Raw genomic sequence first — 144,179 nt, 5'->3', positions numbered from 1 at the left:
GTAGACGGACTCAACCGGTGCAGGCAGAAAAAAGGAGAGCATCCAACAGCATTTGCTGGACGCCTTTGGACCCATTTCACTGCGGTATTCGGTGAGTTAGCCGGCGCCCATTTATCAGCAGACAATACTGCCAAATAGACCCGTACGTTAGTGTCCCACGCCACAGAGGCAGGACAGAAGGCTTGTGCCAATTATGACCCCTCAGACCCAGCGCACAATGAAGTGTGGGTTCTGAAACGATTGTCCAGAGCTTGGGAATAGTCGGTACAGAACAAGACAGAACATAAGAGAGTAGACGTTACCATGAACTCAATAAGGGCACATCAAGACCCCGCAAGGCAGAGGTACAGCACAGCACCCCAAGACACAGGAAAACTATAATTGTGGGCAGAAAGGACATTATGCTCGAGAATGCAATGCCACCACCCCCCCCCCCCACCCCCCGAAGCAGCAAAGGAATCAGCACCCAAACGCCCCCCCCCCCTCCAGAAACAATACCCATAACATTCACAGCATTAGCACCCGGCCAGATAATTTGGCCACGGGTGGCACTGATTGACAGTGTTCGGGCTCCCCAACTTGGGTCTGCGATACCCTTTGGGATAAGTCTGGAAAACCGGTAGTAGCAGGCACAGTCCGGGGACACCCCGTAGAGTTCCTTTGGGACACAGGAGGGTCCCGAACCACGTTAAACTCCTCCATTGTGTTCCAGAAAAAGATTTTGTCCGCTACGGATACCATTACCCTTAGTGGCTTTGCAGGTCACCTCCAGCAGGGACACATCACCCCCGTGGACATACAGCTCGGTAATATTAGGACAAAACATTCAGTTGTTTTCGTAGACTTGCCCCAGGCAGCAGAACACACTCTAGGTATCGGTTTCATGAGCACACACAACCTCTCATTCGACCCAGTTAGCTGATGCATATGGAAAATGGCTACAGCAGCACGAGCCCCCGACACCTATTAGCAGTTTTGTGGGCGGTGCAGTACTTCTCGTACATAACTGGACTCAATCCAGTAACCATTTTGAGGGCGGGAGGGGGGAGGGGTGGGAGGGTGGGGAGGGGGGTAGGGGGGAGGGGGGAGGGGGAGACGGGGGGAGGCGAGGGAGGGGGAGGGGGAAAGGGGGGGAGGGGGAAGGGGAGTGGGGGAGGGGGGGTAGTTTTAAGGGAGATGTGTGTGGAAAGTGTTTTACGCAGAGGGTGGTGGGTGTCTGGAATGCTTTGCCGGTAGAGGCGGGCACGATAGCATCATTTAAGATGCATCTAGACAGATATATGAACGGGCGAGGAACAGAGGGAAGTAGATCATTGGAAAATAGGCGACAGGTTTAGATAAAGGATCTGGATCGGCGCAGGTTGGGAGGGCTGCAGGGCCTGTTCCTGTGCTGTACTTTTCTTTGTTCTTTGTTCTAAAACACACACGTTTATGGCCGATAGCTATAAAGTTGCTTGGAAATTTAGGTTCGCAGGCAGCCAAGTTAGCGGCCATTGCTTACATTGTCCAGCACCGCGATTCATTCCCGACCCCTGCAGACATATATTCGGACAGTTTGTACATCTGCAACAGCCTTACGGAATTCCTACCCCTGTGGGAATCGAGAGGATTTATTTCCGCGGACGGAAAACCTCTACCCTCAACCCCACTACTAAAACATATCCTTCAGATGGCTAAAGGCAGAGAATACCGCATCATCAAAGTAAGAAGTCACCATCGCTCCTCCTCACCCGGTAATGTGAAAGCTGACGCCCTAGCGAAGGCAGGCTCACGACATGGCCACTTTTGGCAACCCTCCAAGAGTGCCCCAGTACACGCAGTTCAGGTCTAACAGACCAACATCCAAGACCTAGCCCAGGCACAAAAAGAAGATGAAGCATTAAAGGAGATTATAAAAGGAATCTTCCCAGCTCCCTGTGAAAAGTTCAGAAATCCTTTGACGGTCCACGAGGGAATTGTTTTAAAAGGTGGAGACAGGAACAAAATAATTTGTAAGTTCCATGACGGACATGGACATCTAGGGATTGAATCAACCCTTGCCATCCTCAGACCCCTCTGCTGGTGGCCCGAGTTGAAAAGCGACATATCCCACTACGTCGAACATTGTTTAATTTGTGCTCAAAACAACCCCGATCGGTATGCGAGAAAAGCCCAGCTCCGACGCACCCGCCCTGCAAATGGCCCGTGGACAAACCTCCAGTTGGATTATATTGGCCCCCCTCCCCCCGCGCAGAAATGGTTACAAGTATGTGTTCGTGGTGAGAGACACATTTACGAAATGGGTCGAAGCGTTCCCATTGAGAACAAACACAGCCAAAATCACCGCAGAGGTCTTAACAGAACAGATTTTTACAAGATGGGGACTCTCCCGTAGGATTGAGTTGGACCAAGGTTCCCACTTTACGGGAAAGGTTATGAAAAATGTTCTGAAAATATGTGGAATTAAACAAAACTTCCACATTGCCTATCACCTGCAGTCCAGCGGCATTGTGGAGCGCATGAATTGTACGCTAAAAGCCACTATTAAGAAAATGGTGCAGCAGCACAATACATTGGACACAGTTCTCTCATTCGCGCTGATGTTTATTTGGAACACAGTGTCGAGCTCTACAGGATATACCCCCCCCCCCCCATACCCTCATGATGGGACGATCCATGAAGGGTACTGAATACTTATTCAAACTTGATTTGGCCAGCTTCGCAGTCACCAACCTGACCCATGAGAAAGCAGTCCAGCACATGGTAGAGAATATTAAAGCAGCACAGCTCGCTGCAGCTGTTCAACTAGCGCTAAACGAAAGCAGAGTAAGGCCTGCATTGACAAAACAGTACACCTGACGGAGTATGAAATGAAATTCGCTTATTGTCACAAGTAGGCTTCAAATGAAGTTACTGTAAAAAGCCCCTAGTCGCCACATTCCGGCGCCTGCTCGGGGAGGCTGTGAACCGTGACTGCTGGCCTGCCTTGGGCTGCTGACAAAGCCAGCGATTTAGCCCTGTGCTAAACTGCACGATGAAAGTGGATATTTGATCTTACTGCCCCGGAATTGAATTTAATGCTCCCCAACTCTCCTGCGCATTTAATTAATCTGAAGTAAATCGCTGCACGATCGAGAAAATAATACGATCTGTTTCTTGCGCCACCGTGTTCCGTATTGGATCTGTACATCTGCGCCACCGTGCTGCCCTTCCTTTTCAAACTTAACATTGATAAATCAATCGAACATTTTGCAACGCAAAGAATGAAAGAAATGGGCAATACTAGATCAAACTGCTGTTTGCTCAGAAGAAACTCCGACAATAAGCCGACCAATGCGGATGAACCATTTTATCTGACAGCGAATATACAACATCAAATGTTAAAAAACCTCTGCAGGTCAGGAAATAAGTAGGAAAATCACAGCCTCTGTCTGACGTCATCACAACCGACGAGGCCGTTCGAAGATTTGACCCCGGGGCCATTCACATTCAGCGATTGCCAGCATGAAGCAAAAACAGTCATACCCCTGGAGCAATGAATCAATTCCGTTGGTAGAAATCTAATCTAGACTTGAAACGTTTTGCTTATTTATCTCCGCAGGTGCAGCCAGATTGTGCTTATCCAGTATTTTCTGATTTTATTTCAGATTGCTAGCATGTGCAGTATTTTATTTTCATTGTTACATATGGCCCTTTTCCATTTCACTTGCTATTTTATTCCAATGAGACATTATTTCAAATTGCCACTGTAAAACGGGAAACACTGGGCAATCTTCTCAACTCGGGAAGCATCAATGGAAAGGGAAATAATGCCATTAACACAACACTGAATATTTCGAAATTCATTATGACGAAAAATATATAGAAGCCAGATGGGAGGACAAATACCTCTGCGATAGTTTGCCGGGAGGAGATTTAATGAGAAAACAAATTATCCTATTGTCATGGGAATCGGCCACTTTAGAAAGGGAAAATGACTGAAAAACAAAACACAATGAGACAATTAGCCCCACCCGCTCCACGTCAGCTCTCCCAAATAACATAGGAGAAAGTAAAAATAAATAATTGAAATAAAATACCGCGGATGCTAGAAATCTTAACTAAAATCTTATCTTTGACCGGAAACTGAACTTGACTAGCCCTATAAATGCTCTGGCTACAAGTGCAGGTCAGAGGCGAGGTATTCTGCGGCGAGCAACTCACCCCCTGACTCCCCAAATCATGTCCACCTCATACATGCCACAATTCAGGAATATGATGGGATTCTTCCCACTTGCCTGGATGCGTGCAGCTGCAACAAAACTCAGGAAGCTTCATTCCATCCAGGAGAAAGCAGCCCGCTCGACTGGCGTCCCGACCACAAACATTCACTCCCTCCACCGCTAATGCACAATAGCTGCCGTGTGTACCAGCTTCAGGGTGCACTGCAGGAACTCACCAAGTTTCCTTCGACAGCACCATCCAAACTCAAGGCGACTATCATTTAGAAAGACAAGGGCAACAGACAGATGCGAATATATGACATCTCCAGATTGTTGTAAAATAATTTGTCTATCCCGTGTTCCCCTTCTTATCCCCGTCCTGCTGCAAGCTTTGATCTGCAGTCTTCTTGTTAGTTGCCACAACATTACTGCACCCTTTGGGGTTTCTGTTTTAAGTTACAGTTGTGGACAGTGGAACGCCTCTGTACTGTTGGGCCAGGCACCACCTTCCCTCAGGTTCTAGGCATAACCTGTGAGATCTTTGAGAAACCATGCAATCAGGTGTTTGTGGAATTTTAGGCCTGGCCCTGTAGTTGCCTGTGATTGAGCACGCCAGACAGAAACTTTCAGGAAAGAAGCCGAGTCATCTGCAGTGTTCCATTTGTCTTCAGTTCTAAGACGTTTTCAGGCAGGTCGCAGCTGGAAGGCATTCTCTCTCTGCTGTTCTTTTTCTGTAGGACAGGAGACAGTTAAAAACTGCAAGGTAGTACCGGGAAGAAAGAAAGCTAGTAAGCCAGCACTCTCCCAGGGTATTGTAGCACCCCGCAGGTTACTCACTATTCTGAGTTGGAAATATATCGTCGTTTCTTCACTGTCGGTGGGTCAAAGTCCTAGAACTACCTCCCTAATAGCACACTGCGTAGACCTACATCAGATGGACTGCAGCGGTTCAAGAAGGAAGCTCACCACCACCTTCTCAGGTGTAATTCGTGAATGGCAACAAATGCTGGCCTAGCCAGAGAAACCCAGATCTCGTAAAAATTAATAAAATAACACTACAATCCATTAACAAAATGCTCAATCCACCGAACCTTAATGTTCTTAACCCAAATTGCCAATACTCTTTACATTTTTCACAATTCTTCGCCGTTTCTTGGATTTCAGATTCTGAAACCCAGAAAGGCTTTTGTTTTAGCCTGGTTTTCTATCTTTCACCCCCATGTGTTTCTAACATTATTTTCAACCTTTGTTACCCCTCTTCAAATCTTCCCACATTCTGCATTTGTTATTGCACCAGTACCTCACTGTTCCAATCCTTTTCAGACCTTGCTTTGCGTTTCTTGTCAAGGAGAAATTATGCTGCAGTCGACGCTACCAAATTAATTTGAAAACCAGTAAAGCGATCTTCTATCCTAGTTCTGTTGAGCTAAGCCACATCAGCAAATTCGCTTTCACTCTCTGCGCTGCATTTCCTATTCGCATATTCGCCCCCTAAAATAGATAGCGCATGAAACTGGAAGCAATCTGCAATTATTAAATTTTCAGTCCATTTCGATTTTCTAAAACTCTCAAATTCGTCTGCAGATACCGAAAATCTTACACCGAGGTCACGCGTTCCGAGAACAGCATCTGGTTCCCCAGTCTCCCCGGTAGAATTATCTGCAGCCTGTTGGCGAGTTTGGTAACTGTGACACCAGCGTGAAAACGTGCGCTTCTGCAAGGATGTTGCCGAGCCATATTGACGAAGGAAAATTGTAAAAACCAGAACTGGGAACTAAATTAGAGCCAAAACATGGTTTAATAGTTTTTTTTTAATGCGATGACAATTTGAAATAAACGGGTCATTTTGGAGTTAAATGATAGATAACAAACAACACTTCGAGAAGAACATGCTGAAACAGTACTGAATCACCAGGCACGGACGGGAATCGAACCCGCGAGCTTTGGTTTACGAGACCAACGCCTTCCCACTTGGCCACCGCGCCCACGAGAATCACTGTGACAGATATAGATATCTGTGGCATCGCGCGCCAGTGAGGAAAAAAGTGGCAAAAGCTATGATGTTGAGAAGCAAAAAAGAGTTCAGAACATGAGGTGACATCCGTGGATGGAGTCCTTTTGACTCTTTCAAAGAGCGTAAGAGGGGCAAAAACATGTTGGAACTTGTACTGTGTAAAACGGGGTACAGCAGCTGAAGCAAATTTGGGCATCATTAATAACGTGGAACCGACACAGAATGCGGAAAGATGCTTCAGGCAATGTGGAGGACTACAGGGTATACCGTTAGTCGAATAGTGGTAAAGTAGCTGATCTTTGCGCAGAGAAGTTGCGAGTTGCTTGCAGTGTGGATAATTGGATTGGTTCGTAGGACCTGGGTGTCGGTCGATTGGTCAGCCTTTTTATTCCATGCCCTTTATTATACCAATGTAGGATTATACGAATTACGAGCGCGAATAGGCCACTCGACACCTCGTTCCTGCTCCGCTATTCATTAAGATCTTCGCTGATCTGCTTGCAACATAATACCGACAGGCCCATCGACCGATAACCTTTCAACCGTTTGTTAAACAAGAATCTATATGGCTTTGCGTTAAATATATTCAATGACTCTGCTTCCACTGCCTTTAAGCGAAAGGAGTGCCAGGGTCAGCATGTGTGCAGGAAGTGTCTCCAGTTACAACTCCTGGAAGCTCGGGTTTCAGAGCTGGAGCGGCGGCTGGAGACACTGTGGAGCATCCGTGAGTCGGAGAGCATCGTGGATAGCACGTACAGAGAGGTGATCCCACCGCAGGCTCAGACTCTGCAGGCAGGAAGGGAATGGTTGACCACCAGACAGAGCAAGAGAGTGAGGCACGTTGTCCAGCAATCCTGTGGCCATTCCCCTGCAGAACAGATATACCATTTTTGGTACTGTTGAGGGGAATGGCCTCTCAGGGGAAACCAGCAACAGCTAAACTCGTCGCATCACGGTTGGTTCTGCTGCAGAGAGGAGGGGTAATAAATGTGACAGTGCAATAGTTGTAGGGGATTCAATTGTAAAGGGAATAGACAGGCGTTTTTCTGGCCAGAAACGAGAATCCAGGATGGTATGTTGGCTCCCTGGTGCTAGGATCAAGGATGTCTCGGAGCGGGTAGAGGACATTCTGGAGGGGGAAGGTGAACAGCCAGTTATCATGGCACGCATCGGTACAAATGACATTGGTAAAAAAAAAGTGATGAGGTCCTAGAAGCAGAATACAGGGAGCTAGGAAGGAAGTTAAGAAATCGGACATCAAAGGTATTGATCTCAGGATTACTACCTGTGCCACGTGCTAGTCAGAGTAGATATGAAAGGACATATATGATGAATACATGGCTGAAGAGATAGTGCCACGGGGATGGTTTCAGATTACTGGGGTATTGCGACCGGTTCTGGGGGAGGTGGGACCAGTACAAACTGGAAGTGTTACACCTGGTCAGGACTGGAACTGATGTCCTAGATGTGATATTTGCTAGAACGGTTGGGGAGGGGTTAAACTAATATGCCAGGGGGGTGGGAACCTATGCAAGGAGTCAGAGAAAGAGGAAGAAAGGACTAAAGCAAAAGGTAGAAAAGTGAATAAGTAAAGTGATACCCTTAGTGTTGGGTGGGGTTACTGGGTTATGGGGATAAAGTGGAGGTGTTGACCTTGGGTAGGGTGCTCTTTCCAAGAGCCGGTGCAGACTCGATGGGCCGAATGGCCTCCTTCTGCACTGTAAATTCTATGAGAAACCAAGGGCAAAACTCAAACAGGGCAGTAGAGAAAAATGTTGGGAGCAAGAGAAACATTGTGAAAAAGACAAACTTAAAGGTTCTGTGCCTTAATGCACGGAGCATTTGCAATAAAATGGATGAACTTATCGCACAGATAGATGTAAATGGGAATGATATAATTGGGATTACGGAGTAATGGCTGCAGGGTGATCAGGGATAGGAACTGGATGTCCCAGGGTTTTCAGTATTTAGGAAGGACAGGCATAGAATAAAAGATGGTGGTGAGGCACTGCTGGTTTAGGAGGGAATTAACACAGTAGTGAGAAAGGATATTAGTTCTGAAAATGTTGAATCTGTATGGGGAGAGTTGAGAAACACCCAGGGACAAAAGACATCAGTGGGTCTCATATAGATGCCCAAACTGCAGTGTTGAGGTTGGGAATGACATTAAGCTGGAAATTAGAGATGCCTGTAAATATGGAATAAAGATGATCATGGGTGATTTTAATCTTCACATAAATTGGGCAAATCAAATTAGCCACAATGCCTGAGAGTAAGGAATCCTGGAATGTATATGGGATTGATTACATGATCAATATGTGGGCCAATCTGGCTGTACGAGATTTAGCGACCATAACATGATCAAATTTTTAATCAAGATGGAGAGTTAATTTATTGATTCGGAGACTAGGATGCTGAATCTTAATAAAGGAAACTATGAGGACATGAGGCGTGAGTTGGCCTTGATAGATTGGGGAGAGTTACTGAAAGGGATGACAGTGGATAGACAATTGCAAATATTCAAGGAACGCATGGGGGAACTGCAGCAACTGTTCATTTCGGTCTGGCACAAAAGCAAAGGGGTAAGAGGGCCAATCGATGGCTTACAAATGAAATTAGCAATTGTATCTGATACATGGAAGAAGCATGCAGGTTCGCCAAGAAAAATAATGGGTCTGAGGATTGGGAGCAGTTTAGAATGCAGCAAAGAAGGATGAAGGGATTGATTAAGAAGGGGAAAGTATTGTACGGAAGGAAGCTTGCAGGGAGCAGATAGACTGACACTAAACGTTTCTATAGAAATGTGAACAGAAAGAGATTGGTAAAGAGAAATGTAGACCCCCTAGAGACAGAAACAGGAGAATGCATAATAAGAGACAAAGAAATGGCTGAGCAATTGAATACATACTTTGGTCCTGTCTTCATAAGTGAAGACACAAATCGGATCCCAGAAATGTTGGAGAATAAAAGGTTTAGTGAGAGGGAAGAACTGAGGGAGATCAACATTAGTAGAGAAATGGTGCCAGGAAAATTGATGGGATTGAAGGCGGATAAATCCCCAAGGCCTGAGAATCTGCATCGCAGGGTGCTTAAGGAGGTAGCTCTGGAAACAGTGGATGCATTGGTGGTCATCTTTCGGGATTCTATAGACTCTGGAACTGTCCCTGCAGATTGGAGGGTAGGTCACATCACTCCGATATTCAAGAAGGGAGGTAGAGAGAAAGCAGGGAATTATAGACCAATAAGCCTAACATCGGTAGTGGGGAAAATGCTTGAATCCATTATCAAGGACTTTACAGCGGACCATTTAGAAAGCAGTGCCAGGATCAGTCAGAGTCAGGATGGATTTTTTTTTTTAATTTAGAGTACCCAATTATTTTTCTCCAATTAAGGGGCAATTTAGTGTGGCCACACTACCTACCCTGCACATCTCTGGGCTGTGGGGGTGAAACCCACGCAAACACGGGGCGAATGTACAAACTCCACACGGACAGTGACCCAGAGCCGGGATCAAACCTGGGACCTCAGCACCGTGAGGCAACAGGGCTAACCCTCTCTGTCACCGTGCTGCCTCTCAGCATGGATTTATGAAGAGAAAATCAAGCTTGACAATTCTGTTGGAATTCTTTGAAGAGGTAACGAGTACAGTTGACAAGGGGAAGCCTTGTCAAGACATGAGAGAGTATTATGCAATATTAAAGCGCATGGGATTGGGGGACATGTAATGAGGTGGATAGAAAACTGGTTGGCAGAGAGGAAACAAAGAGTAGGGATTAATATGTCCTTTTCAAATTGGCATGCAGCAACTAGTGGGGTACCACAGGGATCGGTGCTGGGACCCTAGCTATTCACAATATATATTAATGATTTGGATGAGGGAACAAAATATAACATCTCAAAGTTTGCAGGTGATACCAAATTAGATGGGTGGGTGAATTGCGAGGAGGATGCTGGCATCCTACAGCAAGGTCTGGATAGTTTGGGCGAGTGGGCAAATCAATGGCAGGTGCAGTATAATTTGGATGAGTGTGAGGTTAGTCACTTTTGAAGCGAAAACAGGAAGGCAGACTACTGCCTGAATGGTTGTAAATTGAGAGAGGGAAGTGTGCAGCGGGACCTGGGTGTTCTTGTGCACCATTCGCTGAAGGTAAGCATGCAGGTGCAGCGGGCAGTAAAGACGGTTAATGGCATGTTGGCCTTCATTGCGAGAGGTTTCGAGTATAGAAGCAGGGATGTGTTGCTGCAATTGTACATCGCCTTCGTGAGGACACACTTGGAGATTTTTGTTAAGTTTTGTTCTCCGTTTCTGAGGAAGGATGTTTTTGCTCTCGAAGGAGTACAGGGAATGTTTACCAGACTGATTCCAGGGATGGCGGGACTGTCATATGAGGAGAGATTGACTAGCTTGGGATTGATCTCGCTTGAGTTCAGAAGAATGAGGGGGATTTCATAGAGACTTATAAAATTCTAACAGGACTAGACAGGGAAGATGCAGGGAAGATGTTACCAATGATGTGTGTGTCCAGAAACAGGGGTCACAATATGAGGATTCAACGTAAAACATTTGGGACAGAGATAAGGAGACATTCCTTCACACAAAGAGTGCTGAGCCTGTGTAATTCATTACCACAGCAAGAAGTTAATGATCAGAGGGTTAGCTAGGGTGGACAGTGAGAGCCTTCTCCCGCGGATGGAAATGGCTAGCACGAGGGGACATAGCTTAAAACTGAGGGGTAATAGATATAGGACAGAGGTCAGGGGTAGGTTCTTTACGCAAAGAGTAGTGAGGCCGTGGAATGCCCTACCTACTACAGTAGTGAACTCGCCAACATTGAGGGCATTTAAAAGTTTATTGGATAAACATATGGATGATAATGGTATAGTGTAGGTTCGATGGCTTTTGTTTCGGTGCAACATCGTGGGCCGAAGGGCCTGTACTGCGCTGTATTGTTCTATGTTCTATGTTCTAATACTTTGAATATATTCAGGAGGCTGGATATAACACTTGGGGATAATGGGATCAAATGCTATGGGGAGAAAGCAGGGTTAGGCTATTGAGTTGGATGATCAGCCATGATCGAGATGAATGGCAGAGCAGGCTCGAAGGGCCAAAAGGTCTCCTCCTGCTCCTATCTTCTATTTATCTATGTATGCAGTACCAGGACACTCTGAGCGAAGAAACTCGTCTTCCTCTGTTTAAAATGAATGATTTATTTTTAAACAGCTCTAGATTGTTCATCAAGAGGAAACATCCTCACCCGATCCATTCTGCCAAGACGCCAGAGGACCTTTTGTGTTAATGTCAGGTCGCCTCTTACTGTTCCAAACCATAGTCGATGCAAACCTAACCTCTCCAAACATTCCTCGGAAGACAGTCGGCCAATTTCTGGACTTTGTGGAATAAACCTTGTTTGAAACGCTTCGAATTCGTTTATACCTTTCGTTACATCAAGAGGTCAATATTATCCAAAATGCTCCAGATGAGGTCTCCGCAAAGCTCTCTAGCAGAGAAGCATAACCTGTAACGTTTCTAATCAATGTCTCTCACAGAAAGCAATAACATTCTATCAGCTTTACGAACTACTTGCTTTACCATCCTTTGGAATTAATGGGACAGCACCAAAATATCTCTGTAATCTCTTGCCTTCTCCATAATCAGTTTGTTTTATGCTTCCTTCCTGAAAGAAAATTTCACTATCGCACAATGATCAGATATTTGTCCACTCACTGTGTCATTTTTTTTAGCCTCCTTGCAGTCACCTTGTATTGCAATTGCTTATCTGTCTTTGTATCATCTGGAAATTTAGCAACCATTCCAGTTCCTTCATCTAATTAATTTACATGAATTGTAATACGTTGAGGCCCAGGGTTCATCCCAACGGCCACTCAGCACATCCTGTCAACCCACAAATCAATTTAGCTAATTCTATGTTTCATATTAACTAGCTGAACTTACTTCAATTCAAAGGACTGAGCTCAATCAGTCAAACTAAAATTATACTGGGAGGTCAAAAGGAAGAATCGGCAGTGTTGTGGGGTGAATGCAGCGGAACAAAACTAGGAGAGTTGCTTTCTGAGAGCAGGTGCTGAATCGATCGACCAAATGGACTGCTGCCTCGTCACAATTCTGTGATTCAAAAGAAAATACTAACCTTAATTCGTCTCACAAGTAGGCTTACATTAACAGTGCAATGGAGTTATTGTAAAGTTAGTTTGTTTTAAACTTTAGATATTTGAAACGAGAACACAAATTCCTTTGACAGAAGACGCACAATGTCACGGAAGGCAAATAATTGCAGTAACGCTAAATCTTTAAGTAAGCCTACCGTTGTAGTTTAGATGAGATGTTAATCGATTCAAAGAAGTACAGTGGGCGCCGACGAAAACTTTGTGTAAGAATGTAAAGTTTGCCATTGCTTATCTTTCTCTTTTGTCTCGTCTTTCTCACATTAACGCGTACCAGGTGGGGACACGGACTATCTTTTTAATGAGCAAGTGGTTCCCTTTTTTGCCAGTACACATGGGGCACTTGGTATTGATTTACCAGAGCAGCAAATGAGCTGGGACGAGATTTGAATTCCTTTTATCAGTCCAAGGTCATCAGCTCTGTTGTGGAGTAATCTCAATGAGGCACACAGCGGAACTGACCGTCAGACTGAGATCTATCAAGCAGCAGTGATAAACTGAGAGGGAAGCATAAATACATGGAGAACCTTGCGGTACGCAGGTCGATCTTTTTGTTCACTTCGGAAGAAAGACAGAATTTCAAGAATGTTTTATTCTCTCGCAATCGCTGGACATAACAAAGCGATTAACAGTGTATATTTGTTATGTAAAGGCCATTATTTTGTACTGCCAGTAGAAATGTTGCAGCTTCAGCAAATGCAAAAAGTGCTTCCTCAGAATCTTCATTTTAATATTGAAACTTTCGTTCTCCCACCATGAGAAACTTACAGCGCCAGGGACCCGGGTTCGATTCCAGCCTCTGTCTGTATGACGTTTGTACATTCTCTCTGTCTGCAAGGGTTTCTTCCGGGTGCTCCGATTTCCTCCGCAGTCCAAAGATGTGCAGGTTGGATGGATTGGTCATGCTAAATTGCCCCTTCATGTCCACATATGTGCAGATTAGCTTCTGGGTTACGTGGATAGGACGGGGTGGGCGAGCAGTATAATTGGGTACTGTGCTCGTTTGAACTGTCGGTTTAGATTCGATGGGCCGCATGGCCTCCTTCTGCACAGTGGGGTATCTATAATTGTATTATTGTTTATTAAATAGAGATTCAGCAATTGTTAGTTTTACCAGACTGATTCCAGGGATGGCGGGACTGTCACATGAAGAGAGATTGACGAGTTTAGGATTGTTCTCGCTGGCGTTCAGAAGAATGAGGGGGGATCTCATAGAGACTTTCAAAATTTTAACGGCACGAGACAGGTTAGATGTAGGGAAGATGTTACCAATGACGGGTGTGTCCAGAACCAGGCGTCACATTCTGAGGATTCAGGGTAAACCATTTCGGACAGACATAAGTAGATATTTCTTCACACAAAGAGTGCTGAGCCTGTGGAATTCATTACCACAGGAAGTAGCTGATTCCAAAACTTTGAATATGTTCAAGAGGCGGCTAGATATAGCACTTGGGAGAATGGGGTCAAAAGCTATGGGGGGCAAGCAGGATTAAGCTATTGAGTTGGTTAATCAACCATGATCGGGATGAATGGCGGAGCAAGCTCGAAAGACCAAAAGGTCGCCTCCTGCTCCTATCTTCGATGTATCTATGTTAACAGTTGTTTCTTTTTAAAATGCTGATACATTTGAAACATCATTCATCCGTGGACCTGCAATTATCGATTCAATTTCAAACAAGGCAAGCCCATCGGTTTACAAAATCACGTTTTCAAACGGAAAATCAGGATGGTTCCATGTAAATCAAGTTAAGGTTTATGGAACGCAGTGCAGCCTCTCGCACCACCTCTCAGAGGCGATGGCAGACACTGAGGACACGCCCACTGACAACCCGAGTTCCCCCTCCCCCAGCAGCAGCAGCACATCCAGAGACAAGACCTTGACCACGCCCCCAGAAGCAAATTTTACCCTGACGCTTGATTCGGCTGCTAGCGAAAGCGACAGCACTACTGAAGCCCCTGAGAGACCCGAAAAAAGATCCCTCGAACCAGGCCCCAGTCACTGAAAGCCCAAACACCCCGACGACGATACACTCAACCTCTTTGAAACAATTTATCTGCCCAATCCCGAACCAAACCCTCCACCCGACGATAGCGACACCCCCCCCTGACAATCACCCTATTGACCATGAAGCACTGATACCATGACAATTCCTTTCGCTTGACAAGATATGACGAAATGGATCCCACATCGGCACATGCCACGTTGGCACGCAAACGCCAATGAAAGATTTTGGCACCCGGGAGATGGTGACAGCTACGAGTCTGACTCCCACCATGGTCATCCCTTTGCGAACCTTTTTGAAATGGAATCTTGAGGTGTCCAGATGATTAGAGTCAGGAACCGATGGGTGTCCTGCCAGCTTTATTTTTCTTTGATTTATTATTTTTGAATGATGATTGTTTGTTCTTTGTGCGACTACTCATTTAAATCTCACTGAATTTCTTGATGCAGTTTCTTCTTTCGGTCTCAGACCGAAGTTCTTGATGCAACCATAATTACTCGTTGGACGCTGGAGTGCAGTTAGTGTAACAAGTTGGTCTGGAACCCATGTAGTTACAAATTCGTACCGCTCTTGGAAGGTCACTCAGGCAGTGGAGTAACGGCAGTCATCCCCGCCCTGCCTCGGGACCCCCTATACATTTCGTCAGCCAAGATCGGGTAGTGCAGCAACGGCACTGATCACCGCCCTACCCGGGGATCCCACCTATTCGTGCCCTGCCACTGATCATACACACCACCCCATTCGACGACTTCGTTTCGAAACTTTTTCTGGGTTTTTTCGAGCCCTGTAGTTTAAAGAATGCTCCTTGCCACTAAATGAAAGAAACACTTGGTTGGAAAAAAACAAGTTTGCAGAGGACGGAGAAATTGTCCGCCCACTCAGCTCATCGACCACAGGCTGCGAGAGTGCTCGCTCTGTGACACAGAACCTTTTGGGATGTTTTGACTCTGCAAATGGTTGTTTTTAAAAAAAAAAAGAGGGATTATTATATGGTGGCGATTATAATGGGAGAATTGACATTTCAGGAGACACAGACGGAAATACGAGATGTTAAACAACACAATGATGATAGACACTATGCTTGTTCCCTTAGAGAGATACAAAGACACTCGATGGTGAAGGAAAACCAAAACAAGATGAAGACAACCCTGATGATTGGCATCATGATCGTCGCTGGAACAGTCCAGTTGTGCGCGTTACCCACTTCCACCCCCCTCACCACACTGGCCCCGAACACGTCTACCCAACACAAGATCCCCAGCCTCCGTACACCGCACACACACCCAGCCACCGACACCCCCACATGTTATGAGAATCTCATCAAGTAGTATTCTCTGTCCTAAACAGTGGAGGCCTTACTAGTAATAATGATATTTACAGCGTCATTCAGACAATTAGATTGCGGAAATAGAGATGGAGTATATACCACCCAGTATATACATTCGGAGCCCCTTTCCTCGGACTCCAGCAAACCCCACACTCTTTCTGACCCTTTTTTCTTTAATAAATTCCGCGATTGTTGTTTTTATTAATAAAGTTTATTTTCTGTGTATGTAAATGTCGAAGAGAGGAAGAAATGCGATGCTGCTATCGGATAGTTTTTGTATTGTAAGATAAGTTCGTTGATTGTAAATAGCAGCATGAGTGCAGTCTAGTTAGGGTCAGTTAGAGGGTTACCTTTTACTAAATGTTAAATGGCCCCCTAGAAATTCTTACACATTGTTGCTCTTTTTAGCCTTAGTTTTATTAGCTCTGATTATGTCACCTTTGCTCACGAGTCGCCAGGTATCTTTCTGATACCGCCACGTGGTTCAAGCTCGAGTTATGATTAATAAGTCAGCACTCCGCTTAGTAAGATTGAAATCAATGGTCATTTATTATGTACAGCAATCAATACTTACACAATAATCCTACTATCTATATCAAAACCTACCACTACTGGCCAACGCTTAACTTTTGGGGATGGCCCACCAGGTCAGGGAAACGAATGATTTATCGAATTGGATCTGGCCTGCGGGATTCAAAAGGCTGATACGTGTCGATGGCTAGGAATCTCTATCGGGTAGCGATCCCTGGATTCAGACTTACTGTTTCTGGTCGATGTTCTTGCGAAGGTTGCGAGCAGGAGAAGAAGGGAGAGAGAGAAAGATCTGAACTTGGCCCCTCAATTTCTAGGGCCCAGGGGCTTCCCGCCTCTTGGGGCGGCCCTTGACCCTGAGTCCCAAGTGATTGGACTTGTTCCCAATCACTGGGTTCGATATGCTCCAATAATAGGGCGATTCCTCTATCGGGGGTGGTCGTTCACCTGTCTTTGTTTCGGCCACTGCAGGCGCCGACAAGTCTGGCCCGGCATTCAATTGCTAATATGTTGCAATTGTTCCCGGGGTTGGCGATTAAACTGCAGATGTCTGTGTTGATGTGCTGCTAATAGTCTTAGGTATTGATTTGGGCCGACATCCCCAGAGCCGAATACGCTATTCTGTCTGCAGCTGTCCGTTTATGTCCTGTTGGCTGCTTTTCCCATCGGCCTTTTCGGTTAGCCATTTTATATTGGGTTTTGGCCAAATTAATAGGGAATCAGCCATTTTAGGTGGCTACGAGCCCTCCTTGTGATCCTAACGCGAAGCGTGAAGAATCACTTAAATTTTGTCCTTTCCGTTCCCTGACCGGGGGGTGGGGGGACACACACCTCCTACCTGGCCACTACTCTGACCCCAGCTATGCACAAAAATTTACCTGAACAATTCTTGCGGGCGCTATGTCAGGCAGGGCCATGCATCTACAAAATAAAAACTTGGAACCTCTAATTTTACCTAAATACACTCATCAAGCATTGCATCATCCTATCTCTCTAAAACATACAACAACAATCATAACATTCCATACACTCTTTTCTGGCTTGGCAGTCAAGCTCAGGATCATACATTATTTTGTTCATGACACGATTTGTACATCTTTTATTGCAGAAAAATGCAAGTGCATGTTTTATTACTCTGGTTTCATAGGTCGCGGGGGTCTGGTGTCTGGTCATACCCGAATATAGAGGATCGGATCCGATATACCGGGATTCGGGCACGGTACTCTCTCCTTCTCCATTTGCGGAGGCGCATAGTCTGCACGGTACAGCACAGTATTGCCAACGCTAATAGTGCTTGGCAGACCAGAATAATGCAGCGTGGCTGGTGACTGGTCCCTCGGTACTGCGGGGCAGTGAAACATTAACGGCAGGGGGGTTTGGAGTAATGGGGTCTGCATTCCCACGCAACCAAATGTTTATCATAAAAATTTTGATCACGATAAAAGAAGTCCTCATGGCTGTCCTCTTTCTTTGTGTTCTGTTTTCCTCCGGTCCTGGAGCTTCTGGAGTTCTGTCGAACAAGCATAGTATTTGTAACTACCTTGGTACAATATCCGGTATGTGAGTGTGTCTGTCCTTCTTGGGGCCAATTCATGCATTGTTTAGGGAAAGTAGGTAAATGTTTTTGGACCGATAGGACAGAGTAGGGTAGAACCTGTACTTGGTTAGGGGTACCCGGCATCCAAAGAGAACAAAGAAGACCCAGTATGGTGATCCTTCACGCTTTGCATTGAGGATCAAGAGGATGGAGTGTAGCCATCTGGGATGGCCACTTCCAACTAGGTACACAGCAACTCGCAAAGACTGATGGGTAAAATGGACAAACCAAGAGTCAGGCAGGCTCAGAGCCTGAAATGCATATTTATCAGCAAAGTCCAGGCGGCATCGAAACTCCGTTCCATTAGCATGTTAATCAGGTCGATTAGCAGGTGTTGGCCCATCTTCCCCAACACAAAGGCTGGTACTCCAGCAACCGGGACAGTCCCAGACATTTCGGCGCCACTCCCTGTCCAAGGGAAACGGAAACAACGGGGTCAATGGTCGCTTGGGACACGCCCAACCATCCAGACTCCGCCCACTTATTGGTTAACGAATCGAACGGAGTGATCAGGGATCCCCCAATTAGTAAGGCCCAAATCGAAGGACCGCCCAAAAGAGCGCGAACGCCCCCCGAGTAAAAAGGAAGTGTTCGCCATATGTTCGCTCTCTTTTGGCCTTGGTACCCCGGTCACGGCCATCTCCAACTGCAGCAAAACAGAAGCAAGTTGGGGTTCAACACCCACTACCAGACGGATGAGTCCAGCTGAGCAGCAGTTACCACATCGAACCCAAGAGATCCAGAATTGAACAGCGGCCACTGTTTCCTGACTTAAAGCGAGTGCCCGAAGCTAAGTACAGGTTGTCTTAATAATAGGTGTAGCTAACTAGTAGTGGGCAGCACGGTAGCATTGTGGATAGCACAATTGCTTCACAGCTCCAGGGTCCCAGGTTCGATTGTGGCTTGGGTCACTGTCTGTGCAGAGTCTGCACATCCTCCCCGTGAGTGCGTGGGTTTCCTCCGGGTTCTCCGGTTTCCTCCCACAGTCCAAAGATGTGCAGGTTAGGTGGATTGGCCATGATAAATTGCCCTTAGTGTCCAAAATTGGCCTTAGTGTTGGGTGGGGTTACTGGGTTATGGGGATAGAGTGGAGGTGTTGATCTTGGGTAGGGTACTTTTCCGTGGCCGGTGTAGACTCGATGGGCCGAATGGCCTCCTTCTGCACTGTAAATTCTATGATGTTGCATGATTGAGTGTATGTAAATAAAGTACCCTTGTCCTTGAATTAACTAACTGTTGTTTGGCTCTTTGATCGCTAGCCGGTTGAAACATGTGGTGGTATTATTTGATACCTGACGACTCAAAGCATTCGCACATAGACAACGTAGAAAGAAGGCAAATCCACTGTTTGCCCTCTTGGAACAGAGCCACAGAAAATACCAAGTAGTAGAGAGAACGCAGAACAAGGCCCTGCGAAACTGTTCAGCTATTCAAAATAATCGTGATTGGCCTTCCATTTGGATGTACTAATCACGCTCTCTGCAGATGTACCTTCTTGAGTTTGGAACTATATCTGTTTCCTTCTTAAACACATTCGATGATTTGACCTTCAAAGCCCATATTGTAGAGAATGCCACAGGTTCTCAACCCTCAGAGTGATGTTTCTCTCCTCATCTCAGTCCCAAGTGGCATACCCACATCCTGAGACTGTGCCAATTTATTCTAGACCCCTAGGCTGAGGAAACAACATCCCGGCATCAACACCTGCCAGAAGATCTTGTGGTCCAAATGGATCCATCTCACTGTTCGAATCTCTTGTATAATGCGGGCCACGTCGACCAATGTCTCCTGAAACGACAATCCTGCTATCCTCGCAACCTACCGCCACTCCATATGGACTCATCGAAGACTTGACCCAGGGACATCGAATATGCTCAGTCAATGAAATGCCCGAAGCGAGAATCATACCACTCGATCAAGGAGCAGAAAAATGAATCTACCAGAAACTCCACAATGACCCACTCCTGGTCATATTTTCTATTTCTTTCGAAGAAACCTTGTAGTGCATGTCAGAGGCCGAAAAATACCTTAATCCCGTGGCTTTCTTCCCTGAAATGTGACTCATTCTTATTTATCTACACTTGGAAAATTCTCTCGACATTACCGCGACATTTCATAGAACGCATCAAAATATAAGATACGTCGGAAGATTTTACACCTGCGGGCTGGAAAGCCATCACAATGACAACAGGACCATGACAGCGAAACAGAAAGCTGCTTCATGCCTCGTAGCATATTTCTATTTTTATTTCAGACTTTTGTATTTACTTCGTCCTACGCTTTTCCATTTTCACTATTACTATTTTTGAAAATATTGCATATTTTCCATTTAAGGTAAATTCTCCTGGTGCACAATGTCTGCCCCTCCTTTGATTCACAGCTCTCTCTCTGTCTCGAGAACGCAAATCCCCACACGTCTTTGACGTCATAGTTAGTCAAGAAAAGCCGCGCAGGCGCCTTCAGCAGCGTTGCCTTTGCAACAGGTCCGGCTCTTCTTCGGAGAAATGATGATGTTTTTGGTTTAGGCACGGCGGCGATGTTTGGGGCCACTGAGTCCTCAGCGGCGCGGTAAGGTCCCCAGGCTGACACAATGGTGCTGCTCGTGTCTATCATATGTGACTGGCGTCGTGAGGGCGGCAAGATTGGCACTCCTGATTGACTGACTGTATTCCGAGGGATTGAGCCTTATTTTGATTGTCCCTTAAGAAACGTTTTCCCCATGTTTTGAGGTTGCGCAGGCAGAATGCCATGGTTGAGCCATTTAACCAGGAGCCATGGTTGAGCCATTTAAGTTCGGTTGGAAGTCGGCCAACAGCGACGTGATAATGCTTGAAAATAGAATGTCAGATGGGAACGAAGAGAAGTTTGACGATGTGTCATGGGCACAACTGAAAATGAGTGTTAGTAGTAGTTTTAAAGACAGCGAATTACACAATAAATTGTGGAACTCTTGCCAGTACTGACAGGCAGAGAGATCTGGGCGTGCATGTCCACCGATCACTGAAAGTGCCAACGCATGTGGATAAGTTGTTCGAGAAGGCATATGGCACGCTGGCCTTCATCGGTTGGGGCATTAAATATAAAAATTGGCAAATCAAGTTGCAGCTGTACAGGATCTTAGGCCTCATTTGGCATATTGTGTACAATTCTGCTCGCCACACTACCAGAAGGGTGTGGATGCTTTGGAGAGGTTACAGAAGCGGGTTACAACGCTGTTGCCTAGTATAGAGGGTATTAGCTGCGGGGAGAGGTTAGAAAACTTAGTCTGTTCTCACTAGAACGACAGAGGTTCAGGGGCGACCTGATAGAGTTCTACAAGATGATGAATGGCTCGGACAGAGTGGATAGTCAGATTCTCTTTCCTCGGGTACGAGTGTCAAGTACGAGTGGACATAGGTATGGTGCGTGGGGCAAAGTTTAGAACAGATGTACGGGGCAATGGTTTTATACAGAGGTTGGTAAATATATGGAACGTGCTGCCTGGGGAGGTGATGGGAGCAGGTATAATAGCGGCATTTAAGGGGCATCTGGACAAAGATATGAATAAGGTGAGAATGGAATGTTACGGACTCCGCAAGTGCGTACGGTTTTATTTTTGGCAGGTACCATGGTCTGCGCAAGCTTGGAGGGCCGAAGGGCCTGTTCCTGTGCTGTATTGTTCTTTGTTCTTTTTTCTTTGTTCTTGAAGCTGTTGGTAGAATCATAAGGTTAAAATAGTAGAATCTGCAGTGGAAGGGTCAATTCTCTGTGAGAGCAAATGTTTGGGGAAATTGATAGGTGGTCCTGCAGTGCAAGGTGGCATTAAGACAACAGGGATGAAAGATTTAATGGTCGGAACATGTCGACCACCATGTTAAATCCAGGCGCTTGTCTTTTCTGAATATGTGGTGATGTTCCTGCAGTTTGTGGTAGGCTTCACTGAAACGGTGAAGAACTGAGATTGGGCATGAGAGCAAGGTGGTGAATTGAAATAACAAGAGACAGGACGGGCAAGGCCATGCTCGCGGACTGCGAGAAGCTGTTCAGCAAAGCAATTAATTAGTTTGAGTTTTGTCTCTTCAATATAGTGTTGATAGCATTACAAGCACGGAAATAAGAACAACAAATTGAAGAGGGTTCAAGTGAAACGCTGCTTCACGAGACAAGGGTGATGAGGGAGGGGATACAGTGGCTGCTGCTGCATCGTCTGCATTGCACGGGATGTTGCCGTGGGACATGCCTGAGAGGTTATGGGTGATAGTGGACTGTCCCGTGATTTCACGGAGGGAGTGGTCCCTTTAGAATGCTGACACCGCGGGATTGGGGTGGGGGAAGGGCCGTTTGTGGAAACGGCGACCGATGATTTTTAAAGTCTGGTGGAGGGAAAAGTGAGGACATGGGAGACCATGTCTCGCATCCGAGAGAAGGAGAAGAGGCCAGGTCACAATTACGGGAGATGGCTCTGACTCTGCTGAGCACCGTGTAAGCCAGAGAGTGGCGTGGGGTCCTCCATTCAGGGCATCCTGGAGACATGTGTCCAGTTGCCGAGACGTCTGACTGTACCCGAAAAATAGAATCCCTTTTCACTATTGAAGCAGTCGGGCCACCTTTCAAATCTTTACGAGGTGGATCTTTTACTGTGACGTAAGAATTGGAATTAATTTATGTCAGTCTTTGAAATAATTGTCAGGAAGACAAATCTACTAGATTCGGGACACCGTGGCTGTTGAGTAATGCATAACGAAATACAAGGATCAAAGGGAGGCTGCGTTATATGTGGGAGAGATTGTTCACGTGACATGGATGCGCCCATAGGGGAGAGAATCTCGTCAGTTTCGACTTGACGGAAACAATTATTTCATTTTTTGTTTTGGAACCTGAATCACCATCGTTCTGTGGATTACTCTCGGTAACGAACACATTCCTTCTAAATCAATCAATCAATCAATCTACCTATCTATCTATCCTGGGTATGGTGCTCCTTCGGATGGTTGGTGCAGACTTGATGGGCACAATAGCCTCATTCTGACCGGTAGGGAATCTGCAGATCGTCGGACTGTGCGACCACCTTTTATCATTGCAGATAGGACAGATCTCATGACAAAGGAATTGTGTCAAATTAGAAATTGCATGCGAAGAGGTAGAAATATAGTTGGCACGATTCGAACCTGCGGGGGGAAATCCCAACGGATTTCTAGTCCATCGCCTAAAGCACTCGGCCGCGACTACATGAAATGAAAATGAAAAGCCCCTAGTCGCCACATTCCGGCGCCTGTTCGGGGAGGCTCGTACGGGGATTAAACCGTGCCGCTAACCTGCCTTGGATTGCTTTAAAAGCCAGCTCTTTCGCCCTGCGCTAAACCAGCCCCTTACATGCACGAGTATATGCAAAATCTCATTCACCGCTGTTGAAAACAATTCTCGAAGCGGTACTGCCGCATTTTGAGTTCTGGTGCTGCACATTAATGTATTTCAGCATTCTGGTGTTTACATGAAAATATACTCTGCATTTAGAGTGAATCTTATTCAATCGGGCAATTTTTTAATCAGCCTAATTCCTTCTGTTTTCATTTACTACAAACTATTTTTATGTACAACGCACATCAGCACAAATACATTGAGAGATGGCAAAAAACACATAATTATACAGTATTATCACGCTGACACACACAAAATTCAAATGCAAACATCGCAATATTATCATAAATATTGTTTTATTTAAAGCATGCTATAATCCAATATCTGAAACAGCTACGTTGAAGACTCCATATGAGTGTATCGTTCTACCCAGAGGAACCCAAATAATGTATATTCTATCATTTACCATCATTTACCAGAACCATTCTCCAATTTAGATTTTAGGAGATATATAAAAAGAACATTTGATTTACAGCGGATCGAACGAAATGAACTGACGAATGCCTATAAAATACAGGATGGGAATGCAATGATTAGTAGATGCAGAGGCAGTCAGTAAACATGTGCGCAGTTACACAAAAGCCTTAGATTGCCGGCACCAATGGAAAATTGGTGTAGTTTGCAGATGGTGAGAAACGATAGACGTGGAGGAGCAAGGGTATTGGAGGCACTGGGTACAGTGTCATTCACCGACAGTGGAAATACATGACACCTCGTTTCTCATTCCCAACTTCCAGGTCGCCAAATCAGAGTAACCATTTATTACTCCAGTTCAATATGTCACTCCACCCTGGCGTGGTCACTTCCAGCCCCTCTCGACCTGCGGTCGCGCAATGAGTGAATTAACAAATTAATCTGATTATCCTATCGAGATTTTGACCCTAGGCTGCTGCAATGAGATCCAGATATCAGCTTTAGAAGTAAAAACATTAACAAATTATTGATTAATAACAAGAGGAAAAGGTGAATATATGAACTAAGAACTGAAGAATGATCTAGCAAGCTACCTAAATCCAAAACCCAACCTTCACCCAGGCCCACGCAAGATATACACACATACGGAGGGAATTGAGGAAAAAGGTTTAAGCTGAAAAGGGGATGAATATGTCTGACAACGTTTTTTGTTGCTGACATAGCCCTTCGTCGCCAGCGATCTCATAATCATGAATCGAGTCTTAAACTATAGAAAGCCCTCTAAATCAGTAGGCAGAGAGAGGCAGAGATTCAAAGCTGACTCGTGTCTGGATCTCTTCGCAGCACATACCCAAACATAAAAATGGCACTCTTCACAAGATCCGCTTTCTCACTGGAACTTTCTACCTGGCCCCAATAATCACAGGCCCGAATAGGACATTTTACATTCCAATTGTCTGCTTGCCATGTTGATCAAATCATCATCAACAGTTCTACGCAGAACCGAAAGGGAATGTCTCGGCTTAATCCATAACGATAGGGGTTCCAACAATGCCTAAAATCTGTAGTTTAAACAGAAATACCAGATGGTGTAGCAACATTGTAACAGCTTAACCAGAAGACAGGCAAGAAGGAGAGGATAGAAAGGAAAACACAGGACAGACAAAAAGGGTATAACAACTATATCTTAACATAGCTCCTGTTGTGCGTTATCTCTACTACTTGGTCTTTTCTGTGGCTCTGTTCCAATTCGGGCAAACAGTGGATTTGCCTTCTTTCTATATTGTCTATGTCCGAATGCTTAGGGTCATCAGGTATCGAATGATACCACCACAAGTTTTAACCGGCTATCGATCAAAGAGCCAAACATCAGTTACTTAGTTCAAGATCAAGGGTACTTTATTCACATGCAATCAGTCATGCAACATAAACACTACCAGTTAACTACACCTATTACTGAGACAACCTGTGCTTAACATCGGGCACCCGGGTTAGGTCAGGAAACAGTGGCCGCTGCTCAATTCTGGATCTTTTGGGTTCGAAATGGTAACTGCTGCTCAGCTGGGCTCATCCGTCTGGTAGTGGTCGTTGACTCGAACTTGCTTCTGGTGTTGCTGCAGTTGGCGATGGCAATGAACTGGTTACCAAGGACAAAAGAGAGTGAACATATGGCAAACTCTTCTTTTTATACTCGGGGGGGGGGGGGGGGGGGCTTTCGCACTCTTTTTGGATGTCCTTCGATTTGGGCCTTACTAATTGGGTGATCCCTGATCACTCCGTTCGATTCCTTAACCAATAAGTGGGCGGGGATTTGGATGGCTGTGCGTGTCCCAAGCGGTCATTGTTTGCGTTTCCTTTGGACAGGGAGTGGCGCTGAAATGTCTGGGGCTTTCCCGGTTGCTGGAGTACCAGTCCTTTGTGTTGGGGGAGATGTGCCATCACCTGCTAATCGGCCTGATTAACATGCTAATGGGACAGAGTTTCGATGCCGTCTGGACTTTGCTGACAAATATGCATTTCAGGCCCTGAGCCCGCCTGACTCTTGGCTTGTCCAATTTAGTCATCAGTCTTTGCCAGTTATTCTGTACCTCGTTGGAAGTGGCCAATACAGATGGCTACACTCCCCACTATGTCAGGACATGGACGTTTAATTACGAGGTATGTAAGACACAGAGCACCAACACATCCATGTCTAAATTAACCTTCAATACAATCCCCTGCTCAGTCGCGGCGCTACAAACAACTTAACGTTCAAACATCTGACAAAGTATTTACAAACAAATTATCACTTGCAGAAAATATGAATAGTGTTTACAACAAAGGGTTCTTCTACTAACTATGTCAGTAACCTCTTGCATACAGGATTTTAAATGTCACTGTTAAAGCCAGTAAGTAGTAGTTCTCCGGAAACGTCCAGCGCGGCCAGCACCGATTCGCTTTCCAACATTGCCGTCAACTTCCCAGAATCTGCTTTGCGTCTCATACACAGCTAACAGGGTTGCATGTCTCTGTAACATGTTCAACATGCATTGCTCCTCAGCTTCTAACTGATCCAATCTTTGTAATCGTAATCGACATGGATGTAATTTTGGTGGTTCAAACTGTTGGAGACGTAATGAACTGAGTGCCTCCTGGTGCTTCCCTACAACTTCGTCTACATCCATTTGCCGCCTGCTCTCGACCTGTTTCTTGCTGTCCCTCAGGTAACATGAGTGTCTGATGAATTTCTACACAAACTTGGAGGGTTCCGGCAGCAAGATTGAGAGTAGAGTTGTCGATGCTGACTGGAGTAGTGGGTTCACTAGTAACCAATGGACACTTCTCCATCCCACCGGCCCTAAATTCTCTCTCGGCCTTCACCGGGCTACCTTCAGCTTCAGGAGCTGCTGAGGGACCGGACATCTCAAAGCTAATTGCCTCAACAGGCACTATTCCTTGGGTGGCAACTTTTACCTCCTCATCGGAGTTTTCGTAACCACCACCTGCGTCTCCACTTTCAGAATCAGGGTATTGGTCGTCACTGACTCCACGACCAGCTTGGGTTTCCTGACATCCGTGATTACAGAACCACGACAGGAATCGTCAACCGCCTTTCCCTTAACTCCCAAAAAGGATTGATAGCTAACCACTTTATCTTCCTGGTTAGCAACCTCTGTTATCTCGAAAAACCACTGTAAACATTCAAAAGGACGTGGGCCGACCAGTCGCTCACTTGTTATGACTCCCCAGTCCTTACTGTCCTCGTCCTGACTAACTGAAGCTGTGAAGTCAGGTACACTTTCTTGCAGAGCAAGCCTGCTCTTTCACCTTCTTCCACCTGAAGGGAATGGCAATGCGTTTATCTCACGAAGCGGTGACAAACTACCTTTGGAAAGTCCACCCCTATCTCCTCCAGGCTACTAAGTCCGCGACTAGCTCTGGAAGAATTGCTGGCCATTGGTCCAAGCTCAATTGGTAATGGGTCTACACGTGAAGAACAGTCTATCATCGCATCAGAGATCCGTGATCAAAGTTAAGACTATCGTCTGATTCTTCCTCCCCACTACTAATAAAAATAATAATTGCTTATCACTCTAACAAAAAGTATTCACTGTCACTTCATAACCAGGGCCTTGACCGAAGTCAAAACTTTCGTCTGACTCCTCCTCACAACATTTTTGCAACAACTGTTTACCAGCACCCCGTAATCAGAATCAATGTCAAAGTCAAGACTCTTGTCTAATTTCTCAGCCATATGGCCACCATCGGTCTGAAAATGTTCGGGACTTGGTTCACCATGGTCGCTTGAAACATGCTCAACAACCGTCAATATCTTTCTCTAAGTCCTCCATTGGCACTGAGTCTTCCTAGTCCTTCAGTCGGCATTTCAGGGGCTAACTGCAGTACTGCCTTCCGACTCTCTGGGCGGCGCGGTAGCACAGTGGATAGCACTGTTGCATCACAGCGTGAGGGGCTGCGGTTCACTTCCCAGTTTGGGTCACTGTCTGTGCGGTGTCTGCACATTGTCGACTTGTCTGCATGGGTTTCCTCCGGGTGTTCTACAAGTCCCGAAAGATGTGCTGATAGGTGAATTGGACATCCTGAATTCTGCTTCTGTGTACCCGAACAGACTCCAGAATGTGTACGAGCGTTTTTTCACAGTAACATCATTGCAGTGTTAATGTGAAGCCGACTTAAATAAAGATTATTATACCATGGATATAATCGCTAAATCGTTCCTCAGAAATAAGTCTATTCCTTCCACTTGGAGTTGTCTAACCACTCCAACAAGTACGAGACCTGATGCTAAATCACACGCCAAATGCAATTTATACAATGGAACTGTAATACAAAGTCCATACATTCACCACGAACTCAGCTTTCACTGAGCTCTCTGGAGGAAAAATCAAATGCTTCTCCAACACAAGAGCTTGACTAGCCCTGGTGTCTCATAAAATCGTTTCGGGTTTAGCTATCTCTGTTGAGGAAAATGAGGTGTCTTTCCATTTCGACACAAAACCGGTCTATCTTTCATCGACCTCTTTCTCTACCCCTCCTCCCACAGGCTTGCACCAGAGCGTCCTCCACTTTCGCCTCTTTTTCAAAACACACCTTTTAAACTCCCACCAGGGCCATGGTCTTTCCCTGCAACTTCCAGCATGCGGGCCGAATGTGTCCCACCATATTACAGTAAAAACTTAGGCTTCCAACCATTGCTTCTACCCCACTACCTTTCGTCCTGTTCCGCGGGTCCCAGCTATCCATTCCCCAGCTTGGCTAATTACCATCCTCTCACTTTTACACTTCTTATCCTTTTCAAATTATGGAGGTGATGGAAAAAAGGTTTAGGAAAAAAGGTTTAAATTTACGGATTTGCTCGGAATCGTCAGCCATAATTGCTGCTTGCCTAACAATTTTCACCCTCTGTTCTTCAACATGGTTTCTTATTGCTGAAGATAAGGAATTCTTAAACTCCTCCAAGAAAATGACCTCTCTCAGAGCCTCATAGGTAGTCGCAACTCCCAATGCTCGTATCTAACTATTAAAATTGTTCTGTTCACCTTCACAAGTCTGTCCCGGCGGTCTCTTCCAATTCCGGATGTTTTGTCTATTTGCTTGGAGAACCAATTCATATATATCCAGAATGGCTTTTTTTTTTACTGTGTCATAATCTCTGACTCCTGTTCTGACAAGGCAGCATAAAATTCCTGTGCCCTCCCTGTCAATTTACTCTGTAGGGGTAATATCCACTTCTCGTTTGTGCACTTCAATTGAGTTGCTATTTTTCGAAAGTGCTAACGTTTCTACTTCACTCTGCTCATATTTTTGGAGAGCCTGTATGAACTTAAACATACCAGCACCAGGTTCTGATCTAGGACTAGGCTCCCTTCTACGTTCTGGCAGCTTTCCACTTTGTGTCAGTCCCTCTTCCATCTTTCCTCATTTCCATTTCTTTCTGCTTCAACTCCATTATAAGAAAATCCGTTTCATGCTTTAATTGTAACCGGATTCTCTCCAGCTCCGTTTCCCTACTTGACGAAGTCTCTGATGCTCCACGACGAAGACGGCGTCCCCGTGTTCCTGACACCTGTATCAAATTTAAATGCTGAACAATCGCATCAACTACCTCCGCCTTTGTAACTTTAGCTGGTGCCACCATTGTAATTCACCTGCCAACTCGACAAGCTTGTCTTTGTGAAGCTCCATTACGTAAACGAGCGATAAGTGTTCGAATTGGAAACATGTTTGCAGTTTCCATTGCCATCCTGTTATCTTATGACAAACCTGATGTCTATGTATAATTATCTCTGTATACCAAATTCGCCGTCTATCGTTTCAAATCCAGGACCCGAGCCCCAATTTATGTCACAACACCCTGAGCGAGCGCGTGATCAATTCTAGCCCCCCTCGACCGGGGTCGCTGCATAAGTGAATTAAAAAATAATTCTTATTCATTTATCGAGATTTTGGCCCTAGATGCTACAGTGAGATGCAGACACGAGACTTGTAAGTAAAGACATGAACAAGCTATTTATTAATAACAAGTAGTAAAGATGAATATATGAAGCAATAACAGAACAATGATCTAACAATCTACTTAATCCCAAAACCCACCCTCCAGCCAGACACACACACGGCGGGAAGGGAGGGAAAAGGTTCAACCTGAAAAGGGGATTAATAAGTACGAGATTGTTTTTTACTGCTAAAGTAGCTCTTCGTAGCCAATGATTTCCTAAATATGTATCGAATCTTAAACTGCAGGTTGTAGAAGGCCCTCTAAATCAGCAGCCAGAGAGAGGGAGAGATTCTAAGCTGCCTCGTGACTGGATCTCTTCACAGCGCATGAATATAAAAAAGACACTTTTCACAAGATCCGCCTTCTCTCTGGAACTTTCTGTCTGGCTTCACCAATCACAGGCCCCAAGAGGAATTTGTACATTCCGCTTGCCAAGTCAATCAACATATCATCACCGCTTCTACCACGGAATCTAAAGGGGATGTCTTGGATTACAATATCATGATAGGGTTTTCAACTCTGCCTAAACTGTAGTTTCAACAGAAATCCCAGATGGTGCAGCAACGTTGTGGCAGCTTAACCAGAAGACACGCAGTAGGGTGGAGATAAAAAGGGAAACACAGAAGAGACAAAAAAGTTTTACAACAGTATCGTAACGAATTTCTCGAATGAGCTGCTGCAATTCAGTCTTCTGCATTTAGACTGATCTCATTTGATCAGGCACCTTTATATTCAGCCGAATTCAATCTGCGTTTCAATCACGACAAAATACATTTGTACACAACGCACATCAGCAAAAATTCATTGAGAGACAACACAGATCAACACACAATACAGTAGTATCTTGCTGATACACACAAAATTAATTCCCGAATATCACAAAATTATTCATAAATATTCTTTGACTGAAAGCATGATATATTTCAAACATTCAACAGCTACATTGAAGGCGGCATAGAAGTGTATTCTTCAGTACAGGGGAGACAAAGAGTTTATATTTTTCTATCATTTGCTGCAATTTAGATTTGAGGGGTATGAAAAGAACATGTGAATTCCATTGAATAGAACAAAATAATCTCATATGGGCATGCAGAATACGGGCGCGGAATGCCATCAATAATAGGTTCATGAGCAGTCAGTAAAGATGTGCGGAGTTACATAAATGCCTTCCATTTCAGGCACCAATGTGAAATCGCTGCATTTTGCAGATGGTGAGCACCGCAGACCTTGGAGGAGCAAGGAGATTGGAGACAGCAGATACAGACTCAATCACCGTCAGTGGAAATGTACGATATCTAGTTTCTAATTCTCAACGTGCAGGCTGTCATATCAGAGGAGCCATTTATTCCTCAAGTTCAATATCTGGGCTAATCTCTCGAATGAGCTTCTGCATTTAACGGAAACATAGATTCGCTACCAGGCAGAATGAGACAATTTGCCAAATCAGGTGCGCACCGACACTCCTAATATGCACCATACCTACGGATTTCCATGCCCTACCACATCCACCTAATTAATATTTCCAAAATACGTGCCCAGAAAACACGGCCAAACCACCTAGCCTGCAAGTCATTGGGGACTGTATGACTGTGGGAGGAATCCGGTGCAGCTCCTGGGTCACACTGCCGACTGGCCTTTGTTTAACTCCACCTTATTTCGTTCATGAATCATGACAAAGAAACTTGCGTCAAAGTTGAAAATTGCATGAGAAAAAGGAAGATACGCAGGATCTTCCACAGGATTCAAACCAGCGCGGGGATACCCCAATGGATTTCTAGTCCATCGCCTTAACCACACGGCCATGACTACAAGCTCGACGCTCTGCAAAATCACACTCTCCGCTATTGAAAACATGTCTCAAAATTGGACTCCTGCATTTTGAGTTCAGCTACTGCATGTAAATGCATTTCAGCATTCTTATGGTTGTGTGAGTCAGTCCCCAACATTTAGAGTGAATCTTATTCAATCGGGCACCTTTATTTTCAGCTTAATTCCATCTCTTTTTCAATCACTACAAATACATGTATACACAATGCTAATCAACACAAATACATTGTGAGACAACACAGATACACACACAATTCTTCAGTACTCACAAACTCATACACACAAAATGAATTTGCAAACATCGCAATAGTATTCATAAATTTTGTTTGACTGAAAGCATGATATATTTTAATCATTCAACAGCTACATTGCAGGCGCTATAAACCTGTATTCCTCAGTACAGGGGAGACTAAGAGTTTATATTTTTCTATCAGTTGCTGCATCCACTGTGCAATTTAGATTTGAGGAGATATCAAAAAGAACATGTGATATGTGTAATCTCACATGGGCATGTGGAATACAGGCGCGGAATGCCATCAATAACAGGTGCAGGGGCAGTCAGTAAAGATGTGCGGAGTTACATTAACACCTTACATTGCAGACACCAATGTGAAATTGCTGCATATTGCAGATGGTGAGAAACGACAGACCTTGTAGGAGCAAGGAGATTGGGCACACTAGGTACAGAATCATTCACCGTCAGTGGATATGTAGTTTCTAGTTCTCAATGTTGAGGCTGTCATACGAGAGGAGACATTTATTCCTCACGTTCAATATCTGGGCAAATCTCAGGAATGAGCTGCTGCAATTAACGGAGGGATAGATTCCCTACCAGGCAGAATGAGGTAATTCGGCCTCTCAGTTGAGCTCCGACACTCCTAATATGCAGCATACCTACGGGTATCTATGTCCTATCACATGCACCTAACTAATATTTGTAAAATACGCTTCAAGAAAACACGGTCAATCCACCTAGCCTGCAAGTCGTTGAACTGTGACTGTGGGAGGTATCCGGTGCCACTGCTCGGTCACACTGCCGACTTGCCTTTCTTTAACACCACCTCATTTCATTCCGGGGAGGTCCAAACGCGTGACAAAGTTGCGTCAAAGTTGAAAATTGCATGAGAAACGAGAGATACATAGTCAGCAGCATTCGAACACGCGCGGGTATACCCCCAATGGATTGCTAGTCCAGCGCCTTAACCACTCGGCCACGACTACGGACACGAATCAATGCCAAATCACACTCACCGCTGTTGGAAACAAGTCTCAAAACTGAACTCCAGCATTTTGAGTTCTGCTGCTGCGTATAAATGTCTTTCAGCATTCTGATGGTTACATGAGTTAATCCCCTACATTTCGAGTGAATGTTATTTAATCGGGCACCATTATTTGCAGCTTAATTCCATCTGTTTTCAATCAGTACAGAATACATTTATACACAACGCACATCAACACAAAAACATTGAGAGATAACACAGCTAAACACACAATTCGTCAGTACTGTCACGCTGATACAGACAAAATTCATTTGCAAACATCGCAATATTATTCATAAATATTGTTGATATAAGGATGATATATTTCAAGCATTCAAGAGCTACATTGCAGACGCCATAGAGGTGCGTTCTACAGTACAGGGCAACACAAGGAGTTTATATTTTTGTATCATTTGCTCTGTCCATACTGCAATTTAGATTTGAGGAGATATAAATAAACATGCGAATTCCATCGAGTAGAACAAAATAATCTAATTTTGGCATGTGAAATACAGGCGCGGAACGCCATCAAGAATACTTGCAGGGACAGTCATTAAAGATGTGCGGAGTTACATAAATGCCTTACATTGCAGGCACAAATGTGAAATTGTTGTATTCTGCTGATGGTGAGAAACGATAGACCGTGGAGGAGCAAGAAGATTGGAGACACGAGATACGACTCATTGATCGTCAGTGAAAATCTCGGATAACTAGTTTCTAGTTCTCAACGTCCAGGCTGTCATACCAGAGGAGACATTTATTCCTCAAGTTCAATATCTGGGCAAATCTCTCGAATGAGCTGCTGCAATTAACGGAGAAATAGATTCTCTATCAGGCAGAATGAGGTAATTCGGCCGATCAGGCGCGCACCGACACACGTAAGATGCAACATACCGATGAGTATCCATGCCCTACCACATCCACCAAACTATTTTTTCTAAAATACGCTTCAAGAATATACGGCCAATACACTTAGACTGCAAGTCGTTCGACTACGTGACTGTGGGAGGAATGCGGTGCAATTCCTGGGTCACACTGCCGACTCGCCTTGTACTGACACCACCTGATTTCATTCAGGGTAAGGCATGACGCGTGACAAAGAAACTTGCATCAAAGTTGGAAATTGCATGAGAAAAGGAAGACACGTAGTTAGTAGGACTCGAACCTGCGTGGGAATACCGAAATGGACTCCGACTCCACCGCTTTAACCACTCGGCCATGACTACGCGCACGACGCTTTGCAAAATCACACTCACCGCTGTTGAAAACAAGTCTCAAAACTGGACTCCAGCATTTTGCGTTCTGCTGCTGCATATAAGTGCATTTCAGCATTCTGATAGTTATTTGAGTCAGTTCGCTACATTTGGAGTGAATCTTATTTAATTGGCCACCATTATTTTCAGCTTAATTCCATCTGTTTTTCAATCACAAGAGAACACATTTATACACAACGCACATCAACCCAAATACATTGAGAGATAACACAGAGAAAAACACGCTGATACACGCAGAATTCAGTTGCAAGCATCGCAATATTATTCATAAATACATTTTAACTGAAAGAATGATATATTGCAAACATTCATGAGCTACATTGTAGACACCATAGAGGAGCATTCTTCAGTGCAGGGGGACATGAAGAGTTTATATTTTTCTATCATTTGCTGTATCCATTCTGCAATATAGATTTGAGGAGATATAGAAAACATGTGATATCCATCGAATAGAACAAAATAATCTCAGATGGGCACGTAGAATACAGGCGCGGAATGCCCTCAACAACAGTTGCAACGGCAATCAGTAAAGAAGTACGGGGTTACATAAATGCTTTAATTTGCAGGCACCAATGTGAAATTGCTGTATTTGGCAGGTGGTGAGAAGCGGCAGACCTTGGAAGAACAAGGCGATTGGAGACACTAGACACAGACTCATTCGCCATGAGTGGAAATCTAGGATAACTAGTTTCTAGTTCTCAACGTCCAGGCTGTCATATCAGAGGAGACATTTACTCCTCAGGTTCAATATCTGGGCAAATCTCTCGAATGAGCTGCTACAATTAACGGATTAATAGATTTCATACCAGGCAGAATGAAGAAAATCTGCCTATCCGGTACGCACCGACACTCCGAAGGAACACCATACCTACGGGTATCCATGCCCTATCCCATCCACCGAAAGCATATTTCTAAAGTACCTGTCAAGAAAAGAAGGCCATTGCACCCAGCAGGTCGTTCGACTGTGTGCGGATTCCGTTGCAACTCGTCGGTCACACTGCTGACGAGCCTTTGTTTAACACCACAGCATTTCATTCCGGGGAAGGCATAACGCATGACAAAGAAACTTGCGTCAAAGTTAAAAATCGCATGAGAAATGGAAGGTACGTAGTCAGCAGGATTCGAACCTGCGCGGGGACACCCCAATGGATTTCTAATCCATCGCCTTAACCACTCGGCCATGACTACATGCAGGAAGCGCTGCAAAATCACACACACCGCTGTTGAAACCAAGTCTCAAAGCTGGACTGCAGCATTTTGAGTTCTGCTGCTGCATGTAAGTGCATTTCAGCATTCTGATGGTTATATGAGTCAGTCCCCTACATTTAGAGTGAATCTTAATTCGTCGGGCACCTTTATTTTCAGCTTAATTCCATCAGTTTTTCAATCACAACAGAATACATTTGTACACAACGCACATCAACACAAATACGTTGAGGGATATCACAGAAAAACACACAATTCTTCAGTACTAACACGCTGATACACATAAATGCATTAGCAAACATGGCAATATTATTCATAAAAAATGTTTGACTGAAAGCATGATATATTTCAAACCTTCCAGAGGTACATTGTAGACACTATAGAGGTGCATCCTTGAGTACAGGGAAACATAAAGAGTTTATATTTTTCCGTCATTAGCTGTATCCATTCTGCAATATAGATTTGAGGAGGCATAAAAAAACATATGAAGTCCACCCGACAGAACAAAATGATTTCACATCTGCATGTAGAATACAGGCACGGAATGCCATCAGTAACAGGTGCAGGGGCAGTCAGAAAAGAAAAGAACATAAGAACTAGGAGCTCGAGTAGGCTATCTGGCCCCTCGAGCCTGCCCACCATTCAATGAGATCATGGGTGATGTGCGGAGTTACATGAACGCCTTACATTGCAGGCAGCAATGTGAAATTGCTATATTGTACTCATGGTGAGAATCGTCAGACCTTGGAAGAGGAAGGAGATTAGAGACAGCAGATATAGACTCATTCTCTGTCAGTGCAAATGTACGATATCTAGTTTATCGTTCTTAAAGTCCAGGCTATCATTTCAGATGAGCCATTTATTTCTCAATTTCAATATCTGGGCAAATCTCTCGAATGAGCTGCTGCAATTGATGGATACAGAGGTTCCCTACCAGGCAGAATGAGGTAATTCGGCCTATCAGTTGAGCTCCGAAACTCCTAATATGCACCATACCTACGGGTATCCATGCCTTACCACATTCTCCGAACTAATATTTCTAAAATACGTGTCAAGAAAACACGGGCAGCCCACCTAGCCTGCAAATCGTAGGACTGTGTCACTGTGTGAGGAATCCAGTGCAACTACGGGGGTCACACTTCCGACTCGCCTTTGTTCAACACCGCCTCGTTTCATTCAGGGTGAGGCATTACGTATTACAAATAAAGTTGCGTCAAAGTTGGAAATTGCCTGAGAAAAAGAAGGTACGTAGTCAGCAGGATTCGAATCTGCCCGGGGATACCCCAATGGATTTCTACTCCATTGCCTTAACCACTCGGCCATGACTACATGCCAAACACTCTGCAAAACACACTCGCTGCTGTGGAAAACAAGTCTCAAAACTGGTATGCGGCATTTTGAGTTCTGCTGCTGTATAGAAGTGCATTTCAGCATTCTGATGGCTATATGCGTTAGTCCCCTACATTTAGAGTGAACCTTATTTAATCGGGCACCTTTATTTTCATATTTGTTCCCTCTGTTTTTCAATCATTACAGAATGCACTTATACACAACGCACATCAACATAAATACATTGAGAGATAACACAGCTAAACACACAATTCGTCAGTACTATCACACTGATAGAGACAAAATTCATGTGCAAACATCGCAATACTATTCATCAGTATATCTGACGTAAAGGATGATATATTTCAAACATTCAAGAGCTACATTGTTATTTGAGTCAATTCCCTACATTTAGAATGAATCTTATTTAATCGGGTTCCTTTCTTTTCTACTTCATTCCGTCTGTTTTTTTCAATCAGAACAGAATACATTTATACACAACACACATCAACACCAATACATTGAGCGATAGCACAGATAAACATACAATTCTTCAGTACTCTCACGCTGATACATAGAAAATCCATTTGCAAACATCGCAATATTATTGATAAAAAACGTTTTACTGAAAGCATGATAAATTTCAAACATGCAAGAGCTACATTGTAGACGCCATAGAGGTGCCATCTTCAGTAGAGGAGAACATCAAGAGTTTATATTTATCTGTAATTTGCTGTATCCATTCTGAAATTTAGGTTTGCGGAGATATGAAAACCACGATGTGAATTCCATCGGATAGAACAAAATAATCATATTTGGGCACGTAGAATACAGGCGCGGAATGCCATCAATAATAGGTGCAGGGACAGTCATTAATGATGTGCGGAGTTACATAAATGCCTTACATTGCAGGCACCAATGTGAATTCACTGTATTCTGCAGAAGGTCTATCGTGAGAAACGATAGACCTTGGAGGAGCAGGCAGATTGGAGACACGAGTTCGGACTCATTCACCGTCAGTTGAAATATAGGATAACTAGTTCTCAACGTCCAGGCTGTCACATCAGAAGAGACATTTCTTCCTGAAGTTCAATATCTGGGCACATTTCTCGAATCAGCTGCTGCAATTAACGGAGAAATAGATTCCCTACCAGGCAGAATGAGTTAATTCGGCCTATCTGGTGCACACTGACACTCGTAATATGCACCACACCTATGGGTATCCTTGCCCTACCACATCCACCAAACTAATATTTCTAAAATACGCTTCAAGAAAACACGGACAATCCATTTAGCCTGCAAGGAATCAGGTGCAACTGCTGGGTCACACTGCCGACGAGCCTTTTTTTAACACACCTGATTTTATTCAGGGGAAGGCATGACGCGTGACAAAGAAACTTGCGTTAAAGGTGGACGTTGCTTGAGAAAAAGCGGAAGATACGTAGTCATCAGGATTCGAACATGAGCGCGAGTACACCAATGGAATTCTAGTCCATCGCCTTAAACACTTGGCCATGACTACCCGCACGAAACTGTGCAAAATCATACTCGCCGCTGTTGATAACAAGTCTCAAAACTGGACTCCAGCATTTTGAGTTCTGCTGCTGCATGTAAATGCATTTCAGCATTCCGATGGTTATATGAGCCAGTCCCTTACGTTTAGAGTGAATCTTATTTAATCGGGCACATTCGTTTTAAGCTTAATTCCATCTGTTTTCAAATCACGACAGAATCAATTTATACACAACGCACTTCAACACAAATACATTGAGAGGCAACACAGGTAAGCACACAATCCTTCAGTACAATCAGGCTGATACAAAAAACTCAAGTGCCATCATCGCAATATTATTCATAAATATTGTTTTACTTAAAGGGTGGCATGTTTCAAACATTCAAGAGCTACATTGGAGACGCCATAGAGATGCATTATTCAGTACAGGGGAATACAAAGAGTTTAATTTTTTCCAATATTTGCTGCATCCATTCTGCAATCTTTATTTGAGGAGATATAAAAAACATGTGAATTCCATCGAATAGAACAAGATAATCTCATATGGGCATGTAGAATACAGGCGCGGAATGCCCTCAACAACAGTTGCAGGGGCAGTCAGTAAAGTTGTGCAGCGTAACATAAATGCTTTAATTTGCAGGCACCAATGTGAAATTGCTGTATTTGGCAGATGGTGAGAAGCGGCAGGCCCTGGGGGAGCAATAGGATTGGAGACACTAGATACAGACTCATTCACTGTCAGTGGAAATGTAGAATAACTAGTTTCCAGTTCTCAACGTCCAAGCTGTCATATCAGAGGAGACATTTATTCCTCAAGTTCAATAACTGGGCAAATCTCTCGAATCAGCTGCTGCAATTAATCATAGAATTTACAGTGCAGAAGGAGGTCATTCAGCCCATCGAGTCTGCACCGGCTCCTGGAAAGAGCACCCTACCCAAGGTCAACACCTCCACCCTATCCCCATAACCCCATAACCCCACCCAACACTAAGGGCAATTTTGGACACTAAGGGCAATTTAGCATGGCGAATCCACGTATCCTGCACATCTTTGGACTGTGGGAGGAAACCGGAGCACCCGGAGAAAACCCACGCACACACGGGGAGGATATGCAGACTCCGCACAGACAGTGACCCAAGCCAGAATCGAACCTGGGACCCTGGAGCTGTGAAGTAATTGTGCTATCCACAATGCTACCGTGCTGAAATGGATGGGATTAGGGCATGGATACCCGTAAGTATGCTGCTTCCTCGAAATGTCGGTGCGCACCGGATAAACAGAATTTCCTCATTCCACCTGGTAGGGAATCTATTACTCCATGTAAATTCCATCGGATAGAACAAAATAATCTCATATGGACATGTACAATACAGGCGCGGAATGCCATCAATAACTGGTGCCGGGGCAGTCAGTAAAGATGTGTGGTGTTACATAAATGCCTTACATTGCAGGTACCAATGTTAAATTGCTGCATTTTGCAGATGGTGAGAAACGACAGACCTTAGAAGAGCAAGGAGATTAGAGACACTAGATACAGACTCATTCACCGTCAGTGGAAAAGTACGATATCTAGGTTCTAGTTCTCAAGTTCCAGGCTGTCATATCAGAGGAGACATGTATTCCTCAAGTTCAACATCTGGGCAAATATCTCGAATGAGCTGCTGCAATTAACGGAAACATAGATTCCCTACCAGGCCGTATTTGGAAATTCACCCGATCAGGTGCGCAGCGACGCTCCTAATATGCACCATCCTATGGGTATTCACCACCGTTCACCACCTAACGATTATTTCTAAAATACGCTTCAAGATAACACGGCCAATCCACCTAGCCTGCAAGTCGTTGGACGTGTGACTGAGGGAGGAATCCGCAGCAACTCCTCGATCACACTGCCGACTAGCCTTTGTTGAGCAACACTTTATTCCATTCCGCGTAAGGCATAACGCGTGACAAAGAAACTTGCGTCAAAGTTGGAAATTGCGTAGTGAGCAGTCCACGAACCTGCGCGGGGATGCCCAAAAAGATGTCTGGAGCATCGCCTTAAATACTCGGCTATATCGACATGCACGAAACTATGCCAAATCACACTCACCGCTGTTGTAAACAAGTCTCGAAACTGGACTCCAGCATTTTGAGTTCAGCTGCTGCACATAAATGTATTTCAGCATTTTGATGGTTATATGAGTTAGTCCCGTACATTTAGTGGGAATCTTATTTAATCGGGCACATTTATTTTCAGCTTAATTCCATCTGGTTTTCAATCACTACAGAATACATTTATACACAACGCACATCAACACAAATACATTGAGAGATAACACAGATAAACACGCGATTCTTTAGTACTATCACGCTGATACACACAAAATTAATTTGCAAACATCGCAATATTATTCAGAAATAGTGTTTGACTTAAAGCATGTTATATTTCAAAACATTCAACAGCTACATTGAAGACGCCATAGAGGTGCATTTTTCAGGAATGGGGAACACAAAAAGTATATTTTTCTGTCATTTGCAGTATCCATTCTGCAATTTACGTTTGAGGAGATATGAAAACCAACATGTGAATTCCATCGGATAGAACAGAATAATCTCATATGGGCATGTCGAATACGGGCGCGGAATGCCATCAATAACAGGTGCAGGGGCTTTCAATATGTGCGGAGTTACATAAATACATTATACTGCAGGCACATATGTGAAATTGCTGCATGTTGCACAAATGTGCGAAACTTCAGACCTTGGAGGAGCAAGGTAATTGGAGACACTAGATACAGACTCATTCACCGTCGGTGGAAATGTACGATAACTATTATCTAGTTTCAACATCCAGGCTGTCATATCAGAGGAGCCATTTATTCCTCAAGTTCAATATCTGGGCAAATCTCTCGAATGAGCTGCTGCAATTAACGGAAACAAAGGTTTCCTACCAGGCAGGATGAGGCATTCGCCCTATAAGGTGCGCACCTACACTCCAAATATGCACCATAACTACGGGTATCCAAGCCCTAACCCATCCACCTAAAGAATATTTCTAAAATAAATGTCAAGAAAACGTGGCCAATCCACCCAGCCGGCAGGTCGTTGGACTGTGTGACTGTGGGAGGAATCCGGTGCAACTCCTCGGTCACACTGCCCACTAGCCTTTGTTTAACACCACCTTATTCATTCCGGGTAAGGCATAACACATGACAAAGAAACGTGCGTCAAAGTAAAGTGGGAATTGCATGAGAAAAGGAACATAAGTGGACAGCAGGATTCGAACCTGCGTGGCGAAAAGAGATTGGTAAAGAGAAATATAGGCCCACTACAGACAGAAACAGGGAAATGCATAAAAAGGGACAAAGAAATGACTGAGCAATTGAATACCTACTTTGGTTCTGTCTTCACAAAAGAGGACACAAATCAGATCCCAGAAATGTTGGAGAATGAAAGGTTTAGTGAGAGGGAAGAACTGAGGGAGATCAACATTAGTAGAGAAACGGTGCTGAGAAAACTGATGGGATTGAAGGCGGATAAATACCCAGGGCTTAAGAATCTGCATCCCAGAGTGCTGAATGGTGGATGTATTAGTGGTCATCTTCCGGGATTCTGTAGACTCTGGAACTGTCCCTGCAGATTGGAGGGTAGCTCACGTCACTCCGATATTCAAGAAGGGAGGTAGACAGAAAGCAGGGAATTATAGACCAGTCAGCCTAACATCTGTAATGGGGAAAATGTTTGACTCTATAATCAAGGATTTATAGCGAAACATTTCTGCTGTACCATTCCTATAGAGTGGGCCATGTGCTCCTATACCATAACACATGATACATTTCAAAACATTCAACAGTAATATTGAAGACGGCACAGCACTGGGGAACGCAAAGAGTTAATATTTTTCTATCATTTGCTGTATCCATTCTGCAATTTAGATTTTAAGAGATACAAAAAAACAACATGTGAATTCCATTGGACAGAACAAAATATTCTCATATGGGCGTGTAGAAATCAGGCGCGAAATGCCATCAATAATAGATGCAGGGCAATCAGTAAAGGTGTGCGCAGTTCGATAAATGCCTCACATTGCAGGCACCAATGTGAAATTGCTGTATTTTGCAGATGGTGAGAAACGACAGAGCTTGGTGAAACAAGGAGATTGGAGACACTAAATCATAGAATTTACAGTGCAGAAGGAGGCCATTCGGCCCATTGAGTCTGCACCGGCTCTTGGAAAGAGCACCCCACCCAAGCCCACACTCCCACCCTATCCCCATAACCCAGTAACTCCACCCAACACTAAGGGCAATGTTGGACACTATGGGCAATTCAGCATGGCCAATCCACCTAACCTGCACATCTTTGGACTGTTGGAGGAAACCTGAGCACCCGGAGGAAACCCATGCAGACACGGGGAGGATGTGCAGACTCCGCACAGACAGTGACCCAAGCCGGGAATCGAACCTGGGACCCTGGTGCTGTGAAGCAATTGTGCTATCCACAATGCTACCGTGCTGAAATACAGACTTATTCACCGCCTGTGGAAATGAACGATATCTAGTTTATAGTTCTCAACATCCAGGCTGTCATATCATAGGTGTAATTTATTCCTCAAGTTCAATATCTGGGCAAATCTCTCCAATGAGCGACAGCAACGGAAACATAGATCCCTACGAGGCAGAATAAGGCAATTCGCCCTATCAGGTGCGCACCGACACTCTTAATGTGCACAATACCAACGGATATCCATGCACTATCACATACAACTAACCAATATTTCTAAAATAAGTGTCAAAAAAACATGGCCATTCAACCTAGCCAGCTGGAGTCAGATTGTGGTAGGAATCCGGTGCAACTCTTCGGCCACACTGCCGACTGGACTTGTTTAAAACCACCTTATTTCATTCCGTGTAAGGCATAACACGTGACAATGGATGTCTAGTTCATCGCATTAACCACTCGGCGATGACTACATGTACCAAACTATGCAAAATCACACTCACCGCTGTTGAATACAAGTCTCAAAACTGGACTCCAGTATTTTGACTTCTGCTGCATATAAATGCATTTCAGCATTCTGATGGTTATATGCGTCGGTCCCCTGCATTTAGACTGAATCATATTTAATCGGGCACCTTTATATGCAGCCAAATTCCATCTGTTTTTCAATCACTACAGAATACATTTATACATCAACACAAAAACATTGAGAGGTAACTCAGATAAACACACAATTCTTCAGAATCATCACGCTGATACACATAAAATTCATTTGCAAACAATGCGATATTATTCATCAAAACATTCAACAGCTACATTGAAGACGTCATAGAGGCGCATTGTTCTGCACAGGAAACACAAAGAGTTTACGTTTTTCCATTATTTGCTGTATCTATTCTGCAATTTAGATTTGAGTAGATACAAAAAGAACATGTGAATTCCATCGGAGAGAGCAAAATAATCTCATATCGGTATGTAGAATACAGTTGCGGAATGTCATCAATAATAGATGCAGGGACTGTCAGTAAAGATTTGCGGAGTTACATAAATGCCTTTCCTTGCAGGCACCAATGTGAAGTTGCTGTAATTTGCTGATGGTGAGCAATACAATTGCAGATAGTAGATACAGACTCATTCGCCGTCAGTGGAAATGTACGCTATCTAGTTTCTAGTTCTCAACGTCCAGCCTGTCACATCAGAAGTGTCATTTATTCCTCAAGTTCAATATCTGGGCAAATCTCTCGAATGAGCTCCTGCAATTAACGGAAACATTGATTCCCTCCGACGCAGAATCGGACTGCGACACTCCTAATGTGCATACCTACGGGTATTCATGTACTACCCGATGCACCTAACGAATGTTTCTAAAATAAGTGTCAAGAAAACATGCCAATCCACCTAGTCATTGGACTGTGTGACTGTGGGAGGAAGCCGGTACTACTCCTCGGTCACACTGCCAACTCGCCTTTGTTTAATACCACCTTATTTCATTCCGGGTAAAGCATAACTCGTGACAAAGAAACTTGCGTTAAAGTTGGAAATAGCATGAGAAAAGAAAGGTACGTAGTCAGCAGGATACGAACCTGCGGGGAGGGGGGGCGGACATCCCAATGGTTTTCTACCTCATCGCCTTAACCACTGCGCCATGACTACATGTACGATACAATGCGCAATCACACTCATCGCTGTTGAAAACAAGTTGCAAAACTGGACTTCAGTATTTTGAGTTCTGCTGCTGCATATAAGTGCATTTCAGCATTCTGATGGTTATACATAAGAACTAGGAGCAGGAGTAGGCCATCTGGCCCCTCGAGCCTGCTCCGCCATTTAATGAAGTCATGGCTGATCTTTGTGGACTCAGCTCCACTCTCCGGCCCGTACACCATATCCCCGAATCCCTTTATTCTTTAGAAAGGCATCTATCTTTTTCTTTAAAACATTTAAAGAAGGAGCCTCAACTGCTTCACTGGGCAAGGAATTCCAGAGATTCACAACCCTTTGGGTGAAGAAGTTCCTCCTACACTCCGTCCTTAATCTACCTCCCCTTATTTTGAGGCTATGGCCCTTGGTTCTGCTTTCCCCGACCAGTGGAAACAACCTTCCCGCATCTATCCTATCTATTCCCTTCATAATTTTATATGTCAAAATAAGATCCCCCCGCATCCTTCTAAACTCCAATGACTACAGTCTCAATCTACTCAACCTCTCGTCATAATCTAATCCCCTCAGCTCTGGGATCAACCTAGTGAGTCTCCTCTGCACTCCCTCCAGTGCCACTATGTCCTTTCTCAGGTAAGGAGGCCAAAACTGAACACAATACTCCAGATGCGGCCTCACCAACACCCTATACAATTGCAGCATAACCTCACTAGTCTTGAACTCCATCCCTCTAGCAATGAAAGACAAAACTCGATTAGCCTTCTTAATCACCTGTTGCACCAGCACACCCAGGTCCCTCTGCACAGCAGCATGTTTTAACATCTTACCGTTTAAATAATAATCCATTCTGCTGTTATTCCTCCCAAAATGGATAGCCTCACACTTGGCAACATTGAATTCCATCTGCCAGACCCTAGCCCATTCACCTAACATATCCAAATCCTTCTGCAGACTTCCGGTATCCTCTGCCCTTTTTGCTTTACCACTCATTTAGTGTCGTCTGCAAACTTTGACACATTGCACTTGGTCCCCAACTCTAAATCGTCTATGTAAATTGTGAACAACTGCGGGCCCAACACTGATCCTTGAGGGACCCCACGAGTTACAGGTTGCCAACCAGAGAAACACCCATTTATCCCCACTCTCTGATTTCTGTTAGTTAACCAATCCTCTACCCATGCTACCACTTTACCCTCAATGCCATGCATTTTTAGTTTATGCAGCAACCTTTTCTGTGGCACCTTGTCAAAAGCTTTCTGGAAATCCAGATATACCACATCCATTGGCTCCCCGTTATCTACTGCACTGTTAACGTCCTCAAAAAATTCTACCAAATTAATCAGTCACGACCTACCCTTTGTGAACCCATGCTGCGTCTGCCCAATGGGACAATTTCCCTCCAGGTGCCCCGCTATTTCCTCCTTAATGATAGATTCTAGCATTTTCCCTACAACCGAAGTTAAGCTTACCAGCCTATAATTACCCACTTTCTACCGACCTCCTTTTTTAAACAGTGGTGTCATGTTTGCTACTTTCCAATCCTCTGGGACCACCCCAGCGTCTAGTGAATTTTGGTAAATTATCACTAGTGCGTTGACAATTTCCCTAGCCATCTCTTTTAACACTCTGGGGTGCATCCCATCAGGGCCAGGAGACTTGTCTACCTTTAGCCCCATTAGCTTGCCCAATACTGCCTCCTTAGTGATTACAATCACCTCAAGGTCCTCACCTATCATATCCTTATTTCCATCAATCACTGGCATGTTATTTGTGTCCTCCACTGTGAAGACTGACCCAAAAAACCTGTTCAGCTCCTCAGCCATTTCCCCGTCTCCTATTATTAATTCTCCCTTCTCATCTTCCAAAGGACCAATATTGACCTTAGCCACTCTTTTTTGTCTTATATATTTGTAGAAGCTTTTACTATCTGCTTTTATGTTCTGAGCCAGTTTACTTTCATAGTCTACCTTACTCTTCTTTGTGGCTTTTTTAGTAGCTTTCTGTCCCCTAAAGACTTCCCAGTCCTCTAGTCTCCCACTAATTTTTGCCACTTTGTATATTTTTTCCTTCAATTTGATACTCTCTTCACCTCCTTAGATATCTACGGTCGATCTTTCCCCTTTCTACCGTCTTTCTTTTTTGTCGGCATGAACCTTTTCTGAACACTGTGAAAGATCGCTCGGAAGGTTCTCCACTGTTCCTTAACTGCTTCACCATGAAATCTTTGCTCCCAGTCTACCTTCGCTAGTTCTTCTCTCATCCCATTGTAATCGCCTTTCTTTAAGCACAAAACACTAGTGTTTGATTTTACCTTGTCATCCTCCAACTGTATTTTAAATTCCACCATATTGTGGTCGCTCCTTCCAAGAGGATCCCGAACTATGAGATCATTAATCAATCCTGCCTCATTACACAGGACCAGACCTAGGACCGCTTGTTCCCTTGTAGGTTCCATTACATACTGTTCCAGGAATTTATCCTGGGCACATTCTATAAACTCCTCCTCAAGGCTGCCTTTACCAACCTGGTTAAACCAATCGATATGAAGATTAAAATCTCCCATCATAACCGCTGTACCATTTCTACATGCATCCGTTATTTCATAGATTTCATAGATTTCATAGAATTTACAGTGCAGAAGGAGGCCATTCGGCCCATCGAGTCTGCACCGGCTCCTGGAAAGAGCACCATACCCAAGGTCAACACTTCCACCCTGTCCCCATAACCCAGTAACCCCACCCAACACTAAGGGCAATTTTGAACACTAAGGGCAATTTATCATGGCCAATCCACCTAACCTGCACATCTTTGGACTGTGGGAGGAAACCGGAGCACCCGGAGGAAACCCACGCACACACGGGGAGGATGTGCAGACTCCGCACAGACAGTGACCCAAGCCGGAATCGAACCTGGGACCCTGGAGCTGTGAAGCAATTGTGCTATCCACAAGGCTACCGTGCTGCCCTTTGCTTATTGCCTGCCCTACCATCCTGTTACTATTTGGTGGCCTATAGACTACTCCTATCAGTGACCTTTTCGCCTTACTATTCCTGATTTCAACCCAAATTTATATGAGTCATTCCCCTGCATTTAGTGTGAATCTTAATTAATCGGGTACCTTTGTAGTCTGCCTAATTCCATCTGTTTTACAATCACTACAGAATACATTTATACACAACGCACATCAACACAAACTCATTGAGAGATAACACAGACAAACACACAATTCTCCAGAGCCATGACGCTGATACAGACAAAATTCATTTACACACATAGCAGTTTTAATCATAAATATAGTTTGACTTAAAGCATTCAACAGCTACATTGAAGAGGCCATAGAGGTGCATTCTAGAGTATAAGCGTATATTTTTCTATCATTTGCGGTATCCATTCTGCAATTTAGATTTTAGGAGATATAGAAAATATCTCATGTGGGCATGTAGAATACAGGCGCGGAATTCCATCAATAATATACGCAGGGACTGTCAGAAAAGATGTGCGGAGTTACATAAATGCCTTAAATTGTTGGCAATGCGATATTGCTGTATTTTGTAGATGGTGGGAAACGACAGACCTTGGTGGAGCAAGGAAATTGGAGACACTAGATACAAATTCATTCACCGTCAGTGGAAAAGTACTGAGAAACAAATATACCGCTTTGGATACTTGTGGGGGACGACGACTTACCAGGGGTAAGCCATGGGGTACGGGCCTCTGACACGGAGTCTGTCCCTGTTGCTCAGAAGGGAAGGGGGGAGAGGAGCAGAGCATTAGTAATTGGGGACTCTATAGTCAGGGGCACAGATAGGAGATTTTGTGGGAGCGTGAGAGACTCACGTTTGGTATGTTGCCTCCCAGGTGCAAGGGTACGTGATGTCTCGGATCGTGTTTTCCGGGTCCTTAGGGGGGAGGGGGAGCAGCCCCAAGTCGTGGTCCACATAGGCACTAACGACATAGGTAGGAAAGGGGACAAGGATGTCAGGCAGGCTTTCAGGGAGCTAGGATGGAAGCTCAGAACTAGAACAAACAGAGTTGTTATCTCTGGGTTGTTGCCCGTGTCACGTGATAGTGAGATGAGGAATAGGGAGAGAGAGCATTTAAACACGTGGCTACTGGGATGGTGCAGGCGGGAGGGATTCAGATTTCTGGATAACTGGGGCTCTTTCTGAGGAAGGTGGGACCTCTACAGACAGGATGGTCTACATCTGAACCTGAGGGGCACAAATATCCTGGGGGGGGGAGATTTGTTAGTGCTCTATGGGGGGGTTTAAACTAATGCAGCAGGGGCATGGGATCCTGGATTGTAGTTTTAGGGTAAGGGAGAATGAGAGTATAGAGGTCAGGAGCACAGATTTGACGTCGCAGGAGGGGGCCAGTGTCCAGGTAGGTGGTTTGAAGTGTGTCTACTTCAATGCCAGGAGTATACGAAACAAGGTAGTTGTAATATTTTCTGGGTTATCTTTGAAGTAAGGGGTGTTAATAGATCCAATGTTTATTCCAGATGTTAAGTTCAGTTCATGGAATAAACACTGTTTTGTGTTTAAAAACCCACGTGTCCATAATTGTAATACCACACCTAGGGGAAAAGCCGTGTGCTCGGAAAAGCAACAAATCCATTAAAGGGTGAGGTTGGTTGAACTCCATGATACATTTTGGGGTAATGAAAACGCCTTGCCTATAACAATTGGGGGCTCGTGGGGGATAAAAGTCTACCTATTGGATTGCCTTTTGTGAACTTAAAGACAGTGAAGGATTGTTGCTTTGCCGAATATTACACGTAGTACTTTACGGACAGAAACGAAAAGCAGACTGTCAGATTTGGCAAGAACATTGCAGTTAACATTACCTGACAAAATGCGAAAAGATGAGGTAATTATGGCGGTGGTAAAGCATTTAAAGTTGCCTGAGATAGCGTTTGACTCATTGGAAATGGCAAAAATTCAGTTGCAAATTAAACAAATGGAACATGAGAAAGAATTAAAGTGGCTTGCATATGAAAGTGAGAGAGGAAAAAGAAAGAGAAAGAGAGAGAGAGAGGAAAAAGAAAAGGAGAGAGAAGAAAGGAGAAAAGAAAGAAAAGCCCCAGCAGAACAAAAAGAAAAAGAAAGGGAGATACAGGTCAGAGAGAAAGATAAAGAGGGGGAGTTTGAACTTCAGAAAATGGCCATGAAACGTGACAATCAGTTAAAATTGGCAGACGTAAAGGAAAACGTACAGTTGGATGATAGTGATGAGGATAGTGAGAATATATTGATATGTTTGCAAATGAAACTCCTTCACCATACCCAACACCCCTCCCATCACCAATGGCACCTTCCCATGCAATCACAGATAGTGTAACACCTGACCCTTTACCTTCTCCATGCTTAACATTCCAGGTCCAAAATACTCATTGCAGGTTACGCAGTGTTTCCCTTGCACCTCTTTCAATCTGGCCTATTGCATTCGCTGCTCCCAATGTGCTCTCCTCTATATCGCAGAGACCAAACGGAGACTGGGTGATCGCTAGGTGGGCACCTTCGGTCTGTGCGCATTACCTTCCCGTTGCTTGCCATTTTAACACAAGACCCTGCTTCCATACCCACATGCCTGTCCTTGGCCTGCTACAATGTTCCAGTGAAGCTCAACGCAAACTGGAGGGACAACATATCATCTTCTGGTTGGGCACACCTTCCGTTCTCAACATCAAACTCAACAACTTCAGATGATTAGCTCTACCCCACCTTGACCCATTTGTTTTCATCCCCCCCTTGTTTTTACTGTCTTTTACCATTTATTTATTTCTTGTCTTTCTTTATATATATTTCAACCCCCCCCCCACTTATCTACCTTTCCTTACCCTTTCTCCCCTTCCCCCACATCTACATGTGTCACAGTTTACCCAATGATGTTAGTTTCTCTGCAGTTTGGCCTTTCACATCTTTTGTTCTCTCTGGGGACTGCCATTGGAACTCTTTCCCCGTGGTTCCTAGGTTATTAGCGTCCCGTTTCCCTGGGTTTCTGTGGCTATGATTCATCTTTGATTCCCACTCCACAGTATAAATATTTCCCACTTTCTCTGCCTTACCCACTTTCGCTGACACGATGGGTAACTGATCTCCGTCTGCACCGCAACAGTTCTGTGATGAAAGGGAACGTGATCATTTTTTTAAAGAGCGGAGCACAATGCTCGACAGGTTTGCAGTTTCTGAGAGTTTGGGGCTTCCATCTTTTTAACGTTGCACAGGCACACAAGCAAAATCTGTAACCTTAAAATTAATATAAATTCCCCGTCGGGGAATTGAACCCCGGTTTTCTGCGTGACAGGCGGGAATACTAACCATTATACTAACGAGGAAAGGATACAGTGACATGCTGCATACATGCTCCACTTGCGTTGACAGCTGTATTCTTTCATCAGACCCACGATATTCTCTCTATTGCGTACAGCAATTTATGTGAGGCCGAATTGACACACAGACTAAGACACGTGGAAGAGCAGTGAGACACCGAAACGAACGCATAACATATACTGAGGAACGTGCCGTTCACAGCTCCGTCAAATCTTCATTTTGGAAGAAAAACGGGAGGGCAAGGAATGTGTTATTTTCTCGGAAACATTGGACATCCAGTGACAGCGGAGAAGTGCTTTTTTTTTAGTTCCTCACTTTTGGAGTGTCAGAGTTAAAGTTGAAGATGCAGCAAATGCCAAACGACCATCCGCAGAATCAAGTGAAAATATTGAAACTTCATTTCTGTAGCTATTACCACCCAGTTATTATTTTAATACAGATTCCGCAATAGTCCACAGTTGTTATTTTTTTAATGCTTACCCAGTTAAAACCAGACTCGTTCGTGCCTCTGTTGCTCACTGGAAGAAAGAATTGGGGTTCCAGCCGTTCGCCCACAACCAAAGAAGCGCATGTTAGTTGGTATGGCCACACTAAATTGCCTCTTAATTGGAAAAAAAAGTAATTGGGTACTGTAAATTTATTTTGAAAAGGTTTCCAACCTTCCTAATCTTTAATAAAGGTTTATTCGTGCTCTTTCGGGGGGCGGTCGCGCGGGGGAGGGGGGGGGGCGGTGGATATACTAATTTTTGCAGGAGATTGGATTGCAGTGTGGAGACACAGTCGGGGGAGACGCACAGCCAAACATAGAAGAAAAACAAGTCAGTCTGGAAGGCAGAGAAAAGCGAGACATGTTAAGACACAAAGGAGTCAGTTACTACAGTGAAATGGGATGATATCTTAACAAGCTCTTCAATTGAGCCATACAGGTGAATACCGGGCAATCACGTTTCTGGGAGTGTACTATATGCGCTCCAGCAGTCAGGGAGAGATAGAAGAGCAGACATAGAGACAAATTGGAGATAAGTGCCAATGTAATATCGTAATGAGAGTGGGGAATTTTAACTTCTCCAATATTAATTGGGATCAGCACAATATGAAAGGCTTTCAGAGGGTGGAATTTTTAAATGCATTCAAGAGAGCATTTTGAGACAACACGCAGAAAAACCGACAACAGAGGGGGTGGTAATTGACTTAATTTTGGGGAATGAAGCCTGGCAAATCAGAGAAGTGTCAGTGGTGGAGCATTTCGGTGATAGGGACCATCAACTCAAGATTTAATGTAGTTACGGAACAGGGCAAAGATGGATTGTAAATAAAGGTTCTGAGCTGGGGGAAGGCCGATTTTAATTGCATGAAAATAGATATTGGAAAAGCGGACGCGGAGCAGGTACCTGTTGGAAGATCCACATAAAAGTAATGGGAGTCGTTCAGAAAGGAAACAGAGTACAAAGCCTTGAAGTCCGCTTAAAGTTAAAGGGTGGGACCAAAAAGTACACCTAACCCTGCATGTCAAGTAATATACAGGATTAATAACGAAAACAATGAAGGTTTATGACAGAGACGGGGTCTCAAAACAATGGATGCCCTAGGTGGTTAAAAAAAAAGTGCAGGAGGGGGTACTTAAAATGAAATTAGGAGAGCGAAGAGGTGGCATGAAAAAACAAAGTCAGGGAAAATGAAGGAATATCCCAAGGATCAGTATATTGAGGGAAAGAGGGAAATAATATAGCTCCTGAGGGACAAAGTGGCAATCTGTGTGCGTCGCCGGATAACTGCCTTGAGATATTAAATGAGTATTTTGCATCTGTGTCCACCATGGAGAAGGAAGATATCAGTCTAGAAAGCAGATCATAGAAGTGTCAGTGGGAGTCTTTGATATAATTCAACAGATTAGCATCGAGAGGGAGAAGTTACCGGTTTTAGCGGGCTGCAAAGTGCTAAACACCCACGCCAAGATTGAATGTTTCCGAGGCAGTGCGACGAAAGAGATCATATTGCAAGGGCCCTGAAGTTAATTTTCAAATCGTCTCTCGTCACAGGAGACGTGCCAGAGGACTGGAACACGGCAAATGCACTGCCATTATCCAAGAATTGAAGGGAAAATATGGGTAATTAAAGACCATTGAGCCTAACATTAATGTTTGGAAAATTATTGGAAACAATTCCGTGGGACATAATTAATCTCCACTTGGAGAGGCAAGGATTAATCAAGAATAGTCATCAAGGCTTTATCGGGTTGACCATTTCTCACAAATTTGCTTGACGTTTCCCAGGAGGTGACTAATGGTGTAGATGGGGACAGGGCAGTTAATGTCGTCCACCTGGAATTCTGTAAGGCTTGTGACAAGGTCCGGTATGGGAAACTGATAAAGAAGGTATGAACCCAGGGGATGCAAGGGAATTTGGCAAGGTGATTCCAAAATTGTCTTCCTGACAGGAGGCAGCGGGTGATGATCTAACGTTGTTTCTATGAATGGAAGCCTGTGTCCAGTTGAGGCACTACAGACATCGGTGCTTTGTTCCTTGCTGCTTGTCGTGTACAATAATGAATGTGGCGGGCATGATCAGTCAGTCCGCAGATGACACGAAAATTCGTGACGTGGTAAAGAGTGAGGAAGGAAATTGACAATGGAGGGATTTGAAAAACAGGATGGAAAACTTTTTTTAAAAAAGAAAAAAAATGAGTGAGGAAGGAAACCTGAGATTACAGCATGATATAGACAGGCTGGTCAGCTGGTGCAGTACAGTGGGAAATGGAACTTGACCCTGAAAAGTATGAGGTAATGCATTTTGTGAAGACTATGAAGACAAGGGAATACAGAATCAATGGTAGTTCGCTAGGAAGGACAGAGGACCAAACGTATTTTGGGGTGCATGACAAAGTTCCCAGAAGGCAGCAGGGTAGGTAAAGGGGGTGATTAAGGGGGCATATGGGATACTAACATTTAATAACCAAGGCATAGAACATCAGAGCAGGGAGGTTATGATGGAGCTGTTTGAAATGTGTGTTAGGCCACAGAGTACTCTATGCCGTTCCAGTCGCGACACTCTAAGAAGGGTGGGGTTGCACTGGAAAGAACATGCTCATCAAAATGTTTCAACTATGGAGGCTGATAGACCTGGAGTTGTTTTCCTCAGAGCAGTGAAAAATGTGTGGGACCTGACTAGGGTTATTCATGAAGGGGGCATTCTCAACGTTGCCCCTTGCCTGAGGTGTGGTGGTCCTCAGGTTAAATCACCAGCAGTCAGTTCTCCCCCTCAAATTGGAAAGCAGCATATGGTCATCTAGGATTTGACGACTTTACCATTACCGTCCTTACAAAATAATGGTGTACATAACTAGGGTAGATAGGAAACAATTTTTTTCCGGAGTGGGCGGGGAGGAGGGGGGGGGGATTAGAAGGGATTTCAGGAAATAACACTTTCGCCCAGTGGGTAGTTGGAAACTGGAAATCACAGCCTGCAATGATGGTACAGGCTGAAACCCTCACTTCATTTAAGAAGAGTTTCGATGAGCTCTTGTAACGCATGCAAGACCTGCGGCCAGGTGGTGTAAAATAGGATTCGAATATCTAGGCACTTGATGGTTGACGCACACACGATGGACCGAAAGACCGTTTTCTGTGTTGTAAATCTCTATGACTTTGAAAGCTCTGGAAGCAATATGGTTTATATTCTGCATTTCCAATGAGAATATTTATGAGCTGCTGCAGAAGAATTACCATTGCATTGCGCTTGTCGGCACATCGAGTCTGCACCCGCCCTTGGAAACAGCACCATAATTAAGCCCACGCCTCTACCCTCTCCCCGTAACCCTGTAACCCCACCTTTGGATACTATGGGGCAATTTAGCATGGGCAATCCACCTAACCTGTTGTGGACTGTGGGATGAAACTGGAGGATCCGAAGGAAACCCACGCAGACAGGGGGAGAAAGTAGAAACTCCGCAGTCCCCAGAGCCAGGAGTTGAGCCCGGGTCCCTTTTAACCTCTTTCTCGCAGTTGATAGGTGGAGATATTTAGCAGCGTTTTTGGGAGAGACTCACTTTCAGCTTCCAAGCGGCAGGCATCATGATTCATCTTCCAGTGCAGCATTTATTTGATGGCGCTCTCTTTAACTTTCTATCGGCTATTGTTGAAGGACAACATGCAACTCATATTTCATTCTCTTTGTATACTATACGGTCCGGTACAATCGGGTGTAGGGAACGGGTAGATTGTAAAATGCAAAGACCCACTCAGAACAGTGAGAAAATATGATGATCAGAATATACATACAGATACGTAAACAGACATGGGCACATACACGCTGACAGGTCGGCAGATACAAACACAGTCAGACGGACAGACGCAAAGACGGGCACTCACACACACACAGACAGGCACGTCAATCTGGACATCCCCACATGTCGATACAGAGACTCAGACCGATATATAGAGCGGAACATGTTTAAACATGTGCCGGGGAAATACGCACAGCGATACACTGATGCATATTGACATGAAAAAGAAAGCTGCCGCGTGTTCACCCTCTTATTCGACTGATTCTTTGTCAAAGGAAGGTTTTCGTCCAGAGTTATGAAATATCTCCTTAAAAGTCTGCCACAGCTTATAAACCTTCATACGGACAGACGAACATTCCATATAGGAGCGGAAATAGAGCATTCGTTCCATGGAACATGCTCCTCCATTTGATATGATCATGACTGATCAGTTACTATTAAAGTGTACAATTCAATCTGCCTCTTCTTCAGAACCATAAAGGTTTGAAGACTCCTTTGTCAGTTTAACGAATCTGACATTTATTTTTCCCCTTGTGACTTGTGTGGCTTCGAAATGTGAAAAATTGATCAAATGAGTAAGGGCAGAGCTTTCACCTTTACACTCACGAATAACATAGAGACCTGTAACATAGCTGCCTGCAGCCCTTCGTAATCGTGAGTTTCGCCTGAAGGACCAAATGACGTTTATCACTTAGCAGACATCTGAATCAGTTGACAGCAGAACGCTGATCGTTGAAATAATAAGTGATTAAATTAATAATTCTCCACCGCCAGTTGCGATCTCAGTGATTATCGTTGGTAAGAAAAAGAGTTTCTTCCCTGACCGGGAATCGAACCCGGGCCGCAGCGGTGAAAGCGCCGAATCCTAACCACTAGACCACCAGGGAGAACTTCCGACATATATCAGCGCTCAATCTCAATATGCACATCTTGTGTCAATGGTCCTTTTATGGTTCTTGTTTTTGCGTAGTTTCTGAGTGTAAATCCATTTCTGAACTATTCTCGTTTATTATCTATGTACATGAATCTGTCATGTATTCAGCTGAATCTGATTTAATTCACATAATTTTTGCTCTGCATATTCCTTTCTCCCATACTTTTCAATCATTTCTCAACACACCGATGCACCATACAGGTTTATACAATTGTACTGAAAATAAAAAAATATGATGTGGAGATGACGGCTTTGAACTGGAGTGGACACAGTAAAAAGTCCAGGTTAAAGTCCAACTGGTTTGTTTCGAATCACTAGTTTCCGCAGCGGAGGTCCTTCCTCAGGTGAATAAAGAGGTGGGATCCAGAAACACATATGTAGACAAAATCAAATAGTGCAAGACGATACTTTAATGCGAGTCTTTGAAGGTAATTAAGTCTTTCCAGGTCCAGATGGAACGTCTGGAGAGAGAGATAATATCAGGTTGAAGAGGTGTGAATTGTCTGAAGCCAGAACAGTTGGTAGGATTTTGCAAGCCCAGGCCAGATGGTGGCGGGTGAATGTAATGCAACATGAATCCAAGGTCCCGGTTGAGGCCGTACTCATGTATGCGGAACTTGACTATCAGTTTCTGCTCAGCGATTCTGCATTGCCGCGCATCCTGAAGGCTTGGAGAAGGCTTACCCGAAGAGCAGAGGATGAATGCCCTTTACTGCTGAAGTGTTCCCCGACTGTAAGGGAACATTCTGCTTGGCAATTGTCGCGAGATGTCAGATCATCCGTTATCACAGCATTTGCATGGTCTCGCCAATGTACCATGCATCTGGACATCCTGTGCTGCAGCGTCTGAGGTAGACAACGTTGGCTGAGTTGCATGAGTATGTACCGTGTACCTGCTGGGTGGTGTTTTCATGTGTAATGGTGGTGTCCATGTCGATGATCTGGCACGTCTTGCAGAGGTAGCCATGGTAGGGTTGTGTGTTGTCAATGTCGCTGTTTTCCTGAAGGCTGGTTAGTTTGCTGCAAACAATGGTCTGTTTGAGGTTCAGCAGTTGTTTGAAAGCAAGTAGTGGAGGGTGTGGGGTGGGCCTTGGGAAGATGTTTGTCTTCATCGATTACGTGGTAAAGGCTGTGAAGAAGATGCCATAGTAGCTTCTCCGCTGCAGGGCAGTACTGGACGATGAAGGATTGTGTCTGTTGGTTGTGTCCCATATTTGTCTTCTGAGGAGGTAGGTGCGTTTTTTTGCTGTGGCATGTTGGAACTGTCGATCGAGTAGGTGTCGAGGTGACAAAGAATCACGATTTGGCGTCTGAGTTAGTATTGACTCAGAAAACGGAACCCACTTTACAGGTGCTGTTTGCAAAGAAGTTTGTAAAGTATTGAATATCCAGTGGGAGCTACATTTCCCTTACCAATCACAATCCTCAGGCCAAGTGGAACATACAAACCAGGCCTTGAAAGAGCGATTATCAAAGTATCACCAAGAAGGAATGCCATGGCTCAAGCCATACCACCTGTCCTATGCAGTATCAGAGCAACACCAAACAGAACCATGGGTTTGAGCCCTTTCGAAATAATTACTGGCAAGCCCATATCCTTGCCAGGGACTATTGACTTATGAAAAGCCGATTGTCATTAGATGAGCGATGCATTACATAAATATTGTCAAGATCTATCAAATGCCGTCAGTTCTGCTTCCTTACAGGTATCGGCAGGTGTGGGATGACCCTCTCGAAGGAGGGCACGACATTGAGCCAGATGTTGAAGTCTACATGAAGAAATTGCAGAAAGAACCTTGTGGTCCAAGTGGAAGGGACCCTTTCAGGTGCTACTCACAATCCCAGCGGCGGTGAAGGTCCAGCGAAAAAAGGCCTGGATCCATGCCTCACATGTTAAAAGAGCTCAATATGTTTAAAATTAATACCTAAAAAATGCTTGCCGCCATTTTGATGTTTGGTTGTCTTTTTAGCTTAACAGACCAAGGCTAGCTACCGAGGCTCACAAGGAGTTAACTGATAACACTTTTCTTTGTATTTCCAACATGTATACCAAAGAATCCAATGCTTTCAAATGTTGGGGATGTATCGTGATTCCCACCCACTCAGGGGAAGATATTACGGTTTTCTCTATTCCTTTTAGTACTTCGGAGACAGAAGAATAGTACATTTTTCAAAGCATCATCCCTTCTTTCCAAGCTCGTGCGGGAGCCAATACATGAAGTGGAACGAAATCTCGGATTTACCTGAGAACGATGATTCAGTTGTGGTGGTCTGCAGATTATCTGTTGACTACCTTTTCAGGTTGGTAACAACGCAATTACGACAGGGACCAGACTCCTCCCCAGAGAACCCCCCCCCCCCCCCAACCCCCCTCACCACCACCACCACCACCTTCAATCAGTATGTTTGACAAGGTATCACACTAGGAGGCTGGAAATTGGATATAGTAATTGCACCCACTATTTTTAATGTAAGTAGGACTTACAGAAATGCTCCAATGTTAATAGAGGCCGCTCTAGTTTCCTTCCTGTTGTCAGGCCTACACAATTCTACCGGTTGTGGGAGTTTCTCAGGTCGCTGGTATCCAGAAGGTGCTGCTTTACTTCTTATAATGGTGCTTCTATTGTTTGTAACCAGAGGGCCTTTCCTTGGCTTCCACGTTTTCGGTAAGAATTATGTTATCTGGGATATGTTCATTTCCCTTCTTTATTGGAGGTAACAGGGAAAAGAAGTAAACGTGCCAGTACTACACGTGATAGATTTATTGTTCATTCCTTTTTATTGGGGTGCCAAAGTAGCCAGAGAGTTTAATAAGATGATAGTCATCATCGAAAAGGTAGCTAATGACACCTCCATAGCCCTGTTCAAGATTTTCGCTGAAATGCTTGCTATCCATACTGTGGCCTTGCAAAATTGAATGGCTTTCGATTATATTCTCTGATTGGATCAGACTGTTGTACTTATATTCTAGATAAATCCAAAGAGATTACTGATTTAGGCAAAACACGTCCAGAAGGAGGTTGAAAAACTCAAGCAACCCGAATCAAGCACCCTTTGAGGTTGGGCTACCGGGTGGATCTGGTCCTTGGGACCCTCAGTGGTGCAAGGTTTGGTCATGTTCTTTGCAGATATTTTTGCTATGTATGTTATGTTTCTGACAACTAAATGTATCCGGAGGAGAATATCAAGAAGCCTTGAAACAGTGCATATGTGTACACTCAGACAAATACCTTTACAGGATATGAATGGTTCTCACTACTAGCTTTAACTGCGTGTAACTCTTTTAGAAAGTACCCGTTCCAGTCTAGAAGGCTGTTCCAAAACAAGAGACCATCAAAGACGACTGTGAATGTGTATCCTGGCTGGGTGGTTTTCTAGAGTAACTTGGGAAGATTTAAACTAACATGCCAGGAGCATTGGACATAGACTAACATAGAATTTATAGTGCAGAAGGAGGCCATTCGGCCCATCGAGACTGCACCGTCTCTTGGAAAGAGCACCCAACCCAAGGTCAACAACTCCACCCGATCCTCATAACCCAACCCGTCACTAAGGGCAATTTTGGACACTAAGGGCAATTTATCATGGCTAAGCCACCTAACCTGTCCATCTTTGGACTGTGGGAGGAAACCGGAGTACCCGGAGCAAACCCACGAAGACACGGGGTGGATGTGCAGACTCCACACAGACAGTGACCCAAGCCGGAATCGAACTTGGGACCCTGGAGCTGTGAAGCAATTGTGCTATCCACAATGCTACCATGCTGCCACCAGCGTAGGAGCGTAGGAACCAGGGTGCTAGCTTAGAAGGCATAATAACTGAAGGGGAATTAGAGAACAAAAATAAAAGGACAACATCACCCTGTCTGTCCAAACTCCGTGGTTTGAAGTGCATTTGTTTCACCGCCAGAAGGATAGCAGCTAAGGCAGATGAACTTAACACTTGGAATTATGATGTTGTGGCTATCGCAGAGACATAGTTAAAGGAAGGGCAGGATTGGCAGCTGAACGTTGGAGGATATAGATGCTTCAGGAGAGATGGGGGGGGGGTGGGGGTCAAAGTGGTGAGGGAGTAGCATTACTTGTTAAGGAGAATATTGTAGCCGTACTGCGGGAGGACACCTCGGAGGGCTGACACAATGAGGCAATCTGGGTAGATCTTAGGAACAGGAAGGGGGCAATCATAATATTAGGCGTTTATTACAGGCCCCCAACTGCCAGCGAGAGATAGAGGAGCAGATAAGTAGAGATATTTTGGATAGGTGCTAAAGTAACAGGGTTGTTGTGGTCGGGGATTTTAATTTCCCCTATGTTGACTGGGACTCACTTAGTGCTCAGGGCTTGGATGGGGCAGAGTTCGTAAGGTGTATCCAGGAAGACTTCTTGATGCAATATGTAGATAATCCAACTCGGCAGGAGGCAGTAATGGACCTGGTATTGGGGAATGACAGGTAGTTGAGATTTCAGTAGGGGAACATTTTGCGAGTCGTGACAACAATTCCGTAACTTTTAGGGTACTTTTGGATCGGGTAACCCTGGCGTTCAGCTGCTAAACTGCGGAAAGGCAAATTATGATAACATTAAACAGGAATTGAAGAATTTGGATTGGTTGCGGCTGGAGGAGATAAATCAACATCAGAATTGTGGGAGTCTTTCAAGCGACTGTTGGTTAGTATTCAGGAATGTCACGTTCCTGAGAGAACGAAGGATAAGTATGGGAAGTTTAGGGACTTTTTGATAATGAGGGATATTGTAAACCTCGGCAAAAATACAAATGAGACTTGTGTATGGTCTAGAAGGGGAAGGACAGTCGAAACCCTTAATGAGTATAACAAAAGTAGGAAGGTACTCAAGCGGGAACTTGGGAGGGCTAATAGGGGTCATGAAAAGCCCTAGGCAAGTAGGCTTTAGGTGGATCACAAAGCGTTTTATTCATCTGTAAAAACCAAGAGGGTGGCCAGGGAAGGGATTGCACCACTTAAGGACAGAGGGAGGAATCCATGTGTTGAGCCAGAGGAAATGGTCGAGATACTAAGTGAGCACTTTGCATCAGTGTTCACCAAAGAAAAGGACTATGTGGAAGATAATTCTTGGATAGGGTGTGTGGACAATCTTGGTCATGCTGAATCGAAACCGAGGAGGTATTGGGTCTTTTAACAGATATTAAGGTGGATAGGTCTCCTGGACGGGATGGAATTTACCCCAGAATACTGAGAGAAGCAATGGAGGAAATTGCTGAGGCCTCGACTGACATCCTTGTATCCTCATTGGCTAGAGGTGAGATCCCAGGGGACTGGAAAATAGTTAATGTGTTACTGCTGTTTAAGACAAGTAGCAGGGATAACCCTGGAAACTATCGGCCAGCGAGCCTCACGCCAGTAATTAGTAAATTATTGGAGAGAATTCTCAGGGACAGGACTTATACCGATTTGGAAACAAATGGATTCATTAGCGAAAAGGCAGCATGGTTTTGTGAAGGAGAGGTCATGCATCCAGCTTGATCGTGTTTATTGAGGATGTCACAAAGATGATTGATGAGGGGACACCAGTGAATGTTGTTTAAATTGACTTCAATAAAGCCTTTGACAAGGTTCCTCATGACAGACTGGTACAAAAGGTGAAGCCACACGGGATAAGAGGTGAGGTGGTAAGATGGATACAGAACTGGATCGGTCAAAGAAGGCAAAGAGTAGCAGTAGAAGGCTGTTTATCTGAATGGAAGGTTGTGACTAGCGCTGGTCCAAAGGTATCTGTGCTGGGGTCTCTGTTGTTTGTAGTATTCGTAAAGGATTTGAAGGAAAATGTAGCTGGTCTGATTAGTACGTTCGTGGATGACACCAAGGTGTGGAGTGGCAGAAAACTTTGAGGATTGACAGAGGATAAAGCAGGACATCGATAGGTTGGAGACTTATGCAGAGAAATTGCAAATGGAGTTAAATCCGGACAGATGTGAGGTGATGTATTTTGGTAGTTCTAACATTGAGGGGAATTATACCGTAAATGGCAATACTCTTAGAAATATGGAAAGTCAGAGTGATCTGGGCGTACAGGTCCATGGATCTTTGAAAGTGGCAACACAGGTGGACAAGGAAGTCAAGAAAGCATATGGAATGCTTGCCTTCATTGGACGGGGCATCCAGTATAAAAACTGGCAAGTCATGCTTTCGTTGTATAGAACCTGGGGTAAGGTCGCACATGGAATTTTGCACACAATTCTGGACGCCATACTACCAGAAGGATGGGGAGGCTTTGATGAGGGTGCAGAGCAGGTATACCAGGATTTTGCCTGGTCTGGAGGGTGGTAGCTATGCGGAAAGGCTTAATAGATTCGGACTGTTTCCATGATAAAGATGAAGGTTGAGCGGTGAACTGATAGAGGTCTACAAGATTATGAAGGACATGGATAGAGTGGATGGGCAGGCACTCTTTCCCAGGATGGTGGGGTCAGTCACCAGAGGCCATTGGTTTAAGATTCCGGGGCAAATTTTAGAGGAGATGTGCAAGGCAAGTTCTTTACACAGAGGGTGCGGAGTGCCTGGAATGCGCTGCCAGGGGACTTTGTGGAAGCAGATATATTGATGGTGTTCAAAAGGCATCTCGACAAACACATGGATAACATGGTTGTAGAGGGATACGGCACTAGGAAGTGCTAAAGGTTTTGGCCAAGGTGGAATCGTTTTTGTTTTATGAATTTAGAGTACCCAACTCATTTTCTTCCAATTAAGGGGAAATTTAGTATGGCCAATCCACCTACCCTGCACATCTTTGTGTTGTGGGGGCGAAACCCACGCAAACACGGGGAGAATGTGCAAACTCCACAAGGACAGTGACCCAGAGCCAGGATCGAACCTGGGACCTCGGCGGCGTGCGGCAGCAGTGCTAACCACCAAGGGTAGTATCATGACTGGTACAGGCTTGGAGGACCGAAGGGCTTGTTCCTGTGCTGGATAGTCCTTTGTTCTTTGTTCTTTTAGCTTCTATTTCTTTCTTTTTTTCTTTTCGCTTTACTTTAATTTATTCATTCCATTTTGATCGAATAATCAAAAGGGGGAATGATAGAATATTGATTTATTTATTCATTGATTTAGTGATTTTTTTGTAGATACTGATTGAGTGCATAGCTACGTGCATAGTGGACTTATTCAAACGCCATGATTGTGAAAAGATAGTCAGTGTTTCAGGTAATGAACCAGCAATTGAACTTTAGGATCTTGGCTGTAGAAATTCAGACATTGTTTCAACAAATCTTTCTATAGAATGAATAAACCATTGCATTTCAGTGCATTTAGTAATAAGAATGTAGCAAGAAATTAGTTACAGCAAGGTGTGCAGTAGCGTGAGAAATATATTCTCACGGGGTGGCGCATGTAGACACGGAATTATTCCTGATGGATACCAGTCATCTTAAGTAATAGCCAATGTTTGATTAATAAATCGCCCTCTAAGTAACAGACATCTATTTGAACAAATCAGGAGGTCTCGGGTGAACATTAGAATCCTATGGGAGTGAATGAGGGATTAGACCATCGATAACGATTCCTTTAAAGTAAGAACGCGTGGCCGACGTCGGTCTCCTGTGTTCCTTCCTTCCCGAATTCGTGAATTATCCTGTTTGTTTATTTTAAAAGTGATTTTGTTATGCTTTTCTGGTTTATAGTTTCCTTTGCTATGCATTTGACCAACGCATGTATTGTTTGATAGTTAGTTTATTAGTTTCGATTTAGTTCATATGCAAAATGAGCAATAAAGTTGTATTTTCAATACCGACGAGCAACCAGACAATCGACTCTTATTAGAAGATAAAATAAGAGATCCGACAGTGACGTTGATGAAAGCCTTCATAAAGTCTAAATAAACCACATCAGCCGGTTCTGCCTGGTCAACTCTATGAGTTACATCTTCAAAGAATTCTAGCAGATTTGTCAAGCATGATTTTCTTTTTGTAACACTTGCTTAACCGATAAATGCAGAAAAAATCTTAAGCCTAATCAATGCCGTATTTCTACTACGCAAAATACAAATACGAATTATTAATCCAGCTATCGTTCCTTATAGTTTCTTTTTTAAAAAATATATTTTATTCAAAAATTTTGGCCAACCATGACAGTACATTGTGTATCCTTTACACAGTAATATAACAATATAAATAACAATGGCCAGTTTTAAGCAAGAAATAAATAATATATAAACAACATCAAACTTAAAAAACAAAACTAAATGGCAACTGCCTTGTCCCAAATAAATACTCTCCAAAAATACAATTCAACAGTCCAATATACAATTACCTAAAACAACAACCTATACATATTATACATATACACTAACATCCCTGACAGTCCTTCTGGTTCCTCCCCCCCCCCCCCCCCCCACCCCCGGGTTGCTGCTGCTGTCTTCTTCTTTTTCATTCCCTCTATCTTTCTGTGAGGTATTCGACGAACGATTGCCACCGCCTGGTGAACCCTTGAGCCGATCCCCTTAGGACGAACTTAATCCATTCCAACTTTATAAACCCTGCCATGTCATTTATCCAGGTCTCCACACCCGGGGGCTTGGCTTCCTTCCACATCAACAGTATCCTGCGCTGGGCTACTAGGGACGCAAAGGCCAAAACATCGGCCTCTTTCGCCTCCTGCACTCCCGGCTCCTCTGCAACCCCGAATATAGCCAACCCCCAGCTTGGTTCGACCTGGACCCCCACCACCTTCGAAAGTACCTTTGTCACCCCCACCCAAAACCCCTGTAGTGCCGGACATGACCAGAACATGTGGGTGTGATTCGCTGGGCTTCTCGAGCATCTCGCACACCTATCCTCTACTCCAAAAAATTTACTGAGCCGTGCTCCAGTCATATGCGCCCTGTGTAACACCTTAAATTGTATCAGGCTTAGCCTGGCACACGAGGACGATGAGTTTACCCTACTTAGGGCATCAGCCCACAGCCCCTCCTCAATCTCCTCCCCCAGCTCCTCTTCCCATTTCCCTTTCAGCTCATCTACCATAATCTCCCCCTCGTCCCTCATTTCCCTATATATGTCTGATACCTTACCGTCCCCCACCCATGTCTTTGAGATCACTCTGTCCTGCACCTCCTGCGTCGGGAGCTGCGGGAATTCCCTCACCTGTTGCCTCGCAAAAGCCCTCAGTTTCATATACCGGAATGCATTCCCTTGGGGCAACCCATATTTTTCGGTCAGCGCTCCCAGACTTGCAAACGTCCCATCTACAAACAGATCTCTCAATTGTGTTACTCCTGCTCTTTGTCATGTTCCAAATCCCCCATCCATTCTCCCCGGAGCAAACCTATGGTTATTTCTTATCGGGGACCACACCGAGGCTCCCGTCTTACCCCTATGCCGTCTCCACTGCCCCCAGATTTACAGAGTAGCCACCACCACCGTAGCTTGTGGTGTATTTCTTCGGTGAGAACGGCAACGGCGCCGTCACCATAGCTTGTAGGCTAGACCCCTGCAGGACGCCCTCTCCAATCTCTTCCATGCCGCTCCCTCCTCTTCTCCCATCCACTTACATACCATTGAGATATTGGCGGCCCAGTAGTACTCACTTAGGCTCGGTAGTGCCAGCCCCCCCCCCCTATCCCTACTACTCTGCAAAAATCCCCTCCTCACTCTCGGGGTCTTCCCGGCCCACACAAAACTCATGATATTCTTCTCAATCCTTTTGAAAAAAGCCTTCGTGATCACCACAGGGAGGCACTGAAACACAAAAAGGAATCTCGGGAGGACCACCATTTTAACCGCCTGCACCCTCCCTGCCAGTGACAGGGATACCATGTCCCATCTCTTGAAGTCCTCCTCCATCTGTTCCACCAACCGTGTTAAATTTAACCTATGCAATGTACCCCAATTCTTGGCTATCTGGATCCCCAAGTAGCGAAAGTCCCTTGTTACCTTCCTCAGCGGTAAGTCCTCTATTTCTCTGCTCTGCCCCCCTGGATGCACCACAAACAACTCAGTTTTCCCCATGTTCAGTTTATATCCTGAAAATTCTCCAAACTCCCCAAGTATCCGCATTATCTCTGGCATCCCCTCCGCCGGGTCCGCCACATACAACAACAAATCGTCCGCATACAGAGATACCCGGTGTTCTTCTCCTCCCCTGAGTACTCCCCTCCACTTCCTGGAACCCCTCAATGCTATTGCCAGGGGCTCAATCGCCAGTGCAAACAATAATGGGGACAGAGGACATCCCTGCCTCGTCCCTCTATGGAGCCGAAAATATGCAGACCCCCGTCCATTCGTGACCATGCTCGCCATCGGGGCCCTATACAGCAGCTGTACCCATCTAATATACTCATCTCCAAAGCCAAATCTCCTCAACACCTCCCACAAATAATCCCACTCCACTCTATCAAATGCTTTCTCGGCATCCATCGCCACCACTATCTCCGCTTCCCCCTCTGGTGGGGGCATCATCATTACCCCTAGCAATCTCCATATATTCGTATTCAACTGTCTCCCCTTCACAAACCCAGTTTGGTCCTCATGGACCACCCCCGGGACACAATCCTCTATCCTCATTGCCATTACCTTGGCCAGAATCTTAGCGTCTACATTCAGGAGAGAAATAGGCCTATAGGACCCGCATTGCAGCGGGTCTTTTTCTTTCTTTAGGAGAAGCGATATCATTGCCTCTGACATAGTCGGGGGCAGCTGTCCCCTTTCCCTCGCCTCATTAAAGGTTCTCATCAGTAGCGGGGCGAGCAAGTCCACATATTTCCTGTAAAATTCAACTGGGAATCCATCCGGTCCCGGAGCCTTCCCCTCCTGCATGCTGCTAATTCCTTTCACTACTTCCTCCATTTCGATCTGTGCTCCCAGTCCCACCCTCTCCTGCTCCTCCACCTTAGGAAATTCCAGCTGGTCTAGAAAACACATCATTCTCTCCTTCCCATCCGGGGGCTGAGCTTCATATAATCTTTCGTAGAATGCCTTGAACACTCCATTCACTCTCTCCGCTCCCCGCTCCATCTCTCCCTCCTCATCCCTCACTCCCCCTATTTCCCTCGCTGCTCCCCTTTTCCTCAATTGGTGGGCCAGCAACCTGCTCGCCTTCTCCCCATACTCGTATTGTACACCCTGTGCCTTCCTCCACTGTGCCTCTGCATTACCCGTAGTCAGCAAATCAAATTCTACGTGTAGCCTTTGCCTTTCCCTGTACAGTCCCTCCTCCGGTGCCTCCGCATATTGCCTGTCCATCCTCAGAAGTTCTTGCAGCAACCGCTCCCGTTCCCTACTCTCCTGCTTTCCTTTATGTGCCCTGATTGATATCAGCTCCCCTCTAACCACTGCCTTCAGCGCCTCCCAGACCACTCCCACCTGGACCTCCCCATTATCATTGAGTTCCAAGTACTTTTCAATACACCCCCTAACCCTTAGACACACACCCTCATCCGACATTAGTCCCATGTCCATTCTCCAGGGTGGACGCCGTTCTTTTTCCTCCCCTATCTCCAAGTCCACCCAATGTGGAACGTGATCCGAAATAGCTATAGCCGTATACTCCGTCCCCCTCACCTTCGGGATCAACGCCCTTCCCAAAACAAAAAAGTCTATTCGCGAATAAACTTTGTGGACATAGGAGAAAAACGAAAACTCCTTACTCCTAGGTCTACTAAATCTCCATGGGTCTACTCCTCCCATCTGCTCCATAAAGTCTTTAAGCACCTTGGCTGCTGCCGGCCTCCTTCCAGTCCTGGACCTCGATCTGTCCAGCCCTGGTTCCAGCACCGTGTTAAAATCTCCACCCATTACCAACTTCCCCACCTCTAGGTCCGGGATACGTCCTAACATGCGCCTCATAAACTTGGCATCATCCCAGCTCAGGGCATATACGTTCACTAAGACCACCGCCTCTCCCTGTAATTTGTCACTCACCATCACGTATCTGCCCCCACTATCCGCCACTATGGTCTTTGCCTCAAACATTTCCCACTTCCCCACTAATATAACCACCCCCCTGTTTTTCGCATCTAGCCCCGAATGAAACACCTGCCCCACCCATCCTTTGCGTAGTCTAACCTGGTCTATCAGTTTCAAATGCGTCTCCTGTAACATAACGACATCTGCCTTAAGTTTCTTTAGGTGTGCGAGTACCCGTGCCCTCTTTATCGGCCCGTTCAGCCCTCTCACATTCCACGTGATCAGCCGGGTTGGGGGGCTCTTTACCCCCCCCTTGCGGATTGGCCATCCCCTTTTACCCAGCTCCTCACCCGGTTCCCATGCAGCTGTGTCCCCCCCAGGCGGTGCCCCCCCCCCGCCCCGCCCACCCCTCCCCATACCAGCTCCCCTTTCTGCCCAGCAGCAGCAACCCAGTAAATCCCCCCCTCCCACCCCCCCCCCCGGCTAGATCCCGCACTAGCATAGTTACACCCCCCATGTTGCTCCCAGAAGTCAGCAAACTCTGGCCGACCTCGGCTTCCCCCCGTGACCTCGGCTCGCACCGTGCAATGCCCCCTCCTTCCTGCTTCCCTATTCCCGCCATAATTATCATAGCGCGGGAACAAAGCCCGCACTTCCCTTTTGGCCCCGCCCCCAATGGCCAATGCCCCCAACTCCTCCACCTCCCTTCCTCCCTCCCCCATAACCTGTGGAAGAGAGAAAAGTTACCGGGTCGCAGGATTAACAACATAAAAATCATCTCTCCCCCCCTTTTTTCCCCCCTCTTCGCCCCCCATATTCGCCCCACCACTTTGTCTCAAACGTTCTTTTTTAATAACCCACTCATTCCAATTTCTCTTCAACAATAAATGTCCACACCTCATCCGCCGTTTCAAAGTAGTGGTGCTTCCCTTGATATGTGACCCACAGCCTTGCCAGCTGCAGCATTCCAAATTTGATCTTCTTTTTATGAAGCACCGCCTTGGCCCGATTAAAGCTCGCCCTCCTTCTCGCCACCTCCGCACCCCAGTCTTGATATACGCGGATCACCGCGTTCTCCCATCTACTGCTCCGAGTTTTCTTTGCCCATCTTAGGACCATCTCTCTGTCCTTAAAACGGAGGAATCTCACCACTGTGGCTCGAGGAATTTCTCCAGCCCTCGGTCTTCGCGCCATAACTCGATAGGCTCCCTCCACCTCCAGCGGACCCGTCGGGGCCTCCGATCCCATCAACGAGTGCAGCATCGTGCTCACATGTGCCCCGACGTCCGCCCCTTCTGCACCTTCAGGAAGACCAAGAATCCTTAAATTCTTCCTCCTCGCATTATTCTCCAGCACCTCCAGCCTTTCCACACATCGTTTATGGTGTGCCTCGTGCATCTCCGTCTTCACCACCAGGCCCTGTATATCGTCCTCGTTCTCAGCAGCCTTTGCCTTCACGACCCGAAGCTCCCGCTCCTGGGTCTTTTGCTCATCTTTTAGCCCTTCAATCGCCTGTAATATCGGGGCCAACAGCTCCTTCTTCATCTCCTTTTTAAGCTCTTCCACGCAGCGTTTCAAAAACTCGTGTTGTTCAGGGCCCCATTTTAAACTGCCACCTTCCAACGCCATCTTGGTTTTTGCCTGCCTTCCTTGCCGCTGCTCCAGTGGATCCACCGCAATCCGGCCACTTTCCTCTCCTTTTCCCATCCGTATCCAGGGGGGATTCCCTTCTGGTTTACCGCACAGTGCTGTTAGCCGTTAAAATTGCAGTTGGGGCTCTTATTAAGAGCCCAAAAGTCCGTTCCACCGGGAGCTGCCGAAACGTACAACTTAGCTGGTCATCGCCGCACCCGGAAGTCATTCCTTACAGTTTCAACAGATCTTGGTTTCTTATCAAATGGAATAAGACGTAAATAAAGATAAGCGGGAAGGCAGGATAATAGCGAACAGGAAGGGCCGTGTTAGTCAGAATCATAGAATTAGCAATGAATGACATAAATACTTGATGATCCACCTGAATGAGGAAGAGAAAACATAATCTTGAACTAATCACAACATAAATTGAAGCCACTCGGACATTAGTATTCTTTCCAGATCTCGGTCAATAGAATCAATGAACAATGTAAATATGCGACTGGAGTGGGTGCGAACAGATGGTTGATGAAAAACTTCCAACCTAACTGATAAATGACTGTAAAACTAAACTGAAACCAATGTAATGTAAGTTATAACTAACTCCAGGTAACATGTACAATGAGAACTGTGCATTCCATATTTAGTCGGAAGGCTGTGAAGTACCTAAATGAAAGATAAGAGTCTCCTGCTCGAGGGTATTTGAAATGTATAAGAACACTGCAGGAGGCCGAGGACATCACGTCTCAATACAAATCGCCAAGTCGAACCCGTAGTTTAGCTGGTTACCAATTCCATGAAGGTACCGGATGATCCCGACCAGTAATTTTATTCTAACATATTCGTTCCATGCACTTGGTACGCCATGAACCTGCCACTGCACAACGTCGCGATGAAGAATCTGGCACTGTTACATTTCTTGCCTAGAAATTATATAGCCATACCAGAGATTCAACAGCCCTCTTTTCATTGGATTCTGAGTGGAAATTGAATGTTCGATCAGACAATTCCAAAGCAAAGGGACAACTAAATGGAAATTGAAAAACGAAAAGTGGATTAATTAACTCTGACACGCGAGGGCGCTGGCGTTTTAAGCAATAAATGCAACGTGTCAGCATAAAGCGAGCGCTTCAAGTAACGAAGATTCATTCCATCGCGTTTTCGTGCTGCAGAGAATTCGCATTCAGGCAGATTCGAGTCTAGATTACTGCGCCTATAACGCAGAGCACAAACAGTTATCTAGGCGCGGTGCTGATTTTCCACCACCCTGCAGCAAAGTCGTAAAAAGAGCTCGTTTCAAAACTGTGATTTTTTTTTTTAGTTGCAAGGCATAATAGGAAACTTTAGAAATCCTGACTCAGAAGTTAACGTACATGCGGAATGTGCCCAGGATTTCTTGCTTAATCTATTTCCAACAATTTCAGAATATTGCTTTTCGACTCATTGCAGTGGCAGTCTCCAAATGGACAGAAAAGTCAGTATTTTATCGGAATTTGCTTTGAGAAAAAGTGAAACAGATGTTAGGAGCTAATGGGTAAAGTGCCAAATATAATAAGGTGACAAGCACTTTCTCTCCTAAGGAACTTCGACTCCAAAATGTTGTGATCTAAACTAAAGCTGCTACATAGACTCTTTTGCCCAGCAATTGATTTTAGATTTGCGCTACACTGCTACAATCCAAGCTTATTTTAAACTGGATTGAAGAAACACACGAATAATTTCTACTGAGTCATAGATGTTTACAGCATGGACACAGGCCCTTTGGCCCAGTTTGTCCATGCCGCCCAGTTTCTACTGTGTTCGCTTTCTAGAATACTGCGAAATTCGAGCAAAATTAAACTCTAACTTTGAGGCCTTCATCTCTGTCTGACGTCATCTGCATTTCGCCAACGCATGTTTCTCTGGTATGGAGGTCAGTATTCCAGTTCTACACTTTGTCGATTGATTGGTTCAAATTCCTGTGAACTTCCCGTCCGAAAAATGGCGTCAGTCCTCTCGTTTCAAAGTTCTGCTGCAGCACTTTCTGACAGCCACAACGACTTGCTAAGTGGGCACCAAAACTAGACCAAAGTAAGATCAGATCAAAACGGAACTTTGTGTTCTCCAGCTCTCTCAGGCTGCATGTCCTTTCACACATGGTTTTAGGTGAACATATTTGGCCCGCGGCAAGAGCTTGTTGCGGCTATAATTGCTGAAAGGAGATAACTCGAACAGCGTTTACAGGGGTGAAACAGAAAAACAAAATATTCATTATCTCGAGCGTGTTGCGCTGGTGAACACCTTGCGCCGAGTTCTCTGATACTTGCCGTTAGTTCTAATAAACTTGATCGACACAAAGACCTGTGTTTGCTAACCACTGTTTACATCTTGCTTGGGACGGAAAAACGCAAATGGCACATCTGGGATGTGAATGCGGACCTATCGAAAACTCTTTGAAATAAACACTGGAATGGCTTGTAATTCAGTTAATTTACACTTCCATTGCCATCGTAAGCCGATGACCCTTCCTTTCGAATCGCAATGATAAAAAATCGTTTATTGAAATAAAGCTCAAGCCAGACAGCAGTTGCGAGGAAAATATATTGCCACGTTCAGCTCATAGCGTTTTAACCGAACTACTGAATGATTGGAAAGTAATAAGCCATAAACACAGATAAGCGGGAAGGGTGTGTGTGAGAATTAATCAAAGGTAAGGGCAGTGTTAGCTGGGAAGTCAGCAAACAATGATCTCAAAAGAGATTCTGTGACTCACGGTCAATAGGGCCGGTAGGCATGGTGACATGGAATGGTCACAACACAGAGGGCTCATTCGGATCTCAGTATTCGCTTCAGTTCCAGGGCAATGTAACAAGTGAATAAATTAAACGTGCGACTGTGGAAGATGTGAATGGTTATGGTTTTCTGAAAATTTGCTGAACTCAAAACAAATACAAAATGAGACTGAAACAGAAAATTGCCATGTAATGTATAACCAACTCCAGGCAGTCTCTACAGCCAGAATTGTGGATTCATGTTTAATCGGAAGGCTGTGAAAGACCTAAATGAACGATGAGCGTCTCCTCCTCGAGGATACTTTAAAATTCAACGGAAAACTGAAGGAGGACCGGGAGATGGGCGTTGATAGCCATTTCACCTGTCAATAGAATCCACAACGATGAAGCTGTGAAGTTTACGTCTGACCCCCCGCATTAATTCTATTCCAGTACACCGTGTTTCCACCGCATTCTATCCTCAGAAACTGTCATTGCAATGGATATTCTGCTGCTCTGACTGCTTTTGCCTAGTGAATGATAACAGACCTGCAAGAGTTTCGTTAGCCCTCTTTTAATTAGAACTGGATATCCAACCGCAAAGAAATACTTGCGTTCTGCTCAGTGCAACTGGGTGAATAAAAAAAAATAAACAATGGTCAGATCAAAATAAAATCGTGGGACTGGCTGCCCTGTTCGACTGCGTGATCTATCAGGGAAGATTACACGTTATGTTAGAGCCCCGGCAGAAGGTCATTCCCGCGAGCTAACCGCCCAAGTTGGGGTTGAGTGAACTGCTGAATTAGGATAAATTCACAGTTGATGAAGGTGTGTTCATTTACTCCATGTGCGTTCCGTTGAAAACCTCCTGCTGTTTCTTTTTTCTTCTCAAACTTAACACCGATAGATGAATCCTACATTCTGCAACGCAAGGAACGAAAGAAAAAAAGGCAAAACGAAACCAAAAGATTGTTTTGCTCGCAAGGATCTTCGACTATCTGCAGTCTCCTTGCAACGACAATGAAACAGTCATTTTATCTGAAAATGACAGCAAAAATTAATAATTAATAAAATCTTGCAGAAGCTCAGCACGGCATGAAATCACAGCCTGTGATCTCCATATTCCAGATTTGCAGCGTCCATAATATTTCGTTTTTTATTCATCATTATGACCTTCGGCCGTTCAAAATGTAGATCTTTTCATTGCCATTTTATTCCAATGAGCCATTCTTTCACATTGCAGCTGAAAAATTAGAAACTGTGAGTCGAAATACCTTTGTCTCTGCACTAAAATTTCTTAATGAGCTGGAAAAATGTTTCGATGACTTTGCTTTCGAAATTGAGTAGTAGCATTCAATTTACAATGGTCCGAAGGGCCTCTTGCTGTAATGTAAAGCTCTAAAAGGAAACGAATGCTGCTGGAACATTAAGATTTGTAGTTTTGCCTTAGTTGATGCATTGTATGTAATTCTGATCATTACCTTCATCCATCATGTAAACAGACAGAGAGGTAATGTCCGGGCAGATGTCAAGTATGGCATACTCCATTTATGAAGATAAACTGGGAACCATCGAACTGATAGAGCTGCAACAGGGAGGTTGGGATGTGACCTACCGGAGGTTTTACACAAGGCGCGGCATATGGAGTTTGCAGGGAGTAATTCACACTGGTGAGTATGTGAAAAACTGAAGGTCGCCCATTCAAATTCCTTCGGAACAGAATAAAAGACATTGGGCAGGCGTTTTTTTTTTACCTCAGAGCTAATTCGAACTGGAACGGTCAATCTCCAAACAAGTAAGAAGCTCATTCCATAAATAATGTTGGAAGGTAATGTGGAGTGGCCATTCTAAATTGCCCGTTCATGTCCAACGATATGCAGGTTAGGTGGGGCTACGTGGTGCGGGGATAGGGAGGATGAGTGGGCCGTTGTTCGGCTGCTCTTTGTAGAATGGTGCACACTCAATGGGCCGAATGGCCTCCTTCTGCACTGTCGGGATTATATGGACACATACACAGGAACGTGGAGTTACACAATGACAGAATATGTCGGATGCATCCAGCGATTCAGGCCTCAAACCAGATGTCAGTGATAGAGACATGGAGAAAGAAAGAGAGAGGGAGAAATAGAGAGACGCGGCGGGGGGGGGGGGGGGGGGAGGGGGGAGAGAAACGGACAGAGAAGAAAGAAAGTTGTGTCTCACTTGATTGATTCTGGATGTATATCCAACAGATTCTTCCTGAGCACCTGCAGGTGAATAAGATTGAGAAATTATAATTGAAGGCAATGAAAGGTGGGGAATGTCATTCTTCCTGTGTATTGGTGAGTTCCAAGGTGACGGTAAATGAAGCAAAATCGATACGAGAAAAAAATATTTCGCGCGGCAGCTTTTCGGGGTGCGGTTATTTTCTATTGTTTCATGGAGCTTAGGTGTCACTCGCTTGACCTGCATTTTTATTATACATATGATATTACACGAATATATGAATAAAGAGCGGGATGAGGTCACTGGGCCCCTCGATCCTGCTCCTCCAATCGTGAGATTATATCTGATCTGCTTGTAACTGGAGCTCCGCATTCATGCCTCACTCGATAAGCTTTCATTCCCTTGTTAATCAATAATGTACCTCTCAAACTTAAAAATATTCAAAGAGTCTGATTCCTCTTCCCCTTAGGGAAGAGAGTTCGAAAGACTCACGGCACTCTGAGAGAAATACATTTTCTTCGCCTGTGCCTTAAATGAGTGATCCCTTATTTGTAAATTATGACCTTGGAATTCTCGATTCTCCGACAAGAGGAAACATCCTCTCCATATCCAACCTTTGAAGAACGCATGGGTTCTTAAAGGTTGCGATCAAGTCACTTTTGAGAATTTTAAACTCCAATGCATACGAACCTAACCTTTCGAACCATCCTTCGGAAGACAACCTGCCCATTGCAGGACTTCGTAAACCATCACTTAGCTGCTTCCAACACATTTCCATTCGTCCTTAATTAAAGAGACTAACGGTGATCACCGTACTCCGAATTTGGTGTCACCAATGACTGAAACATAATTTATTAGTTTTATAATCAATTCCCTTTACAATAAATGATAACATTCATTCGTTTTCCTCATTACCTGCTGTATGTTTATAAAAGCCTTTTATGATTCGTGCACTGGGACTCAGCAATCTTCTGAAGGGCTCTGAAATCTCTCACCATCTTATAAAATACGCTTCCTTTTTATTCTTCCTGCCAAAGTTGACAATTTGTAACTGCTCACATTATACTCCATTTGCCAGAACTTTGCCCACTCGCATAGTCTATCTGTGCCCTTTTGTAGCTTCAGTGCGTTATAGCAATCGTTCTTTCAGTGGATTAATCTTAGTCATTTGTAAAAGGTTGAGGCCCGTACCCTGAACCCTGAGGCACGTCACATACTGTCAACTGGGGGGAAATATCCTTTCTAACCTCTGCTTCGTCTTAGCGAGCTCGTCTTAATTTCAATCAGGGTTGGTGATGAGTCGCCTTCTTAAACCGACCAAGTCCATCTTTTGCTGGTACACCCACAGTGCTGTTAGGAAGGAATGTCCAGGATTTTGACCCAGCAGCAATGAAGGGAAGGAGATAGATTTCCCAGTCAGGAGATTGTAGTAATTTGGAGGGTAGTGACACAAGTAAGCTGACATTAACTCTGCAATGAAGTTGCTGTGATTCTGAGAGACGAAATTCCTTATCATTTCAGTCTTAAATTGGTGCCCTTTTATTCTGAGACTATGCCTTCAGTGTCCTTGTCGCTTCAGGAATGCAATGCCTAAAAGTCTGATTCAAGTTCAACGGACGCTTTCAAATGCTGTATAAAAAATGTTTAAAATTGCGCAACATTGTGGGGAGCAGGCAGCGGGACGAAAACTCATTATAAGATCCGGTGCTGACACGATGGGGAACTACTCTCTGTCTGCACCGCAAAGTTCTGTGATTCAAGGGAACGTGATCATTTTTTTTAAAGAGAGGAGGCATAATTAAAGCTCGAGAGAATTCGCACAATGCCACGGATGTCGAAGAATTTCAGCATCGTTTGATTACTGACCTTTGTAGCTTGAATTAAGACCACGAAAAAACGTGGGCGAACAATGTAAAGGTTCAGTTGTTCTGAGTTTCCACCATTTTAACGATACAGAAGCACACACGCAAAAAATCTGCAATCTTAATATTATGACAAACTCCCCGTCGGGGAATTGAACCCCGGTCTCCCGCGTGACAGGCGGGGATACTCACCACTATACTAACGAAGAAGTGATGCACTCATTGGATGCATACATACTCCATTTGATATGGTAATGTAAGAACAGGCACTAACTTGTGGCAACAGCTGTATTTCTTTATCAGACCCAAGGTATTACCTCTGTTGCGGACAGGAATTTAAGTGAGGCATTCAGCGGAACCGACACACAGGAGCAGCGAGAAGCTTAGAGGGACGCATTAATACACTGAGGAACTTGCCGTTCACAGCTCCGTCAAATCTGATCATTTTGGATCAAAGACCGGAAGTCAAGGAATGTTTTATTTTCTCGCAAGCATTGGACAACCAATGGCAGCGGACAGCGGAGAAGTGTGTTTTTAGTTTCTCACTTTAGAAGTGCCAGATTTAAAGTTGAAGATTCAGCAAACGACAAGTGCCATCCTCAGAATCACGTATAAATATTGAAACTTTCTGTAACTATTACCACCCAGTTAATTGTTCAATACAGATTCCGCAATGTCAACAGTGGTTATATATTTTAAATGCTCATCCAGGAAAACCTGACTCATTCGTGGTTCTGTTACTCACTGGAAGAAAGAATCAGGGGTGGGATTTGGTGCTTTTTTCCTTGCTGTTTTTAGTGTACATTAACGGCCTCGATGAGAATGTGGACCGCATGATCAGTTAATTGGCAGATGACACGAAAATTGGTGGGATGGTAAAGGGTGAGGAGGGAAACAGGATGACACAGACGGACTGGCCAGCTGGTGCCGAACAGTGGTAAAGTGAATTTGACCCTGAAAAGTATGAGGTGATGTATTTTGCGAACCATGATGTGGAGATGCCGGCGTTGGATTGGGGTAAGCACAGTAAGAAGTCTTACAACACCAGGTTAAAGTCCAACAGGTTTGTTTCAAACACTAGGTTTCGGAGCACTGCTGGAAGGAGAAGTGCTCCGAAAGCTAGTGTTTGAAACAAATCTGTTGGACTTTAATCTGGTGTTGTAAGACTTCTTACTGTATTTTGTGAAGACTAAGAAGGCAAGGGAATACACAATGAACGGTAGTACGTTGGACGTGCAGAGGACCAAAATTACTTTGGGGTGCATGCTATAGATCCCAGAAGACAACAGGGTAGGTAGATCGGGCGGCTAAGGAGGCATATAGAGTACTTTATTAATCTTTATTAGCCGAGGCATAGAATAAAAGAGCAGAGAGGTTATGATGGAGCTGTTTGAAATGTTTGTTAGGCCAAAGAGTATTCTGTGCAGTTCCAGACGCCACATTATAAGAAGCATGTGATTGCACGTGCAGAGCCGGGGAATTTGCCGGGGTCAGAGTGTTTCAGCTATGAAGGCTGATAGACCTGGCGTTTTATTCCTCAGAGCAGAGAAAGCTGAGTGGCAGACATGATTGGGGTTATTCATGAATGCCACATGCTCAGCCTTGCGCCTCGCCTGAGGTGTGGTGATCCTCAGGTTAAATTACCACCAGACAGCTCTCCCCCTCAATATACACTATAACCTGGTGTTGTAAGACTTCTTACTCAAAATGGAAAGTATCGGAGTCTATGGTGACTTTACCTTTATCTTACCGTACACTACTTTGATGTACCAGGGTAGTTAGGAAAAACCTTTCCTCGTAGTAAAGGGGTCAATAGCCAGGGGCATAGACTTAAGTTAAGTGGCAGGAGATATGGAAGGGATTTCAGGAGAAAACACTTTCACCCAGTGGGTGGTGGAAATCTGGAACTCACTGCCTGCAAAGCTGGTACAAGCTGAAACACTCACAATATTTAAGAAGCTTTTCACTGAGATCTTGTAACACATGCAAGACCTGGGGCCAAGTGGTGGAAAATGGGATTGGAATACAATAGGCACTAGATAGCTGGCACAGAAACGATGGACCGAAGGATCTCTTTGTGTTGTAAATCTCTATGGATCTGTGAAAGCTCTGGAAGCAACATAGCTTATATGGTTTATATTCTGTGTTTCCAATGAGAATATTTATAAGCTGCTGCCGAAGAATTACCGTTCCATGGCACTTGTTGGCCATTTTATCATAGAATCATAGAATGTACAGGCAGAGGAAGGCAATTCATCCCATCGAGTCGACACAGTCCCTTGGAAAGAGCAGGCTGCTTAAACCCACGCCTCCAATCTATCCCTAAAACCCAGTAACCCTATCTAACCTTTTGAACACTATGGGGCAATTTTAGCATTGCAAATCCACCTAACCTGCACATCTTTGGACTGTGGGAGGAAACAGGAGCACCGGGATAAAACCCACTCAGACACTGGGAGAAAGTGCAAGCTCCAAACAGTAACCCAAGAACGCAATTGATCCCAAGTCCCATTCTAATTTGAATTTGAAGGTCGCCCATTCAAATTCCTTGGGAACAGAATAAAAGAGATTGGGCAAGTAAGAAGCTCATTCCATAAATAATGTTGGAAGGTAAAGTGGAGTGGCCATGCTAAAATGCCCGTTAGTCTCCAAAGATATGCAGGTTAGGTGGGGTTACAAGGTGCGGAATAGGGCGGCTGAGTGTGTCGATGTTCGGCTGCTCTTTGTAGATTGGGTGCACACTCAATGGGCCGAATGGCCTCCTTCTGCACTGTGGGGATTATATGGACACAAACACAGGAGTTAAACAATGACAGAATATGTTGGATACATTCAGCGATTCAGGTCTCAGACCAAATGAAATGAAAATGGCTTATTGTCACAAGTAGGCTTCAAATGAAGTTACTGTGAAAAGCCCCTAGTCGCCACATTCCGGCGCCTGTTCAGGGAGGCTGGTACGGGAATTGAACAGTGCTGCTGGCCTGTCTTGGTCTGTTTTCAAAGCCAGCGATTTAGCCCTGTGCTAAACAGCCCCTGTCAGTGATAGAGACATGGAGAAAGAAAGAGAGAGAGAGAGGGAGAAATAGAGAGACAGAGGGAGGGAGAAAGAGAGAAACTGACAGAGATGAAAGAAAGTTGTATCTCACTTGACTGATTCTGGATGTATATCCAACAGATCCTTCCTGAGCACCTGCAGGTGAATAAGATTTAGAAATTATAATTGAAGGCAATGAAAGGTGGGGAATATCCTTCTTCCTACGTGTTGGCGAGTTCCAAGGCGATGGTACATGAAGCAAAATCGATACGAGGAAAAGGTATTTCGCATGGCAGGTTTTCGAGGTGTGAATATTTTCTATTGTTTCATGGAGCTTGGGTGTCACTAGCTTTACCTGCATTATTATAATACATTTATTACACGAATATTTGAATAAAGAGCGAGATGACGTCACTGGACCCCTCGCTCCTGCTCCTCCAATCATGACATTATGTCTGCCCTGCTTGTAACTGGAGCTCCGCATTTGTGCCTCACACGATAACCTTTCAGTCCCTTGGGAATCAATAATGTAGCTCTCGAGACTTCCGGTGGCGGCCATGGAGGAGTAGGTCGCGCATTCGGCAGCTCCGGTCTGGAACGGACTCTCGAACCTTTTTTCAGGAGTTTTCACGGACGTTTTGGGGCAGATTAGTGAAGCGAACGCTGCCAAAAGGATTCCCTCTCTGTTGTATGGATAGCTGGACCAGGAGTGGCCAGTTGAAACGTTTAAGTCCCAACAGGCAGAAGCATGTGGAGTGGGCGCTGATGCACCACATGGCGGCCGGTATAGATCAGGGTGCATGGGCGCAGTGGGCACAGGAACAACAGGAGTTCCTTAGGTGTTGCTTTGCTGATCTTAAAAAGGACATGCTGGCCCCGATGAAGGCATCAATAGACCAAATGATCGCAACTCATGCCACACAAGGGAAAGCGATTAAAGAGATGGAGAAAAGGCTATCCGACCATGAGGACTGGTTATTCATATTGGCCCTTAAGGTGGCCACCACAAGAACTGGCAGGTGGGGCTGAAGGACCTAGAAAACAGGTCCAGGAGACTGAACTTGAGAATTGTGGGCCTCCCCGAAGGTGTGGAGGGGTCGGATGCAGGAGCATTTGCGTCCAAGATGCTGGAGGCGCTGATAGGGATGGGGGTATCCCTCGACCCATGGAACTGGACAGAGCCCTCGCAAGGAAGCCCAAGGCGAATGAATCGCCGAGGGCCATGGTGGTGGGATTTCATCGCTTCTCGGACAAGGAACTTGTCTTGCAGTGGGCAAAAAAAGAAGGGAGCAGCAGGTGGGAGAACAGCGTGATATGCATCTACCAGGACCTGGGTGCGGAGCTGGCCAAGAGGCGTGCTGGATTCAACCGGGTGAAGGCGACCCTCTTCAGCAAGGGGGTGAAATTTGGGGTGCTACACCCAGGCTATGGGTCACATACAAGGAACGGCATCACTATTTTGAGAAGCCGGACGAGGTGTGGTCATTCGTCAAACAAGAAAAGCTGGACTTGAATTAAAGGACAGTTAAGCTTTGGTGGAATGCGGCAGTGGGGCTGGGTAACACGGTACCGTTTCTAATATAAGATTGTGTACAATGTTGTGTGCGTGTAAGGGCTGTGATGGTGGCTGGAGGGTGCAGTATTTTCGGCAAAGTTGAGATACAGAGGGGGAGGGGGCCCTGTGCTTAGTGCGATTTTTCAGGCAGTTGGAGCCTTGGTTCAACAAGTGTCTCCTCATGGGGCAATGTTAGTGTCTTCTGTTTATTTTTCATTTCGTATTACTATTTACTCACTGGGGCTGGACAGGGAGTTTAATTGGTTTATTCATGTGGGCAGAGGGGTCCGGCCTATGAGGCAACAGTCTGATCGGCGCCAGGGGCAGGAGCTGCTGGGGTCAGCATGGGTCAGCTGACTCTCGGGAGCGTAGTGGCGGGGTGAGCAAGTGCTCAGCTGGTGCTTAGCGGGGGTTTTAGGTCATGGGGCTGTTGGGGGGAAGGGAGGATACTGTTTCACTGACAGAGGAGGTATCAATTTTGGGGTACCAATTGAGGGTCGGGGGCGGTGGCTCCCCGTGGGGGCGCTCGAGGAAGCGAAGGGCGCGGGCTCGGGGTTGGCCAAAAAAGGGTCGGGAGGGGAGGAGGTTATCCCCCCGTCCAGGCTGATCACGTGGAATGTGAGGGGTTTGAATGGGCCAGTCAAAAGTGCCCTTGTGTTCGCTCATCTAAAGGGGTTAAAGGCAGACGTAACAATGCTTCAGGAGACACATTTAAAGCTCGCAGATCACACGAGTTTGAGAAAGGGATGGGTAGGCCACGTGTTCCATTCAGGGCTGGATTCGAAGAGCAGGGGAGTAGCAATTCTGATCAGTAAGGGTGTGGCATTCGAGGCTGGGAGCATTGTGGCAGATAAGGGGGGCAGGTATATAATGGTGAGTGGAAAGTGGGAGGGGGTCTGGGTGGTGTTTGTGAACGTCTATGCTCCGAATTGGGATGATGTGGAATTTATGAGACGCATGCTGGGCAAAATCCCGGACTTAGAGTCACACAACCTGATCATGGGGGGAGACACAGTCATCGACCCCAAGCTGGACCGGTGAAGTCCAGGACAGGGAACTGACCGGCAGTGGCTAAGGAACTGAAGGGTTTTATGGAGCAGATGGGAGAGGGTGGGGGGGGGGGGGGCACCCTGGAGGTTCGCGCGGAGTTCTCTCTATTCTCCCACGTTCACAAGGTTTATTCCTGTAGAGAATTCTTTGTCTTCCGCAGGCCGTTAATCCCAAAGGTGGCGGGGACAGAATACTCAGCAATCACAGTCACGGACCATGCCCTGCACTGGGTGGACCTGCAATGCCCACTCTGGAGACTGGATGTGGGGCTGTTGACGGACGAAGAGGTTTGCGGGCAGATAAGCAGGAACATCCAGGATTACCTGTAATCAAACAATACGGTTGAGGTAGCAGACGGCACCAGTATGGGAGGCTCTGAAGGCAGTTGTCAGAGGGGAGCTAATCACAATTCGATCCAACAGGGAAAAGAGAGAAAGAGCGGAGAGGGAGAGACTGGTGGAGGAGATACTCCGAGTGGACAGGTGATACACGGAGGCTCCCGGAGCGGCAGAGTCTGCAGGCGGAGTTTGAACTGCTGGCCACAAGGAAAGTGGTTGCACAGCTGAGGAAGGCAAGGGGGGCAGTCTATCAGTACGGGGAGAAAGTGAGTCGAATGCTGGCACACCAACTGCAAAATAGGGAGGCGGCCAGGGAAATCGGGGGAGTGAATAATAGGGAGGGTAACACGGTCCTGGATCCAGCGGGGTGAATGGAGTCTTTAAGGAGTTCTACAGTAAACTATACGAGTCGGGACCCCTGACGGGAACGGAAGGGATGAGGCAATTTTCGGACCAGTTGAGGTTTCCAAAAGTGGAAGAGGACCTGGTGGAGGAGCTGGAGGCCCCGATTGAATTGGAGGAGATTGTCAAGGGTATAGAGGGTATGCAATCGGGTAAAGCCCCGGGGCCGGATAGTTTCCTGGTAGAATTCTATAAGAAATTTTCAGAAATATTGAGCCCACTCCTGATGAGGACCTTCAATGAGGCTGGAGAGAAAGGAACCCTCCCCCCAACAATGTCACAGGCCTTGATCTCACTCGTTCTTAAACGAGGGAACGACACGGAACATTGTGGGTCATACAGGCCGATTTCACTTTTTAACGTGGATGCCAAATTGCTAGCTCAGATTCTGGCCACAAGAATTGAGGATTGCATCCCAGGGGTGATTGAGGAAGACCAGACTGGGTTTGTTAAAGGCAGATGACACAATACCAATGTTCAGAGACTTTTGAATATTACTATGATGCCCTCAGAGGGATGAGAGGCGGAGGTGGTAATAGCGATGGGCGCAGAGAAAGCCTTTGACCGGGTGGAGTGGGAGTACCTGTGGGAAACGCTGGGGAGGTTTGGGTTTGGTGAGGGCTTTATTGGCTGGGTGAAATTGCTGTACCAGGCGCCTGTAGCAAGTGTATGTACAAACCGGCTGAGGTTGGGGTACTTCGAGCTTCACAGGGGAACCTCTCCCCATTACTATTTGCCCTTGCTAGAGAACCACTAGCTATGGTGCTGAGAGCCTCGAGGAACTGACGGGGACTGATTCGGGTGGGCGGGGGGGGAGGGGGGGGAACATCGGGTCTCGCTATACGCGGATGATTTGCTCCTTTACATTTCGGACCCTGTGGAGGGGATGGGGGAGGTTTTGCAGATCCTGAGGGATTTTGGTAGTTTTTCAGGGTACAACCTGAACATGGGAAAGAGCAAGTTGTTTGTGATCCAAGCCAAGTGGCAGGAGGAGAGATTGAAAGAGCTGCCACTCAGGATGGTAGAGAAAAGTTTTTGTTACCTGGGTATACAGGTGGCAAGGAAATGGGATGCCCTGCACAGGCTGAACCTGTCCCGGTTTGTGGAGCAAATGGAAAGTGACTTTAAAAGGTGGGACATACTCCCGCTGTCACTGGCAGGGAGGGTGCAGACCGTGAAAATGACTGTCCTCCCCAGATTTTTGTTTGTCTTTCAGTGCCTCCCCATCTTCATCCCTAAGGCCTTTTTTAAGCGGGTGAGTAAGGACATTACGGGCTTTGTGTGGGCAAATAAGATCCTGTGAATATGGCGATCACTGTTGGAGCGCAGTCGGGGGCGGGGGGAGGAGGGGGTTGCTGCTGCCGGACATTCGCTACTTCTACTGGGTGGCCAATATAGCTATAATTAGGAAGTGGGTGATGGGGGGGGGGGAGGGGAGGGCGGCATGGGAGCAGCTGGAGGCGGCATCATGTAAAGGTACTGGTCTGGGAGCTTTGATAACAGCTGTTCTCGCCGACCCGTTACTCCACAAGTCCGATGGTGGTGGCGACACTGCAGATCTGGAGACAGCCGAGGAGGTACAAGAAGGTGGAGGGAGCGTTGGTCTGGACCCCGATATGCAACAACCACAGGTTTGTCCTGGGTAGGATAGATGGTGGGTTCCAGAGTTGGCAGAGGGCAGGCATCAGAAGGATGGGAGATCCGTTCATAGACGGAGGCTTTCCCAGTTTGAAGGCGCTAGAGGACAAATTTAATCTAGCCCCAGAAACGCCTTTAAACATCTGCAAGTACGAGCCTTCCTGAAAAAACAGGTAGTGGCCTTTCCGCCACTGCCGCCACTGAGGATACCGGACAGAGTGGTCCCCGGCACCTGAGTGGGGGGTGGGGGAGGGGTGGGAGGTGTCGGTTATCTACCAGGAACTACAGGAGGAGGAGGAAACCCCGGTAGAGGAGGTCAAGGGCAAGTGAGAGGAGGAGCTAGGTGAGGAGTTGGAAGCAGGTCTGTGGGCAGAGGTCCTAGGCAGGGTTAATTCCTCCTCCTCATCATCTGCCAGGCTCAGTCTAATTCAATTTAAGGTGGTCCACCGGGCGAGAGTGAGCAAGTTTTTTGGGGTAGAAGACAGTTGTGTGAGGTGCAAGGGCAGCCCTGCAAACCATGTCCACATGTTTTGGGCATGCCCGGAGCTTAGAGAGTTCTGGCAAGGGTTCACGAGGGCAATGTCCAAGGTGCTTAACACACGGGTGCTGCCGAGTCCAGAGATAGCGATCTTTGGAGTGTCAGAAGACCTGGGAGTTCAGCGGGCGAAAGAGGCCGACGTCTTGGCCTTTGCCTCCCTAGTAGCCCTGAGACGGATTTTATTAATGTGGAGGGACTCGAAGCCCCCGAGTGCAGAGACTTGGGTTATCGACATGGCTGGGTTTCTCAGCCTCGAAAAAAATAAAGTTTGCCTTAAGAAGGTCTGCGCTAGGGTTCTTTCAGAGGTGGCAGCCGTTCGTCGACTTTCTCGAGGAAAATTAAAATGTCAGCAGCAGCAATCCGGGGGGCGGGGGCTGTGTGTTTCATTGGTGTGGTGTGGGAAGACTGGGTCACATGGGGTAATGTCTATTTAATTGTTATTGTATATTCCCTTTTTACACTATGTTAATGTTCACTCTAGTTTGTTTAGTTATTGTTGTTACTACTGTTTTATGATGAAAAATTCTGCAAAACCTTAATAAAAATACTTTTTTTTAAAAAATAACGCAGCTCTCAAACTTAAAAATATTCAACGATTCAGATTCCTCTTCCCCTTAAGGTTGAGGCCCCTACACTGAACACTGAGGCATACTGCACGTCACATACTGCCAACTGGGGGACAATATCCTTACTAACCTCTGCTTCGTCTTAGCGAGCTCGTCCTAATTTCAAGCAAGATTGGTGATGAGTCGCCTTCTTAAATCGACCAAGTCCATCTTTTGCTGGTACACCCACAGTGCTGTTAGCAAGGAATGTCGAAGATTTTGACCCAGCAGCAGTGAATGGAAGGAGATAGATTTCCCAGTCAGGAGATTGTAGTAATTTGGAGGGTAGTGACACAAGTAAGCTGACATTAACTCTGCAATGAAGTTGCTGTGATTCTGAGAGACGCAATTCCTCTTCATTTCAGTCTTAAATTGGCTCCTTTTATTCTGAGACTATGCCCTCAGTGTCCTTGACGCTTCAGGAATGCAATGCCTAAAAGTCTAATGGGGCAATTTCAACGGAAGCTTTCAAATGCTGCAAAAAAAAGGGTAAAGTTGCGCAACATTGTGGGGAGCAGGCAGCGGGACGAAAACTCATTATAAGAGCCGGTGCTGACACGATGGTTAATTACTACCCTCTGTCTGCACCGCAAAGTTCTGTGATTCAAGGGAACGTGATCATTTTTTTAAAGAGAGGAAGCATAATTAAAGCTCGACAGAATTCGCACAGTGCCACGGATGGCGAAGAATTTCAGCATCGTTTGATTACTGACCGTTGTAGCCTGAAGAAAGACCACGAAAAAATGTGGGCGAACAATGTAAAGGTTCGCAGTTTCATCGAGTTCTCGTTTCCACCTTTTTAACGGTACACAAGCACACAAGCAAAATCTGCAATCTTAAAATTATAATAAACTCCCCGTCGGGGAATTGAACCCCGGTCTCCCGCGTGACAGGCGGGGATACTCACCACTATACTAACGAGGAAGTGATGCCCTGATGTAATGCATACATGCTCCATTTGATAGGCTAATGTCAGACCAGGAACTAACTTGTGGCGACAGCTGTATTCTCTATCAGACACACGATATTAACTCTGTTACGGACAGGAATTTAAGTAAGGCACATAGCGGAACCGACACACAGACTATGACATGTGGAGGAGCAGAAAGAAGCTTAGAGGGACGCATTAATACACTGAGGAACTTGCCGTTCACAGCTCCGTCAAATCTGTTAATTTTGGACCAAAGACCGGAAGTCAAGGAATGTTTTATTTTCCCGCAAGCATTGGACAACCAATGGCAGCGGACAGCGGAGAAGTGTGTTTTTCGGTCCTCACTTTTGGAATGCCAGATTTGAAGTTGAAGGTTCAGCAAACGACAAAGTGCCATCCTCAGAATCACGTATAAATATTGAAACGTTCTTTCTGTAACTATTGCTACCCAGTTAATTGTTCAATACAGATTCCGTATTTGGCAACAGTGGTTATTTTTTTTTTTTAATGCTAACCCAGCTAAAACCTGATTCATTCCTGGCTCTGTTACTCACCGGGAGAAAGAATCAGAGCGGGATTGGTTGCTTTGATCCTTGCTGTTTTTAGTGTACGTTAATGGCCTCGACGTGAATGTGGACCGCATGATCAGTCAGTTGGCAGATGACACGAAAATTGGTGGGGTGGTAAAGGGTGAGGAGGGAAACCTGAGATTACAGGATGACATCGACGGACTGGTCAGCTGGTGCCGAACAGTGATAAAGCGAACTTGATCCTGAAAAGTATGAGGTGCTGTATTTTGTGAAGACTAAGAAGATAAGGGAATACACAATGAGCGGTAGTACGATGGAAGTGCTGAGGAGAAAAATTACTTTGGGGTGCATGCCAAAGATCCCAGAAGGCAGCAGGGTAGGTAGATAGGGCGCCTAAGGAGGCATATAGAGTACTAACCTTTATTAGCCGAGGCATAGAATAGAAGAGCAAAGAGGTTATGATGGAGCTGTTTGAAATCTTTGTTAGGCCACAGAGTATTCTGTGCAGTTCCAGGCGCCACATTATAAGAAGCATGGGTTTGCACTTAAAAGAGTGCAGAACATATTCACCAGGATGTTGCCGGGGTCTGTGTGTTTCAGCTATGAAGGCTGATAGACCTGGCGTTTTATTCCTCAGAGCAGAGAAGGCTGAGTGGCAGGCATGAAGGCCACATGCTCAGCCTTGCGCCTCGCCTGAGGTATGGTGATCCTCAGGTTAAATCACCACCAGTCAGCTCTCCCCCTCAAGATGGACTTTAACCTGGTGTTGTAAGACTTCTTACTCAAAATGGAAAGCAGCCTATGGTTATTGGGGACTATGGCGACTTTACCTTTATCTTACCGTACACTACTTTGATGTACCAGGGTAGATAGGAAAAACTTTTTCCCGTAGTAAAGGGGTCAATAGCCAGGGGCATAGACTTAAGTTAAGTGGCGGGAGATATGGAAGGGATTTCAGGAAAAAACACTTTCACTCAGTGGGTGCTGGAAATCTGGAACTCACTGCCTGCAAAGCCGGTGCAAGCTGAAACACTCCAAACATTTAAGAAGCATTTCGCTGAGATCTTGTAACACATGCGAGACCTGGGGCCAAGTGGTGGAAAATGGGATTGGAATATATAGGCACTAGATAGCTGGCGCAGAAACGATGGACAGGAGGATCTCTTTGTGTTGTAAATCTCTATGACTTGTTAAAGCTCTGGAAGCAACAGAGCTTATATGGTTTATATTCTGTGTTTCCAATGAGAATATTTATAAGCTGCTGTGAAGAATTACCATTGCATGGCACTTATTGGTTATTTTATCATAGAATCATGGTATTTACATGCAGAGGGAGGCAATTCATCCCATCGAGTCGACACCGTCCCTTGGAAAGAGCAGGCTGCTTAAGCCCACGTCAATCTATACTCATAAACCAGTAACCCTATTTAACCTTTTGGACACTAAGGGGCAATTTTAGCATTGCAAATCCACCTAACCTGCACATCTTTGGACTGTGGGAGGAAACAGGAGCGCCGGGAGGAAACCCACTCAGACACTGGGAGAAAGTACAAGCTCCACACAGTAACCTGAGGCCGGAATTGATCCCAAGTCCGTTGTAACCTCCACCTTCAAGTTGATAAGTGGGGATATTTAGCACCGTTTTTGCGAGAAAGTCACTCTCAGCTTCCAGGAGGCAGGGATGTTGATTCACCTTCCAGTGAAATATTTATTTGATGAAGCTATATTTAACTTTCTATTGGCCATTGTTGATAGACAGCATGCAATTCACATCATTCTCTTTGTGTACTGTCAGGCCCGGTACAATACGGTGTAGGGAACGGGTAGATTGTGAAATGCAAAGACCCACTCAGAACAGTGAAGAAATTATGAGGTGCAGAAACATACATAAAGTCAGGTAAACAGACATGGACACATACACACTGACAGGTCGGCAGGTACAAACACAGTCACATAGACAGATGTAAAGACGGACACTCATTTACACACAGATAGACACAGCTATCAGAACATCACCACAGAGACTCAGACAGACATACAAGTGGAATATGTTTATACATATGAGAAAACAGAAGAGCTCCTACATGACTGCTTGGAGACAATCCATAATTAAAAACTCAGCGACCAACTTAAATGAGTATGCCACCACCGTCACAGACTTCATCAGTAAATGTGTGGACGAATGCGTGCCAAAGAAAGCAGTACGTACATTTCCCAACCGGAAACCATGGCTCAATCGCAAGATTGACTGCCTACTGAAAGACAAGTCTGAGGCGTTCAATTCAGGTGATGCTGACCTGTACAAGAAATCTAGGTCCAACCTCCGAAAAGCCATCTGGGATGCCAAGAGAGAATATCAGACCAACCTAGAGTCACATATAGCGTTACAGGCTCTCGAAGGTTGCAGCAAGGCCTAAACAATATAACGGGCTACAAAATGAAGTCGAGCAGTATCTCCGGCAGCAGTGCACCCCTCCCCAATGAACTCAATGCATTCTATGCTCGGTTCGAGCAGGAAAATAATGATCTGCTGTCAAGTGCCCCAGCTGCCCATAACACACCCATACCACCGTCACAGCTTCCGAAGCCAAATCAGCATTCCTGAATGTGAACACTTGGAAGGCAATGGATCTGGACGGGATACCTGGTGCACTCAGAGCCTGTGTGGACCAGCTGACAGGTCTATTCGTGGACATCTTTAACCTGTCCCTACTCCACTCCGAGCTCCCCACCTGCTTCAAGAAGACCACTATCGTACCGGTGCCAAAGAAGAACAAGGCAACTTGCCTCAACCACTACCGTCCAGTGGCCCTGACATCAGTCATAATGAAGTGCTTCGAGAGATTGGTCATGTGCATCAACTCTATACTCCCAGAACGCTTTGATCCACTGCAATTTGCATACCGCCGCAACCGGTCCAGGGCAGACGCCATCTCCTTGGCCCTACACTCATCCTGAAAGTATCTCGACAACAAGGACTCTTACATCAGAATCCTATTTAGTGACTACAGCTCCGCCTTCAACACCATAATCCCAGCTGAGCTCATATCAAAGCTCCAAAACCTAGGACTTGGCTCCTCACTCTGCAACTGGATCCTCGACGTTCTGACTCACAGACCATAATCAGGAAGAATAAACAACAACAGCTCCTCCACAATTTCCATCAATACAGGCAAGGCTGCGTACTTAGCCCCCTACTATGATTCCTTTACACACATGACTGTGTGGCAAAATTAGGTTCCAACTTCATCTACAAGTTTGCTGACAAGACGACCATAGTGGGCTGGATCTTGAATGACAATGAGACAGAATTCAATAGGGAGATAGAGAACCTAATGGAGTGATGTAACAACAGAAATCTATCCCTCAATGCCAGCAAATCGAAATAGCTGGCCATTGATTTCATGAAGCAAAATACTGTTCACACCCCCGTCAGCATCAACCGTGGTGGAGATGGTTGACAGCTTCAAATTCCTAGGGGTACACATCTCCAAAAATATGTCCTGGTACACCCAGGTTGACGCTACCACCAAGCAAGCACAACAGTGCCTATATCACCTCAGGAAACTAAGTTAATTCGGCATGTCCACATGAACACTTACAACTTTTATAGATGCACCATAGAAACCATTCTATCTGGCTGCATCACAGCCTGGTATGGCAACTGCTCGGCCCAAGACCGCAAAAAACTTCAGCGAGTCGTGAACAAAGCCCAGTCCATCACACAAATCTGTCTCCTATCCGTGATGTCATCTACATGTCCGTCTGCCTGGGGAAATCAGGCAGGATAACCAAAGACCCCTCTCACCCGGCTTACTCACTCTTCCAACTTCTTCCATCTGGCAGGAGATACAAAGTCTGAGAACACATACGACTAGATTCAAAAACAGCTTCTTCCCCGGCGTTCCCAGACTCCTAAATGACCCTCTTATGGACTGGCCTGATTAGTATTACACCCCTGTATGCTTCACCCGATGCCGGTGTCCATGTGTTGACATTGTGTACCTTGTTGCCCTATTATGTATTTTCTTTTTATTTTCTTATCTTTTCATCAACTTAATGATCTGTGTGAGCTGCACACAGAAGAATACTTTCACTGTACCTCGGTACACGTGACAATAAACAAATCCAATCCAAAACACAAGCCAGGAAAATATGCACAGCAACACGCAGATGCATCGCGACATGAAAAAGAAAGCTGCCGTGTGTTCACCCTTCTATTAGACTATTAGAGTGTGTTATTGTCAAAGGAAGGTTTTGTCAAGAATTATGAAATATCTTCATAAAAATCTGCCACTGCTTATAAACACTCATATCATAGAATTTACAGTGCAGAAGGAGGCCATTGACCCATCGAGTCTGCACCGGGTCTTACAAAGAGCACCCTACTGAAGCCCATGTATCTACACTACCCCGTAACCCCCACTTAACATTTTTCGGACACTAAGGACAATTTATCATGGCCGATCCACCTAATCTGTACATCTTTGAACTGTGGGAGAAAACTGGAGCACCCGGAGTAAACCCACGCAGGCAACGTGCAGACTCCGCACAGACAGTGACCCAGCCGGGAATCGAACCTGGGACCCAGGAACTATGAAGCAACTGTGCTAGCCACTATGCTATCGTGTTGCCCACAATGGGCATCATATAGATAGATGAACATTCTAAATTGGAGCAGAAATAGAACATTCGGAACATGCTCCGCCATTTGATAACATCATTGCTGATCAGTTACTGCAGGCAATTTCAAATTGGTGGTTGCTACCCACGGGTGGGTTATGGGCGGGTGTCAGGAGGTTCGTGGAGCCATCTATCGCGGCTTTCTCGATCGTGGGAATTCACATGCAGCAGCTGGCTTTTAACAATGCCAGCTGCAAGCGGCTTTAAAACTGGTGGCAGCGACCAGTTAAAAAAATGCGGATGCACTACACAAGTGTGCGCACTCATCAGCGCGCATGCGGCCCAGGAGTGTTGGGACCTGAACACGGAGTCAACGTGCGATCGAGGCATGGTGGTGGCAGACTGTGCGGTGATCACAAATGATGAACAAGGCTATAATCTCGATTTTCTTCTGCATCCCTAAACATTACTGAAATGATCTGGTGAGACTATATATTCCTCATGGTTTAATCATGGACAGAGCTGAACTTATGGCAAGGGATATAATGAAAGCCATGTGAAATCATCACCCTCTGTGTACTGAAGTGTGGGTATAAGTTTTTTTCTGGCCTTTTAGATGACATTAAAGCATTGGATCGAAACAGTGACCAGTCAATCCCAATGATGGTGGACTTCACCCACTGTAATGCTCAGTCAATAGGGGAGATGCATCGTGCGACAATCCCCAGGCAGGAATGTTCCCTTCCAGTCAGGGAACACTTCAGCAGTCAAGGGCATTCAGCTTCTGATCTCCGGGTAAGCGTTCTCCAAGGCGTCCTTCAGGACGCGCGACTATGCAGAATCGCCGAGCAGAAACTTATAGCCAAGTTCCGCACACATGAGTGCGGCCTCAACCGGGACCTGGGATTCATGTCGCATCACATTCATCCCCCACCATCTTGCCCACAAAATCCTACCAACTGTCCTGGCTTGACACAATTCATACCTCTTTAACCTGGGGTTACCCCATCTCTGGATCTGTAAAGACTTAATCACCTGCTAATGCTCACATTCCAAGCATTGTCTGGCATCTTTGAATTTGTCCATATATATGTTTCTGGAACATACCTCTTCATTCACCTGAGGAAGGAGCAACGCTCCGAAAGCTAGTGATATCGAAACAAACCTGTTGGACTTTAACCTGGTGTTGTAAGACTTCTTACTGTGCTCACCCCAGTCCAACGCCGGCATCTCCACATCAATAGGGGAGATGCTCAGAGTTTACAAACTGAGGTGTGAAATCCACGCTTTTCTCCTCTAGAAATTGCCCTGTCTGGCTGATTCGTTTGCTGATGAAACTTGGATGCTAACTATGTCTTACCTTGCAGATATTTTTTCAATTTTAAATGAACTGAACCTCAAATTGCAAGGGAAGGATGATGATTGCTTTCGGCACTGTGAAGCATTCACAGCTTTCCAAAAATCATTGAAAGTTTGGCAATTGCAAGTGCAAAGCCATAATTACTACATATTCCCCACACTGCTACGACACATCGACTAAAACAGCATTAGTAAGGATACTGTAAATGTACTGGTAAGTCTGACTCCAAATGAAGCAGGCTGAACTTCTGTGCCTCAGCTTTGATAGCACATTAAAAACACTGCACCAATCAATGAAACTGCCAGCATTCTGGAGTGGCGTCTCTGAGAAGTATCAGGAGCTGAGAAAACAAACATTTTGTTGCTCTGGTCCTTCACAACGATCTACATGTGCGAGGTTGGATTTTCCCACCTCACAAAGATTAAGACGGCACTAAAGAACCGGCTTAATCCTGAATTTGATATGTGCATAGCCCTCTCCTCCTGTGAATCTGCTTGGACTGAGATTGTGAGGACCAGGCAAGCTCACCTCTCGCATTAATAGTAAGAGAAAATGGTGGATCGCGAATGTCGGCCGGCGTGGGTCACGAAGATCGGCCGGTGTGGATTACCAAGGTCGACTAACATGGGTCCCGAAGATTGGCCATTGGTAAAAATGGGTCCCCGGAAACAAAAAGTTTCAAAAACACTGAGTTACTGTCAGAAGTGTGCAATTCAATCTGCTTGTTCTTCGGAACCATGAAGATTTGAAGGCTCTTTTGTCAGTTTAACGAATTTGACATTTCTTTCATCTCCGCGTGACTTGTGTGGCTTGGAAAGGTGAAAGATTGTTCAAGTAAGGACAGAGCTTTCACCTTTAGACTCTCAAGACCTGAGACCAAGAAGACCTGAGCCCATGCAGTCATGAGCTTCACCTGAAAGCAGGAATTACCTTTATCACTTGGCAAACATTTGACTCAGTTGACAGCAGAATGCTGATCCTTAAAATAAATCCACAGTACGAAGTCTTACAACACCAGGTTAAAGTCCAACAGGTTTGTTTCGATGTCACTAGCTTTCGGAGCGCTGCTCCTTCCTCACTTTAACCTGGTGTTGTAAGACTTCGTACTGTGCTCACCCCAGTCCAACGCCGGCATCTCCACATCATGGCTTAAAATAAATAAGTGAGAAAGTGAATAATTCTCCACCGTCAATTGTGATCTGAGTGATTATCATTTTAAGAAAAAGATACGTTCCCTGACCGGGAATCGAACCCGGGCCGCGGCGGTGAGAGCGCCGAATCCTAACCACTAGACCACCAGGGAAACTGCATGCTAGCAGATCAGCGATCATTCTTAATATGCAGTTCCTGTCACGAGTATCCATATAGCTCGCACTTGAGAGTCATTTGTGCGTGTAAATGCATTTCAGGACTCTACTGGTTCACTATCTATTAACATAAATCTGTCTATTTCATCAGCTGAATCGACTTAATATAATTTTCATAAACTTTTGTTCTGCATCTTCCTTTCTCCCATTCTTTTTAATTATTATTCAACACACTTAGGCACGATAAAGGTTTACAAAACTGCACTGAAAAAAAAATATTGTTACGCCGAGATTTACTTGCAATGAGCACATTGATACACCCACAATCCATCTGAAAATATCATCAGTGACTACTTTTGTTTTACTGGAAGGCAGCATTAAACAATTGTGGCAACAATGAGCCCGAACCAACCTGGGGAAAACTCTCCACTTTTTGATGTTGTACCGAATGCAGAGGAATATGTTGTGGTTGTTGAAAGCCCGAGCACTCCATGCAATTGATCTTAAAGCTGATAGCCTAAGTTTACGCATTTTCAGCTATTTGTCAATAACGTTCCGGCCTCTTCATAAGGTCAGATATGTTCATGTTCCTTCATTATTGCACGATATTCCATGGCCATTCGTAATTCCTCCGACACTGAAGCAGTTCGTGCCATGTACAGCACTACCTTAATAAGTTTGGTTTGATACGTGGCAGGAAACGGTTATTCCAAACTCGAGCACCCATAATCCATTTGCAAGAATTACAATAATTAGAGATATTCATAACCTGTTGCAATCGAATAATTTCTAGATGTCACAAACCTGTTAAAATCGCACTGCAAATTAATGTTTTGTTTTAAACGTCAAGCGAAGTACTAATTTTTAAATACAGATTTAGGAGACGACCAATAAAAAAATGTTGGAATATTCAACGGGAAGTCCCAGTGTGTGTACAGGACGCAGAATGTGAAAGGCACAGAAAAGTGGAAGCAGAAACAAAGTGTAATGATATGCCATCAATAAGCACATGACGAGTGATGAATGTAACTGAGCATTAATACGCTAAACAGCTCGCCTACTGGCCTCTGGTACCGAACTGGGGTGGAGACTAGCCACCTTTATACATGAGCCAGAGGGGAGGAGCCACAGGCAGAGCCAGGCGGGAGAAGCCCAGGCATGTACAACACAACACAGTGGTTTACCACATTCACCCCCTGTTAAAAAAAGAGTCCGGCGGGGTGAAGTGGTCTTAAAGGTCAAGTCTGCCGGGGGCCTTGACCTTCTGCCATGATCGCCTCAGTCCCAGCTGTGGTGTGGGCAGCAGTGTCGAGACCTGTGTGTCCGGGAGCGTGTTGTCCTCTTCTTCACCCAGTTATTGAGTCGGTCTGTGGTGTTTGTCGCTGGTGAGCCTGCGGGTGCTAGTTCGTGAGGTAGGTGGGCAGGGCTGGGGAAAGATGGCGTAGGGTCAGGGGTGATGGTGGTGATGGTCACTGGGGAGCCTGCTGGTGCCAAATCTCAAAGGGAGACTATGTCCTATTGCCTGTCCTGGTGTGCCACGTAGGCATAGTGTGGATTGGCATGGAGGAGCAGGACCTTCTCGATGAGGGGGTCAGATTTATGGCTCCTCACATGCTTCCAGAGGAGGACGGGTCCTGGGACTGCCAGCCAGGATGAGAGCGAGACACTGGAGTTGGATTTCCTGGGGAAAGCAAACATACGCTCGTGAGGAGTATCATTGGTGGCTGTATACAGGAGCGGCCGGATGGAGTGGAGCGCATCGGAGAGGACCTCCTGCCAGCGGGAGACTGGGAGACTCCTACTCCTAGACCATAGGGCCAGGAGGACGGCCTTCCAGACCATCGCATTCTCCCTCTCGACCTGTCCATTTCCCGGGGGTTATAGCTGGTCGTCCTGCTAGAGGCAATGCCCTTTCTGAGCAGGAACTGACGCAACTCGTCGCTCATGAAGGAGGAACCTCGATCACGATGGATGTAGGCGGGGAACTCAAACAGAGTGAAAAGACTGTGCAGGGCCTTGATGACGGTGGCAGAGGTCATGTCAGGGCACGGGATGGCGAAGGGGAATCTTGAGTACTCGCCAATAATGTTGAGGAAGTACACGTTACGGTCAGTGGAGGGGAGGGGCCCTTTGAAATCGATGCTGAGGCGCTCAAAGGGGTGAGAGGCCTTTGACCAGGTGTGATCTATCTGGCCGATAGAAGTGCGGCTTGCACTCCGCACAGACCTGGCAGTCCCGCGTCACGGACCTGACCTCCTCGATGGAGTAAGGCAGGTTGCGCGCCTTGATGAAGTGAAAAAAACGAGTGACCCCCGAGTGACAGAGGTCATTGTGAGGGCCCGGACTGGGTCTACTTGTGCGCTGGCACATGGACTGCGGAAAAGGGCATCTGGGGGCTCATTGAGCTTCGCAGGTCGATACAAGATATCGTAGTTGTAGGTGGAGACCTCGATCCTCGACTTCAGTATCTTGTCATTCTTGATCTTGCCCTGCTGTGTGTTATTGAACATGAAGGCAACCGACCGTTGGTCAGTGAGGAGAGTGAATCGCCTGCCAGTCAGGAAATGCCTCTAACGTTGCACAGTGTCTACGATGGCTTAGGCTTCCTTTTCGACGGAGGAGTGTTGAATTTCGGAGGCATGGAGGGTACGGGAGAAGAAAGCCACGGGCCTGCCCGCCTGGTTGAGTGTAGCGGCCAGAGCAAAGTCCGATGCATCGCTCTCCACCTAGAATGGGATGGACTCATCCACAGCATGCATCGCGGCTTTGGCAATATCTGCCTTGATGCGATTGAAGGCCAGTCGGGCCTCAGTCGTAAGGGGAAAAATGGTGGATTTGATAAGTGGACGGGCCTTGTCCGCATAATTGGGGACCCACTGGGCATAGTACGAGAAGAACCCCAGGCATCTCTTCAGGGCCTTGGGGCAGTGAGGGAGGGGGAGTTCCAGGAGGGGTCGGGCCCTAGGACTCCATGTTCCACGATGTAGCCGAGGATGGCTCGGCGGGTTGTGCGGAAAACGCATTTTTCTTTATTATTGGTGAGGTTCAGGAGTTTAGCGGTGTGGAGGAAGTGCCGGAGGTTTTTGGCATGGTCCTGCTGGTCATGGCCACAGATGGTGATATTGTCTAAGTACGGGAACGTGGCCTGCAGCCCATTCTGGTCAACTATTCGGTCCATTTCTATTTGGAAGTCCGAGACCCCTTTGGTGACGCCGAAGGGGATCCTGAGGAAGTGGTAGAGGTGGCCATCTGCCTCGAAGGCAGTGTATTGGCGGTCCTCCAGTCGGATAGGGAGCTGGTGGGTCGCGGACTTCAAGTCAACTGTGGAGAAGACTCGATACTGCGCAATCTGGTTGACCATGTCAGATATGCGGGGGAGGGGCAGCACGATGGCGCAGTGGTTAGTGCTGCTGCCTCACAGCGCTGAGGTCTCAGGTTCGATCTCTGGGTCACTGTCCGTGTGGAGTTTGCACATTCTCCCCGTGTTTGCGTGAGTTTCACCCCTACAACACAAAGATGTTCAGGGTAGGTGAATTGGCATGTTAAATTGACCCTTAATTGGAACAAATTAATTGGGTACTTTAAATTTATTTTTAAAAACTTATGCGGGGGAGGGGGTAAGCATCGGGCTGCGTGTACCAGTTGATTGTCTGGCTGTAATCGATGCCCATCCGGTGCTTCCCCCCAGTCTTGACGACCACCACTTGGGCTTTCCAAGGCTGGTACTAGCCTCAATGATCCCCTCTCACAGGGTCGCTGGACCTCCGGCCTGATAAAGGCCCAGTCCCGGGCACTGTACCATCTGCTCCTAGGAGCGACAGGCTTACAGTCCGGGAGAGAATTGCGAAGAGCGAGGGTGGGGCGACGTTAAGGGTCGCAAGGCTACAGATGGTGAAGGGGGCTGGGGTCCACTCAACTCTAAAGTAAGGCTTTGGAGGTGGCACTAGTAGTCAAACCCCAGTAATCGGGCCATGCAGAGATGGGGAAGGGCATAGAGTTTGAAGTTAGCATACTCTACGCCTTGTACAGTGAGGGTCACAACAAAGTACCCCTGGATTTCTACTGCATGGGATCCGGAAGCCAGGATGATTTTCTGGGTCGTGGGTAAGATTGGGAGGGAGCAGCGCATTACCGTATCTGGGTGAATGAAGCTGTCTTTGCTCCCAGAGTCGAAAAGGCAGGCCGGCTCGGGCCCGTTGATCCGGACGGTCATCGTAGACTTTGCGAGGTGGTGCGGCCGGGACTGGTCGAGCGTGATGGAGACGAGCTTCGGAAGGCGGTTGGTAGTCTGGTCGGAGGTAGTGGCGGCCAGTGTATGGTTGGGTGAACCGGGCTCCCGGGAGGCTGCGGAGTGGTCCCAAGATGGCGGCCCCCATGAGTCGCGCGTGGCGGGTGGCAGCGGCGATGGCGTCCAAGATGGTGGCCCCCATGGGTCTCCCGTGGCGGTCGAAATTGAAGGTGGCGGCAAAGATGGTGGTGCCCACGAGTCCCACGTGGTAGGTGGCGGGCCGCTGGGGGCGGCCCCAACAGGCAGCAGGCAGCGCTGCTGGGCCTAGATGTTTGAGGGAGAGATCGGGCCTGGCAGGGTTTTGCAATGTGGCCCTTCCTCCCACACCCATTGCAAGTCGTGTTCCGTTCAGGGCAGCATTGTCTGGGGTGATTACCTTGGCCGCAAAAGTAGCACCTCGGGCCTTTGGCGTTGGCAGGCCGCTGCGCGGCACAGGCTTGCGTCGCACCCGGGTCGGATGATGGCGGCACCCACGAGGTCCATGAGGGTGCTGTGTGGTCAGAGGTGCAGGCCTCCACGTTCTGGGAGGCCACCTCTAATGAGTTGGAGAGTTGCACTGTCTCTGGGAGGCCACGTGTACCCCCTTCTAGTAATCGCTGGAGGATGAAAATGAAAATGAAATGAAAGTCGCTTATTGTAACAAGTAGGCTTCAAATGAAGTTACTGTGAAAAGCCCACATTCCGGCACCTGTTCGGGGAGGCTGGATATAGCTTGATTTCATGCCTGCAACATAAGGGTCCTTGATCAGCAGCTTCGCGTGCTGGGTAGCCAATATCGCCCAGCAATCGCAGTTCCGGCAGACTACACGCAAAGCACGCAGAATTTCTGCAAGTGATTCCCCAGGGCGTTGCCGTCCCATGGCAAGGTGGTGCCCAGCATACACCTCGTTAACGGACTTCATGTATTGTCCCTTTAGCAGGATTATTATCTCTGCATACGAGGGGGGCGTCCCTGATGAGAAGAAAGACTCATGGGCTCATCCGTGCGTGGAGGATCTGCTTCTTCTGGAGGTCTGTGAGGTCTTCGGTGAAGGATCCAAGGTACACTTCGAAGCAGCTTAGCCAGTGCTCAAATGTTACTGTGGCGTCGGCTACCTGTGGGTCCAGCTCCCGGCGATCAGGCTTGATTGATGAGTTCATCTTAGAAGTGTATTAAATTGATATGCCATCAATAAGCACACGACGAGTGGTGAATGTAACTGAGCCTTTAATACACTAAACAGCTAGCCTACTGGCCTCTGGTCCCGAACTGCGGCGGATGTAGGGACTAGCTACCTTTATACATGAGCCCGAGGGGAGGAGCCACAGGCGGAGCCAGCCGGGACAAGCCCAGGCATGTACAACATAACATGCAACACAGTGGTTTACAAGTAACGAAGTGGAGAGTTGCACAGAGAGTATGTCCTGCATCAATCAGTGGAAAATCATAGAATTTCAGAATCGTAACAGTACACTCAGAGGTCATGCGTCCCGAACTTCCCATACTGAAAGAGCAACACACCGACATCGATTCACCTGCCTTCTCCACATTGCGTGCAATATGTATATGGGGAGTGTGGGTACTTATATATTATATATATTATGTATATTCATTTTCAGATAATGATACCATTCCCTTTTGAATGCCATACTTAAATCTGTCTCTGCCACAAACTCTGGCAATGCATTCCAGGTGCTGAGCACTCTGCATAAACGTCCCCCCCCCCACACACACACACCATCATGTCACCATTGAATAGCGAGACATTCATAACTGTGAAATCATTGATTATTTCATACCTTATTTTATTTAATTATTGTCTATAATATGTTGAATAATGATTAATTGTTGCATTTACATGGTCATCAAATTCTCATCTGCTGCCATTATGCTTGCTTTCTTCAATGTGTCTGTCTACCTATTTCCCTATCCACCAACCGCACCACCGAGCTAACTGCCTACCCATCTCCTTAAAGGTGTGCCCTCTGGCTCTTTGTGCAATGTCAGCAGTTTCCTCCTTTCAACTCTGTCCAGACTGCTCATGATTTTGAATACTTTTGATGAAATCGTTTTTAATCTTCTCTTCTCCGAGGAGACCAACCCCAGCTTCTACCGAACTGAATTTCCTGACACCTGGAACTCATCCTCGTGAATCTTTACTGCACCGTTTCTAATGCTGAAGTGTTGTGCCAAGAGCTGGACTCAATATTTCTATTCTATATAGATTGACGATAAATTCCTGAGAAGTATGTGTATTGTAGTGGTGTGAAACTAGGGACCGTTGAGAAGAAAGGTGACTTCAGTCTCCAGGCATAAAACTCACTAACCTCTGAACTAATCTCTGCACATGCACAAAAACGAATCTCAAAGCTTCAATTTCGAAAGCCAAAATATCACATTGCTTCGATTAGATAAATAACAATTATGGATGGCGAAGCAAAGGAAAGTGGATTTGAGACCAAAAGTAGATCAGTGATGATCGTACCGAAAGGCATGGTCAAAGGACATACACCGGCTCCCAAATCTTACTTTCCCAGGTAAGCCTCGAATTTGCTGTTCCAAACAGGCCTCACCAGCTCCCATGCTGCTCCATTCAATCTGGAAGCATCTCTGTTTTATATATGAAAGTTAAATCTAAGCGTTTTTCACATTTGCAAGGTCAAGATCATTGGCCTCAGATGGTGGAAGGCAGGGCAACCCTGAGATTAATAGGAAGTCTCACAACACCAGGTTAAAGTCCAACAGGTTTGTTTGATAAAAGCAAATTACTGCGGATGCTGGAATCTGAAACGAAAGAGAAAATGCTGGAAAATTTCAGCAAGTCTGGCAGCATCTGTAGGGAGAGAAAAGAGCTAACGTTTCGAGTCCGATGACTCTTTGTCAAAGCTAACAGACAGAAAATGGGAAATATTTATACTGTGGACTGAGAATGAAAGATGAGTCATAGCCACAGAAACCCAGGGAAACTGGGTGCTAATGGGCACAGAAACCAAGGGGAAAGAGTGCTAATGGCAGTCCCCAGAGAGGACAAAAGATGTGAAAGGTCAAACAGCAGGGAAACTAACATCAGAGGATGAACTCTAGATGTGGGGGGAGGGGAAAGGGGAAGCAAAGAGGAGAAAGGTGAAGGAAAGGTGGATAAGATTGGGGAGGGGAAATTAAATGTATATTAAGAAAGAAAGAAATGGTGAAAGACAGTTAAAATGAAATGAAAACAAATGGGTCGAGGTGGGGTAGAGCTGATCATCTGAAGTTGTTGAATTCGATGTTCAAGCCGGAAGTCTGTAGCGTGCTAAGCGGAAGATGAGATGTTATTCCTCCAGTTTGCGTTGCGCCTCACTGGAACATTGCAGCAGGCCAAGAACAGACTTGTGGGCATGTGAGCAGGGTCATTTGTTAAAATGGCAAGAAACAGGAAGGTCAGGTCCTGAATGCGCACAGACTGAAGATGCTCAGCAAAGTGATCACCCCGGTCTGCGTTTGGTCTCTCCAATATAGAGGAGACCACATTGGGAGCAGCGAATGCACTAGGCTAAATTGGAAGAGATGCAAGTGAAACGCTGCTTAACCTGGAATGAGTGTTTTGGGCCTGAGGTGTTAAGCATGGAAGAGGTAAAGGGGCAGGTGTTACACCTTCTGCGATTGCATGGGAAGGTGCCATGGGTGATGGGAGAGGTAGTGGGTATGGTGGAGGAGTGGACTAGATTGTCTCGGAGGGAACGGTCTCTGCGGAATGCTGACAGAGGGAGTGAAGGGAAGATGTGTTTGGTGGTGACATCACGCTGGAGTTGGCGGAAATGGCGGAGGATTATGCTTTGCATATGGAGGTTGGTGGGATGAAATGTGAAAACGAGGGGGACTCTATCCTTGGTTTGGGAGGAAGTGGAGGGGGCGAGGGACGTGGCGCGGGAGATGGACGGCACACTGTTCAGAGCCCTGTCCACAACTGTAGGTGGGAAATCACGGTTGAGTAAGAAGGAACACATTTTTGAAGCACCATTTTGGAAAGTGGCATCATCGGACCAAAAGCAACGGAGGCGAAGGAGTTGAGAGAAAGGGATGGAGTCCTCACAGGGTGCAGGGTGCGAAGAGCTGTAGTCCAGATAGCTGTGGGAGTCAGTGTGCTTGTCCTGTATAATCGTGGATAGTCTATTGCCGGAAATGGAAACAGAAAGATCAAGGAAGGGAAGGGAAGTGTCTCAGATGCACCCCGTGAAAGTGATGGAGGGGTGGAAACTGGAAGCGAAGTTGATGAATTTTTTCAGGTCCAGGCGAGAGCATGACGCGGCACCAAAATAGTCATCCAGATTTGTTGGACCTGAGATTGCCAGTGTTCTGTTTCCATATTTTGAGGCTATTTTCTGCAAATTGCTATTTGTAGTTGAGATTATCGTAGTTACATATATTAATCTTTTTGGATGTGTCTGTTTATGTTGTGGAATATTGTAGATTTTGTATTTGTATCACATGCTTAAACCCGTTCTGGAGCATCTGAAGCTCCTTTGATTGACAACTGTCTCTCTCCGCCCGCAGCTGCACGCAGTCACGTGACTCGACATTTCATCTGACGCGGAAACGCGCTGACCTCATGTGCCACACGTTCGCTCCGAGAGGCCGATTTCTTGGAACAGATATCTGAGCGATGATGATAGCGGAGGTTTGGGTTGCTGCTACCGGTGGTGGACCCTGCGGTGAGCGGGGGTTGAGGCCTACATTCAGATGGCTGTCTTGTCCGTCAGCGATGTGGGCCTTCGGGCCTGGCAGCTGCTCAGAGTCTAGGTCTAATCGGCGGCTGCGGCCTCTGTGAGGCCACAATTGCTGAGGGTGGTGACATGAGAGTTGTGTCCAGCGGAGAACCGCAGCGATCTGTGCTGGGCCTCTTGCTGCTTGTGCATTAATGATCTAGAGCGGAATGTGGGTTGTATGATCAGTAATTTTGGAGATGACAAAAATTGGTGGTGTGGTAAAGACCGAGCGGCAAGAAAGCCTTAGATTACAGGGTGATACTGATGGGCTGGTCAGATGGGCAGAACAGTAGCAAATGGAAGCGTCAGGTGATTCAGGTTGGGAGTACAAACAAGGCAAGGTAATACCCAGTGAATGGTAGGATGACGCGAGGAAATACAGAGGCAGCTTGGGATGCATGTCCAGAAATCCCTGAAGGCAGCAGGACAGATAGATAAGGTAGTTCAGAAGACAGATGAGATACTTGCCGTTATCAGCTGAGGCATAATATAAGAGCAATAATGCTATGATTGAGCTGTATGAAAGGTTCATTAGGCAACAGCTGAAGTACTGTTTCTAGTTCTGGTCGCCACACTCCAGGAAGGATGTGATTGCACGAGAAAGGGTGTAGAAGAGATGTCACCAGGATGTTGTCTTGGTTGGAGCACTTAAACTGTGAAGGGAGACTGGTGAGACCATAAGACATAGGAGCAGAATTAGGCCATTTGGCCCACCGAGTCTGCTGCACCATGTCTGCTCCACCATTTGATCATGACTGAAATGTTTCTCATTCCCATTCTCCTGCCAACCGCCCCCCCCCCCCATCCCCCATAACCCCCGATCCCCCTATTAATCAAGAACCTATCGATATCAGTGCTAAAGACATTCAGTGATTTGGCCTCCACAGCCTTCTGCGGCAAAGAGTTCCAAAGATTCACCACCCTCTGGCTGAAGAGGCTCCTCCTCATCTCTGTTTTAAAGGATCATCCCTTCAATCTGAGCTGTGATCTCCAATTCTAATTTTTCCTATAAGTAGAAACATCCTCTCCATGTCCACTCTATCTAGGTCTCTCAGTATCCTGTAAGTTTCAATAAGAACACTTCTCATCCTTCTAAACACCAACGAGTACAGACCCAGAGTCCTAAACTGCTCCTCTTATGACAAGCTCTTCATTCCAGGCATCATTCTTTTGACCCTCCCCTGGATCATTTGCAAGGGTAGCACATCCATCCTTCGATATGGGGTCCAAAATTGTTCACAATACTCCAAATGGGGTCTGACCAGAAAATTTAACAGCCACAGAAGTATATCTCTGCTCTTGTATTCTAGCCCATTTGACATGAATGCTAACATTGCATTTGCCTTCTAACTGCTGACTGAACCTGCAGGTTAACCTTAGAATCTTGAATGAGGACTCCTAAGTCCCCTTGTGCTTCTGATTTCCTAAGCCTTTTCTCATTTGGAAAAAAGTCTATGTCTCCATTCTTCTTATCAAAGTGCATGACCTCACACCTTTCCACATTGTGTTCCATCTGTCACTCCTTTGTCCACACTCCTAGCCTGTCCAAGTAATTCTGCAGCCCCCCTGCTTCCTCAATACTATCTGCCCCTCTGCATGACCTTTGTATCATATGCAATATTAGCTGGGATTACATAGAACATAGATACATAGAAGATAGGAGCAGGAGGAGGCCTTTTGGTCCAAGCCTGCTCCGCCCTTTATCATGATCATGCCTGATCATCCAACTCAATAGCCTAATCCTGCTTTCTCCCCAGAACCTTTGATCCCATTCACCCTGTGTTATATCTAGCTGCCTCTTTCAATATATTCAATGTTTCAGCATCAACTACTTCCTGTGGTAATGAATTCCACAGGCTCACTACACTTTGAATGAAGAAATGTCTCCTTATCTCTGTCCGAATTGATTTACCCTGAATCCTCAGACTGTGGCCCGTGGTTCTGGACCCACCCACCATCGGGAACATCTTTCCTCCATATACCTTGTCTAGTCGTTAGAATTGTATTAGTCTCTATGAGATCCCCCTCATTCTTCTGAATTCCAGCGAGAACAATGCTAACCTAGTCAATCTCTCCACATATGAGAGTCCCGCCATCCCTGGAATCAGTCTGGTAAACCTTTGCTGCACTCGAGAGGGAGCAAGAATATCTTTAGAAAAGGAGACCAAAATTGCACACAATATTCTAGATGTGGCCTCACCAAGGCCTTATGTAATTGTAATAACACATTCCTGCTCCTTTTAGATTATGAGTGTAAACTTGCTCAGAATATAAAAACAGATAGTAAAAGTTTGTACAAATATATAAAACTAAAAAGAGTGCCTTCGGTAAATATTGGTCCTTTAGAGGATGAGAAGGGAGATTTAATAATGGGAGATGAGGAAATGGCTGAGAACTGAACAGGTTTTTTGGGTCAGTCTTCACAGTGGAAGACACAAATAACATGCCAGTGACTGATAGAAATGAGGCTATGACAGGTGAGGACCTTGAGATGATTGTTCTCACTAAGGAGGTAGTGATGGGCAAGCTAATGGGGCAAAAGGTAGATAAGTCTCCTGGCCCTGATGGAATGCATCCCAGAGTGCTAAAAGAGATGGCTAGGGAAATTGCAAATGCACGAGTGATAATTTACCAAAATTCACTAGACTCTGGGGTGGTCGCGGCGGATTGGAAATTAGCAAACGTGACACCACTGTTTAAAAAAGGACGTAGGCAGAAAGCGGGTAATTATAGGCCAGTGAGCTTAACTTCGGTAGCAGAGAAGATGCTGGAATCTATCATCAAGGAAGAAATAGCTAGGTATCTGGATGGAAATTGTCCCGTTGGGCAGACGCAGCATGGGTTCATAAAGGGCAGGCCATGCCTAACTAATTTAGTGAAATTTTTTGAGGACATTACCAGTGCGATAGATAACAGGGAGCCAATGGATGTGGTATATCTGGATTTCCAGAAAGCCTTTGACAAGGTGCCACACAAAAGGTTGATGCATAAGATAAAGATGCATGGCATTAAGGGTAAAATAGTAGCATGGATAGAGGATTGGTTAATTAATAGAAAGCAAAGAGTGGGGATTAATGGGTGTTTCTCTGGTTGGCAATCAGTAGCTAGTGGTGTCCCTCCGGGATCAGTGTTGGGCCCACAATTGTTCACAATTTACATAGATGATTTGGAGTTGGGGACCAAGGGCAATGTGTCCAAGTTTGCAGATTACACTAAGATGAGTGGTAAAGCAAGAAGTGCAGAGGATACTGGAAGTCTACAGAGGGATTTGGATAGATTAAGTGAATAGGCTAGGGTCTGGCAGATGTAATACAATGTTGACAAATGTGAAGTTATCCATTTTGGTAGGAAAACCAGCAAAAGGGATTATTATTTAAATGATAAAATATTAAAGCATGCTGCTGTGCAGAGAGACCTGGGCTTGCCAGTGCATGAGCCACAAAATGTTGGTTTACAGGTGCAACAGTTGATTAAGAAGGCAAATGGAATTTTGTCCTTCATTGCTAGAGGGATGGAGTTTAAGACTAGGGAGGTTATGCTGCAATTGTATAAGGTGTTAGTGAGGCCACACCTGGAGTATTGCGTTCAGTTTTGGTCTCCTTACCTGAGAAAGGACATACTGGCGCTGGAGGGTGTGCATAAGAGATTCACTAGGCTAATCCCAGAGCTGAAGGGGTTGGATTACGATGAGAGGTTGAGTAGACTGGGACTGTACTCGTTGGAATCTAGAAGGATGAGGGGGGGATCTTATAGAAACATATAAAATTATGAAGGGAATAGATGGGATAGATGCGGGCAGGTTGTTTTCACTGGCAGGTGAAAGCAGAACTAAGGGGCATAGCCTCAAAATAAGGGGAAGTAGTTTTAGGACTGAGTTTAGGAGGAACCTCTTTACCCAAAGGGTTGTGAATCTATGGAATTCCTTGCCCAGTGAATCAGTTGAGGCTCCTTCATTTAAGTATTTTTAAGATAAAGATAGATAGTTTTTTTAAAGAACAAAAGGGATTAAGGGTTATGGTGTTCGGGCCGGAAAGAGGAGCTGAGTCCACAAAAGATCAGCCATGATCTCATTGAATGGTGGAGCAGGCTCGAGGGGCCAGATGGTCTACTCCTGCTCCTAGTTCTTATGTACTCAACCTCTCGCAATGAAGGCCAACATGCCATTAGCTATCTTTACCGTCTGCTGCACCTGCGTGCTTACCCTCAGTGACTGGCGCACAAAGACACCCAGGTCCCACTGCACACTCCCTTCTGCCAATTTACAACCATTCAGATAGTAATCTGCCTTCCTGTTTTTCCTTCCAAAGTGAATAACCTCACACTTATTATCTTATGTTAGGCTGGGGTTGTTATCCTTAGAGCAAAGAAGGCTGAGGGGGTCCTGATTGAATTTTACAAAATTATGAGGAAGATAGATAGGAAGCAACATTTCCCCTTAGTTGAGGGATCAATAGCAAGGGGCATATGTTAAGGAAAATGGGTAGGGGATTTGAGGAAAACCTTATCACCCAGATGGTGGTGAGAATCTGCAACACACTGCCTGAAAGGGTGGTAGAGGTGGCAGTCCTCACAATGTTTAGGAAGCATATAGACAAATACTTTAAACACCATAGCATCAAGTGCTGGAAAATGGAATTGGACTAGCTCTGTGCTTGATGGCAATCACAGACATGATGGACTGCAGGACCTCTTTCTGTGTTGTAAAACTCAGACTATTTTAATCCCACTTTCCTGCTTTTGGTCTCGCAGATTGCAGATTTCTTTAAATCTGCAAATTGATTTTGGCAAATGTAGAGTTTGGTAATTGTGAATTCAAATGTGCAAGCATTCATCTTTAATACTGACCTGCCTCCATTGCAAAATCTCGCTCTTTCTTATTTCATTCATTCTCATTTGTAACTATGACCTGGCAGACAGAATCTGTGAATTGAACTACTGCTGAGATCCTGACTGCTTCTCCGAGACATCACTGTTTTGTCTTCATTCAGTGGGCAATGAATCATTAGTGTCTGCAACTCTGTTAATACATTAGCTCCAAGTTCCACAATGCCTCAATTTTAGTATTCTAATCCCAATATTCCCATTCCTTTCATGGTCTTGCACCTCCCATATCTCTGCAAACAATTCCTCCAAAATCTCTGCACTCCACCAATACAAGCTTCCTTTGTATCCTCAATTTCTTTTGCTCCACCCTTTGACTGTGGTTTCAGCTATCAATCCCTGAATCGCTTTGATTTCCTCCCTAATTGTCTCCTGGCTTCAGATCATCAATATAACCTAATGATTTATCTAATCTTTGGATCACCTATTTTCATAACACATACAGAGATTTACAGCATGGAGTGAGACCATTCTGTCCACTTAGTTTGCATTGGCTGACATGTAACTATCCTGCTTTTCTGCCTCATTGTCCATGGCATTTCAGTTCATTTTATAGTCCCTGGGGTGATCAACAAATCATAGGAACCAAATTTGCTGTACAACTCTCTTGAGGAAATGCCAAGATTTCAACTTCTAATTTTTACTTTAACAATCAAACCAAAATCAACTTAAACTTGTATTAACAGGCAATCACAGTGAATAGGTATTAAAAATTACATATTAAATGAAGGACATAATCAAGTTAAAACTCAAGACAGTCCACTCAGCATATTCAGAGGCCAATATCAGCCACACTGTCCTTTAGGATTCTGATCTTTCTCAGAAAGTATTCCAGCTCCTTTCCTGCAAGGAATTAGCCACTAATCATCTGACATCAGATTCCACTCGATCCTAATCCATGGTTACAGTCTACAACAAAATATCACATTTTGAAAGAGCCTTCTCAGCTCTGCTTACATCACTCTTGGTTGGAGGCTCACTCGCGTCATTGAATTACTTTAAAGCAATGAAACAAAGGTAACATTCCCCCCCTCCCACCCCCCAAAAGGGAACCTAATCTGGCAGCCCTCCTGGATTCCCAGTGCCGGCAACCCATCAGCACCATTCTCTCAGACTCTGAGAACTGTGGATTCCATTGCTGTTTCACTACATCAATTTCAAGCACTTTTTAAATGTAATCATAGTACAGGTAGAAGACTGAGATATTTTTACCCAATTCAGGGGAAATTTAACATGGCCAATTCACCTATCCTGCACATCTTTGGGTTGTGGAGGGGAGACCCACCCAAACATGGGGAGAATGCGCAAACTGCACACGGGCAGTGACCTGCGGCCAGGACCGAACCCGGGTCCTCAGCGCTGAGGCAGCGGTGCGAACCACTGCGCCACCGTGCTGCTGGGGATAAGACTGAAGATGTACGAGGTACGATGGGCCAAATGGCCTCCTATTGTGCTGCAATCCTTCAATAATTCGACGATTAATCCTTGTTCCCTTAGTAACAGGGTCTCAGACACTCTCTGCCAAGCTGGACACTGGAGTATTAACATCTGCTTGAAACAGGCTGGGTAGTGGGACAGGATAGTAGAGGAAGAACATTTGGGAACTGAGGAATGATGACATGGGCTGCAGAAGAGGTATCTGGGGATGGGGGTTGGAATAAATTAAGGGGTAGAGCATTGATTTCCATGAGCCTGTTTGGCCAGCCAATTAGCTCAAGGCTGATGTACATTACAACTTCATTTCCCTGCCTTTATTGGCAGGATCGTTATGTTGTGGTGAGGTTTATTTACAGGAGCTCTGTGTTGTATTGAGGTGTATTTACAGGAGCTCTGTTGAAGTTTATTCACAAGAGCTGTGTTGAGGTATATTTACAAGAGCTCTGTATTGAGATTTATTCACAAGAGCTCTGTGTTGAGATTTATTTACAGAAACTGTTGAGGTTTATTTACAGGAGCTCTGTGTTGAGATTTATTTACAGGAGATCTGTGTTGATTATTTACAGGGCTCTGTTTTGAGGTAAAATACAGGAGTTCTGTTTTGAGGTTATTTATAGGAGCATTGTGTTGAGGTTTATTTATAGGAGCTCTGTTTTGTGTTGGGGTTTATTTACAGGAGCTCTCTTTTGTGTTGAGATTTATTTACAGGAGCTGTTTTGTGTTGAGGTTTATTTACAGGAGCACTGTATTGAGGTTTATTTACAGGAGCACTGTGTTGAGGTTTATTTACAGGAGCACTCTGTTGAGGTTTACTTACAGGGGCTCTGTTTTGTGTTGAGGTTTATTTATAGGAGCTCTGTTTTGTGTTGAGGTTTATTTACAGGAGCTCTGTTTTGTGTTGAGGTTTATTTACAGGAGCACTCTGTTGAGGTTTACTTACAGGGGCTCTGTTTTGTGTTGAGGTTTATTTATAGGAGCTCTGTTTTGTGTTGAGGTTTATTTACAGGAGCTCTGTTTTGTGTTGAGCTTTATTTACAGGGGCTCTGTTTTGTATTGAGGTTTATTTACAGGAGCACTGTATTGAGGTTTATTTACAGGAGCTCTGTTTTGTATTGAGGTTAACTTACAGGATGTTTATGTTGTGTTGAGGTTTATTTACAGTAGCTATTGTGTTGTAATTGGGCTTATTTACAGAAGCTGTTTTCTGTTGTGTTTTATTTACAGCTGCTCTGGTTTGGGGTTGGTTTACAGAAGCTCTAAGTTGTGTTATGGTTTATTTATTTGGGTTGGTGTATGGACTGGGGCATGTCCTGATTTTGGCACTTTGTAAGTTTGTTTCAGTTTGTTGCCTCTGTGGAGATGGTTTTTGCAGGTTAATGCTTTGATGGATCTTTTTCTGTGAAGTTGGTGTTTTGGGGTTCATGCCCTGGCATCTCCATTTTTCAGGATCTCACTCAATCTGATATCCGTATGAATCAATGACTCCAATTCCTGGTTAACCACAATTTATCAGTGCTGGTTCTGCAGACGGGGCAAATTGTTCATTATGATAGCATTGATCCCTCAGCAATGGTGGAGTCAGAGGGCCCTGAATATTGGACGATGCAGATGCAGGAGTCTCGAGTCTGGAACACTAGGAGGAAGAAAACATTTGGATTGCCATGACCCGGAGCAAGAAGACTGGTGGTGAGTCATCACCCTCCCCATACCACAGGTTACCATTTTAAACTTAATCCACTGAGCAGTTGCAAAGAATATCTGCGGGAAATCAAGACCCTTGAAATGGTCAGGCTTGGATCAGAGTCCTAATGTACACGAGTAGATAGGATCTGGGGATGGAAGACAGATTTTCCAGGACATTGTTATGGCTCACATATGTGAAGGGTCCAGAGAAGAGCAGCAACATAATCCTCAAATCATTCCCCCCTTTCCCCCCTGATTTGCTCGGCCTACCACCTCGGGCTGCACTGTTTCCCCATTGGCCTCGCTCCACAAAGCTCACCCTGCCTCTCCTCCGACTCAGCACAAATCCTCCCCAAATGAATGGTTGGGTTTTGTTGACGTTGAAGGATGCCCTATATTGTCTTTCTGTCATGTTGGGTTTGATTGACAGCAGGGAAATTGAGCAGTGTGTGAGGGACTGAGTTTGATTGTCAACATGTGTGATGTTGTCTCTGGGTTTGGATTTTATTGACTGGGCATGTTTTCACTGTGATATACAGACAGGGCATGAGCATTGCTTGAGTGCATTTTCTTTTTAAAAAAAATATATTTTTATTAATGTATTAGCAAAATTTTTATAACAGTAACAAAAACAATAACATTAACATGAAAAATAAACATTTCCCCACCCGACCCCATCTTCACACACTTCAACCATCTAAAACCTATCCGCCTGCCCCCCCCCCTTCAGAATGCTGCTTCTGCCGACATTTTAATTTTCCCCGAGAAAGTCGACGAACGGCTGCCACCTCTGAAAGAACCCCAACATTGACCCTCTTAACGCAAACTTTATTTTCTCAAGACTGAGAAACCCAGCCATGTCACTAACCCAGGTCTATACACTCGGGGGCTTTGAGTCCCTCCACATTAATAAGATCCATCTCCAGGCTACCAGGGAGACAAAGGCCAAGACGTTGGCCTCTTTTGCCCCCTGCATTCCCGGCTCTTCCGACACTCCAAAGATCACCACCTCCGGACTCGGCACCACCCGTGTTTTGAGTACTGTGGACATTGCCTTAGCGAAACCCTGCCAAAACCCTCTAACATTCGAGCATGCCCAAAACACGTGGACATGATCTGCTGGGGTTCCCACGCACCTTGCACATCTTATCTTTCACCCCGAAAAACTTGCTCATCCACGCCCGTCATGTGTGCCCGGTGGACCACCTTAAATTGTATTAGGCTAAGTCTGGCACATGATGAGGAGGAATTGACCCTGCTTAGGGCGTCCGCCTATAGACCCGCCTCTAACTCTCCTCCTAGCTCATCCTCCCACTTGCTCTTAAGCTCCTCCACCGGGGTTTCCTCTGCCTCCAACAGCTCCTGGTAGATATCCAACACCTTCCCCTCCTCCACCCAGGTACCGGAAACTACTCTATCCTGTATCCCGCATGGCGGCAGCAGCGGAAAGGCCAACACCTGTTTCCTCAGGAAGTCTCGCACTTGCAAATATCTAAAACCATTCCCTGGCGGCAGTTTAAATTTATCCTCCAGCGCCTTCAAGCTGGGAAAGCTCTCGTCTATAAACCGATCCCCCATCCTTCTAATTCCTGCCCTCTGCCAGCTCTGGAACCCGCCATCCAGCCAGCCCGGTACAATCCTGTGGTTGTTACAAATCGGGGTCCAGACCGATGCACCTAGCACCTTCTTATACCTCCTCCATAGCCCCTAGATCCTCAGTGTCACCACCACCACCGGACTTGTGGAGTATCGGGCTGGCGAGAACAGCAGAGGTGCCGTTACCAATGCTCCCAGACTGGTGCCTTTACATGACACCGTCTCCGACCGCTCCCATGCCGACCCCTCCCCCCATTACCCACTTCCTAATCATGGCTATATTAGCCACCCAGTAGTAGTTGCAGAAGTTCAGCAGAGCCAACCCACCCTCCCCGACTGTGCTCCAACAACATTTTCTTCACCCGCGGGGTTTTATTCACCCATACAAAGCCCAAAATGATCTTGTCCATCCGCTTGAAAAAGGCCTTCGGGGTGAAGATGGGGAGGCACTGAAAGACAAACAGAAATCTGGGGAGTACTGTCATTTTCACCGTCTGTACCCTCCCCGCCAGTGACAACAGGAGCATGTCCCATCTCGTAAAGTCCCCTTCCATTTGCTCTACCAACCGGGATAGATTAAGCTTATGCAGTGCCTCCTATTTCCGAGCCACCTGGATTCCCAGATAGCGAAAGCTCTTTCCTACCATTCTAAGTGGCAGCTCTCCCACTCTCTGCTCCTGCCCTCGAGCCTGAATCACGAACATCTCTCTCTTCCCCATGTTCAATTTATACCCCGAAAAACTGCCAAATTCCCCCAAGATCCACGTAACCGCCCTCACCCCCTCCAACGGGTCCGAAATGTACAAAAGCAAATTGTCCGCGTAAAGCGAGACCTGGTGCTCCACCATCTCTCGCTCCCCCCCCCCCCCCCCCCCCCCCCCCGAACCAGTTCCTCTAAGCTCAATGCCATGGCCAGTGGCTCTATAGCTAGAGCAAACAATAACGCCCTTGCCTCGTCCCTCGATGTAATTTAAAATACCCCAACCTCAGCCGGTTCATGTACACGCTCGCTACAGGGGCCTGGTAGAAGAGCTGCACCCAGCCATTAAAGCCCTCACCAAACCCAAATCTTCCCAGCGCCTCCCACAGGTACTCCCACTCCACCCGATCAAAAGCCTTCTCCGCATCCATCGCTACCACCACCTCCGCCTCTCCTCTTTCTGAGGGCATCATAACATTTAAAAGCCTCCGAACGTTGGCCTTAACGAATCCCGTCTGGTCTTCCCCTATCCTCCCCGGAATGCAGTCTTCTATCCTTGTGGCCAATATCTTGGCCAACAACTTGGCATCCACATTCAAAATCGAGATCGGCCTATATGACCCACACTGCTCAGGATCCTTCTCCCGTTTAAGAATAAGTGAAATTGGGGCCTGCGACATTGTCGGGGGGAGGATTCCCTTCTCTCTAGCCTCGTTAAATGTCCTCACCAGCAGTGGGCTCAATATCTCTGAGAACTTCTTATAAAATTCCACCGTGTAGCCGTCCGGCCCCGGAGGTTTGCCCGACTGCATGCCCTCCAGCCCCTTGATAATTTCCTCAATCTCAATTGGGGCTCCCAGCTCCTCCACCAGGTCCTCTTCCACCCTTGGAAACCTTAACTGATCCAGAAATTGCCTCATCCCCTCCACTCCAACCGGGGGTTCCGACTCATATAATTTACTGTAAAATTCTTTAAAAACTTTGTTCACCCCCCCCTGGGTCCAAGACCATGTTACCATCCCTATTCTTCACTCTACCAATCTTCATGGCCACCTCTCTCTTCCTAAGCTGTTGCGCCAACATCCTACTCTCCTTTTCCCTGTACTCATAAACCACCCCCTTTACCTTCCTCAACTGTTCCACTGCTTTCCCTATCGTCAACAACTCAAACTCCGCCTGTAATTTCCGCCGCTCCCTCGGTCTGGGGCCTCCGTGTATCTCCTGTCTACCCGGGGTATCTCCTCCACTAATCTCTCCCTCTCCGCCCGTTCCCCCTTTTCCCTGTGGGGCCGAAGCAAAATTAGTTCCCCTCTAACAACTGCCTTCAGAGCTTCCCAAACCGTCGCTGCAGGTACCTCTCCCGTGTCATTTGTTTCCAGGTAATTCTGGATGGACTTATTCACCCACCCGCAGACCGCTTCATCCGCTAGCAACCCCACATCCAGTCTCCATAACAGACGTTGCCCTCTCTCCTCACTAACCCGCAAATCCACCCAATGCGGCGCCTGATCCGACACTGCAATTGCCGAGTATTCTGTCCCCGCCACCTTCGGTATTAGTGCCCTGATCAGAACAAAAATCAGTACAAGAGTAAACCTTATGGACGTGAGAAAAAAAGAAAACTCCTTAGCCCTCTGCCATGTAAACTTCCATGGGCCTCTCACCCCCATCTGTACCATAAAGCCCTTCAATTCCTTTGCCACAGCCGGCCTCCTCCCTCACCTGGATATTGACTGGTCCAATTCAAGATCAATGACCGTGTTAAAGTGTGTCCCCCCACCCCCCCCCCTCCCCAATACCCATGATCAGGTTATGAGACTCTAAGTCCGGGATCTTGCACAGCTCACGCCTCATAAATTACGCGTCGTCCCAGATCAGAGCATACATGTTCACGAGCACCACTCGTACACCTTCCAACCTTCCACTCACCATTATGTACCCACACCCCTTATCTGACACCATTCTCCCAGCCTCAACGCCACACGCTTACTAACCAAAATTGCTACCCACCTGGTCTTTCAGTCCAGCCCTGAGTGGAACACCTATCTAACTCATCCCTTCCTCAATCTCATCTGATCTATGACCATTAGATGTGTCTCTTGTAGCATTGCCAGGTCTGCCTTACGCTCCCTTAGATGCGCTAACACGTGAGCCCTCTTGACCGGCCCATTCAGTCCTCTCACATTCTGTGTAATCAGCCTGGACGGGGGTTTCCCCCCCCCCCCGCCGCCTGCCGACTTGCCATCACCCTTTTAGGTCAACCTCGAGCCCGCGCCCCCCCCGCTTCTCTGGGTACCCCCATGAGCAGCAGCCGTCCCCGACCTCCCATTTATTTCCCGATAATAGTTCCTCCCCTGTCAGCAAAGCAGCCTCCCCCCACCCCCACCAGCACCAGAACCTCATCCCCCAGGTCAAGTAGCAGCTTAACACTTGCTCACCCCCCGTTGCTCTTCCGAGAGTCAGCTGAACCATGTTCACCCCGATAACCCCCAACCCTGGCGCCAAACAGTCTGTCTCCCTATTCTTCGAACCTCTCCCCCCACATGAATAAACATTTTAACAGGATCTTAACGGCAGCAAAAAAAAAAAGAAGAAATTAACATAAACCAGGAGGCGACAATCACTTAAAACAAAAACCAGTCTCCCGAAGGATTGCTCTAACTTCAAGACCCCCCCCCCCACCCCGCATCAAATCCATGTAAGACAAAGCACCCTCCAACCATCACCACAGCCCATTATTTACTTGAGTGCATTTTTTTGACAGTGAATCATAGAATCATAGAATTTATAGTACAGAAGGAGGCCATTCAGCACATCGACTCTGCACTGGCTCTTGGAAAGAGCACCCTACCCAGGACAACATCTCCAGCCTATCCCCAAAACCCAGTAACCCCACCCAACACTAAGGGCAATTTTGGATACTAAGGGCAATTTAGCATGGCCAATCCACCGAACCTGCACATCTTTGGACTGTGGGAGGAAACCGGAGCACCCTGAGGAAACCCACGCGCACATGGGGAAAACGTGCAGACTCTGCACAGACAGTGACCCAAGCTGGGAATCGAACCTGGGACCCTGGAGCTGTGAGGTGTGGATGGTCTCTCAGATTTGGGTCTGATTGGCTGGATGCATGTTTGCTTGGAGTGGACATGGTTTTGGTGGGACTGGATTTGGTTGGTTGGGTATTTTTGATTGACAGCCTCCCCAAACAGGTGTCGGAATGTGGCGACTAGGGGCTTTTCACAGTAACTTCGTTTGAAGCCTACTTGTGACAATAAGCGATTTTCATTACAACAAACTGTGGGTGGAATCTGATCGACTGGGTGTATTTCTGATGATTTGTGGTCGAGCAAAGGTTTTCCCAAACATCTCGAGCCATGAGACCCCTACTGATATCCAAAAAGCATCAGGAAATGCCAGTTATTCTTGCAACATAAACACCCCTTTTTGGCCATGAAATTCGTGTGAATTCAGAAATCAATTATAAAAACATATTTTCTAGATATACCTATGCAGAAATATGGAAGTAGGAAGAGGCATAGAGTCACAAAAACAGTTGCCAGCTAACTGGCCACTTCACACTAACCTCTGAGCAAGCCACCCTCCCATGGCACTGAACATTAACCCCTGGAACTACTACGAAATTCAGGAATCAGTAACCTGGGAATAACTAAGAAGGCCTCTTGTTGCAAAAAATACTGAATACTCACCTTTAGTTTTTTTAATGGGAGGAGTGATCTGAGAAGTTGATTCTCATTTGGGACACAGGCTCATCTTTCTCCCTCACACACGCCTCTCAAACACTCACCGCATCTTTCATACTAACACACACACCCTCTCATACAAATGCACTCGCCACTCATACAAACACACTCGCTCCTCTCTCATACAAACACTCGCCCCTCTCTCTCTCATATAAACACACGCCCTGCCTCTCATACAAACACATGCTGTCTCTCTCCATACAAACACACGTCCCCTCTCTCATACAAACGCACTTGCCACTCTTTCTCATACACATAAACTCACCACTCTGTCTTACAAAGACAGTCGCTTCTCTCCCTCTCATAGAATAGCACTCCCACCTCTCACCCTCATACAATAGCACCCACGCATCTCAACCTCATGCAATAGCACTTGCGCCTCTCTCACACAAATGCATGGGGCAGCACGGTGGTGCAGTGGGGTAGCCCTGCTGCCTCAGGCGCGGAGGACCAAGGTGCGATCCTGACTCTGGGTCACTGTCCGTGTGGAGTTTGCAATTTGGCATAGAGCATAGCATAGAACATACGGTTTAGAAGGAGGCCATGCGGCCCATCGAGTCTACACCGACCCACTTAAGCCCTCACTTCCACCCTATCCCCGTAACCCAACAACCCCTCCTAACCATTTTGATCACTCAGGCCAATATATCATGGCCAATCCACCTAACCTGCACGTCTTTGGACTGTGGGAGGAAACCGGAACACCCGGAGAAAACCCACGCAGACACGGGGAGAACGTGCAGACTCTGCACAGACAGTGACTGAGCGGGGAATCAAACCTGGGACCATGGCGCTGTGAAGCCACAATGCTATCCGCTTGTGCTACCGTGCTGCCCATAGCAGACCTCTTTGAAACCAATATTTAAAAAATAAACTTTGAAAAATCTAATAGAGCTCATTCAAAGACACTTCATACTGAAACAAACCATTCTAAAAAGATAAATCACTTCAGTTTGTTCTAAGGACAAACAACCACTGATCTCCCGTGTTTGGTTGGATTTCACCCCCACAACCCAGAAATGTGCCAGCTAGGTGGATTGGCATTGCTAAATTGCCCCTTAATTGGAAAAAATGAATTGGGTACTCTAAATTTATAAAAAAAGAAACAAATGCACTCACCCCTCTCATACAAACACACTTGCCCTTCCCTCTATCATGCAAACTCAGGGAAAGTCAGGGAACCAAGAGGTGAAGTAATCAGTGGGAAGCGTAGCTGCTTAGGAATACAAAAAAGCACGAAAAGACAGAACTCAGGAGAGGTTACAATAGTCCCCATCCCACAAAATATGACACAGTGTATGGAAAGGCTCAGTAAACCAAGGTCCACCACACTAAGAAAACAAAAAGGGACGGTCAATAGAGAATTAAAGGGGCTATATTTAAATGCGCGCAGTGTACGGAACAAGGTAGATGAGCTTGTGGCCCAGATTGTGACTGGCAGGTATGATGTGGTAGGCATCACAGAGACATGGTTGCAGCAGGTTCAGGACTGGCATTTAAACATTCAGGGATTCACAACCTATCGAAAAGACAGAGAGGTGGGCAGAGGGGACGGGGTTGCCTTGTTAATTAGGAATGAAATTAAATCAATAGCACTAAACGACATGGGGTCGGATGATGTGGAGTCTGTGTGGGTAGAGTTGAGGAACCACAAAGGCAAAAAAAACATAATGGGAGTTATGTACAGGCCTCCTAACAGTGGTCAGGACCAGGGGCACAAGATGCACCACGAAATAGAAAGTGCATGTCAGAAAGGCAAGGTCACAGTGATCATGGGGGACTTTAATATGCAGGTGGACTGGGTAAATAATACTGCCAGTGGACCCAAGGAAAGGGAATTCATTGAATGTTTACAGGAGGGCTTTTTGGAATAGCTTGTGATGGAGCCCACGAGGGGACAGGCCATTCTGGACTTAGTGTTATGTAATGAGCCAGACTTGATTAAAGATCTTAAAGTAAGGGAGCACTTAGGAGGCAGTGATCATAATGTGGTCGAATTCAATCTCCAATTTGAAAGAAAGAAGGTAGAATCAGATGTAAAGGTGTTACAGTTAAATAAAGGTAACTACAGGGGCATGAGGGAGGAACTGACGAAAATCGACTGGGAGCAGAGCCTAGTGGGAAAGACAGTAGAACAGCAATGGCAGGAGTTTCTGGGAGTAATTGAGGACACAGTACAGAGGTTCATCCCAAAGAAAAGAAAGGTTATCAGAGGGGGGATTAGGCAGCCATGGCTGACAAAGGAAGTTAGCGAATGCATCAAAGCAAAAGAGAAAGCCTATAATGTGGCTACGAGTAGTGGGAAGTCAGAAGATTGGGAAGGCTACAAAAACAAACAGAGGATAACAAAGAGAGAGATAAGGAAAGAGAGGATCAAATTTGAAGGTAGGCTAGCCATTAACATTAGGAATGATAGTAAAAGTTTCTTTAAATATATTAAAAACAAACGGGAGGCAAAAGATGACCTTGGGCCGCTCCAAAATGACGCTGGTAATTTTGTGATGGGAGACAAGGAAATAGCCGAGGAACTGAATAAGTACTTTGCCTCAGTCTTCACAGTAGAAGACATGAGTAATATCCCAACAATTCCGGAGAGTCAGTGGGCAGAGTTGAATATGGTAGCCATCACAAAGGAGAAAGTGCTAGAGAAATTAAGAGGTCTAGAAATTGATAAATCTCCGGGCCCAGATGGGCTACATCCTAGAGTTCTAAAGGAGATAGCTGAAGAAATAGTGGAGGTGTTGGTGATAATGTTTCAAAAGTCAGTGGAGTCAGGGAAAGTACCAGAGGATTGGTAAATCGTTGTTGTAACCCCCCTGTTCAAGAAGGGAACAAGGAAAAAGATGGAAAATTATAGGCCAATTAGCCTAACCTCGGTTGTTGGCAAGATTCTAGAATCCATTGTTAAGGATGAGATTTCTAAATTCTTGGAAGTGCAGGGTCGGATTAGGACAAGTCAGCATGGATTTAGTAAGGGGAGGTCTTGCCTGACAAACCTGTTAGAGTTCTTTGAAGAGATAACAAATAGGTTAGACCAAGGAGAGCCAATGGACTTCCAAAAGGCCTTTGATAAGGTGCCTCACGAGAGACTGCTGAGTAAAATAAGGGCCCATGGTATTCGAGGCAAGGTACTAACATGGGTTGACGGTTGGCTGGTAGACAGAAGGCAGAGAGTTGGGATAAAAGGTTCTTTTTCGGAATGGCAACCGGTGACGAGTGGTGTCCCGCAGGGTTCAGTGTTGGGGCCACAGCTGTTCTCTTTATATATTAACGATCTAGATGACGGGACTGAGGGCATTCTGGCTAAGTTTGCCGATGATACAAAGATAGGTGGAGGGGCAGGTAGTATGGAGGAGGTGGGGAGGCTGCAGAAAGATTTAGACCGTTTAGGAGAGTGGTCCAAGAAATGGCTGATGAAATTCAACGTGGGCAAGTGCGAGGTCTTGCACTTTGGAAAAAAGAATAGAGGCATGGACTATTTTCTAAACAGTGACAAAATTCATAATGCTGAAGTGCAAAGGGACTTGGGAGTCCTAGTCCAGGATTCTCTAAAGGTAAACTTGCAGGTTGAGTCCGTAATTAAGAAAGCAAATGCAATGTTGTCATTCATCTCAAGAGGCTTGGAATATAAAAGCAGGGATGTACTTCTGAAGCTTTATAAAGCATTAGTTAGGCCCCATTTAGAATACTGTGAGCAATTTTGGGCACCACACCTCAGGAAGGACATACTGGCACTGGAGCGGGTCCAGCGGAGATTCACGCGGATGATCCCAGGAATGGTAGGCCTAACATACGATGAACGTCTGAGGATCCTGGGATTATATTCATTGGAGTTTAGGAGGTTGAGGGGAGATCTAATAGAAACTTACAAGATAATGAATGGCTTAGATAGGGTGGATGTAGGGAAGTTGTTTCCATTAACAGGGGAGACTAGGACCCGGGGGCACAGCCTTAGAATAAAAGGGAATCACTTTAGAACAGAGATGAGGAGAAATTTCTTCAGCCAGAGAGTGGTGGGTCTGTGGAATTCATTGCCACAGAGGGCGGTGGAGGCCGGGACGTTGAGTGTCTTTAAGACAGAAGTTGATAAATTCTTGATTTCTCGAGGAATTAAGGGCTATGGAGAGAGAGCGGGTAAATGGAGTTGAAATCAGCCATGATTGAATGGTGGAGTGGACTCGATGGGCCGAATGGCCTTACTTCCACTCCTATGTCTTATGGTCTTGTCCCTCCCTCTCTCCTCCAAACACACGGGTCCCTCTCTCTTCTAGAAACACAATGGCGCCCCTCTCCTACAAACACATCACCCCTCTTTCTCTCAAACATAAACAACTGCCCCCTGCTCTCATGAAAACACACCCAACACACTCTCTCATGCAAACTCACTCACGCCTCTCTCTCATGCAAACTCACTCACGCCTCTCTCTCATGCAAACTCTCACGCTTTTCTCTCATACAAACACACTGCCCCTCCCACCCAGACAGACACATTTGCCCCTCTCTCATACAAACCCACTCGCCCCGTCGCTGATACAAACACACTCACCCTCCTCTCCTACAAACACATTCACCTCTCTCTCTCTCTCTCTCACAAACACACTCACCCCTCTCTCTCTTCTGCAAGCACACTCATCCCCCTCTCTCTCATGCAAACACATTCGCCCCTCTCTGTCTCTCGTACAAACACACTTGGCGTGTTCTCTGATACAATTCATTCTACATTCCTTCTCTCATACAAACGCACCCACCGACCTCGTCGCCCTGCCCCTCTCTCATACAAACTCATCACCCCTCTTTCCATGAGACAAAAACACATGCCCCCCTCTCATACAGATACACTTGCCCCTGCTCTCACACAGATGCACTCATCCCCCCCTCTTTCATACAGACACCCCCCCCACTCTCTCATAAAGTCGCACGCACCCCCCTCTTTCATACGGACGCACCTGTCGCCCTCTCTCACACAGACACACACACACCCTCTCTCATACAGGAACACATGCCCACTCTCTCATACAGGCACACATGCCCCCTTCTCTCATACAGACACGCATGTTCCCCTCTCTCATACAAACACATGCAACTCCTCTCATAGAAACGCACGCATTACCCCTCTTTCATATAGACAGACAGGCCCCCCCCCACCCTCGTACAGAAACAATCACCCCCCCACTCTCTCATGCAGACACACTCGCCCCCCCCCCCTGTCTAATATGGACAAACCTGCCCCTTCTTTCATACAGACACACATTTCCCCCTCTCTCATACAGACACACGTGTCCCCCCTCTCTCATACAAATACACGCGCCCCCTCTCGCTCATACAGACGTAACCGCTTCCCGCTCTCTCATACAGACACATTTGTCTCCCTCTCTCATATGGACAAACTCACCCCCTCTCTCATATAGGCACACATGCCCCATTTCACTCTCGCACAGACACACTTGCCCTGCCATTCAAAGTACCAAGAGTGACTTCTACTAAGTTTCATTGTTAGCTTGCTGCTTTTTCACTTCAGACTTATACAGGTTTTTCACTCCGGGAAAGCTGAGTGACAATCTATGAAAGACATGAATCACAGTGGTTCAGTGAATATAACATAAAGAGCAGGCGTAATCTGGCCCCTTGAGCCTGCTCTGTGATTCAATGTGACCATTCCTGATCTTTTGCCTCAACTCCATTTTTTCGCCTGCTCCCACTATTCCTTGAGTCCAAGTGATCAAAAACCAGATCATATTAACTTGAAGGGTGTTTAACGATGGTACTTCAAAACCCTCAGTCCTAAATGAATGTCCACTTTCCCTGAGACTGTGATCTCACGTTCTAGATTTCCTAAACAGGAGAAACAGCCCTTGGTGTCTGTCAGAATGTATAGGTTTTAATGGGATCACCTCTCATTCGTAAAAGCTCCGGAGAGTTCAGGCCTGATTGACTCAGTATCTCAGCAAAGGACAAACCTCTTACTCTCGTGAAACTCTGATGTACCACCTCCAAGGAAAATTTTGTTTCTTCAATAATGCAGACCAAATGTGGGCAAAGTGTTTCAGGTGTGAACTCCTCAGTGTAAATAGTCCTTATTCTTGTACTCTTACCCTCCCACTATAAAGGACAGCATGACATTTATCTTTTGCATTTCTTGCTGGTGTTGCATGCTAACGTTATTTCCCTTGTGTGCATTTACTCAAGTTGGTCTGAATCTCACCGTTTCATGTTTCATGCCTCAATGAAGATATTATGCTTTTCTATTCTCAGAATCAAAGTGATTACCTCACAGTTCCCCACATTCTTCCCTGTCTGATACCTTGGGCTGGATTCTCCAAAAATGGGGCTATCTCCCAACGCTAGCGTAAAAACACTGCCGGTTTACTCCCCAGTTTCCTGCAGGGTGCTAGCAGAGACCCAGGGAGCTTCACACAGCTTTGGCTGCGGTTACGGGACCCCGCATTTCCGGTTCCGAATTCGTGCATGCGCACGGCGGCGGCCTCCAGCGGCCACGCCAAGCGCCATGGCGGACTCTGACCGCGGACCAACACGGACAATGTAAGCCCCCCGATTGGCCGCGTGCCGCTGCATCGGACCAGCCCGATCGCTGCCTCGGCCGCCCTTAAGGTCCCCCCCAGTGCTCGATTCCCCCACACCTGTTGCTAACTTTTGGATGGTTCAATTGGCTCTGTTTTATAACCTTTGCTCTAGAGTCACCAAGTATCTTTATGATACCGCCACGAGGTTCAAGTTCAAGTAATGATCAATAACTCAACACAGCAATTAGTAAGATTCAAATCAATACACATTTATTATACACCGTAAATCGCTTCTCATGCATAAACTCTACTTGCTAGGCTATTTCTATAACTAACAGGCCTATACTTAGCTTTGGACTGGCCCATCAGGTCAGGGGAACAAATGGCCTTTCGTTCGGGTTCTGAATCTGCGGGATTCAAAAGCTGGTATGGACTGGTAGCTAGGAGCGCCTATCTCATAGCGAGCGTTGACTTGAGACTTACTTTCTTGGAGGGCGCTGGAGAGTTCACTCTCGGGGGTTGCTTCGCGTTGCTGAGTGACCCTGTCAAGAAGGACGATTTGAACTTGGGGGCTTTACTTTATAGTCCCCAGGGGTTTCCGCCCTTTGGGGCGGACCCCGTACCTGGTTTCAAGTGACTGGAACGAAGGTTCGATTTCTCCAATGCTGGAGCGGTTCCCTGATCGTTGGGCGGTCTTTAAGTGTCCGTTAATCTCTTTTGTGTTGGCTCCTGCTGGCGCCAAGGAGTCTGGCTTGGCTTTGTTTACCTTAAAATGTTTCGATTGTTCCCGGGGATCGCTCATTAATATGTAGATTGTTGCTACATTACTATGCAGATGGCTGCTTGTATCAATGCTGTCTGGTTTTCTGCAGAGTCTAATACACCGTGAACTTGCACCTGCTAGATTTTGCCTGTGTTGGCTGAATTTCCCTTCAGCGTTTGCGGATCTTCATTTTAAGTCGGGAAGTGGCCAACTCAGGTGGCTACAATCCCTCCTTGTGATCCTAACGCAAAGCGTGAAGGATCACATAACTGCATTGTCTTCATTTCCTGACCCGGCGAGCACTCTTCTATGGCCTCCACACTGACCATAGCTGTGCAAGAAAACTTTTAGCTGACAATTCTAAGTGGCGCTATGTCAAAACAGGGACATGCATTACAAAATAAGAAAAACGGTACCTCTAACTGTCCTTAATAAACTACACTCACTCAAACGTTCAATCATACTAACTTCCTTAATGATACAAACAAAATCATAGCAGCATTATTCACATTTTTCCTGGCTTGGCAGTCAAGCTCAGGTTTGTACAATCGCTCATGAAACACATTTCTTTATTCACCAAAAGAACGCAAATGAATATCCTTTATTATCAATCGCGGGGGTCGGGGGTCTGGTCATAACCGAAAATAGGGGATCTTATCCTATATACCGGGGTGCGAGCGCAGTAGGCTCTCCTTCGCCATTTCCTCATGCGGATAGTCTGCACGATGCTGCAGAGTATCGCCAATACTAGTAGGGATTCTATTAAGTAGGACAGGGAGTACCAGGTTATAAACCTGTCACACCAGGATGGTGTAGTGTCGCTTGTGACTGGGCTCTGGGTGCTATGGGGAAGTGAATCATTAACGGCTGAGGGGGGGTTGGGGTCAGGGGGTTCGCGTTCGCGCGCAACCAAATGTTCATTAGGGTGATGAGCAACACAAAGGATGCCTTCATGGTTCTTCTTTCTCTTCTCTTTGTTTCGTCTCTTTTCCTGGAGCTTCTGGGGTTCTGTGGGATCAAGCATAGTGTCTGTTACTATCTTGCTTTAATATCTCGTCTGTTAGTATGTCTGTCCTTTTGTGCCAATTCTCCTTTTACAATTTGTCACCATGTGTGACTACCTCATTAAAAAAAACGTATTCTCAGGACAAGGCACACTGAAAAATACTGAAACAGTGCGAGCCATCTCGCAGGCGCAATTTATCATCCAAATGTTTGAGGATATAAATAGCATAAGGTTGGCAACCTAAGGGTCGCCTGAAAACAAAACAAAACTTTTTGAACCAAACGTGCCGAAATGAGATGCGTATGGGCCACGGCGGTTAAGAATTGGATGGAATCCTCGGGGTGGACGGCAACCGATGCCGTGTGTGCTCTACCCGAGTGTAGTTGACCAGAAGGGGGGTCCTCAGGCAGGGCGGAGACCAATGCCGTTTCTCCACTGCCTGAGCAACCGACAAGAACGGGCAAAAATGTAGTCATCGTGGAGGGTTGCTGTATTGGTTCTACCTTCGAACCAGAAGGGCAGTTATGAACGGAGGTCTGTGTTTCTGTCGACAGACGAGTCCCTCTGAACTGGCGTCTGGGACATTAACAAGTCTCTGTGGACAAACTAGTTCCTCTGAACTAGCGTCTGGGACAAACTAGTTTCTCTGACTGGCAGTGGGCGTCAGAAGGGTGGTGGCGTGGGGAGGGGAAAAGAAATTCCGATCTTACAAACAACATTTAACAATACCACTACAAACAACATTAAACATGCTGCAGGTTCCATCAGAAAGGACTCCGTTTTCTCCCAAGCGGTTCCTTTTTAAAACATCATCTGGACACCTCAGTTATCAGTTGCGAACAGGGTCGCAAAGGGGTTCTCGCTTGGAGAGTCAGACTCAAAGTCGTCATCTTCTCCCGGATGCCAAACTCTCGAGTGTGTAAGGGCGGATAGGGCTGCATGGTGTGATTTGGGATCCATCTCGTCATTCCGGATGAGTCTGAATGAATTGTCCCGGTGCCAAAAGGATGTTTAGGAAAGTGATCATGAAGGGATCACTCGAATCGTGCTCAGATTCGCTGGGTGTGGGGCCTGATGTATGGGGATAGTAGGGTGGCGCGCTGTGGCTATTATCTGTGTCACAGTCGCTGTCGCTGCTGCTGCAGTCTGTGGGCGATCGGGGGCGGAGTGTATAGTTCGGAGGTGGAGTCGGGATTGAGTCCATGGCTGGGCTGGACGTGTTGGGAGAGGGTAGGGTTACGTTGGCTGTGGGCGGGGTGTGGTCTGCTACGTCGAGCATGACGTGATGTGCGTGGTTGGACTGTGGTCCATATGCCTTAAGCGGTTGATATTGAACCACGCAGTCTTTCCATTGGGGAACTTTATTTTGTAGACGGAAGGGCTTACTTTGTCCGCAATGGAGTACGGACCCGAATATATAGGTGACAGGAATGTGCTGGGGTTGTATATGGAGAGCATGACTTGCTGTCCTACACTGAACTCAGTTGCATGCACTGTCTTATCGAAACAGGCCTTGCTCTGTTTCCTTTGTGTGCCTAATCGTACCGTGGCTGCTGCTGAGCCGTTTTAACATTCTCTACCAGTTGTTCTACTGCTATCTCGTGTGTGAGGGCCGTCACTTCGGGGCTGGTCAAATCTAATCCCAATAAAAATTCTGTGCCTTTCATGGGGCGTCCGGTCATGAGGGTGTGTGGGATGTAACCTGTAGATGTTGAAACCGTATTTCGCAAAAACATCAGCGCAAAAGGGAGGACTGAATCCCAAGTGGTGTTGTTTTGCTGGACCATTTTTCGGAGGGTAGCTTTTAGGGTCCGATTCATGCGCTCCATGATACCATTGACTGGGAGTGGTATGCAATGCGGAATTTTTGGGTAATGCCTAATATCGTGAGGACGTTCTTCATGACACGCCCCGTAAAATGGGAACCTTGGTCGGATTCAATGCTGCAGGGGAGTCCCCATCTCGTAAAGATGTGGTGGGTTAAGATCTTGGCTGTGGTCTTTGTCATGTTTGTTCTGGATGGGAATGCCTCTACCCATTTTGTAAACGTGTCTATTACAACGAGTACATACTTACAACCATTCCTGCAAGGGGGCAATGGTCCTATAAAATCAATCTGGAGGTTAGTCCAGGGCCATTAATGGGGCGGGTGTGACTAAATTGAGCCTTCTTGGCAGATTGTTCTGGGCGCAGATAAGGCAATTCTCAACGTAGTGCGTTACGTCTTCTTTTACACTGGGCCACCAACAGAGCTGCCTGAGGTGGGCTGTAGTGGGATCAATTCCCTGATGTCCATGACCGTCATGGAACAAACAAATTAGCTGATTCCTGTCCTGTTCAGGAACCACATAAAGGGTGTATTTTAACACCACACCGTCATGTGTGGTCAGAGCATTTCTAAATCTATCATAGGCTGCTGGGAATCTTCCCTTTAAAATCTCCCGAGGTTGCTGTCTTGCTTCTGGGCCTGTACTAAATCCTCGATATTAGTCTGCGAGACCTGAACTGCATTCACTGGTGCGCTTTCGGGGGGTGTCCAAAAATATCCGTGCCTGGAACCTGCTTTTGTCAGTGCGTCAGCTTTTACATTTCCGGTGGGGGAGGAACGATAGTGACTACGAACTTTAACTGTTCCAAAAGTCCTGCCCTGGGCTTTTTCTAAAATGTGACAGAGCAATGGAACTGAGGGGAGGGGTTTTCCGTCTGCGGAAACAAATCCTCTTGCTTTCCATAGGGGTAGGAATTCTGTAAGGCTATTGCAGACATAGAGGCTGTCCGAGTATATGTCTGCTGGGCTAAGGAAGGATTCTGGGTGTTCCACAATGTATGCCACAGCTGCTAGTTCTGCTGCCTGTGCACCTAAGTGTCCTGGAAGTTTTGTTGCGATTTCTTCGAGGTCACGTCCCTGCGCGTCCTCGACATAAATGTCGCATCCTGTTATGCACTTCCCTTCTAATATTGTGGAAGATTCAGCCACATATATTCTTATGGGTTCGCACGTGTCTGTGTGCTGGGGGCTCTGGGTTGGACTACCTATCTTTCTGGGGGGTATTTTCGCAATAAAGGGGCCTGTGTTGTGGTGCGGAGAGATGATTTCACATTCATGGGGGGTGCCTGGGTACTGTAGGTTATCTGCTAAGAAAGTGTGGGTCTTGGTCCTTTTAACAGTGATGTCCCGTCCCTGCAAAAGAAGGGTCCATCTGGCTGCTCTTATTTGACTGACTGTACCGTCCTTAAGTCATCCATTCAGTAAAAGTTGGGTGGGGGGGGCGGTGTGCTGTCAGGATTGTGGTGGGGTTTATTCCGGTTATGTAAGAAAAATACTGAACTGCCCAGAAAACTGTGAGCAGGTGCCTTTCACAGCATCTAAAGCTCTGGAGGCGTAAGCCACGGGCCTTAACTGTTCGTGCCATTCCTGGAGAAGCACGGCCGAAAGGGTGCGGTCTGTGCTTGCTACCTCTATCGCTTAGGGGGAAAATGGGTCTGGAACCTGTAGTGCGGGGGCTGCTATGAGCGCTCTTTTCAAAGAGTCCACAGCATCCGTATGCTGTGGAAGCCATTCCCAGGGGGCTCCTTTCTTTAGGAGGTCTGAGAGGGGCGCTGCCTTGCTGGCGAAACCGTCAATGTGGTTTCGGCAGTAGCCAACCAGTCCTAAAAACGACCGGAGGGCTGAAACTTTCTGGGGAAGGTGCAATTTAGCAATCAAATCAATCCTTTTGTGCTCAATCTCGCGTTTACCGTGTGTGATAATCGTACCCAAATATATCACTTTGTTTTCCAAAATCTGGGCCTTTTTGGGGTTTACTTTACAACCAATATTCTGTAGGAGTTCCAGGAGTTCGGCCAGAAGCTCGATGTGCTCTGCCTTGGTGTCTGTCTGCAGTAATAGGTCGTCCACATACTGGACCAGACATTCGGGGCGAGACAATTTTGATAATCCATTTGCCAGCTGTCGGTGGAAAATGGAGGGGGAGTTGTGGAATCCTTGTGGAAGGCATGTCCACGTGTGCTGCTGAATTTTAAAAGTGAAGGCAAATTTGTACTGGCACGCCTTTGCCAATGGAATGGACCAGAATCCATTACTGACGTCCAAAACCGTAAAGTATCGTGAGTTGAGTCCCTGTTTGAGCATGGTCTCAGGACTTGTGGCTACTGTGGGGGCTGCTGCGGGGGTGACTTTGTTGAGTCCCCGGTAATCAATGGTCAGTCGCCATGATCCATACGGCTTTCTCACTGGCCAAATCGGGGCATTATTAGTGGAGGCTACTGATCTGAGTACGCCCTGCTCAAATAAGCTGTTGATAACTTTTGCGATTTCTCCCTCTGTCTCTTGGGGAAATCCGTATTGCTTTTGGGGTCTAGGGTCAGGTCCTGTGATTTGAACGGAACCAGTCATCCGGCCACAGTCGTGTTTGTGGGTCGCGAAGGCTGTCCTGTTCCTTTGTAAAACTGCCCTAACCTGCTTGTCCATGCTAATCGTAATCGGGTCAAACCAAAATTTGCCTACTGCACTAATCTTGTTTGCATATTCTCCTATGGTGAGCGTTGCGGGGGCTCTTGTGGATTTTGCCATTCTCCAGACACATTGGTTGACTTGATCAAAGGACAGGTTGTGGGAATTCATAAAATCTATGCCTAAAATGTGTTCTGCTGTGTGGGGTAGATCGACTAAGACTATGGGGTGCTTGGTGGTGATGTTGCCGATTTGAATGGGTACAGGTGCTGTGATGTGTCCCTGCTGTGAGTGGCCTGTAAAGCCGCTGAGGCTGATGGTGGCTGTCGTGGGCCACGTATCCTTTTGAAACATGGTGGAGGAATTGATTGTGGTGCCGGACTCCCCTGTGTCCCAGAGAAACTCGATGGGCTGTCCTCGTATCTTTGCTGCAACTTCTGGTCGGCCGGACCTATCCCAAAGGGTGTCGCAGACCCAACTGGGGTAGCCCGAACACCGTCAGTCCATTCCGTTCAGGTCCGTCTGATCTGAACCGGTGCTAACGCTATGTATTGGCTTTGTCCTGGTTTTATTTAGAGAGCCTGTCTGCTGGGCTCTCTGTTGCTTTTGTGGGGCATTGCATTCTCTTGCAAAGTGTCCACAGTTGTAACACTCCTGTGACTTTTGTAGGGGGCTGTTCTTGCCTTCATTTACCCATGCGGGGTACTGGTGTGCCTTAACTGTGTGTATGTCTGCTTCTGCCTGCTGTTCTTCTGGGTTTTTATTCAAGGGTTTGTTTTGAACAAATTGCTCCCAGGGGCGGGATAATCTTTTTGCAACCCATTTCTCCTTATGAGCCTCCTCTGAGGGATCATAATTGGCACAAGGTTTTTCTCCTGTTTCTGTGGCATGGGCGATAAGGGTGCGGGTCCATTTGGCCATGTTGTGTGGGGACAAATGGGCGCGGTCTAAGTCTCTGAAAACTGCTGCGAAATGGATCCACAAGTGTCCAGCATACGCTGTGGGGTGGTCGGTTTTCTTTTGCCTGCACTTATTGAGGCCATCTACGGGGTCACCCCGTTATGCCCGATCGCGTCTAGGATCGCGTTACGCATTTCTGCAAGGGTGCCTCCTCCTACATTCTGTGGGTCGGGAAGGGCTGCTGCGACCGCAGGGTCTTAACTCAAAACTGTGAGCTTTACTTGCTCTCACTCATCCAGGCCGTACATGGTCGCCTGCTGCTTTACTCTGGCAAAGAAGTGGTGGGGGCCTGAGGTGGGGAGGAACGTTTTGATTTTATCGCACGCGTCACGTAATTGGGTCACTGTTACGAGGGTGGTGTACAGAAATTCCGTGTCGTCCGATGTGGCTGTGCGGTGGGTGGTGACTGGGTTCATTGGAGCCTGAACTATCTGCTCTGTGGGGGGTTGGGGCGCTTTTCTCTTCTGGGGCTTTCCCTGCGCACATGTTCCCTGAACATATCTCCGCGTTGTCTCACTCAATTCTTCCCAATCAGGGCCGTCTTCCTCATCTAGCTGTGATCCAAAGGTTTCCTGGAATCCTTTTTGAACTGAAAGCAGAGATTGCAGTTCTGCAATCTGCTTCCGGCACTTTGCGTGATCTAGTGAGCTTCGTCTGTGCTCCGTGGTGGTAGTATGGAGTGCTCTTAATGCTGCCTTAAAGTCTCTGCAATGCCTCTACCTGCTTCTCAGTTTCCTCTCGTAACAGGACTGCACGTTGCGTGTCCTGATAGGTCTTTTCGTACTGGGATTGGAAGCTGCTTAAGTGCACCAGACAAGACTGGTGTGCCCACTTGGCATCATCCACCTCTCTGTCCTTTGCTGCTAACTTCCTCCTTAACTCTATGTTCTCTTTCTCTACCTCACTGACATCGACCTTGCTCATTCGATGCCTGCCTTCTATCTCTTTTCGGAGCGTCCTAACAACCTCCTCTGTGCCTCGCAATTGTGCCAAATAGGACACGATTGCCATCGGCTTGCGAGCTTTTCCTAAGCTCTTCTTGTGAATCTCACTCAGGTTCTCCCACCAAGTATGTCCTATTCTCCCGGGACCTGTTTCCTCATTTTCACAGAATTCGCTCCAAAGGGGCCATCCTTTCCCTTTGAGGTACTTTTTGATTTCCTCTTCCCAAACGGGACACTGTCCTACTCTACTGCTGGTCGCTGCGACCACAAATTCTTCGGGGCTCATGCGGCGTTGCATTGCCTGCATTGCCATCTTTCTTATCTGAATGCTTCTCTTAAAATGTGGAACAAGGGGTATTAACGCGGTGCTGTAATTACGGGTACGGCTGTCGCTATTTTCCCGAATACAAACTCCCAACAGTTTTGTCGCAACAAAAAAATCTATCACTATTACCTTATCGCCCTGTTTGTTACGCATGCATTAACACACTTCCGAATTATGAGGACTGATCAGAACTGATTGAACACTTGTGGTTATTCTGTTCTCAATTCAATTTCTAATTCAAATTTTGAGTTCTCCCAGAGTGGTTAAGCCACTTCTAGATCGGGTCCCGTCAGGATGTTGCCAGTAATATGTTGCTTACTTTTGGTTGGTTCAATTGGCTCTGTTTTATAACCTTTGCTCTAGAGTCGCCAGGTATCTTCATGATACTGCCACGAGGTTCAAGTTCAAGTAATGATCAATAATTCAACACACCAATTAGTAAGATTCAAATCAATACACATTTATTATACACAATAAATGGCTACTCATGCATAAACTCTACTTGCTAGGCTATTTCTATAACTAACAAGCCTATATTTAGCTTCGGACTGGCCCAGCAGGTCAGGGGAACAAATGGCCTTTCGTTTGGGTTCTGAGTCAGCGAGATTCAAAAGTATGGACTGGTAGCTAGGAGCGCCTATCTCGTAGTGAGCATTGACTTGAGACTTACTTTCTTGGAGGGTGCTGGAGAGTTCACTCTCAGGGGTTGCTTCGCGTTGCTGAGTGACCCTGTCAAGAAGGACGATTTGAACTTGGGGGCTTTACTTTATAGTCCCCAGGGGCATCCCGCCCTTCGGGGCGGACCCCGTACCTGGTTTCAAGTGATTGGACTTCGTTCCAATCACTTGGTTCGATTTCTCCAATGCTGGAGCTGTTCCCTGATCGTTGGGCGGTCTTTAAATGTCCGTTAACCTCTTTTGTGCTGGCACCTGCTGGCGCCGAGGAGTCTGGCTTGGCTTTGTTTACCTTAAAATGTTTCGATTGTTCCCGGGGATCGCTCATTAATATGTAGATGGCTGCTACATTACTATGCAGATGGCTGCTTGTATCGATGCTGTCTGGGTTTCTGCAGAGTCTAATACACAGTGAACTTGCACCTGCTAGTTTTTACCTGTGTTGGCTGAATTTCCCTTCAGCGTTTGCGGATCTCCATTTTAAGTTGGGAAGTGGCCAACTCCGGTGGCTACACCCCCCACCAGGGTGGCTGCGGACTGACTCCACAGCGCCGCGCAAGAGTCCCGACCGGCCATACCACATTAGTTTCACACCGCCGCAAACTTGGCCAGTCAGGAGCGGAGCATCGATGGGATGGCCTCTGACTATGGCCCCCCCAGCTGCGTGACGAAATCTTGTATGAACGATTCTCCGGAGCACGGAGAATCCAGACCCTTTTTCCACTCACTTAACCCTCCTCTGCCTTTCTGTAGCCTCTGTGCCCTCCTGACGGCTTGCATTCCAAACTAGCTTTGTACTAACAGCAAACTTGGATCCGTCACTCTCAGACTTTTTGTCTAAGTCATGAGTATGGATTGTAAATACCTTAGATCCCAACAGTGATCCCTGTGAAATTCCATGAGTTACAACCTGCTAACTTAAAAATGCTGTTAATCACTGCGCTTCATTTACTGTCCACTAACCTATCCTCTGTCCATGCGAATGCATTACCCAAATCCAGGAGCCCTTATCTTGCATATTGATGATGTGGAGCATATTGATGGCCAAGAGGGGAAGTCCATTCAACCCATCAGGTCCATGCCTGCCCCCCATGTAGTCAGTCCCATTCTCCCAATCTAGCTCCATATATCTCCAACTTTGTTTCCTTCAATAGTCAAGGTCAGTATTATGGTGGCAGAAAGGACGTTTGATGAGGACTCGTCTACTGAGGTAGTATGGGCTGAGGTTAGAAACAGGAAAGGAGAGGTCACCCTGTTAGGGGTTTTCTATAGGCCTCCGAAAAGTTCCAGAGATGTAGAGGAAAGGATTGCAAAGATGATTCTGGATAGGAGCGAAAGCAACAGGGTAGTTGTTATGGGGGACTTTAACTTTCCAAATATTGACTGGAAACGCTATAGTTTGAGTACTTTAGATGGGTCTGTTTTTGTTCAATGTGTGCAGGAGGGTTTCCTGACACAGTATGTAGATAGGCCAACGGGAGGCGAGGCCATATTGGATTTGGTACTGGGTAATGAACCAGGACAGGTGTTAGATTTGTAGGTGAGCACTTTGGTGATAGTGACCACAATTCCATTGCGTTTACTTTAGTGATGAAAAGGGATAGGTATATACCGCAGGGCAAGAGTTATGGGGGAAAGGCAATTATGATGCGATGAGGCAAGACTTAGTATGCATCAGATGGAGAGGAAAACTGCAGGGGATGGGCACAATGGAAATGTGGCGCTTGTTCAAGGAACAGCTACTGCGTGTCCTTGATAAGTATGTACCTGTCTGGCAGGGAGGAAGTGGTCGAGCAAGGGAACCGTGGTTTACTAAAGCAGTCGAAACACTTGTCAAAAGGAAGAAGGAGGCTTATGTAAAGATGAGACATGAAGGTTCAGTTAGGGCGCTTGAGAGTTACAAGTTAGCTGGGAAGGACCTAAAGAGAGAGCTAAGAAGAGCCAGGAGGGGACATGAGAAGTCTTTGGCAGGTAGGATCAAGGGTGACCCTAAAGCTTTCTATAGATATGTCAGGAATAAACAAATGACTAGGGTAAGAGTAGGGCCAGTCAAGGACAGTAGCGGGAAGTTGTGCTTGGAGTCAGAGGAGATAGGAGAGATGATAAATGAATATTTTTCGTCAGTTTTCACACAGGAAAAAAGACAATGATGTCGAGGAGAATACTGAGATTCAGGCTACTAGACTAGAAGGGCTTGAGGTTCATAAGGAGGAGGTGTTAGCAATTCTGGGAAGTGTGAAAATAGATAAGTCCCCTGGGCCGGATGGGATTTATCCTAGGATTCTCTGGGAAGCTAGGGAGGAGATTGCTGAGCCTTTGGCTTTGATCTTTAAGTCATCTTTGTCTACAGGAATAGTGCCAGAAGACTGGAGGAGAGCAAATGCTGTCCCCTTGTTCAAGAAGGGAGTAGAGACAACCCCGGTAACTAAAGACCAGTGAGCCTTACTTCTGTTGTGGGCAAAATCTTGGAAAAGGTTTATAAGAGATAGGATGTATAATCATCTGTAAAGGAATAATTTGATTAGAGATAGTCAACACGGTTCTGTGAAGGGTAGGTCGTGCCTCACCAACCTTATTGAGTTCTTTGAGAAGGTGACCAAACAGGTGGATGAGGTCCAGCAGTTGATGTGGTGTATATGGATTTCAGTGAAGCATTTGATAAGGTTCCCCACGGTAGGCTACTGCAGAAAATACAGAGGCATGGGATTCAGGGTGATTTAGCAGTTTGGATCAGAAATTGGCTAGCTGGAAGAAGACAAAGGGTGGTGGTTGATGGGAAATGTTCAGACTGGAGTCCAGTTACTAGTGGTGTAGCACAAGGATCTGTTTTGGGGCCACTGCTGTTTGTCATTTTTATAAATGACGTGGAGGAGGGCGTAGAAGAATGGGTGAGTAAATTTGCAGATGACACTAAAGTCGGTGGAGTTGTCGACAGTGCAGAAGGATGTTACAAGTTACAGAGGGACATAGATAAGCTGCAGAGCTGGGCTGAGAGGTGGCAAATGGAGTTTAATGCAGAAAAGTGTGAGGTGATTCATTTTGGAAGGAATAACAGGAAGACAAGAGTACTGGGCTAATGGTAAGATTCTTGGCAGTGTGGATGAGCAGAGAGATCTCGGTGTCCATGTACATAGATCCCTGAAAGTTGCCACCCAGGTTGAGAGGGTTGTTAATAGATTTCATAGATTTCATAGAATTTACAGTGCAGAAGGAGGCCATTCGGCCCATCGAGTCTGCACCGGCTCTTGGAAAGAGCACCCTACCCAAGGTCAACACCGCCACCCTATCCCCATAACCCAGTAACCCCACCCAACACTAAGGGCAATTTTGGACACTAAGGGCAATTTATCATGGCCAATCCACCTAACCTGCACATCTTTGGACTGTGGGAGGAAACTGGAGCACCCGGAGGAAACCCACGCACACACGGGGAGGATGTGCAGACTCCGCACAGTCAGTGACCCAAGCCGGAATCGAACCTGGGACCCTGGTGCTGTGAAGCAATTGTGCTATCCACAAGGCTACCGTGCTGCCCCAAAATGTCATGAGTAAACGAAGATGCGTAGTCGGCAGGATTCGAACCTGCGCGTGGGAACCCCAATGGATTTCTAGTCCATCGCCTTAACCACTCGGCCACGACTACATACGACTACATAAGAAGGCATACGGTGTGTTAGCTTTTATTGGTAGAGCGATTGAGTTTCGGAGCCATGAGGTCATGTTGCAGCTGTACAAAACTCTGGTGCGGCCGCATTTGGAGTATTGCGTGCAATTCTGGTCGCCGCATTATAGGAAAGATGTGGAAGCATTGGAAAGGGTGCAGAGGAGATTTACCAGAATGTTGCCTGGTATGGAGGGAAGATCTTTTGAGGAAAGGCTGAGGGACTTGAGGCTGTTTTTGTCAGAGAGAAGAAGGTTAAGAGGTGACTTAATTGAGGCATACAAGATGATCAGAGGATTGGATAGGGTGGACAGTGAGAGCCTTTTTCCTCGGATGATGATGCCTAGCACGAGGGGACATAGCTTTAAATTGAGGGGAGATAGATATAAGACAGATGTCCGAGGTAGGTTCTTTACTCAGAGAGTAGTAAGGGCGTGGAATTCCCTGCCTGCAACAGTAGTGGACTCGCCAACACTAAGGGCATTCAAATGGTCATTGGATAGACATATGGACGATAAGGGAATAGTGTAGATGGGCTTTAGAGTGGTTTCACAGGTCGGCGCAACATCGAGGGCTGAAGGGCCTGTACTGCGCTGTAATGTTCTATGTTCTATAACTGCCCATCCAGTTTCCTTTTGAAATAATTGTTTCTGCTTCCACTACTATGCGGAAGAAAATCTCTCGGCCATGACCACTCACAATGTAAAAACACATTCTTCCCCTCATTCCCTCTGCACCTCTTGCGCAAAATCTGAAATCTGTGTTCAGGTTCTTGACAATCAACCAATATGAAAAATTTGTTCCTTGTATAACTAATCCAAGCCAATCATAATCTTTCACAACTTTTTACAATATGCCGTTGATCTCCTTTGCTCCGTGGAGAACACCCCCATCTTTCAAACCTAACCTTGTAAATAATACCGGCCCCAACATCTCTGCCATTCCTGGAGCCAATCTGAAATTTCTCAGATTTTCCCTAAGTACCTGAACTGGACACAAGACCCTGGTTGGGACCTGATCAGATCTTTATCAAGTGCTGCAGCAATGTGTTTTAGAACTCTTGGATGTAGGGCATCAGGTCCTCAGGATTTGTTGTGTTATAATCCCTCAATTTTCCCTATTGATATTATTTAATTTAAGTTACTCACTTTACTTAACCCCTTGGTTGCTCTCTCATTGCGGTATTTAATTTGTGTATTCTAAAATGAAAACAAACACAATATAGTTGTTCAATGTCTCTGTCGTTTCTCCAGTCAGCATGACAATTTATACTGTCTCTGCCTTGAATGGATCAATGTTTAATTAAGCTACTCAGTGTCTTTTTGTACATCAGATAAATACATTTTTTCAATTGCATTACATTAATATATGAAATATATTCCTGATTAGTTTATTCTTGGTATCGTTTTTGGGTTTTATATTACTTTCGCTGGCCTTCTGCTGTTTTCTAAGGTACACTCTATCATTAGACTCAGTATTATTATAATGTTACATTATATTATAAACCTGTTCCTTTAAATTCATATTCTTAATTTCCCTAATAAACCAAGAATCAATGTTAAAACTGAGCTTGTGTTTTTTCTATTGAATGGATTTTTGCCAGAACATTTTGAGCACTGTTTATTGAGTTAGGGAGTAGAGATAATTTTGAATAACCTATGTTTTTATTGTTGATTATTGGAAATAAGATATAGATTTAAGTGAGGTTAATTTAGTGTTTCTGTATAAGAAGGGGTTAAAACTTTTGTTAGATTCCTCAACAACTGTGCTTGTGTGTATGGGTGTTTATGATTTCATCTCAAACTGTGTCTCTGTTTGGCTTAAGAGAGTTTATGACATGAAAATTAAACAAAAAGTTGGGGAATAAATGAGCTGTTGCTTCGTAGTGTGTATGGGAGTAAGGTTGCGGGGCACATTTAAGAAGAAATACCATCTGAGTGTAGTTTAACTAAACCTTAGCAGGAAGAGGGGAACAGGTCTCACAGCTCTGCCAGAAACAGAAAAACAATACAGTGGCATAATGGGCAAGAAAACAAGCTCCTGAAACTAAAGTTATGAAAAGTGGGGTGCCAAGGAAGATTGAAGTTAAAAGGGAAACAGGAACTGGAATTTGAGCAGGATTCTTTTCACTTAAGTTAAAGAGAGAACTGGAAGGTACACACAGGGTAAAATTGGCAAGGGAAAAGCCAGGTATCAGGTTGGTGTCCTTTCTACAGTCTGAGAAATGACAGTTCTCTAATTGGGGATGGGTATCTGAGTGATTGTGTGGAAGCTTGAATGCTTGTGGCAATTTAAGACAGATAAATATTGAAAGGAGAGTTGGAAATCCTAGAAGTGAATCATTGCTGAAAACAATTGAGAGAAAGCATTGTGTAGGAAAAGATTCTAAGTTGTGTATTTTCAGGAGTGGACTTTAGAAACATGCATGTGGAAACATGTGTGTGGAAGCCAGAGGCCAGTTAGCTCACAGTGTAATAACCATCTCGGGGGATTTGTGGGGAAATCCACAGATGTTCGATGGGGTGTCATCAGTCCCTTGGTGCCAGAGTGGTGTGTAGCTGACAACCGTTTGGCTGTTGATTTACAGAACTGGGTATTTCCTGAGAAAGTTGTATTTAAGACTTATTTTGTAACTTGCGTTATCCTTAAAATCTGTGTACATTTGTAAAGATAAATGGGAGTGAAGGAATATTTTATAATAGAAACATAGAAAATAGAAGCAGGGGGAGACCAATTGGCACTTTTAATTGCTTCATCATTCATTATTATAATGGCTGATCATCCAACTCAATAGACTGATCTCAACATTGCCCCCTCCGACCCACATTCTTGGATTCCCTTTGCCCCAAGTGCGAGATCTAACTGCTTCTTGTAAACATGCAATGATTTGGCCTCAACTGCTTTCTGTGATGGCGAATACCCAAGCACTCCGGGGTGAATAAATGTTTTCTCACCTCAGTCCTATATGGTCCATCCCGTATCCTCAGAATATGACTCCTGGTTCTGGACAGCGCTACCATTGGGAAAAACCTTCTTGCATCTACCCTGTCCAACACTGTTCGAACCTTATAGTTTTCGATGAGGTCCACCTTCATTCTTCTGAATTCCAGCCAATGCAATCCTAACAAATCAATCTCTCCTCATACGTCAGTCCTGCCGTCCCAGTAATTAATCTGATAAACTCTACACTCCCTCTATAGCAAGAGTATCTTTCCTCAGATAAGGAGACCAAAACTGCACACAATGTACCAGATGTGGCCTCACCAAGGCCCTGAATAATTGCAATAAGACATCCCTGCTCCTGTACTCATGCTCTCTCTTTGAAGGCTAACATACCATTTGCCTTTTGTATCACCTGCTGCACTTGCCTGCTTATTTCAGTGACTGGTGTTCGAGGACATGCAGCTTTCATTGCAGAGCCACTCTCTTAATTTATGGTTATTCAGGTAATAATCTGACTTTCGATTTTTGCTACCAAACTGGATAACCTCACATTTATCAAATTATACTACATCTGCCATTCATTTGCTCACTCACTCAACTTGTACAACCCACACTGAATCCTCTTCACAGCTCACCCTTCCACCCAACATGTGCCACCTGCAAGTTTGGAGATATTTTGTTTCCTCATTTAAATAATTTATGTGTATTGTAAATAGCTGGAGTCCCAGCACTGATCCCTGCAGCATCCCACCAGGTACTACCTGCAATTTGGAAAAAAAAATGTTTATTCCTACTCTTTCGTGTCTGACAGCCACATGTGCTTTAATTTACATGCTAATCTCTTATATTTGACTTTTCGAAAGGCCAAATAAACCACATCCACTGTCCTCCCTTCATCAATGCTATGAGTTACAACCTCAAAGCATTCTTGTAGATTTGTCAAGCTTGATTTGCCTTTCATAAATATTTGTTGACTCTGTCCGATCTTGTCACTGCCTTCCAAGTGCTCTGCAACCTCACCTTCGATAATGGATTCTCGCATTTTCCCCACTGCTGACATCATGCTTACTGGTCTATAATTCCCTGTTTTCCCTCAACCTCCCTTTTTAAATTGTGGGGTTACATTATCTACTGCACAATCTGAAGGAACTGTTCCAGCATCTATCGAATCTTGCAAGATGACCACCAATGCATCCATTATATCGAGGGACATATCAGACCCTGGGGATTTATCCGCCTTCAATCCCATCAATTTCCCCGAAACCATTTCTCTACTTGTACTGATCCATTCAGTTCCTCCATCTCACTAAACCTGTGTTCCCCAACATTTCTAGTTTGTTATTTGTGTTCCTTTGTGAAGATAGAACTAAAGTAAATATTTAATTGACCAGCCATTTTTTTCTTGCCCATTATAAATTCCTGTTTTTAACTGTGTGATCTACATTTGTCTTCACCAAAATCTTTCCCTTCACATACCTCTAGAAGCTTTTACAGTCAGTTTTTATGATTTCCACAAGCACTATTCTATTTTGCTGTTCTTATTCAATCTCTTCGTCCTCCTCTGCCGAATTATAACTTCTCCCAATCCTCAGGTCTGTTGTTTTTCTTGGCAATTTGTATGCTTCTTCCTTGATCTAATACTATCTCTAATTTCACATGTAAGCCACGGTTTGGCCATGTTTCCCATTTTACTTTTGCATCAGACAGGGACAAACAATTGTTGCAGTTCACCAATGTGCTCCTTGAATGTTTGCCATTGCCTATCCACCAACATCCCTTTCAGTAATGTAATAATAATATTTATTATTGTCACAAGTAGGCTTACATTAACACTGCAATGAAGCTACTGTGAAAATCCCCTAGTCGCCACACTCCGGCACCTGTTTGTGTACACTGAGGAGAATCCAGAATGTCTAATTCACCTGAGAGCACATCTTTTGGGATTCATTCATAATCCTTCATCACCAACTCCTGCCTCATATCATTATAGTTTCCTTGATTTGAATTTAGGAACCTAGTCTCAGAATCAACAACACTCTATCTTGATGAAAGGTTCTGTCATACAATGGTCGCACTTCCCCAAAGGGTCGCACAACTAGATTACCAATGATTACTTTCTCGTTACAAAATATCCAGTTTAAGTGGCCTGTCCTCCAGTTTATTCCTCAATGTATTGTTCCAGAAAACCATCCTGTATACTTTCAGAATTCCTCCTCGCTGCGGCTGGTAAAATTTTGAATTGAGCAATCTATACGCAGATTAAAATTACCCCTAATTACAGATCTTCATTCATTGTATGCACCTTTAATTTCTGTTAATGCCATTCCCAACATCACTACAGTTTGGTGGCCTAGCTACAACCCCCACTAACTTTTTTTTACCCTTTGGTGTTTCTCAGGAAAGGAGGAGTATCCCCGATAGTAAAGGATGACATGAGCCATTTTGTTTTCATTTCAGATTTCCAGCTTTGAATAACTCCCAGTTGGGTGATGTTATGTAGGTGGAAACCAATTGCAGGAATGAGCTACAATTATTGAAGTAAAATGCTGCTGTGCTAAACCTTGAGGCAAAATGCCAGAAAAGCTTGATTGGCTAATACCACAGTCTATACAGGGTGTATACTGTCTTACTGAGGCGTTGGAACCTGTGTAAAACTCTAGGGACAGTGTGCACCAGAGAATATTTGAAATGAGATTTAAATGTAAGTATGATCAGCAAATATTTTAACTATGACCTGTAATTGTAAGTATGTTTACGCAACTTATATTGTCTTGCAATGTACTGAAAGGAATTGAATAGCATTGCACTATATGTAATGTCATACTAAAATTGTTATGCAATGTGCTTTTACAATTTTTATGAATAAAATATGTTTTTAGACAAAAAATTGAAAAACCTTCTTTTAGCACGATGTCGAATGTTCAACAGAGAATGCAAGTATTTACAGTCACAACGAGGTGTTACGATAAGCTTGGTTGGTGTGTGGTCAATTCCAGCCCACTTGACCTGAAGTCTCAATACAATTGAAATTAACCAATAATTCTTATAAAACACAAGAAGTCTTTGGCTGCCCAACAATTCCAATCACCAGGTTTGTAAATGTATACATAATTAATGTTTAATAATAACTAACTAATATTGAATAGGTAACAAATACAACTGGTAACTATTGTGTAATTCCTATTCCTCTTCACCCCCCCCCCACACACACACTTTAATTCACACCACTCTCTAGATACACAAGGCAGACAAACACAGAGGGTGTAAAGAATAATATCCCAATAAGTAAAAGGGATACAAGTATTGATTTCAGGTAGACATCTTCGAATTAGATTCCTTTCTGTCTCGGCTATCAGTTGGCTGTTCTTGCTTTCTGTCTGTAATGGTTTTTCACTGCAGTTTCATCAGAATCTCAATACTTCTCTGCAGATTCAGAAACCAGCAGGCTCAAAAACTTTTTGGAATGAGAGAGTGCAACTCACAGCTGCTTCTCTCAAAATTTCCTGGGTCCTCTGAAAAACTCCCAGCTGACTGAAGCCAATCATTGCCTGGTGGCAAATCCATTGACCACCAGCTAAACAATCAAACTGAATCCCTTTGACCTCTCGGGTTCCAGAAAGCCTGAGTTCTTCTGTTAAAAATCGAAAACTTCACAGCAAAATAAATGATTTTGGAACTTTTGTGTTACTCACTGCCTCTGCTCGACTTAAAGGTGTATGTTCATGAAATCTCCAGGATCGCAAATGATAACGACAACTTAAATAAATGGGAAATACTGGCCCCAGTATTAATATTAAATATCATGTTATGCATAGGATGGCTCTGGACATGAAAGGGAACATGTTGGAGGGGATGTAAAAGAAGAATTCAAAAATAATATTGCTCGGTAAATCTGGTATACGCTGTTCACCTGGCTGACATTCTTCACTGTTTACTCGTAATCTGACTTTCACTGTTACCGTTAACCTAATTTGCATTCTACTTGATTTACACTGTTCATGGTTAATCTGATTTACACTTCGCTCTTCCGTGAATTCATTCTAGGACAATAGAGGGGATAACCAGACACTTATCATTGTATTTAATAAAATGATTATTTGTAGAATTCAACATTACAAATTCTGATTTGTCCCTAACCAACACCGTGTCAGAAATATTTCTATATGCTCTTAATCAAGCGAAGAATCAATAAATTAAACAAAACGACAGGGTTGACAGTCCCTGGTGGGCATTGTAACTAACATAAAATGTCAACAAATTAAATCAAAATGTAATTCCCGGGGTGGTGATGCACCCAAAGCTCTGTAGTGCCCAACAGTCGTGAAAGGCCAGACGTGTGCCATTGGACAGAGCGTGCTCCCTCTCCAAAGACCACCTGACCAGGAAAAACCTTTTTGTCATCAAGAGTAGAAATCCATCAGAGATTGCCTCTCTGAGGAAGTTACGTGCCTATATTGTCTCTCCTTGTTCTTTTAACCAAACTGAATCACTTAACATTAAATTGAATAACATATCAAATGATTGTGCTGTGTTGTTCTTTGTTCTATGTTTGTTCAACAGAAATTGGAAATAGGACCAGGTGGAGGCCATTGGGCCTTTTCGCGCACGTTGTTAATTATTTGGCTCGTCGCTTTTGGTGTATGATTCCTGCTCTGGGGATCGGGAACCAATTAATTGTATTTATTCACTATCTCCAGAAGCAAGAAAAAAAACTTAATTGAATCGAATATGTGAGAGGTCCCAGGTTCAAATCCCGAATTGTCCCATGCATGTCCCATGCATATTTATTGCCATAAGGGGTGCAGAGATTGCTGGAATGGCAGGATTGTCGTATGAGGTGACATTAGGTCTGCAACAAATGTACTGTACTGGCGTT

At 45.6% G+C, this 144,179-nt stretch overlaps 1 long non-coding RNA gene and 8 other non-coding genes across 9 annotated transcripts; 1 reads left to right on the top strand and 8 right to left on the bottom strand.

Moving 5' to 3' along the window:
* Positions 1-6,094: 6,094 nt before the first annotated feature.
* Positions 6,095-6,166, bottom strand: trnat-cgu (transfer RNA threonine (anticodon CGU)). Its single transcript has one exon. It is a non-coding gene; the product is annotated as a tRNA-Thr (tRNA).
* Positions 6,167-35,111: 28,945 nt separating this feature from the next.
* Positions 35,112-35,193, bottom strand: trnas-aga (transfer RNA serine (anticodon AGA)). The gene has a single exon. It is a non-coding gene; the product is annotated as a tRNA-Ser (tRNA).
* A 1,265-nt stretch (positions 35,194-36,458) lies between these two features.
* On the bottom strand, positions 36,459-36,540 carry trnas-aga (transfer RNA serine (anticodon AGA)). The gene has a single exon. It is a non-coding gene; the product is annotated as a tRNA-Ser (tRNA).
* A 19,083-nt stretch (positions 36,541-55,623) lies between these two features.
* Positions 55,624-55,695, bottom strand: trnae-uuc (transfer RNA glutamic acid (anticodon UUC)). The gene has a single exon. It is a non-coding gene; the product is annotated as a tRNA-Glu (tRNA).
* A 20,510-nt stretch (positions 55,696-76,205) lies between these two features.
* trnad-guc (transfer RNA aspartic acid (anticodon GUC)) lies at positions 76,206-76,277 on the bottom strand. Its single transcript has one exon. It is a non-coding gene; the product is annotated as a tRNA-Asp (tRNA).
* A 9,803-nt stretch (positions 76,278-86,080) lies between these two features.
* trnad-guc (transfer RNA aspartic acid (anticodon GUC)) lies at positions 86,081-86,152 on the bottom strand. Its single transcript has one exon. It is a non-coding gene; the product is annotated as a tRNA-Asp (tRNA).
* Positions 86,153-93,903: 7,751 nt separating this feature from the next.
* trnae-cuc (transfer RNA glutamic acid (anticodon CUC)) lies at positions 93,904-93,975 on the bottom strand. Its single transcript has one exon. It is a non-coding gene; the product is annotated as a tRNA-Glu (tRNA).
* Positions 93,976-102,818: 8,843 nt separating this feature from the next.
* Positions 102,819-142,169, top strand: LOC140390231 (uncharacterized). The gene is made up of 3 exons (XR_011934588.1): positions 102,819-102,938; positions 110,757-110,996; positions 141,761-142,169. It is a non-coding gene; the product is annotated as an uncharacterized lncRNA (long non-coding RNA).
* Positions 136,261-136,342, bottom strand: trnas-aga (transfer RNA serine (anticodon AGA)). Its single transcript has one exon. It is a non-coding gene; the product is annotated as a tRNA-Ser (tRNA).
* Positions 142,170-144,179: the final 2,010 nt, after the last annotated feature.

Source organism: Scyliorhinus torazame, chromosome 14 (assembly GCF_047496885.1).
Source record: "Scyliorhinus torazame isolate Kashiwa2021f chromosome 14, sScyTor2.1, whole genome shotgun sequence".
Lineage (NCBI taxonomy): Eukaryota > Metazoa > Chordata > Chondrichthyes > Carcharhiniformes > Scyliorhinidae > Scyliorhinus > Scyliorhinus torazame.
Note: the sequence above shows the minus strand (reverse complement) of the source record. Positions and strands in the feature narration are given on the sequence as shown.